At 43.7% G+C, this 112,006-nt stretch overlaps 5 protein-coding genes across 7 annotated transcripts in view; 3 read left to right on the top strand and 2 right to left on the bottom strand.

Annotated features, from left to right (window-relative positions):
• Window positions 1-2,871: 2,871 nt before the first annotated feature.
• Window positions 2,872-43,730, bottom strand: DXO (decapping exoribonuclease). 2 transcript variants are annotated; one of them, XM_073598455.1, is made up of 7 exons: window positions 43,710-43,730; window positions 18,379-18,763; window positions 16,014-16,240; window positions 15,353-15,572; window positions 9,915-10,050; window positions 9,735-9,829; window positions 2,872-9,658 (listed from the first exon to the last, which is right to left on the bottom strand). In XM_073598455.1, exons 2-7 carry the CDS (start codon window positions 18,693-18,695, stop codon window positions 9,547-9,549), a joined length of 1,107 nt encoding a protein of 368 aa, XP_073454556.1. In that variant the 5' UTR covers window positions 18,696-18,763; window positions 43,710-43,730; the 3' UTR covers window positions 2,872-9,546. The 2 variants fall into 2 exon arrangements, with proteins under 2 accessions (XP_073454556.1, XP_073454555.1); XM_073598454.1 differs by lacking the exon at window positions 43,710-43,730 and adding an exon at window positions 24,039-24,135.
• On the top strand, window positions 24,167-39,435 carry WHR1 (winged helix repair factor 1). Its single transcript, XM_073598456.1, has 7 exons — window positions 24,167-24,315; window positions 26,489-26,638; window positions 26,765-26,910; window positions 29,708-29,943; window positions 32,062-32,159; window positions 35,449-35,596; window positions 39,223-39,435. Exons 2-7 carry the CDS (start codon window positions 26,530-26,532, stop codon window positions 39,266-39,268), a joined length of 783 nt encoding a protein of 260 aa, XP_073454557.1. The 5' UTR covers window positions 24,167-24,315; window positions 26,489-26,529; the 3' UTR covers window positions 39,269-39,435.
• Window positions 43,731-55,649: 11,919 nt separating the features above from the next.
• NEU1 (neuraminidase 1) lies at window positions 55,650-80,759 on the top strand. 2 transcript variants are annotated; one of them, XR_012235935.1, is made up of 7 exons: window positions 55,650-55,835; window positions 68,312-68,504; window positions 70,741-71,003; window positions 71,165-71,347; window positions 71,468-71,687; window positions 76,303-77,298; window positions 77,536-80,759. XR_012235935.1 is itself a non-coding variant. In XM_073598452.1 (6 exons), exons 1-6 carry the CDS (start codon window positions 55,746-55,748, stop codon window positions 76,518-76,520), a joined length of 1,167 nt encoding a protein of 388 aa, XP_073454553.1. In that variant the 5' UTR covers window positions 55,650-55,745; the 3' UTR covers window positions 76,521-80,759. The 2 variants fall into 2 exon arrangements, 1 of the variants encoding a protein (XP_073454553.1); XM_073598452.1 differs by having other exon boundaries at window positions 76,303-80,759.
• Window positions 80,760-90,388: 9,629 nt separating this feature from the next.
• On the top strand, window positions 90,389-98,819 carry ATP6V1G2 (ATPase H+ transporting V1 subunit G2). The gene is made up of 3 exons (XM_073598451.1): window positions 90,389-90,651; window positions 90,738-90,838; window positions 98,079-98,819. The coding sequence occupies exons 1-3, from the start codon at window positions 90,570-90,572 to the stop codon at window positions 98,253-98,255; spliced, it is 360 nt and encodes a 119-aa protein (XP_073454552.1). The 5' UTR covers window positions 90,389-90,569; the 3' UTR covers window positions 98,256-98,819.
• LOC141107599 (N-acetyllactosaminide alpha-1,3-galactosyltransferase-like) overlaps window positions 98,525-112,006 on the bottom strand; it is a 261,572-nt gene continuing 248,090 nt past the window's right edge. The window contains exon 6 of the mRNA XM_073598450.1: window positions 98,525-106,730. Coding sequence (XP_073454551.1) covers window positions 106,326-106,730 — 405 coding nt within the window. The 3' untranslated portion in view covers window positions 98,525-106,325. The remainder of the gene's footprint in view (window positions 106,731-112,006) is intronic.

Genomic DNA, 112,006 nt, shown 5'->3' with positions numbered 1-112,006 from the left:
GATTTAGTGGGTCATCTCCTAAAGTAACCATCATGTTGATGTTTATTAGCCCAGTGTCCTCTGGTACTGCTGTTTCCAGCAAGGGTCCTCATATATGTGTCAGTAGGCCAATATCTCATCGACGGCAGATAGGAGGGGCTGCCCCCTGGAAGTCAGTTTGTTTTATGCAATGCTGACCCCCTCAACCTCTCTGGTATTTCTGCTACCTCTGGGGCACCTTCCCCCAGTTCCTTTGTTACAAAGAGGAATCCTCATCCACTATCGCTGGGTACAGCAGCAGTTTTCCAAAATACTTTGAATCTGCAAAAAAAGATTTGCTCTCCTGCAAGCTTTCGATTATCTTCTCTCTTCAGGAGTGCTCATTCCAGTTCCAAGTGGGCGAAAGGTTTTGCAGTTTCTATTCAAACCTTTTCTCGGTTCCTAAACCAAACAGTGATGTTTGTCCCTTTTGGATCTCAAGAGACTCAGCAAGTCACTATGAGTGCAACGGTGGCCTCTCTCCAGCAGGCAGATCCTGGCATTGGTGGATATCAAAGATGCTTCTTCTGCACGTTCTGATCTTTCAACCTCACCAAAGGTTGACTGCAACTTTACGTTTGCGGCCCTGCTGTTATTTATTTTAAGTACTTATATAGCGCTGACAATTTACACATACATTGTACATTCACATCTGTCTCTGCCATCAAGGAGCTTACACTCTAAGATTCCTAACTAGCATTCATACACATAGGGCCAATTAACCTACTAGCATGTCTTTGGAATGTCGGAGGAAACTGGAGTACCCGGAGCAAACCAACACAGGCCCAAGAAGAACATGCAAACTGCAGTCAGGTAGTGTCATGGTTGGGATTCGAACCAAGAACCCTAGTGTTGCTAAGCAGAAGTGCTAACCACTTTGCTGCCCAGCGTCTCCACAGCAACCGGGGTTCTGATTCAGGGGCTAAGACGTACATGGGGTATTCCTGTTATTGGAAAATGGTAGCCTCCTCTGAGGCTGTGCTTTTGCCCAACCTCTCCAACAGAATATCTTATTAACATGGAACAAGAGTATGTAGCATCAGTTATGTACAGGGACTGCCCTTCCTGGAACAAATCTGAGGGCTGCTCAGCCATTCACAGAAAGACATTAATTTTATCAATGAATACAAAGCTTCCTCTGATTGGCTAAGGCAGACAGATGATGTCACGATCTCCACCTCGGCCAATCCAGAGGAAGGTCATGACTATACTGAGGCCTCCGCTAATTGTAAATAAATAGAAATGTGAATTGAATTGTGTTATAAATAGATACAAACAAATGGGAAGTGCCATTCTTATCTGCCAGAGTCTTTGTTACCCTGGTAGCATTCCTGCTCAGGTAAGCCATACAGTCCTTGGCATGTTAATTGGTGGTGTGTTGCCCCTCTCCTGAAGCCAAACCATTAGTAAAAATTCCTGTCCTTATTTGCCACCACAAACATTAGAAACAAAGGGGTCTGTTTAGCATTCTGCTCCTAATAGAGGTTCTCCTGGTGCTGCTTTTCCATTGATTTCAAAATTCAACCAACCAAGCCTTTAATTTCATGTTGTAGCAGAAAAGACTTTTCATGGCTGGGAAGCTTTTCATTAGAGCTCCCGCCCACTTCTTTTTCGATTTTATATTTCTTGCACGATTCTCCCAACACTGATTAGAAATTTGTACGTTTTTCAAAAAATTTCCACCATGCCCGATCCCTTAAATTCGATTGCCACATGAAAGTGGGCCGTTACTGCGGCCCACTAATGGTGCAAAATTTGAACGAAAACTTGGTTACGATTTTTGAAAGAAAATTCTTTTGGAATTCGACCCACCCGTGGCCAACTGAAAGAGGAAGTAAACTTCCCTCCGATGTTTTTACCACTAAGGAAGCCTATAATAAGGCTTCCCTATAGGTCATGTAAATATCTCCTAAACTTGCACCGTATAGGAGATATTTATTGTATACTGTGCTGATGACATCATCGGCGCATGTGCTCTGAAAGAATGGCCGCCCGTGTCGTTTCTTCAGAGCCGTGAGTGAAGTTACGCAGCTCTGGCCAGTCACACAGCCAGAGTCCACGGACCCCGGAAGGAAGACGGGAGAAGATGGATGCAGCCTCCAGCGGAGACGGCTAGGGCTTCGTTTGCAGGTACGTTTCACATATGCATTGCATACTAGCACATTATGTCTTTACTTTGCAGGTCACAAAAAAAAAAAAAAAAAAAAAAACGCAGTGTTTACTTCCTCTTTAACTTTACAAAATGCATTGCAGTTTCCCCGACACAGCAACCACCTGCTCACTGCAGCCAGAATCGCTGAATTGTCCAAATTCCAGCTGTTGAAGTAAGTAAGTAGGATATGGTACATGATTGAATGACCTATTCTAAGCGCCGGTTCACATTAGAAGCGGCACGACTTGCAGGTCGCCTCACCGAGGCGACCTGCACACGACTGCCGCGGCGACTTGCAAGACGACTTCTGTATAGAAGTCTATGCAAGTCGCCCCCAAAGTAGTACAGGAACCTTTCTTCTAAGTCGGAGCGACTTGCGTTGCTCTGATTAGAACGGTTCCATTGTACAGAACGGGAGGCGACTTGTCAGGCGGCTAGGTCGCCTGACAAGTCGCCCCCGTGTGAACCGGCTCTAAAGAAGTCACATAAGCTATATTACAACCTGTGCTGCCACAGCTGTTTGTAGTCTACACTGGGAGTGATGGGCGGTAATGCAGGATCACAAGCAGGAGACAGAGAACACCCCAGAACAGGATGTATTTGACCAAGGATACAAGGACCTTCGTGGCATGGTTTAAAAGATTGAAAACCACTTTTTTAAAAAAAAAAATGACATTAACATAAGTGCAAATTTAGTGATGTGGGTTTAGATCTACTTTAATAGACACTTACAAAACATTTTACTAAAACAGCAAATATCTGATGACAGTGTGTTCATTTCTATGCATGCAATAGTCATTGGAAGTTTCCAAATGTCTGAAAAAAGCAAAAGTGACTTTCCTTTCATCTGCTTCTCCACATTGCGGTCTAGGTCTTCAGCGGTCTGTCCCCCCCCCCCCCCCCTTAATGCTCCAATCGGCAATGCTGCTCAAGAAAAGTGAGCGCTGTGAACATTGGCTGGCGGGGGGGGGTTTTGACAGCTGCGCTATGTCAAGCAGCAGTTTGTAGCGTGCTGCTTCCACAGGATATTTTAAACCTTACTGGCAGCAAATAAGCTGGTTAAAACAAGAAACCCTCAATTATTATTATTGCTTATGGAGCCTGGCTGCATTACAAAAATTGTTGATAAAGCTTTAAAATGAAAGTAGAACTATAGGCAATTTTCTTTGGACAGCGTAAGAGACGGTATGACCCCTGTTGGTTTATTTTTTTGCCATCTGCCCCATTGGGGATACTTCCTCTTCCTTCCTTTGTCTCGTAGCCAAAACAGGAAATCCCTGAAATTTACTGTTTCAGCTCCAGAAGATTTTACCGCCATTTTTTGCTGTATGGCACTGTGGTACTTTAACCACCTAAGGACTGCCCCATGTACATTTACTGCGGCAGGGCGGCCCTTAAGCACAAAATCACACACCTGTACGTGATTCTAGTGCACGGCTCTGTGGTGCGTGCGGCACTCCCGCTGTGATTGGACACAGCAGGAGCCAATCAGCGGGTCCAGTGGCCATGATCACTCTCTGGACAGATAGAATGGCGGTCTGCCTATGTAAACAAGGCAAACCATCGTTCTGTCAGACAGGTAGAGAGACATTTGTGATTCCTTCTAATCAGGAACACAGATGTTTCTCTTCCTCAAGTCAGTCCATCCCAGTGACAGTGTGACACAGTAAGAAAAACACTCATAGGGAACACAGTTAACCCTTTGATTGCCCCTGATGTAAACCCACTCCCTGCCAGTGTCATTTATAGTTTTTTTTTTTAGCACTGCTCACTGTATTGGTGTCACTGGTCCCCAAAAGTGTAAAATTTTTCCCCCACAATGTCACATTCCCAAAAAAAAAAAAAAAAAAAAAAAAAAAAAAAAATTGCCACCATTACCGGTAAAAAAAATTTTTTTTTTTAATTTTAAAAAGTCCATAAATCTATCCCATGGTTTATAGACACTATAACTTTTGCACAAACCAATCAATATGCGCTTATTGGGATTTTTTTTTTAACAAAATACTTTTTTTTTTTTTTTTTTTAAACCTGTAAGGCAAAAGGCATAATGAGCTAGTATGCACCGCATACTAACTAGCTCATTATGAAATACTTACCTTAGAACGAGGCGTCGGCAGCTGATCCCGGTCACCGCTGAGGGAGCTGACATTTCCCCTCTGCGTGTCTTCCGGGTTCGCGGTTGTGTGTGGCCGGAGCCGTGATGTTGTCACTCCCGCGCATGGGAGACTTCTTTCCGTCAAGGAACGGCAGCGCCAGCCGGACGTCAGCAGCTGCATGCAGAGTGAACATCTCCTAAACTGTATAGGTTTAGGAGATATTCATTTTACCTACAGATAAGCCTCATTATAGACTTACCTGTAGGTAAAAATACACAAAAAAAAAAAAAAAGGGGTATAGAACCACTTTCAATTTTTTTTTTATTGGCTGTTTTATAGCAGAAATTGTTGGTCTTTTTTTTTTGTTTATAGCGCAAAAATAAAAACTGCAGGAGGTGATCAAATACCACCAAAAGAAAGCTCTATTGGCGGGGAAAAAAAATAAATCAATTTTATTTGGGTACAATATTGCACAATTGTCAGTTAAAGCAACACAGTGCTGTATCACTAAAAAAAAAAAAATGGCCAGGTCAGGAGGAGGGGAGGGGAGGGGTTGGGGGCGCCTTCCAGAGCTGAAGTGGTTAACTGACAATTGCATTGTCATGCAACTCTGTAGGCAAACTAGATTTATTTTTATTTTTCCTCACAAATAGAGCTTTCTGTTTGTGGTCTCTGATCGCCGGTAGAGTGGTATTTTGGTGGTTTAGAATTGTAAGACTTTTTTATTGGATGAATGTGTCTCTTTTTAACCAGACTAACGATGTAAATAATGACTGTTTTGTTTTTTTTGTTTTTGTTTTTTTTTTGTGCCATTAAAAATGGAAAAAAATAAATAATTGTGTGAAAATTTTGAAAAAAACAAATATTTTTAACTTTTTGCTATCAAACATATCCCATAAAAGAAATTAAATTTTGGCCAAAATGTATTCTGCTATGTCTTTGGTTAAAGAAAAAAAAATCCTAATTGTAGATTAATTGGTTTAGGTGAACATTATAGTGCCTACAAGTGACGATATATACTGGAATTATTTTATACTAGTAATGGCGGGGATCAGCGACTTAAAGTGGGACTGTTATAGTGTGACAGGCAAACTTACACTGGGCAGGAACTAACTGCCACTGACACTAATGCAGTGATCAATGCTAATAAAATGCACTGTCACTGTATTAAAGTGTTACTAAACCCAGTAATATGAAAATAGTTAATCCACCACCACCCCCCAGCTTATAAATATTCTTTTTACTTTAAAATATTGCCACTCTATACCTTTTTGGATGATCTGTATACCACTGTTACATGATAAACTGTAGAGTTTCTCCAGTGCTAAGAGTTCAGGTGGGAGGAGCTTTCCACTACTGCCTTTATACACTCCCACATGTGTGATGTCAATATCATGTGACCTGGCTAGCTCTGAGATGTTCTCTCCAGCATAAAAGACACAACTGAGCATGTGCAGGTCAACTACCCTGCCTGTGTTAGCTGGCCTTCCCCAGATAGTGCAGGAGGGGGAGGATCTGTCCATACAGGATAAAAAAAACAGCCTTTTTACACAATGCGGAGGATAAACCCCTTAAGTTCCACAGTGAGTATAACAAGCATGCTTTACTACATATACAGACTGATTATACTGTTGTGGGTTTAGTAACACTTTAATGACACTGGGCAAGAAGGGGTTAACATCTGGGGCAATCAAAGGATTAATTGTGTTCCTAGCAAGTGTTTGTGTGTTCACTGTGAGGTGCTTTTACTCAGGGATGTGACAAAAACTGCCACTTCTCCTCTGTCAGAAGAGATATTTGTGTTGTTTACATACACAGATTGGTCTTCCATAAATCATTGGCCGGAAACTGGTGATCTGCCTGTAAGGGAGCCAATTATTGCTCACACCCCCTAAACAGAATCACGCTTTTCGTCCGCTAGCGGGGCGCTTTTAACCCCCGATAGCAGCCGAACAAAAGGGTTAGACCCCTTTCACACTGGAGGTGTTTTTTCAGGCGTTTTAGCACTAAAAATAGCACCTGAAAAATGCCTCATCTGCAATCCCAGTGTGAAAGCCTGAGTGCTTTCACACTGCGCTGGCACAACGTAGGAAAAAAAAAAAAGTCCTGCAAGCAGCTTTTTAAGGCGCTTTAGGAGCGGTGTATAACACCGCTCCTAAAGCGCTGCTGCCCATTGAAATCAATGGGCAACGGCGCTTTTAACCCTTTATTCGGCCGCTAGTGTGGGTTAAAAGCACCCCGCTAGCGTCTGAAAAGCGCCTGTAAAACGACGGTAAAGTGCTGCTAAAACTAGCAGCGCTTTACTGCCTACGCCCCCTGCTCTTTCAGTGTGAAAGGGCTCTTAAAAGCGCTGCTGCCGAAGCACTTTGGCAGAGGTGCCATTGATTTCAAGGGGCAGTGTGGGAGCTGTGTATACACCGCTCCTCCACCACCTGAAAGGCTGCTTGCAGGACTTTTTGTAACGTCCTGCAAGCACACCGCCCCAGTGTGAAAGCACTCAGGCTCTCACGCTGGGGTTGGGGTTTTCAGGCACTATTTTTAGCCCAAATGCACCTGAAAAACGCCCCAGTGTGAAAGCGCTCTAAAACTACAGTGCGCGGTCGGCAAGCTGTTAAAGGGAATCCCTTGAGTACCCCCAGGTCACCAGAACTAGTGTCCCCATTGGAAGATTTTCCCCTCTACTGTTATTCTGTCCCCAGAAAAGTAATAAACAGGACAAATAGGGTGAATCTCCCTAATGGGGGTCACAGACAGCAGTAAAAACTCACAGGGGTTCAAATCCCTCTCTATTCTATCCACAACTAAAGAAAAACTTTTGCCTTTAATTACACTTTAAAAGTGATTAAACATACTTTTAAATACAGCTAGTATTGCAAAGTAACTGGATTTGGATTTATGTAATCCCTTCTACAGAACTTCTCTTAGAAGAGGAAGGGTGAGTTAGGTAAGCCAATCAGCTGTGTGCCTAGACTTTTAGCTTTAATTGAACTACTTGTCAGGAAACATAGGTCATTTTGACACAGCTATTACAAGTCTGTACCATCCATTTTTCCACGTGGAATGTTTAGGACCAAAAAAAATCCCTTGTTTTTTATCCTTTTAAAAAAATAAAGTAAAAGTACAGAAAAATCTGTGTTGATCTGTTTGAAGTCCAGCATGCTCCTAACAATTCCCCACTCTACATGCACAAAACTCATTTTTAAATGTTTTTTTTTTTTAAACCAGAAAAACAACTGCCTTGCCAATCAGAGGCCTGCCCATACACTGCATAGGGAGAAGCAGTTTTGTGGAGCATGACTACAGCTACAGGAAATAACCTGTCAGCTCCTTTGCAGGCCTAGTAATGATGCTGCAGGAAACAATAAAAGCTGTTTACACATCAGGTAAAAAAGGTGAAAACATGCTCTAGGCCAGGGGTGCTGAACCATTTGTAGAGCGAGGGCCACAATGAAATGAAATGGTTCGGAATTTCACATTTTTTATTTAGAATAGTAAAAAAGAAGAAGATTTTAAACAACAATCAGGATCATCATTTTCCATGGGACCAATCCCCGTTGAAAGTTTACCCTCTGTTTAATCACAAAAAGAAAGAGTGGATGTCACTAGTGTGAACAATGACCATTTACTTTTTACAAGGACTCTGTGTCTAGGTCAGCCGTTGCAGGAGGAAAAAAATGTAAAAGGAGTGGTTCCTGTATATGTCGCCGCCCCCATCACTCCTTCCATCCAAGTGTAAAACAGAATGTGCCAGGGAGGCCACACAGGCCCCCTGGTGTATGGAATATGGTCTCCATTGTGACCCCTGATGCTACACCAGTGGTTGGAGGGGGTGGTGGTGGTAAAAACCACTATGGGGTTTTACCGCCCCCTCCAAATTGAAAATGTAAACAAACCCCCTACTGTTCTGAGCTCCCTACCCCCTTAGAAAGCTGCTTTCACACTAATGCGCTGCGGTTTACCTGCAACCACTGGGGCAGTGCATCTTTCCTGTGGGTTAGCTGCACTTTGCCATAGACTTCTATTATATCTTGCGGTTGTGGTGAACTTTCTAAAAATGCACCAAAACTCCTGCATTCATGAGTTTTAGTGCTCTTTTAATAAGCACATCAACCCCGCAGGATACTATATAAGGCCTGATTCACACCTATGCGTTTTTTAGTGCTTTTTGCATTTTGTACATTTGCACTACAGAACGTGTTCCATAGGAAACCATGTTAAATGGGCTGTAGTGCAAATCTGCAAAATGCAAAAAGCACTAAAAATGCATAGGTGTGAATCAGGCCTTAGTCCATTGCTCAGTGCAGCTAACCCACAGGAAAGCTGCAGGTGTACTATGCAGCACCCATGGATCAGTGTGAAATCAGCCTAATAGTTAACCCTTTTATAGGTGCCAATATGCCCATTTCAAAAAGCACAGTGTATGCGTTGTTTATCACGCTGACCTTTTCCTCCTACGGCTTCTGCTAGCATTGCTCCCCAGGCTACCAAAAGGGTCCCAGGGGAAGTGCATTTGGCATCAATCCACCTAGGACAGGAGCCGGCGCTACAGAAGAAGGAGCCGCTTATGCAGCTCCAGCTTCCTGCACTCTGATGCTCTGGGATGGAGAGTCGGCAACCCGTTGACTGCAATCTGGGCTTGCCGACCTGCCACCCCAGAGCATGGAAATGCGCTTCCCTGGTCTGAGGTCGCAGGCCACAGGTTGAGCAACCCTGCTCTATTTGAAGGTTTGGGGGGTACATTTAGGTAATGCCTGGACATACACTTTTAGTGCTCCAGCACACCCCCTACATCTCACAGTGCAAAGATCACACCTTCGTGGCCTACAGAGGGTCTTGCTCTTTGCACTGAGTGATACAGGGGTTATGCAAAAAGGTTCTGCTTTAGAGTTAGTATTTGGCACAGCTTGGGGGTGCAGGTTTTGAAGGTATGTATACCTTGTCAATCTGCACATTAAATGTAAGGACCAGCCTATTTTTGTTTTCAGAAATTAAAACTTGCAAAGCCACTTAGAAGACAGAGTGTACACTCGGATGAGTACAGTGAATGCAGTGTTGACATGTCCTGACAGCTTGCTGAATGCCTCCAAGGCTGTAAGTACAACAATCTGTTATAAAGTCATGTATTTTGACAGCTCCCTCCGATTTTCATGTTAAGTGTGTACTTTCAGGCTATGCGTTCACCAGTCAGGTCCAGATGTTTGTCCTCAGTAGAAGGCCTGGCCCTGTCTTCTTGTCACCAGGCTACTTGATGCCGATCAGCACCAAGTCGACAGTACAAGTTTAATGTGAAAGTGCCTGCACGTACCAGTCTGGAAGAACAGGATCAGATGGATTCGATTCAATAGTGAATGTTATGTCTGAACCTGGCTCATAAGAGAACACATAGACGACCCTGTAGAAAATAGGAATCCGATTAGAAACCAGGGAAGTGAGATTGCCAAAAACATATCAGTTGCAGTGGCTCTTACCTTGGGTCATCCTTGGTGGCCACTTTCTTGATATGAGACAGGAAGGCATTGCAAAAGTTCATGCACACCGCGGGGTCCCAACTCTGACTGTCACCCTGCCAAGAGACAAATCTATTATTAACATACAGAAAATCATAATCACAGGGACATAGAAGGAACAAAGTTCTATCTTCAAATTACCCGCACTAGATGAGGGATGTCTGCTGTTCGATAATTCTGTAAGGATTCGATTTTTCCCTGCTGATTGCGAAAACCAGCGACGATTAGAGGAATCCCGAGGATAAAGGATTGACACCACCATTTCAGGAGCTTGTATCTAGTGGGTAAAAATTAGCACCTTTGACTATTGGATGACTGCTTCAATTTGAACTCCAGGCAGACATCAAAGACACCAATGCAGATATGCAATCTTTATATATATATATATATATATATATATATATATATATATATATATATATATATATATATATATATATATATATATATATTTATATATATTTATTATTTAGCCATTTCCTCTCTGGAGATTTTTTTTTTTTTCCTGCATAAATGTTAAAAATTAGCAATTTTAGATAGAAAATTAACTTACACGATTACATATTTTCTGAAAGCAAAAGAACTATGGAATAAAAAGGACAGTGGTTTCAATTTTTTTTTTTTTTTTTTAATTTTGCACAACTGTTTATCAAATCTCTATTTTCAGGACAAAAATGCACTGAAGATAATTTTATTTTGTGTGTATAAATACATTTTAATAAAAGAGTAGGTTGTGTCTAGTAAATAGATCTAGTGAAACGCACTGACGTCACAGCGGTCACGTGACGCCAGATTACGCTATGCCCCTTTCAAGCTGAACCTCGGGATTGGAGACGCTTGTCTTACATCCACCCGAACAGCATGTTGTGTGCGATTTACACGACAAGTGGCAAGGACCGGCTTGTCCCTCAGCACGAGAGCCATTATGGAGGCACGGTTACAGCACTGACCTAGCCCATGCAAGAATTGATGGGGACACAGCAACCACGGCAATTCACAGGGTGGTAACGTATTGATGCACTCCTTTGTCTGTTCCCCTTGAATCATCAGGCAGTATCCATTGGATAAGACTGTGTGTTAAAGCTATGGTTTGACTGCCTAGCTGTAAGGCTACTAGATCTTTTAAACATCATCTCTGGCGGAAATGATCAATCAGTATATTGAAGCTATTGAAGTCATCATCAGCTGTATATTTGTTGAATTTTTTGTCACGGGACATTACTTTTCATACCCTGCATAAAAGTTATTTTGTTAACCAGCTGCCGCACCCCTATTTACCATGTCACTTTGATTAACATTTAGAGGGGCATTTTTCAATGATCAACAGTCTGTTTGCAGGGATAAATTTATGTTCTTGGTCAAAACGCAACGGCAATCACCCTAGAATGTAATGTTTGGCAACTCAAGGATACTCTCCTTTTTTGATCAAATCAGCATTGTTCTCCAACCACAAAAGTCAGCCAGTGAGATTTATTCTGCAATTTTTATATTGAATTATCAATTTTTGTTTCAAGGGTTTAATTTTTCATTCCTTCCCCTGGGGACCATTCACAGTGAATCTGCAATATACTTTTCCTTAATGGAACATGGAATTAACTATTTCTATATGCCTTGTTGCAACGATGCAATTTTATCGCTTGGCAGTTTCCCTGTGAATGTTACAAGGCTGGTGTCCGGACTTTCTGTGTTTTTTGTGTCTTCAAGCACCATTTTCTTTTTGGGAGATCTTTCCTATTGGAGGGAACCTTGAAAAGTATGATATATGTAGCTTTTGCCTATAGTGGCATTAATACATTTTGTAATTTTATTAGAAACAAATTCTGACCTAGACTTTCTGTTGCAGAAGTAGCCATCTTTTGAATTCTGGTAGAAATACTTGTATCCCTCTTTGTATTCTGCTACCTATGATGGTTTGTCCAGGATAGATCTTGGTTTAGGTAACGGCTCACTCCTCTCTCTTCTAGCCTCCTCACAATATGAGCCCAGACATATTTCAGATCACTCCCCCTTTTGGATGGAGCTAGCTTTCCTCTCCTCTCCTAGGCACTTTTGCTGGAAATTAAACACATTTCGGAAGACCCCGTTTCCTGACCTGGACCCCATCCCAGAGTTATTAACCTCTTTTTTCACATTTTAACATTGACTCAGCAGATGTGGGGGGGTCCTGTGTAAGTTCACCCTACAGAACTTCTGTAAAACGTACCCTTTAAAATATATAATGCTGCACTCCAGTCAGGAACTTTACCTCAGTCAATGAACGAAGCAATTATTGTGGTACTACTAAATCTGAAAAAGATGCTTTACTAGCCGACTCATATAGGCCCATCTCCTTGCTAACGTCAAGACGTCAAGCTTTTGGCTAAGGTTTTGGTCTCCAGATTGATGAAGGTCATATATAAGACCGTCCATAGGGATCAGTGTGGCTTTATTTGGTCCCGTTCCACTGCACAAAATCTTAGACGCCTTTTCTTGAATTTTAAAATGCCTATAGAAAACTCTAATAATAAGACTATATTTTCACTGGACGCTGCCAAGGGACTTCAATAGTGTGGAATGGTCCTATCTGTGGGAGGTCTTGGAGCATTTCATGGTAGACAACACATTTATTAAGTGGGTTAGGATGCTTTATGCTGCCCCTTCTGTTCATATTAGAGTCAATGGGGAGCTCTCTGAACCCTTTGCGTTACACAGGGGCTATAGACAGGGGTGCCCTTTGTCACCCCTGCTTTTTGCCCTGGCCTTAGAGCCTTTGACTGCTCGTATTCAGGATTCCCCTGCAATAGTTGGGTTTAAGAGAGATCATAGAACTGATGCTGTCTATATTTGGGTGGCATACAGGGGTCATTGCAAGCAGTGATGGCACTTATTGATGGTTTTGGAGGTTTGTCAGGATTTTCCATGAATTGGAACAAATCGGTTCTTATGCCCCTTGACCCCATACCCTGCATGTGCGAGATCGGTGGAGCTGGTTTCATCTTTCTTATATGTAGGTATACAGATCACCCCTGACCCCAATGAGTATATAAAGTTAAACATTCTTCCGATGTTGCGTAAATTCAGGGAGAAATGCACAACGTGGTGTAAACTTCCCTTATGGGTAGCTGGGAGAATTACAGTAACTTAATAAAAATGGTGTAGGCCCCACAGCTGCTGTACATATTTAATAACTCCCCAATTTGGATAACCAGTAAGTGGTTCCTACGCAGAGATTCACAATTCCGTGATTTAATTTGGTGTAAGAAAACAGCCCAAATTAGTTTAATTGCTCTGCAAATGGGGAAGGATAAGTTGGCCTGGCTGTCCCACACTCTGAGGCCTATTATTTAGCACCTCAAGTTCAACAATTGGGGGGGGGGGGGGGGGGGGGGGGGTGATGGGGTCTTCAGGATCCAGCAGACCCCATCAGGGCCTTACTTATACCGGGAGATTCAGATTATTCTGCTCTTGCTCATTTAGAGGAGGGCTTTCCTCATCTACCATCTGATCTCCCAACTGTTATTCTGTTAAAAAATTTTTGGGCATAGATTAAAGCGACTTTACATATTCATGGCTTTTTATCATGTACACCGCTTTGGCGTAATTCCCATTATAGGGAGGTACTTAAACTGGTAGGTTTTCGTGACTGGTTTAAGTTGGGGGGGGGGGGGGGGCAGATATATCTCAATTATATGAGGGGAACATACTCCAATCTTTTAAAGAATTGCAAAAGGGAATACAATTTTCCAGACGAGATAATTCTATAAATACTTACAATTGAGACATGCTTTAAATGCCCAATCCCAAGGTTTCCAGACTCATATTGATGGACCATCCTATTTTAGATGAGTCCATATAGATAGCCGATAAGAGGGGCATGATCTCTCGGGTTTATTCTACACTGCAGGCATACCCCACTTTTAATTACACAATGGGGTTTATTTACTAAAGCTGGAAAGTGCTAAAATCAGGCTCACATTTGCATAGAAACCAATGAGCTTCCAGGTTTTATTACCAAAGCTTAATTGAACAAGCTGGGGTTAGAAGCTCATTAGTTTCTATGCAGAAGTGAGACTGATTTTGCACTTTCCAGCTTTATTAAATAAACCCCATTGTGTACTTAAAAGTGGGGTATGCCTGTACTTCACTCGTTACAGAGGGCCTCGTATCTTCCCTGCAGAAATGGATGGGAAAAAGATGTAGGCAATATTGATGGAGATATATGGGAAGCATGTCTATCAGCTGATCCTTTGGTGTCGGTGTGGGCCTCGCAGAAACTTTCTCCTCTCTTTCTGCTACATAGAGCATAGAGCAGGGATATGCAATTAGCGGACCTCGAGCTGTTGCAGAACTACAAGTCCCATGAGGCATAGCAAGACTCTGACAGTCACAAACATGACACCCAGAGGGAGAGACATGATGGGACTTTAGTTTTGCAACAGCTGGAGGTCCTCTAATTGCATATCCCTGGCATAGAGGATACCCTCCATTACATAAGTGGGGATATAGAGATACCCCTCTATGTCCAAAGTGCGAACGGGAACATCAGGACATACTCCATATGATATTGAGATGCCCCAAGCGTTTTTGTTACTGGACAAAAGGTCATATCCACCATTTTACGGGTATATAATTTTTAGATAGCCAAGGACCCTATTGTTTGTCTTTTGAGAGTATTGGAAGAAGAGAAGTTAACGCCTAATGAATATGTGGCAATGTTTTGCTTACTCTATGTGGCTCGCAAATCAATTGCCAGATATTGGATTTCTCCCAGAGTGCCCTCTAAAAAACAATGGGTGGAGCAGGTAAATACAATGCTTATTTGGGAAAAACTCACACATACATATACATATATATATATATATATATATATATATATATATATATATATATATATATATATATATATATATATATATATATATATATATATATATATATATATATATACACACACACACACACACACACACACACACACACACACACACACACACACACACACAGAAAGGTTCCTAAAAAAAATTCTTCTCTTTATGGCAACCATGGCTAGACGTTGCAGGTCTTGCACCACATTAACTGGTGAACAGATTATTGGAGGGATTAGTGTTGTGAGGCGAGATATCCATCTAGTGAGGGGTTGGTACATGAAAACCTTCTCTTTTAGGTTATCTTGTCAGTTTTATTGTTTAATATTTCTTATGGGTCTTGTTATTTCTTTCGTTATTTTCATTGTAACCGTCTACTGTTGCAAAGTACATTTTGGAAATTGTACATATGTACTAATTTTATTTTAAGGTCAAAAGATTACTTTGACCGTTTGCTGCTTAACAACTGTGGTTTAAGTAACTTACTAATCCCGGTATATTGTAATGTAAAAAAATATTCCTGATGCAGTTGTCAAATTGTTGTATTTTTCAATAAAACTTATTTTCTGATTCTAAAAAATATAGTAAAAAAACAGATTAGTCGGACATGATCTGCTCTCAGCAAACCTGCAGTGATACAACTTAGAGTGGAAAGTCGGATTCTTGATTGGATCTTTTTAAAGGCAATTCTTAAAAAGATTACTCTCTACAGATTTACAATAGCATCTCAGTTACCTGTTAAAGCTGCGCTGTTGGTGTGGGTTCTTTATTTGTGCGCTTGTCTTCAGCTCCACATAACTAGATGGAGGTGAGGGGTTGGCAGCAGAAGCGTCTGTGCAGTCTACCTCTCCTGACAGCAACAGAGAATGGGTGGCCAGACGACCCAAAAGAACACTGCAGAATGCTTCATTGGTGTTCACCACCTCAGATGGGCAGGGATCACTGTAGGGGGTGTCTGGAGATGGAGGGCAATGCATGTTAGTAATGTTCATTACAAAAACTGGGGATGCAACACAGTAAAGAAAACAGTTTGGATTTTTGGAATGAATTTGGTTTCAAATTAGATGTCCAGGCAGCTTCTTGAATTGAACTTGTGGTCACAGTATGAAAATTCAAGTATGTACATATACCTAAATTATTATTCTGCCCAATTAAATAAATTAACACCCAAGAGCTTGACACACCTAAATACACTACCATGTGTTTACACGTTTCTGCCAAAACCCTGCTGCCAGGGGGACAGGCGTCTAAGAGAGATAGCAAAATGTCCTGTGTGCATGAGGCCTTAGAACAAAAGTCAATGCAAAGGACTTCCAAGAGGACATAGTAGTCTGCAGTATCCCTCTAAGAGCTTGGAATATAAGAGAATTGAGAATATAAAAACAGCCTTACTTACAAGCACATAAGAAGCTCTCAAACTTATAACCAGAGTACATGAGCTTCTCCTGCTCCACAGTTCTCCCCTTCCTCTTTTTATATGCAGCTTCTGTCTCCCTCTCGCTGATGTACAGAGTACCTCGGAAGAGAGTGACAGCCAGGATCCAGCCTTCTTGTGTCTCAAACGGTGTACAGAGCATCTTAGTGAGATGGCCCCGCCAGGTGACAAAGTCTCGATCCACAGGTCTGTGAAAGAAGAGAAACATTAATCTTTTGATGATCCCTAGCAGATGATGTGCGTGCCCCCCCCCTCATAATTTTGAACATAATAATCCTAAAAAACACTCCCAGACTTTTTTCAGAGCCAAGCAGTACTATTTGGTTTGCGAATTTGACCCTTCCAAAGGAATCAAGGATCTCCTCACACTGCGCACAGTTTGTAGTATAAACATTGTTATTTTCCAAATGTCGTGCAGGAATGCCATTTGGAGTATAGTGTTGAAGTACTAAAGAGAATAAAAGCTGGAGCCTCGGCATGGAAAGCACAGCCCACGCGTGGACAAGCGTGAGCAGGGTAGGTTAGTATGTTAAAAGTTACAAGAGGGCCTGGGGTAGGGAGGCACTCCCAATACAAGTGAACATACCTAGCAAATCTGAACATAAAGAAAGTACAAGATTACAAAATACATAGGCAGAGGTAAGGTTCAGTCAAACACCATGTCTGAGTGGTACAGTCATCTGAAGGTATATAGAAAAGCCAACTTTAATTTGAAGTTGCGCACGGTCCTATCCTTCAACCTCTGGACGGATCCATAAAAGTGACAGTCAATCTTGATGGCCAAAATTAATTCTCAGGAGGTGGGAGCATCAGCTGCCTGGATCTACAAATGATTCTTACCAGCAGTTTTCACTGAAGATACTCTTCACTTATGCATTCTTTAATCATATGCTCAGATATCAGTAATGTAAAAAGTGCTAAAACCAATTTTACTGAGAGGAGACTATAGGTAAACATTATGCTGTGATGGTGGAAAACACTAATAGGAATCATTTAGGGTATAAAAATAAAAAATAAAAGCTGATTTTTCAGACAAATTTTCCCTCTTACCTGTCAATTAAGGCCTTAAAGGACAGAAACTATCATCTACTGTATCCCAACAATCACCCAACTGTAGGAGGTACAAGATGAAGCCTACAAGCAAACTAAACTGGAGCCTTTCCCCTGCAGCGTCTCATGCATGCATATTTCTCTTGTGTTTGAACTGCATTAAGTACAGTGTTGCTTGAACTGTATTCCTGCATTTGCCTGCTGAGAGAACTTGCAATAATTTAAGACTTTACATAAAGTCTCGGAACCTTTCCTTAAGGTCTTCATGTTATATAATTTGAATACCATGTCATAGGTATATCACTTATCGTAAAAGAACACATTCCATGCTTTTTATTTATTTTATTTTTTTCAAATCCATTTTTTTTTTTTTTTTATATGAAAAAAAAAAAGGGAAAATAACCTGTTTTGCTCCCAATCCCCCCCCCCCCCCCCCCCAGGTCTTTACATCTCTAGTCAGGACCTACCAACAGTGGTCTGAGGAAGGAAAACCAGCAAACTGGCGATAGGGACATGGGCAGCCAATTTCACTGATGCACATGGGGAGTGAAGGCTGATCCGTGTAGTCTGATCCAATAGAAGGGCTACCATGGCTCAAATTGCTGAAAAAGTCAATGCCGATTCCAATAGAAAGGTGTCGGAACACACAGTGCTTTGCAGTTTGTTGTGTATGGAGCTGAGTAGCAGCAGACCGGTCATGGTACCCATGCTAACCCGTGTCCACAGTCAAGAATGCCTACAATGGCTATGTGAGGGTCAGAAATGAACCATGAAGCAATGGAAGAAGGTGGCCTGGTCTGATGGGGCTGGTAGATCAAAAAGAAGCCACTGGAGAAATATAAATAATGCTAGGGGCCTGGTGAGGGGGCTGTGTTCTACACCTGCTTAGGGGAGTAGGGGCAAAAGGGAAGGGAACTTTATGTATAGGTTTCCTTGCCCTTCAAGAAGATGGCAATGAATATGTAAATCATATTATTTTTTTACACCTTGATGATAACCGGCTTGAGTAGCGGCACTGTTGTCTTTTAAGGCCAAGAAACAACTGTTAGATATTGAATGGCCATATAGCCATAAAAGCATATATTTATTTACTATATGAAGTATCCACAGTACCACTCTGTGATGATACATTATTTGTTTAATTAATAAAAGCATATGTATATGACCTGAACCATTGCCACCCACAAGATGAAATGCAACCATATGATAGGACCAGACATTGCCAAGTAAATACAGTCATTTTGGTCGCCATGTATTTATATAGTTATGGTCTCACCTCTTGCTCTCTCCATGGCCGCTTCCTTTAATAAGTCCTTTGTTTTCCTTTATCCACGTGAGTAAATGCAGGAGACCCTCCTTCTCATCTTCATTCCTCCGAACGTAGTGATCTTCAAATCCTTCCATCAGGTCCCACCCAAGAGATTCACCATCCTTTTTCCCGCCCTCAGGTGGACGGTAATAGCGCAAGCGACGACCGTCAGCATGGAAACCACGCTTTTCATCCAGCGAGAAGAAACCCACCTCGGAGGGCAGCCTGTAGAAGGGGAAGGAGGTCTGGTAAAGGGATGGCTGGGTTTTCATTGTTGAAGGCATACTGGAAGGGTACTTGCACGGAGGGACATCAGATGGAGCCTCGTCACAGCTTCTCTTGAGAATTTTCACTAAAATAAAAGAACATGAGAATTTCAAAACGCGAAAGCACAACATTTTTTGCCATTGCATATAAAACTTTTTGCATACTTTGTTTAACCTTTCCTTCTTTATGATATAGATTTCTATTAAAGTGGAACTTTCCTCTCCCAAACGATATTGATTATTTTTAATCTTCATGTTGATAGTATTAAAATAGACATACTTTATTATCTCATTTACTTGTTTTAAAGCTTTTTTTTTTTTACATTTCTTCAGTTACTTCCTGGTTGCTTGCCTAGGCAAATGAGGTCATACATCCCAGGAGTCTTCAGGAGGGGTTTCTGAGCTAAGCACTCTCCTGCCTGCATGCTTAAAGGGGTTGTAAACCCTCATGTTTTTTCATCATATGCCTTAAGGTGAAAAAACACCTGGCAGTGTCCCCCCCCCCCTGTTTTACTTACCTGAGCCCCCTATTTCCCTCGACGGGGATGCGCTGTCCCTCTCTCCACTGGGTCCCGGCTCGTGATTGGATAGATTGATAGCAGCGCAGCCATTGGCTCCTACTGCTGTCAATCAAATCCAATGACCCAGGGGGCGGGGCCGAGTCTGGCATTCATGTCTATGGACGCAAATGCTGGACTCAGGAGCGCGCCCGCAAGGTACCCCCCCCCCCCCCCCGGGAGAGTGCTTCTCCTAGGTGGTTATCTGATTCGGGGAGGAGCCACCAGGGGACCCCAGAAATGGAGAATCGGAGCCACTCTGTGCAAAACGAGCTGCACAGTGGAGGTAAGTATGATAGGTTTGTCATTACAAAAAAAACAAAAAAAAAAAAACGAGCTTTTACAATCACTTTAAGCTAAGTGCAGAATGTTTCCAGGAAGTAAATGCTACATGAATTATTTTCCCTTACTTAAGATGGCTAGGGGTTGTACAGGTTATCCGTTAACTCAGCGGTTATGAACTTTCTCGATCTGGGAGGGCCTCAAGTGTGGCCCCCAACATCACCAAAGTGCCACACATTGCAGACATAATACAGGAGATGGTCAGAGAATGCAGATATTGTACAAGAGATGGTCATAGACTGCAGACACTGTACAGAAGATGATCAGAGACTGCAGACATGGTACAGGAGATGATCAGAGACTGCAGACATGGTACAGGAGATGGTCAGAGACCAGGGTGGATAAAAATCAATGATTTAAAAAAAATAAAAAATAATAATAATAATAATAATAATAATAATAATAATAATAATAATAATAATCTGATTTTTTTTTTTCATTTAAATCAGATTTTTTGGATTTTTATCAAATTTATTTTACTAAAATGCTTTTGGAGTAAAAATCTATATAAAGATAGTTTTCTATTTAGGATACATTAATAATTTAGTTTATTCAGCATGCAATGGAGCTTAGTTATGTAGCATGAGGCTGCAATATTTACATTTTTTGGTAAACGCATTCAACGAATCCGAGCTCTGCAAGCTGAGATAGCATGCACTGCATTGATGCATTCACACAATTTCACAGTAACCATGAGATAAAGTAAAGTTCAGGAATGTTCCTTTATCCCATTGTTTTGCAAATCTATGTACACTACAAGCTGTACGATTGAATCGGTTCTGATATCGCTGTTTTACTAAACTGACAGCTTATTATTCTAAATAGGAAACCTTCATTTTGTTTGCAGATATTAAAGATTCCAACTGCCAGCAAGAGTAAGTCCTTACATTTAAAGAGCACCTGTCATTTCAGAGCCATCATGGAAGCACCTGTTAGCGGCATCCACTCACCTACTGCCGCTACGTCCCTCACCTTGTTGTGTCACTGCCGCATCACCAGCTGTCCTATTAAAGTGAATGGGACTGTCTGAGTCAACAGCGGGTCAGAGGAGGAGCCACTGCGAGACAGAGGACAGTTACTCCTAAAAAATGATGATTTAAAACCGAGTCGATTTAAATCAAGACTTTTTACTAGTGATTTAAAGCGACTTGATTTAAATCAAATCCACCCTGCCAGAGACTGCAAACATGGTACAAGAGATGGCCAGAGACTGTGGACATTGTACAAGAGACTGTCAAACTGAACAGGCTTCAGTAGAGCTGCAAGATTCTGGCCAAAATGAGAATCACGATTTCTTTACTTAGAATAAAAAGATTACGATTCTTGCGACGTAATTTTTTTTTTTAGGAGAGAGAGATTGATAGAGAGAGTGAGTGAATAATTGATTGATTGAGAGCCTCTCCTCTCAGGTGTCCCCCTCTTCTATCAAGTGACCCCTTTTCCCTCTCAAGTATCCCCCTATCCTCCTTTCAGGTGCCCCTACTTATCTCAGGTGTCCCCCTTTTCCCGCTCTCTCTCTCTTGTGATCTCCCTCCCCCTGTCAGGTGCCCCCAATCCCAGGATCCCCCCCCCCCTCCATGTTAGGTGGGGGGGGGGGGGGGGGGCTGTCAATCTGACAAACTTACCAACCAATCACATTCTCCTTTGCTGACGTCAGACGTTTCATGCTGGCTCCGACGGCTTCCCCTCAGCTCCAAAACAGGCGCACACTTTAAATGGTCAGAATCGTAAAAATCCGGAGTTTTGATCATGGCGGGCGGAGAATCGCCATAATGATTCTCCGCGATTAATCGCGCAGCTCTAGTAGACAGTCAAAGACCGCAGACACATTACATTAAACTGCTAGAAATATTTGCTATAAAAATGCAATTGGGAAACAGATTAGTGTCTGCAGGGGTCCTGAGAACTGCACAAATAGTGTCAAAGGGCTGCATGTGGCCCCAAGCTAGGCACCAGGGCTTCAACACTTGCTGACAGACATCCAATTTTAATGCAAATAAAAAAAAAACAAAACAACATTCTTTGGCCTAAAAATTGCTTATAGCACCGAAAACAATATTTTTTTTTTCCCCTGAAAGCAAGGCTGTAAAATAAGAGGATGGTAGTTGAAACTTTTGATTCAAACATGTGTGGTGCCATCAAACATACTTTTATTTAAAAATGACATTAAAAACTTAGTGTATCTCTAGGAATTTGGACACAGCTGAAGACTGATCATTGTACCATCCCACTGCCAATACCATGTGATCGCTGTGATCAATCACAGCAGATCACATGACCTTTGTAAACAATGGATGGCTTCCCCTTCATTTCAAGTACCTGACCCTTTTGCAAAAATCACACCACAACGAGCCACATGGTGCTGCGGCAGCATGTGTTTAGGCACACAAGCAAACACATGCTTGAGCAAAAGCATGGAGTTCCAATAACTACTTGAGGACCGCCCACAACGTACTGTGGGGGAGCGGCTATTGTAGGCAAAGCGACGTACTGGTACATCTGGGTTTAGGATGTGCGCCCGCTGTGATTGTACACAGCGGGAGCCTGTCAGCAGGTCCCGGCCAATGATTCGCTGCCAGGACCTGCTGCTGATTGGCTGTGTACGATCACAGCCCAGAGCTCTGTGCTGATAAAACAACACAGAGCTCTGTACAGATAAACAACACAGAGCTCTGTACAGAGGGAACGATCTGGGCAAAGCAGGGAAGAGAACTTTAGTAAAAACAGCACATATTACACATACCCTGTTTCCCCGAAAATAAAGCCTAGCGTGATTGTCGGTGATGGCTGCAATATAAGCCCTACCCCCAAATAAGCCCTAGTTAAAGTCCTTGTAGGTCTTATTTTCAGGGGAGGGCTTATTTTCGGGGAAACAGGGTAGGGCTTATTTGGGGGGGTAGGGCTTATATTGCAGCCATCGCTGACAATCACGCTAGGTCTTATTTTCGGGGAAACAGGGTAGTTAGGCACATATTTAACCCCTTGATCGCCCCAGATGTTAAACTCTTTCAAGCCAGCATCATTAGTACAATGACAGTGTATAGTATTATCATCGATCACTGTATTTGTGTCACTGGTGATCAAATACCACCAAAAGAAAGCTTTATTTGTGTGAAAAAAAATAAAATTTACACAAAATGTCATTTGGGTACAGCGTTGCATGACTGTGCGATTGTCAGTTAAGGAAACACAGTACCAAATGGCAAAAAAATGGCCTGGTCATGAAGTGGGGGGGTAAAATCTTCCAGAGCTCAAGTGGTTAAAAATTTATGGCACCGCATTTCTGCGAGTACTGGGAAAGCTCACGATTTTGCATGCATTCCCGACACGCGCAGAGTGTGAATGTAGCCTTAACAAGCATTTAACCCTCAGGCCCCATTCACACATGCGTTCGCTTTATCAGTTCAGTCATAAAGTGGAGCTCCACCCAAAAGGTGAAGCTCCGCTTATTTGCCTCCCCCCTCCGCTGTCACATTTGGCACCTTTTGGGGGGGGGGAGGGAGGGAAGCAGGTACCTGGTTTTGACAGGTACCCACTCCCACTTCCAGCTAACTTCGCCGAGGCAAACTTATCCGGGAGTTCGCCCCCCCCCCCCCTCTCCCTTCCCCTGTCGCTGGGCCATTGACAAAGCGTAGCACGCTTCGCACATGCCCAGTAGGGAACCGGCTGTTTCCCTTACCCAAGATGGCGGCGGCAGCAACCCGAGAGCCGATTGAAGAACTGGCTCGGGCGAAGACCCCGCTGGATTCATGGACAGGTAAGTGTCCTAATATTAAAAGTCAACAGCAACAGGATTTGTAACTGCTGACTTTTATTTTTTTCTGAAGGGGCCTGGAGCTCCTCTAACTACAGGGAGCCATTTTTTCATTTTTTGTCCGATCGTTTTTTTTAACTGAAAAGAAAAAAAAAATTTAGGTATTTGATCCGTTCCAAAAAACAGATGTTGACAGAAGGGGATGTAAATGGATGATCATTTGTTTACATCTGTTATCCATAAAGATGCATTAATATCAGTTTTCCATCAGTCAATGGATGGATGAAAAATAGACAAACAGTCCGCATGTGTGAAAGGGATCAGCTCCACCGCAAAGTACAATTATCATTAAATCCTAACATTTTGTACAGCAAAACAAAACAAAATCCTCCATGTTATATCCCTTCCCACCTCATCAGTGTACAGCTGACCCCCCTCCCCCCTCCTATGTATCAGCAATGACTAGAATGTTATCACTTCACTCACTACACAATTATTCCACACAATCAGAGTGCTGAGACCAAGCACAGCCAGACACATAGGAAACACATCAGCAGCCATCATACATACACCTAGAACACAGTGACAGGTTCTCTTTGTTCCCTATAATGGCTGTACTGAGCCGTATGTCGTGCAGCCGCCCATCCACAGCCCGTATGTACCAATCTCCTGCCCTTCATCCCAACTACGACCAGTACCAAACCCCACCTTCTCCATTGTCCTCCATCCTTCTTCTGTTTATGTTTCACTTCTATCGTGACGTCTAAGACGAGGCGCCGGAAGTTTCTCCCACCACTAGAGAACCACTTCCTGCTCCCGCTCTTCACCATAGACTCCATTTTGTCGTCTCCTATTCCCTTAGCTTTCTATGGTGCCTTGGTCTCCAAGAACATGGCCGAACATACCAGGGCAGCTGTACATTTAAGAAACATCTCCAATTGCTGAGTCGGGGAATACCGGAGGAGGTGTACAGGAGGAAGAGCTCGTAAGTGTTGGCTGTAGACGCGGAGTTCTATTATTTTGTTTTTTTGCTTATAGCTATTGAACCGAATTTCATGATTGTTACAGGGAGACTTCGTTTTTACATAGAATATTATAGATATGGTTGCCACATCATCATCAAACTCGAACACATATGAATTACACAGGTTCTGTGGCTGATTAAGGTGGTAATTAAACTCACTCGTTGCCTTATCTGCATTTAATTAGCCTCAGAACCTGTGTAATTCATATGTGTTCAGGTTTAAAGGGATGAGGCGGCAACTCTAATTATAGATACAATATGTTCTCATATATTCTACTGGGTGTAATGTCATTATGGGATACACAGTCATTAGAATGTATGTATTTTTTCTATTAGGAAAATAAATAAAATCAAAACAAAAAAATTATATATACACACACACACACACACACACACACACACACACCTACCTACCTACATATATTCCCTATGACATCACATATATTCTAACAGCTATGTATACTCCATAATGATATCACATATAAACTAATGACTAAATATATATATACAGACACACGACATTACATACAATCTAACAATATATATATACACACACAGTGTGTAAAATAAGGCCTATAAAACACACGCTCAGCGCCAGATCAAACCTACAGTTCTATGTGCAGTGTAAAAAAAAAAACAACAACAAAAAAACACTTAAGAATATTAAATCCCACAATATTATGTGCAGTATTAAATACATAAATATTCAAAAGTATAAAGCAGCTGTTTAAAAAGAAAGAAATGGCATACATAAGTAGTAAAAAAAAGTCCAGGAATCAAACCCTGGATCATAAAATACTAAAAACAGCGCTAAAATAAAAGCCACAAAAAAAGTGTCACAGTAAGTGGCCAAAACACAAATGTGAGTCTCTATGTAGAAGGTAATGATGAAGACAGTTCAAGGTTTTTATAGGTGTAAAATCACTGATGTCCAAGTGTGCGCCTTTCACCAGACAGCTTCCTTGGTGGGCTCACCCATGTGGCTCAGAGCCTAGGCTGATCTTGCCCAAGCTCATCCCAAGATAGATGTGTATATGTGTGTGTGTGTGTGTGTGTGTGTGTGTATGTATATATATATATAATCTCATCATGGAGTACATAGTCCTTAGATCAGCCTTTTTCAACCAGGGTGCCTTGAGGTTTCCTCAGGGATGCCTTGGCAAAATGCCTAAAAATTTACCAAAAACTGTATACAAGCCAGCAGGTGGATCAAGCCTGCCTTTTAGTTAAACAAAGTCATGTGTTTTCATTATACACCATTGCGACTTTCTAGACACTGGCATTCTAACAACCAATTAAGTCATAGGTTAATAAGGAGGATGTCTGTCGCCTCCACAGCATTTTTGTTTGATCCTCCTCTGCCCCTCTCTCCCTCATCGCTGGGGTGACATTAGCTGGCTGATGGAGAGGAATCGAAGGAGAAGAGAAACATCAGAATACTAGTCCGTACCAGCGTGCAAAAGTGTATTTGCTTTGGAAGAATAAATCGCCTCTAATGTCGGGTGTCCTGCGCTATGTGAAATTATAGGAATAGTTTTTTACATTTTAGAATTGGGGGCCTCAAGATTGTCCATAATTTTAAAGGGTGCCTTGAGATTGTCTATCATTTTTTAAGGGTCCCTCAACTAAAAAAAAGTTGAGAAACACTGTCTTCGATCATATGTATTGTCGTTTTATAGAATATATAGCCACTCCACTAGGATTCCTCTGGAAAACTTCCCAGTGACATCCATGATCCTAACTGTCCATAAGGGGGATTTTTTCCCACTGACTGCCAATGTAAGGAGCATTCTTCCCACTGACCATCACGCTAATGTATCCTGATTTGTACATATATTAATTATTATCAGGGGTGCCTTGAGACATGAAAGTTATTTTTGGGGTTTCTTCACAATAAAAAGGTCAAGAAAGGCTGGACATGTAACGACAAACTGCTGATTTCTAGCTGCTTAGTTCCACCCCCCCACCAGTCCTTTTTAAGTCCTAAAAGGTCACCAAAACCCTTAAAATACTTCCAGCCACTGAAGAAATGCTTTCCTGAACCCCACAACAGCCAGTCATATGATCTCTGCTGAAGGATCATAAGGTCTAAACTCTAATCCTCTGATTTTTTTTTTCTCTGTCTTTTTATCAGGATTCCTGATCTCTCCCTCCCTTACCCCTCTCCCTTCCCCCATGGACCGTAAGCGGAAGCTAATTAGCGAAACATTCAAAGTGAAGAAAAAGCGAGAGGAAAACTGCGCAACCAAAACTGATTTTGGCACGGTGCCATCACCCTATCCAGGTAATGAGGGTGGCAGAAGACCTCACACCTACCTGGGCAAGGCGTTATAGGGACACGGGTGACAATGAAAACTTTTATCCAAACCTAAAGAATTTTTTTTACTTTAAATATATTTTTATTTACTAGATTTCACAGATAACCCCCAGGATGCTGTGCCATACCTGTGTGCTCTCTTCCCCCGCAAGCTGTTTAATGACACTTTGCCACCTATGTTTCTGCGCCATCAAATGTACAGCATCATACAGGACCGCACATCTGTAGACCGGCTGCTGGTATGTAACTTCTCAAACTGTTTTTTGTTTTTTTTTTCTTTTTTTTTTAGAATGATATCCTCCTGTTTCTCGTTTGGTAGCTAGAGGTATACGGATCATAGATCTGTACACTCAGACAAGGACTTTTTTTTAAATTAATAACAAATCTATAGGATTAGCTGAAGCTGCCTTTAAAGCCCAATTGAACTTCCAGTTTAAATCGGACAAATACATTTCACGTGCATCAAAACAAAAAGTGTGTAAAGTTATGCAGTAGGTTTTCTTCAGAAAGCAGCCACAGCCTGACTAGAAAAGTCTGTCCCCTGCCAGCATGCTTCAGAGAAGGATCCTTGCTCCCTGTGTGGTCTCTCTGCAGTGGTCTGTCAAGCCTCCTGTTGAATTGGGCCTATAACTCTGTGATCAGCAAAGCTCATGCTCTATGCTTATTGGAAAGCTCCGTCTTTGACTCCTAGAGGCCTTGTCAGACCTCTGCAGAGAGGTCAGTGCTTCCATATAGAGAGCCTTTTACTGCAGCATGCTGGCAGGGAACAAGCTTTTCTACTCAGACTGTGGCTGCTTTCTATAGAAAACCGAATGCCTTTTGTTGTGATGTACGTGGAATATTATTAGCTGTTTTAACCACTTGCGCGGTCATGCAACATTGTATGCAAATTTATTTTATATACGTTTTTTTCACACAAATAGAGCTTTCTTTTGCTTTTATTTGACCACCACTGGGTTTTTTTTTTTTTATTTTTGCTATATAAATGAAAGAAGACTGGAAAAAAAAAAAAAAAAAAATATATATATATATATATATATATATATATATATATTTATTTCTTCTTTATTTTATAAAACATATCCAATAAAATCAAATTTCTTTATAAATTTAGGCCAAAATTTATTCCGCTACATGTGCTTGGTAAAAAAAAAGTGTATATTAATTGGTTTGTGTGAAAGTTATAGCGTCTACAAAAAAAATTATATATATTTAATCAATCAGTCCTAATGTACTGACGGTCTAGCTCATTTCTTGAGGTCCCTAAAATGCCAGGACAGTACAAATATCATTTGAGTCTGAGGTATTGTGTTTTTTTTTTTTTTTTTTTTAAACATACTGTCACCTGTGCAGTACAGCATCATCATATTACTGGTGTGGCAGTGATCATGAAAACTGACTGGTGACAGTATGTTTAAAAAAGGTGTAAATGTTTTATTCATTTTTTTTTAAACTTTAAAAGTTTTAAAAAGTAGAAAGTATTCAAAAACCCTGATCTTGACGTTTTGCATACTTTCAAGTGCAGAGGAGGGGTTTGGGGTCTTGTAGACCCCCGATCCCTCCATAAAGAGTACCTGTCGCTGCCTATTACTGTCACAAGGGATGTTTACATTCCTTGTGACAGCAATAACTGTGATTTCAATTTTTTTTTACGTGTAAATATAAAAAGTTTATATCTACAGAATTTCGGCACCTGATATTGGCTATCAGCCTGAAAGGCAGCCGAAAAATCAGTATCGTATTGGCTCTGAAAAAACGACCCCTTAGACCCCTTTCACACTGAGACCTTTTTCAGGCGCTTTCACGCAAAAAAAAAAGCTCCTTAAAAGCTCACAAATACCTATTTCCATTAAAATCAATGAATGCTTTCACACTGGAGCAGGGTGTTGGCAGGGTGGTGCAAAAACGCCCCTCTCCATTGAAATAAATGGAAAGCTCTTCGAAAGTGCCCAAAAAGCTCTTCAAAAGCGCTCAAATGTTTTACTGGCAGTTTACTTAAGCCCCTTTCACAATGGGGCAGTGGGTGCGTCGGCGGTAAAACTATTTTTAGTGGCACTTTACCGCCAATTTCGCTCCGCTATTTGGCCGCTAGTGGGGCGCCTTTACCCCCCCTCGGGGCTTTCACATTGGAGAGACCGCAACGGCTCTTTCAGGGTGTTTTACAGGCACTCTTTTTAGCGCTGTAGCGCCTGCAAAGCGCCCCAGTGTGAAAAGGGTCTAAGTGATAGTTAGGGTTGACCCCCTAATTATCACTGTAACAGCAATGCTTTGAACTGTCATGAAAGGGTTTTATTCATAACAGCTGTGATTACTAGTGATCTGTGATTGGCTACATGTGATTACATATTACAGGGTGGCCCAGGTATCGTGTGATAACTGTGGGCCAATCACAGCATCACAATACTAAGCACAACTGCTATGAATTTAATTCATTCATAACTGTTGTGCTGACACTGAGATCATGTGATCGCACGGCGATCAATAGCGGCCGGTTTCTGAGATCGGCAATCCGCTGTGTCGGATGGACACAGCATTCCTGAAAGTGGTGCGCATGTGGTGGGTGACATACAGGTACGTCGCCTGGCCCGCAGCTGCCGCCCGCCCAAAGTATAACTATTGTTGGCAGGTAGGTATTGATTAAAGAGGAACTAAAAATACTTACCTTCGTACCAATGGTCAAGTGCCCATGAGGTCCCTCGCAGGTATTGGCATCTTTTGCCCAGGTTCTTGTGGGTGTTGGTCTTCGGTCGTCTTGATTGGCTTGCACGGGATGACGTCACTCCCGCACCTGCTCAGAAGTTCAGTCATCCCGGTAAACAGGTGCTGTGACAGAATGTAAACTGACCTTTGCATGTGCAGCTCAGTGTACATTTTATGGGGCATATCTTCGAAGATAAATTACTCCACCCAGGGGGGTACATAGCACTCGTTTTTGAGAATGGCAAAGATTTGTACATGTATGATTTATTATGATAACTCTGTGACAGTCTTTACCCAGCATGCTTTGCTGTATGGGTCTTTTCTTTGTCTTTGTAGAGCTCTTTACAGCAGAAGGGTGAGGTGTGCCTAGTTCAGCCAGGCTTTGATCCTGACACCTATTTAGTAGCGATGAGCGAGGATTTGCGCACAACAGTGCTCCGAAGTATTGATGAGAGTTCCAGAGCCGCCATTGTACAGAAATTCCTGAACTCCAGCCTGTTCTCCTCTTCTAAGATCAGCTACAACCGAGAGGAAATGATGCACAAACATCGCTTCAGTGACCGAGAGATCACGTAAGAGAACCAATGTTGGTTTAAATAGGGAGAGTGACATTAAGATATAAGAATGCAAAGATTTTTTTGTTGTTGATATTAAAGAGTTCTAAAATTTAGAAGAAATTGCAGTCATTATGATTCCTCCCACATATGAATATCCTTGTTCAATATATGCCTTTGCATTAGGTAATTTAATGTCATAAAATCAATCCAAACTAACTGAGTTTACAGATTTACATTTTTGGATTAAAGATGCAGTGCCTAATCTGATCTTAATTTCTCTACGCCAGCTGTCAATAAATGGTGGCCCGCAGTCCCAACGCGGATGGAGCGACACTCCTGTCTGGACCGTCAGGCACCAGTGTAGTGCCACATCTCTGCAGTCATTGGTTGCTGGGACCATAAGCGTCCCAGTGACATTGTGTGTGTGTGTGTGTGTGTGTGTGTGTGTATGCCTCATCCCCTGCTGCTGACTACTGCTCTCACTCCCCGCTGGGCTGCGAGTTCAGGCGTGCCGTCACGTGCGCGCCCCACCCCCCTGCTGCTGGTGGCTCCCGGCTCTCACTCCTTGCTGGCCGGTATGATACCTCGCAGCTTCCTCCCCCTGCAGCTTGCCACCTCTGCTGGCTCCTGCCCTCAAGGTATGTGGGGTACACTTTAAGGGGCACATTTTCTGTTAAGGGTCATGCTGATGGGAATATTTTATGCTATGGTTCACTCTGATGGGCTATACAAAATGTGCCCATCATAGTGCCCCTTAACATAAAATGTGTCCATCTGCATGCCCCTTATTTTATGTTAAGGGGCATGCTGATGGGCATATTTTGTTCTAGGGCACGCTGATGGGCACATTTTATGTTAAGGGGGCATGCCAATGGGCACACATTATGTTAAGGGAGCATGCTGATAGGGGCACTCTGACTGGCACACTTGATGTAAGGGGGCACACAGATGAGAGACACCAGATGTATGGGGGCCTTCTGATGCAGAAACCTGATGCAAGTGGGCACTTTGATGGGAATACCTGATGTAAGGTGGGACACCTGATATAAGGGGTGTAATGAAGTACTCTGGTAGGGGCACCTGATGTAAAGGGGAACACTACTGGGGACCTTTACAAAAAGTGTTACCAGAATGTGTTGAGGAAACAAAAGCACCAGAGAGTGTGGCTTGCACCAAAAAAAGGAAAGTAGACGCGTACAATCTTTCATGGCAGAGACTTGACATTCAGACCTCGAAGAAGATTTTAGTGACCAGACCACCTTGAATTTTAATTCAATACCCCTGCTCTACGAATTTCTTGGATATGCTTTGCTTCCTTAGGAGGATGAGAAAGCCTAATACTGTATTATGTACAGGGCTTTTTTTCTCAGGAAATAGGTGCAGGTACTCCCTCCTTCCATATCGCCCCTTGTCTCCGTCCCCTACCCACCTCCGAGCACCGTCCCTTGGTTCCACCTCCTACCCACCTTCCAGTACCACCACTTTCAGAGAATACAGAATCAAGTAATTTGTATGGAATTTGATACTGATAACAAGAAAAGCAATAAAATAGATCCCCTGCAGCCAACAATAGACCTGCCCAACAACAGTAGACTCACCCAGCAATACTAGAGCCGCCATAAAAAAATACCTCAATTCTAGTAACAATAGACCCCCACTAGCAACAATAGATCTCCCAGCAGCCAGCAACAATTGATCCCTCCCAGCAACACGACCCACACACACACACACACAACAATAGATTCCCCCCATCGACCATAGACCCCCTAGTACCCCTTGACATTACATACAATCCATGCTGGAGGTGCCAGAACTGCGTTCCCGCTGAAAAAAAAATAAATATAATTTTTTTTTTTTTTTTTTTATTCCCATGTTTCATGCACTAGTTTATCGTAAGACTAAAACTTAATATTAGATTTGAGTTAGCATTAGAATAGGGATGGTCAACCATCTTTCCAGTTTGCTACTTGATACGAACAGTTTCTTCATAGGATGTGTAGCTGTCTAGCCCGTATACAGTCCAGTGTATGGGTATGTAAACAACAAAGATCATGGGGGAGCCTATTCTGTCCTTGGATTTGATGGTAGTAAGGTTGATTGTGATTTGTGATTACAGTCATGCTTTTTTTACAGGCAGCTGGTCAATGCTGGACTGCTCACAGTGAAGGATGCTGGGAGTTGGTGGTTGTCAGTGCCGGGCGCAGGGAAGTTTATCTCACATTTTGTAAAAGGTCAGAATCCTGGTCTGTATAATTCTGCATCTGCACTCATTCTGTCGCCTCTCTTCACCAGCAAGATTACGCAGTGAGGCAATGCAATGGGTAGTGATGAGTACAAAGTCCTTTAAATGATACCGCAATTGAAATGGTATGTGAGAGGGACATATTAAAGCAGCTAATCCAGGCCAAAAGGCCATCAACCCAACAAAGAAAGTCAAAAGAAAGGTGAAGAGAAATGGGTGTTTACTGATGGCCCCTTGGCTTATCTTATATAATCAAATACAAAGAACGTTCTAAAAATTCATAATTTTATTACAAAGTATTAAACGTTTTAAATTGGGTGGGCAATGTAAACCCCCCCCCCCCCCCCCCCATGAATAAAATCAAAAAGATGGCAGACTGTTCAGATAGCTTCCTACATGTTTTGCAGTCGCAGCCGCTTCTTCAGGGCTTCAACCTCTCATCTGGCTCAATGCCTGATAGGCCTATCATATCCATTTGGGCTATGGGGAGACCTACAGGTTGGAACCCAAACCAAGGACAGCAACCTGTGGAAATAGAGCAAACCGGCAAGACCGCCAGGGAACACCTAGGCTATGCTTCGCATATGAAGGGTGCAGAGATCCAAGACTCCCATTAGTAATAGAGGGTAATGATATCAAAACAATAGGTGTATAGATCATCAATAAACAAAAAACAAAAAGGGAACTCAGATGTTCAGCTTCTATCAAAAAGACCCACTCTCAATAGTCCAATAGATAGATGGTGTCCATAAGGGTCCCTTACAGCACAATGGGCTATATTTACATTCAATACGAAGTGTCCCTTGTGCTCTTTTGATATGCAGGGTCCTTTGCCCCCAACCATCCTCACAGCCATAATATTCGGTGCTGCAGGGGTTAATATGAGTGTTTTGACCTGTCACAGGCACTCATAAGGAATGCTGCCTAGGTCCCCTTACCATTCGCACCCTTAGAAGCTGTACTTTAGCTTCCAGCAATGTAAAGCGTTTTATGAATGGAGGACAGCTGGATGAATGAAATGTCCACATCCTCAATTCACCTTCTGTGAATGAGGAAGGGGGACGAGAAGGGCAAGCATAGGCTGCACACTTGATGAGTGCCTTTGACAGGTCCAGTGTTTGTATTAATCCTTGCAGCACCAGAAGATTACAGCTGTGGGGCATTTATTTTATTTATTTTTTAACGCACTGCAACAAAATGAATGGTACTCTCTTTGTGCGCTACAAGGCGCGCTCCTTACCAAAAGTGCATTAGGGTACCATTAATAATACATAGTTACATAGTTGGTGAGGTTGAAAAAAGACAAAGTACATCAAGTCCAACCTATGTGTGTGATTATGTGTCAGTATTACATTATATATCCCTGTATGCTGTGGTCATTCAGGTGATTATCTAATAGTTTCTTGAAGCTATCAATGCTCCCCGCTGAGACGACCACCTGTGGAAGGGAATTCCACATCCTTGCCGCTCTTACAGTAAAAAACCCTCTACGTAGTTTAAGGTTAAACCTCTTTTCTTCTAATTGTAATGAGTGGCCACGAGTCTTATTAAACTCTCTTCTGCGAAAAGGTTTTATCCCTATTGTGGGGTCACCAGTATGGTATTTGTAAATTGAAATCACATCCCCTCTCAAGCGTCTCTTCTCCAGAGAGAATAAGTTCAGTGCTCGCAACCTTTCCTCATAACTAAGATCCTCCAGACCCTGATAATGAATGGCACCTGCAAGAAGGACGCACAATTTTGTGTACTGCCAGAATGCTCGTGATTTCTTGCACTTTACCCCGGTGCACAGATCTAAACGGCTTATGCCTGTGACCAGTATTCCGGGTATTTTTTCCAAGGGTGAGGGGGAAGGGGCAGATAAGAGAAAGGTTCATGAAATTTAAAGTTATCCTCGAGCAACCAGTCAAAAATTATTTCTAAGCTGGTCTGACTTAAATAGTATCTGTAGGGTGTTGCACTTGGCACACTGCCATTGTTCTTTTGTACTCCTTTTAAGGAGTTTCTAAACCCAGTGAAAAAAAATGTAATGTGGCTGCAAGAATTTTGTTTTTGTTTTTATTTTATCTTTTCTTTTCAACTGGTGATCCTTCCAAGTAACGTGAGGTGACGGTGTTCACTCACTCTACTGTATTGGAGGAGCAGTATTGTGACACTAGGTTGCTCTCCTGACTTTGACTACAAACACCCCCCTCTCCTCCTCTCTGTTACATAGAGGGATGTGTTCTGTAGTCCACAGAGAGAGCTGGGAACAATGTAACTGATAAGCGTGCAGAACAAGCAGAAAGCACTGGAAATGATTAGCTCACTCCAATTCAAGGATCAACAGATATTTCTTTTTGCTATCAAATTAAAGTGGCTGTAAAGGCAGAAGGGTGTTTTGTTTTTTTTATCTTTATGCATTCTATGCATAAAGATAAAAGACCTTCTGTGTGTAGCAGCCATCTCTATCCAGCGATTTGCACGAGTGCTTTGGCCGTCTGGGACTCTCCCTCCAGATTGGCTGAGACACAACAGTAGCGCCATTGGCTCCCGCTGCTGTCAAAGTCTGTTAGCCAATCTGAAGAGAGAGGGGGTGGGGTTGAACCACAGCTCTGTGTCTGAATAGACACGCGGAGCTGTGGCTCGACTTGGATGCCTCCATAGCACGCTGCTTGCTTTGGGGGCACTCGACAGGAGGGAGGGGCCAGGAGCTCCGGCGGGGGAGCTGGGAAGAGGAGGATCAGGGCTGCTCTGTGCAAAACCAGTACACATAGCAGGTAAGTATAACAAGCTTCAGAACCTGAAATAAACACTGCGATTTATGTATTGTATGACAAGGTCCCCCTCATCCATATAGCCCAATATACATAACATGGGGTCCAATGCCAAGGACACCCCATTCTTGTATGCTATCAAGAATATCTAACCAATACCTATTCAGTGTGGGGCATCTCCAAATCATAAGGATGAGATCACCAGTCGGATCCCCACATTGCGGGAATGCAGCTTCTGGATGTCTTCCAAATGTAAACAATCTTTTGGGGGTACACACACTTTTTAAAGCAAACCATAACCAATTCCAACACCCCTTCCCCTTAATGCTCCGCATACTTTCAAAATCTCTTGGGGGGGGGGGGGGGGGGGGGGGCACAACTTTCCTAAGTGGCTTTCCTCTTTTAGCATACTTATAAACTCCTATGCAATTTAAAAAAAAAAAAAAAGTTTTATATATGTACCATTTCCTTTTTAATTCCTTTACCAAAAGCGCAGAAATTTTTTTACTTTGTGTGTTTCAGGACGGAAGGCCCTTGTGTCTCAGATCAACAAATCGCGGTATAAAGAAGTCCTCCTTACGGACCTCTCCACCCGGAAGCCTCCCCCTGCCCTACGCTTAGGGATGGAATATCACATTCATGACATTATAGGCGCGGGTCTTGTTGACTGGTGGGTGTAAAAAATGTACAATGCTGATTATGAAGACTACTAACTCAGTCTAATCTGTCCATTTTGGAAGAGAAAGAATGGAGAAAACACTTTAACCCTAAAAAGATTTGGTTGCTCTTCCACTCTCTACTGAGCATAAGTTGAGCATAAATAATACTCAACAATTGTGTGCCCTAAGGTAGACTGTCTTAATTAGAAAATAAAGCGCCAAAAGCCAACACATTTTGACACTTATGCACTTTTTTCATCAGAGCTAATCTCTGTTCTAATAACCTAAAAGACAAACAAACTTTAAAGGGGAAGTCCAGCCTAAAACTAAAATCTCTAAATCTACTTGCAGGCACAATCTAAGACCAACCGAATGTAAACCTGTAACGCTAAACTCGCAATACAAATTTTTTCTGAAGCCAATCCAGTCCAGTGGCAGAAGCTCTGTGCAGGACACAGCCGACAAAAGCTGGGAAGTGCCTGGAAAGTGACGTCTCCCATAGACTTACTGTGGGCTTCCGTTGTGGCTGCCTCCTCTGCACCCTCTTACACAGAGAAGCTGCCACTAATAGCTCAGCGTGGGACCGGATCGGCTTCAGAAAAGGTATGTATATAGAGTTGTGCTTTACAGGGTTAGATAGGTTAGTCTTAGATTGTGCCTGCAAGTAGAATTAGCAAGCTGGCCCAAACAAACTATTTACTGCAGTAACAGGTGCACTTTATTACCTGTATGTATCATCAGCTACATACAGTATATAGCTCTGTGTTCCGGAAGTGGGACAGGGACTTGCTGTCCCACTCCAAAACAAAACAGTTGGGCTGATTGCTGCTCAGCCATTCATAAGGAACTTTGTTTTCTATAAATTAATACAAAGCTTCCTCTGTCTGAGGAGGAGAGGTGGGCAGATGATGTCACAATCAGAGGTAGCTTTGTATTCATTCATAGAATACAAAGCTTACACGGGAATGGAAAGAAAACAAATGCAGCCATCACATTTAAGAATTGGTAAGCTGCAATATATTAAATTGCTTTTGGGTTAAATACTGCTTTATGTATGGCAGTAATTCCGCGCTTAGGAAGAGAAGGGACTGCTGCCCCCCTACAAATGAATATCACCAGGTGATATCCAAAAAATGGGTAATGATCTAAACAGGGGTGTTGGCGCTGTCCGGCTATATGCACATAAAGGTATATAAAAAACTACTCAGATAAATAAAGAAGAAGTACTTGTGAAAGAGGTGATGCGTGTAAACAATACGTAACAGGGCTAGGGTGTATTAAATGCAGACAATACCCTAGGCAGATAATAATACTAATAAAGTGCTGCGTGCTCCTGAAAGTGAAAAATGTGCCTTAGTTCCAATTAATCAAATGTCCATATGTGTGTAAAAGAATATACCACTAACGCAAAGTGTGTAAAATACAACCAGTCTCCCTGGCATAAAAATGCAGTAAAGTGCAAAGTGCTCCTGAACAAATGTGTCTTAACCTAAATGCATCAAATACCATAAAAATAAATAAAAATAAAAAATGTACCCGCAGGTGAATAAACAATAGTGGCAATCAAAACAGAAATTTTGCAAACCAAGCACACAATTTGTGGCATAAAAATAGAAAAAATAATAATTTAGAAGATATCCCCAACAAGTGTGCATAAAAATATATAGAAAGGTATATAAATGTCCAAAGTTCAAAATCCCAAAAAATGTGTCCTTATAGTGAAAAAACAGTGATCTCAGCTTTAACTGATGTAGTCCCCGTCCTCCACCGCACACCCACTCGTGCTTGCACTCACCGGACTACCTCACCCCTGCAGGGGTAAAGGCATATGTGGAAAAATCCCACGATGGCGAATCCAGGGGGGGGGGGGGGGGGGGGGGGTTTCCTCCGTTGAAGGGTGTTATGTCCTTAGTAATATCCCCAGTAACGAACATCATTTCATTTGCTTCCAACTGTTTTTCATCAAAGTCTTGAAGAAGCTTTTTTCTTTCCTCTCCATTAAGATCCTTCAGCTTCTCGAGAATCTTCTGCAAATGTTCATAATGAACTCTAAAAGAATCGTGAGGCCATTCACGATTCTTTTAGAGTTCATTATGAACATTTGCAGAAGATTCTCGAGAAGCTGAAGGATCTTAATGGAGAGGAAAGAAAAAAGCTTCTTCAAGACTTTGATGAAAAACAGTTGGAAGCAAATGAAATGATGTTCGTTACTGGGGATATTACTAAGGACATAACACCCTTCAACGGAGGAAACCCCCCCCCCCCCCCCCCCTGGATTCGCCATCGTGGGATTTTTCCACATATGCCTTTACCCCTGCAGGGGTGAGGTAGTCCGGTGAGTGCAAGCACGAGTGGGTGTGCGGTGGAGGACGGGGACTACATCAGTTAAAGCTGAGATCACTGTTTTTTCACTATAAGGACACATTTTTTGGGATTTTGAACTTTGGACATTTATATACCTTTCTATATATTTTTATGCACACTTGTTGGGGATATCTTCTAAATTATTATTTTTTCTATTTTTATGCCACAAATTGTGTGCTTGGTTTGCAAAATTTCTGTTTTGATTGCCACTATTGTTTATTCACCTGCGGGTACATTTTTTATTTTTATTTATTTTTATGGTATTTGATGCATTTAGGTTAAGACACATTTGTTCAGGAGCACTTTGCACTTTACTGCATTTTTATGCCAGGGAGACTGGTTGTATTTTACACACTTTGCATTAGTGGTATATTCTTTTACACACATATGGACATTTGATTAATTGGAACTAAGGCACATTTTTCACTTTCAGGAGCACGCAGCACTTTATTACTAAATACTGCTTTAAACAACAGTGCCAAAAAATGAGTCCTCCCAGGGATAACTTGCATCCGTTGTCAAAGACAACTTGGAAGCCTGAGATATTTCCTGCTGGTCTGTGAGCCTATTAGGCCTTGCTCACGAGGGTGATTAGGACCAGTCTTCGAATTCTGAATTTGCCTGTGATTTACGTTTAGCTGCTGCATCTCTTCTGGTGTGAATGAATGACAGGCTGTGGCTGTCTGCGGGTAAATAAATATGCAGCGGTGACCTGCGGTTAAGAACAGATGATCGCCGCTAGACACAAAGATGCATCTAGGCTTGGACATCCATCCCTAACCACAGGTAACCACTGTATGTGCAGATACATGTGGACAGTGACAGCTCCTCTCAGCCTGTCATTACTTTTGTACAGGTTAAGTGGCCGCCACTGCTGCTGGAATCCAGTGTATGTTTCTAAATGCCTTATTCAGTTAATATTGCAAAGAGAAAACAAAAAATGTAAAGCAACCCACCGCAATCAATCAGAATTCATTTTAATAAAGTCAAATTAATTCAAGATGAAATTTCTCTACTATTCGGGTACTGTGCTTTTATTGGATAAGCCTATACTGTTTAAATTCTTTCCTGCAGGTTGACAAGTGTTTCATGAAGAGTTTTGTGGTGCAAATTGCACCTATATAATGGTTACTTCTATTTTAAGTATATTATGTAGGTGTTTTGGTACAACTTGGCTGCAAAACTATATAAGCTTTCAATTATGGAGGAATAAGCAACATTCTGGTTTTTGTTTTTTTTTTTTTTTTTCTCATATCTTATTGTTCTCTTTCAGCATTCCTACAGCGTCTGGGATGCTTCTTCGCCTATCAGACAATTAGCGCCTCCACCCCCACGTGCCTCCAGAATCATATCCATAGTTCTCCTGTTGTGTTCATTCCTGAGCCGGATCCTGGGACTCCTGTGCACACGCTGTAATTCACATGCCACAAATCTCTAAACTAATCTGTGCCATTTATGTAATTTATAATAAATAGTTATTTATTTATTTGTTATCCAAAGTCACTTCTGCAAGCTTCTTCCCACATAATGTACATGAAGTGTTGTGTTTGGTGGCCCTTTGAACCCTTTTACCATTTTCATGTTTCTCTGAGTAGTTGTAGTAGTAGATTACATTGTTGGGGAAAATGTCCTAATGAAACCTGCCAGGGGCATCTGCATTCGGCTACATTCAGACAAAAGTGGTTGAAGGGCAATAAAACAGGCAGTTGATCTGTGTCTTTACCACTCCCCAGATGCCTGCTAACAAGTTAGAATAGCCGTAGGACTGTGCTATACACATTGCCTCAGCCGCAATATTTGACAGCAAACGTGCATACAGCATGTGTTTTGCAGGAAGTGCTATCTGCCAAACATGATCATTGAGGCCGTGCTGGAACAACGTACCAAAAAATTGGCACACAGTTGCAGCATGCTAGTTCTATGTAAAATGTCCCTTTGGCTAAAAAAAACAGGCCTCTAGGAGGTGATGGCATCACCTGAACACCTGGAAGCTGCTCTTCTACAGCCCTCTGAAAAATGATAGAATACAGATTGCTTTTTTGAGGGATGGTGAAGTCTACTGATTCCATGACTGAACCTTTATGGTGTGCTGCACTTCAGATTTGTTGCCCGCTACTGTAATAGTGCATTTGGCTGTCACTAAGAGTGAATGACACTGCAATGCAGTGCATGTGTTACTGTGCATTCTGTTAACCTCCCTGGAGGTATGATTATTTCATATTTTTGATGCTGAAAGCGGTACAATTATTTTGCATGGAAATTTGTCGTTTTATATTGTAGGCCTGTAATTCTTAGGAATAACTCACTTAAATCTGTCCAAACAAGAGTCTAGTAGACATCTGGGTATGATAAAGTTTGAAAAACAAAATCCTAAATTATAATATAATAAATAACTATACCAAATAATAATATAATAATTATAAAAATTATTCCATAATGTAATCAAATCAAAAACACTGAAATTTGCTCAGTTGCAGAATTGTCGCTGTCATTACTTTTCAGTGTTTGATGACGGATCTCCCCACAAATCACTATCGCTCAATTCTGCGAGTGATTCTAATTTATTATCGCTGTTTTCTAGCTGGTCTAAAACCCCTTTTGATGTAAAGGGACAGTTTTGGTTGCAGTGGACAATCTCCAGTTTCCAGGCAGAAAGAACAGTTTTTATAATATAAAACTGCCTGTAGGCCACTGGAGAAACCGCTAGGGACAAAAGGGAGGTGAAATAATTTCATACAGTAATGTAATCTGTAAGATTACAGTGTACTATATGTATTGTGTGTGTTTCACTTTTTGAATTTGGCGCCGTTCTCCGTCCCCGTGTGTTGCAACGCTCGCAGCTCGGATCCGTGATGAATCGAGCTGAGGACGAGCCGCTCACACTGCGGGGAGACATCGCAGGATCCAGGGGACAAGGTAAGTAAGCTCTTCCTGGATCCTGCAATGCGATTTCTGGCTCGGGGTTATCGCTTTTGGTTCTGAAATTCCACCCTGAGCCAGACTCGGAAATACCGCCAGGGAGGTTAAAGTGTGGTAAAAGGCAAGTTTTACCACGTGATACGGCAAAATGTAAACGGATCCTGAAGTATGGCATATGGAGTCTGCCATGTTGTCCTCCCCTTCTTAAACTGCTGGCTGCCCGGCTGTCACTTCACTGAGCTGGAAAAAGTATGCCAACAAGGCTGCCATTGGTCACACACATAGATCTGGTATAAACGATGACAGATAGAAGAGTGACAGCAGAAAAGAACCAGTGGTCCATTGAATCTGCCCTCCACTCTGATCACACCTGCAGATAACCCACCAGATCCATCCAATCTGCTCTCCCTCTCCCTCCTTACACGGTGCTGAAAGTCAACCAGCTTGCACAGAGAGATCACCGTCCACTGGCCTGTGACCCACCACGTGAGTAGTGGCCATCTTGTTTCCCGCCTCTCCCCTGCTCGACCCGGGCCCCACTTAGCCACCGCAGCACCCTGGCGTGTCAGAACACTATTCCCACCTAAGTTTGCATAGGGTATCCAACTCCATCAAGGGTGGGTGGCAGTCGCAGCCTTATTCCCGGTGACGCATGCGGTGGCCATCTTGCTACACCCTCCTCCAGTATCTGCACCTGGTCCAGGCTTTCACGCTCCCCAGGTGCCCAACTCACCCACTGTACTAACACCAGCACCACTCAGCCTCTTACAACTACCACCTTTTTATAATAGTCATGGCTCAGAGGAAACCTAAGTTCGACACGGCCACCAAGCTGGACAAATACCGCCGAAATGACAAAGACGGCCTGGAGGATGATGGCGGCACTGCGCTGGAGGGGAGGGAGACGGCAGGAGCAGACCCGGATAAGGTACTGGAGGCTATCTCTGCACTACAGGCCACCCTCATGACTAAAACTGAGGAGGTGAAGGTGGATATCTCCCTAGTCCGACAGGATGCAGTACCAGATCAACCAACTCCTGGCAAAACAGGATGATATGTGGAACAGACTCCGTAGGTGCAACCTTCACTTTATTGGTCTGCCAGAGGGGATGGAGGGGAAAGTAATGTAATCTGTAAGATTACAGTGTACTATATGTATTGTGTGTGTTTCACTTTTTGAATTTGGCGCCGTTCTCCGTCCCCGTGTGTTGCAACGCTCGCAGCTCGGATCCGTGATAAATCGAGCTGAGGACGAGCCGCTCACACTGATCAAGACGTATGGCAAGGAGGCCTTTTAGGCCACATTTGCAGTTGAAAGAGCGCACTACATGCCTGCTAGGCCGCCACCACAGGGTGCCTCTCTGTGCACATTTATTGCTAAACTGCTGAATTACAAGACCGAGACGCAGCACTACGCATGGGACGGGTGAAAGCCACTATACCCATTGGCAACATTAAGGTAGCCATCTTTCCTGATTTTCCACTGAAGTACAGAAGCACAGACAAAGCTTTACAGAAGCCAAAAGACGCCTATGTCTCAAAAATCTTAAATATTCTATGCTGTTCCGGGCACGCCTTTGCGTGGAAGATGATGACCACGTCATTTTCTTTGAAACCCCTGAGGACACCATCACCTGGCTAGAGCGCCGAGACACCAACAGGAATGCGAACGATTAACCTACAATATATAGCACACGGCTGTGTGCTGCTACAGGGGACCACAAGCCCCCCCTCTCTACAACATGAGGGGCATTTGTCCCACTGTACTGTAAACTCCCTATCGGGCCTTCCTTTCAATGTCTCCTGTTTGCCGTTTGCTGTACTCTCCTCCTTTTTCCCTCCCACCCCTGGTGCAATGGAGAGGTTCTATCTCTTATATACACCACCTGCAACAATAAAACCATATGGCGCCCAGCCTGCCTAACTATCAAAGACAATCTAAACCAGTGCTACCATGCCCGGGTACACGTACTTGTATTTTGAATGTTATGGCCGAGATACACGAACTGTTCAGGCCAATGCCGCATACAGTATAGACCTTCCCCTTTACAAACGGAGAACTACTAATCAGAGCTGTGTCCCTCGCAGGCAGAACATCTCCAGCAGAAGTTGGAGCAACCACTGGGGAGCCTCCTCTACCCTGACCTCGTCCTCCGCCAGCACCCCCGGCTTGCCTCCCCCCCCCCCACACACACAGCGTGGCGCTCACTGCCTGCACATACTCGGGATCTGCCCACCGCTCCGCCCTCCTCAGCATACTTGGATCCATTCTCCCTGCTTTCTCTGTGACAGCAGGTGAACTAAAACCTCCATGATGAGCCCTCTCTCATACCGGGCGAAGCGTGGGGGTTCAGGTTTCCCTACTGCCTGGCCTGCCCTATGGAGGCTCCAGCCCTGTCTGCACCCCTCCTAAAAGTTGCACCCTGTGCGATCCCCATCGGCTGCCCCCCCCCCCCCATGGTACGCCACTGGGAGACTGACATCACCACCCCAGCCTTGCTCAATCAGAGAATGCTTTGCGTTTGTTGGGAAGAATGCCAGACATCCTCTGAATGGTGTTAGGGGAGTGGCCCCCTATGGTTACCGTGCAGCAGGGTGGCCGCTTGGCACAGGATCCAGAAGAAAGTGAGAATCACTATAGAAGCGGCAGCTACTTCATTAGTTTTCTGCTCCCATAGGGAATGGCCAGGTATGAGATTCGTATACATACATTATGGGGGAAAAAAAAACATACCTGGAATTCAGCTTTAAAGTGGATATAAACCCTCGCATATACCCAGCAAAGTGACTGACCTCATGTGATACACAGAGATGAAACCAATCCTCCTACATGAATTGTACCTGTTTATCTGCGGTATTCTCTTCTCTACATTCATTCAAAGTCCAGAATTTATACAGCTTGTCAGAAAAAAGGAGATGGTGAGCTCAGTGAGGAGAGCTCTGAGAACTGATTAGAGGGAAGAGACATACCCCTCTTCACACAGCACACAGGAACAGAGCTAAGGCTGCCAATCAGCTGGAGGTCCCTCCCCTGTCACAGTTTTTCTCTTAATGTCAGGAAAACTTGTCAGGAGTGATTCATGTAGATGGCAGAGGAAAGAAACAGCAGACAGAAATGACACTTAGGGGTTGATTTACTAAAGACAAATAGATTGTGCAGTTGCACTCTGCAAGAGCAGTTGCTCCAGAACCTAGTAAAGGAGGTAAAGGTTCACTTTGCAAAGAATACCCAACCACATGCAAGGAACAAAAAAAAAAAATAAAGCATTTTTGCTTGCACATGATTGGATGATGGAGGTCAGCAGAGCTTCAGCTCATTTATTAGGCTCAATTCACATCTATGCATGTTTCTTTTGAGCGTTTCTGCAGTGCTTTTTTTGTGCTTTCCACGTTTTTTTTACCGTGGTAAAATTGTGGTTAAAAACGCACTACATGCTTTTCTGCAGCTTCTCTATTGAACAAAAAAAAAGCACCGCTTTGCATTTGAAAAAAAGTCCCTGACCCTTTTCAAAAATGCAGAGGCACAAAAATGCATTGTTGTGAATGTGTCCTGCGTTTCTGGAAAAAGCATAAAAAAACACATTGGTGTGAATGAAGCTTTAAGCTCTGAAGCCACTGCTCATGCAGAGTGCCACTGAACAGTCTATTTGCCTTTAGTAAATCATCCCCTCAGTATTCTGGATTGAGACAAGTACAAACTTTAGAGGGATGTGTTTTGTTCATATGTCACGTCTGAGGTTTACAACCACTTTAAGATAAAACCGCACTCACAAAACTTAGATTAATAACATTAAACAGCCTACTCTGAAATAGACTGGCAGCTGATTTGCCTTAATTTAGATCAATAATATTAGAATTGTGTTGGCAGCAAAACAGGTTCACGGAATTATGTGCAGCGCTCAAATATACAGTCACTAATAATAAAAAAACTGTGTTACCAGATATAAATGACATCCAGCCGGTTCTTTTCTGCTGTCACTCTTCTATCTGTCAAAAGATATACACATGAAAAATGAAAAATTAATAGTCGCTTTTGGAAAAACAAATGTAATTAAATAATGTCCACCAACGTGAAAAAGAAAAAAGGTAAGTGAATATAAATCATGTGAAAAAAAGGAGGAGGGTTAAGTCCATATAAGAATCATGATATTTATATGCAAAGTCAGCTGATTAGCATCACTGAAGCGCCAATTGGAACACGGTAGGAGAGGATAATTGCAGAGATAACCACCACCGACTGAGTAAAGGCTAATGCTCCGTACACACAAACGGAAATTTCGCCAGCAAAAGTCCGATGAGAGCTTGGTCGGAAAATGCGATTGTGTGTATGCTCCATCGGACTTTTGCTGGCGGAATTTTCGGCCAGCAAAAGATTGAGAGCATGTTCTCAATTTTTCGGTCGGAAAAAGTTCCGATCAGAAATTCCGATTGTTTGTACAAATTCCGACGCGCAAAATTCCTACGCATGCTCGGAAACAATTCGACGCATGCTCGGAAGCATTGAACTTCATTTTTTCGGCTCGTCGTCGTGTTGTACATCACCGCGTTCTTGACGGTCGAAAGTTCAGAGAACTTTTGTGTGACCGTGTGTATGCAAGCCACGCTTGAGCGGAATTCTGTCGGAAAAACCATCCAAGTTTTTTCCGACGGAAAATCCGAGCGTGTATACTGGGAATTTACTGGAATAAGTGGACTTAAAGGGGCATATACCTTTTAAGTCATGTAGGCTTGTGGTGATATTTTTACATAGTTACATAGTAGGTGAGGTTGAAAAAAAGACACAAGTCCAACCTATGTGTGTGATTATATGTCAGTATTACCTTACATATCCCTGTATGTTGCGTTCATTCAGGTGCTTATCTAATAGTTTCTTGAAACTGTCAATGCCCCCCACTGAGAGCACCGCCTGTGGAAGGGAATTCCACATCCTTGCCGCTCTTACAGTAAAGAACCCTCTACGTAGTTTAAGGTTAAACCTCTTTTCTTCTAATTTTAATGAATGGCCACGAGTCTTGTTTAACTCCCTTCTGCGAAAAAGTTTTATCCCTATTGTGGGGTCAACAGTATGGTATTTGTATATAGAAATCATATCCCCTCTCAAGCGTCTCAAGTTCAGTGCTCGCAACCTTTCCTCATAACTAATATCCTCCAGATCCTTTATTAGCTTTGTTGCCCTTCTTTGTACTCGCTCCATTTCCAGTATGTCCTTCCTGAGGACTGGTGCCCAGAACTGGACAGCATACTCTAGGTGCAGCCGAACCAGAGTCTTGTAGAGCGGGAGAATTATCATTTTATCTCTGAAATTATATTCACCGTTTAAGCGAGGATGTGACATCTACGATCGCTATCCCGGGTCAGGACCATACACTTTTCATCAGCAGGTTCCCAATGTAATGTACAGATGGATTTCTCATAGAGGGAAAGAGGACTGGATCATATCCCCATAATCACACGGCGCGACCAAAAAATGAAGAAAGGTTCCACATAGTGTGATATTGTTGATAAAAGGTTTATTAAAAAATGAGTAAAATAAAGAACACTCACATTTCAAATGGAGATATGTACACTTGCAAGGACAACGTAGAATGGCGCAATGATGCTGTCAGGGCTTGACCCAAGAGTTTCGTATACACAGACGTCATCTGCGATCACTGCGCTTATATAGAGAATGTGGCCCCAAAATTAAGTAGGTGCCAACCGGGTGTTCACCTGTGTTAATTGCGTCACTTCCGGTATGTAAAATGGGGTTGGCCTGTGTGATTCAAGCCTTATTGTGAGGACTAGATATAATTTGTGCTTATCGGATGAACATGCCACAAGATTGGTTAAATTGACTAACACTGATCAAGCCTCACTCTGAAATGTTCATTTACCAATGAGCGAAGCGGAATTGAAGCGTACAGATCACGCCTCGCTTTGAAGCGGCGACCGTCACTCTAGGACGCACGCTATCCAGTGGGCAGAGCGGGAATGATGTATGCGGACCAGACCTTGCTTTGAAACAGCGAGCGTCCAACGTCATGTCATTTAGGCTCGGTTCACACTGATGTGAGTTCATAATGAATGCTATGCGTCAAAAGCACTTTAAATTCGCATGTCATCCCTAAAGTCATTGTTTTCAATGACGGTCGTTCACATACATGCGTTGCGATTCCTCTACGAATGCGATGCGACAAAAAAAGGGTCTTGTGCGAGTTTACTGCGTTGCAAATTTAGTCTCCATAGACATCAATGTAAATCGTTCTTGAATCGCATTGATCGTTCACATATGTGTGAATTCCACCACACTATTCTCCACAAAAAACAGAAAGTACACAGGAAGTTAACACTTTTTTTTTTTTACATTATGATTCCATTGGCTAGAATATCAATCGCAGCTATGTCCAACTCCTGAAATTCGCAGTAAAATCGCAGTAAATTTGCACCTCCCAAAGGACAAAAAACGGAACAAATTCACAGCGCAGCAGTGTGAACCGAGCCTTATCTTGGACAAGGGTCTCAAATTTGCCCCAACAAGAAACCTGAATAAATTTATTGATATACACAAGTATATTAAAAAAATAAATATCCAACGCTATCTTATTTCAAATCCCTGTAGGAATCCAGCTAGAGCGGCCACGTCTGGGACAGTTCATGCCGGACTGTCGAACCTCTCCCTTTCAATCCTCCAACTCAGTTGGCCCCGGGGCATGTATGGCTGCCAATGGAACTGGTTATCTTGTATTTATTGATGATGTGGCTGCTGACAAAAGCGGCAGGATGAATTCTGAAGTGTTTCGGGCAATATTATCTGCTCATATTCAGCAAAATGCTTCAGAACTCATTGGACGGCGCTTTACAGTGCAGATGGACAATGACCCGAAGCATACTGCGAAAGCAACTAAAGAGTTTTTAAGGGAAAGGAGTGGAATGTTATGCAATGGCCAATCAATCACCTGACCTGAATCCGATTGAGCATGCATTTCACTTGCTAAAGGGAAAATGCCCCAAGAACAAGCAGGAACTGAAGACAGTTGCAGTAGAGGCCTGGCAGAGCATCACCAGGGATGAAACCCAGCGTCTGATGTCTATGCGTTTATGGACCTGACTGTATATGGACTTAACCCTCCTACTTTTTTTTTTTCACATGATTTATATTCACTTACCTTTTTTCTTTTTCACATCGGTGGACATTATTTCATTATGTTTGTTTTTCCAAAAGTGATTAATAATTTTTCATTTTTTACTTTTCATATGTATATCTTTATGTCATTTATATCTGATAACACAGTCCTTTATTATTATTGACTGTATATTTGACGCTGCACATTATTCCGTGATTTACCATTTGCAATTGTCTTTTGCTGTGCTGGCTGCTTTATATACACTTTTTGAGTGACAGCGCAGTATTTTTTATTTATATCCAGTAAAACAGGTTCAGCTTGATGGCCAACCAGCTTCCTGCTTTGCTGCACGTCTTATGCTACGTACACACGGTCGGACTTTCCGGCGGACTTGGTCCGGCACACTTTCTGACGGACTTTGTCCGCCAGGTGCGCCGGACTTTAAAACGGACGGACTTGCCCACACACGACCGGACTTTTCCGGCGGGCTAAGTCCGCCCGTCTTTCCGACGGACTTTCGCCGGAGGTACGGCGGACTTTCAGAATGAACGGACTTGCCCACACACGGACAAGTCCGTTCATTTTGAACGTGACTCATGTGCGACGGGACTAGAAAAGGAAATCAATCTTGCCGCTTTTATCGGCAAGATTGACACCTTGCGAGCCCCGTCGCGGGGCATACCAGGCCCTTAGGTCTGGTATAGATTATAAAGGGGAACCCCTACGCCGAAAAAAATGGCGTGGGGTTCCCCCAAAGATCCATACCAGACCCCGATCAGAGCATGCGGCCCGGCCGGTCAGGAAGGGGGGTGGGGACGAGCGCCCCCCTCCTAAACTGTACCAGGCCGCATGCCCTCAACATGGGGGGGTGCTTTGAGGGAGGGGGGCGCCCTGCGGGGCCCCCCACCCCAAAGCACCTTGTCCCCATGTTGATGAGGACAAGGGCCTCTTCCCGACAACCCTGGCCGTTGGTTGTCGGGGTCTGCGGGCGGGGGGCTTATCGGAATCCGGGAGCCCCCTTTAATAAGAGGGCCCCCAGATCCCGGCCCCCCACCCTATGTGAATGAGTATGGGGTACATGGTACCCCTACCCATTCACCTAGGGAAAAAGTGTCAATAATAAAACACACTACACAGGTTTTTAAAATAATTTATTAAACAGCTCCGGGGGTGTCTTCCTCCGGCTTCGGGGGTTCCTCCGGTTCCTCTTCTCCCGGCGTCCGGTTGGTTCTTCTCCGCTCTCTTCTCCCGGTGTTCCAGTTCTTCGGCCGGCTCCTCTGCTGTCTTCAGGTAGCTCTCTTGCCAGCAGAGGTCCGGGCTTCTGGGCTTCTGGGCTTCTTGGCTTCTTCCCTCTTCTCTTCTCCAGATGTTGACACGACGCTCTCTCCAGCTGGACTGCTCTCTGAGGGCTCCGTTGTGACTTATATAGGCGGAGACCCCGCCCCCTAATGATGTCACAGTCCCTGGGCATGCTGGGACTGTGACGTTTTAGGGGGCGTGGTCATTATCGCCCGGTGACCACGCCCCCTAAAACGTCACAGTCCCAGCATGCCCAGGGACTGTGACATCATTAGGGGGCGGGGTCTCCGCCTATATAAGTCACAACGGAGCCCTCAGAGAGCAGTCCAGCTGGAGAGAGCGTCGTGTCAACATCTGGAGAAGAGAAGAGGGAAGAAGCCAAGAAGCCCAGAAGCCCAGAAGCCCGGACCTCTGCTGGCAAGAGAGCTACCTGAAGACAGCAGAGGAGCCGGCCGAAGAACTGGAACACCGGGAGAAGAGAGCGGAGAAGAACCAACCGGACGCCGGGAGAAGAGGAACCGGAGGAACCCCTGAAGCCGGAGGAAGACACCCCCGGAGCTGTTTAATAAATTATTTTAAAAACCTGTGTAGTGTGTTTTATTATTGACACTTTTTCCCTAGGTGAATGGGTAGGGGTACCATGTACCCCATACTCATTCACATAGGGTGGGGGGCCGGGATCTGGGGGCCCTCTTATTAAAGGGGGCTCCCGGATTCCGATAAGCCCCCCGCCCGCAGACCCCGACAACCAACGGCCAGGGTTGTCGGGAAGAGGCCCTTGTCCTCATCAACATGGGGACAAGGTGCTTTGGGGTGGGGGGCCCCGCAGGGCGCCCCCCTCCCCCAAAGATTCCCCCTATGTTGAGGGCATGCGGCCTGGCACGGTTTAGGAGGGGGGGGGGCGCTCGCTCGTCCCCACCCCCTTTCCTGACCGGCCGGGCTGCGTGCTCGGATTGGGGTCTGGTATGGATTTTAGGGGGGACCCCACGCCGTTTTTTCGGCGTAGAGGGTTCCCCTTTATAATCCATACCAGACCTAAGGGCCTGGTATGCCCCGCGCTCACCGCAATAGGAAAATCTGTTTTTCCTATTGCAGCAAGCGCGAGATGCAATACCCTGCCCTCGCGTCGTATCTGGTCCGTCGGACCAGCATACACACGAGCGGACTTTCCGTCGGACCAGCACACAGACGAGCGGACTTTCCGCCCGAAACTGAGTCCGGCGGATAAATTTAAAACAGGTTTCAAATCTTGGTCCGGCGGACTTTGGGGAAAAAGTCCGCCGGAAAAGTCCGCTGGCGCCTACACACGGGCGGATTGCCCGGCACACTCTGGTCCGCCGGAAAGTCCGACCGTGTGTACGCGGCATTAGTGATATCAATAGTGTCTTTATGGGCTGTATATCAGTCTAGCACCCAAACTGTCCCAGGAGTGAATGTCTACTTTAAGTAGAGTGCTATGCTAGGAATCTGTTGAAGGGAGTTTCCATTTCTGTATGTCAGCTCTTTGGCCTTAAGCATTGTTCTGCTGTCCTAATAGAAAAGGAACTGATCCTTTCAATATGAATGCGTTAACCACTTGCTGACTGATGCATGTATATAAACATCATGTCAGCAAGTGGTTATTATAATACTATGGTTGCAGCTGCAGCCATGATCTTAATGTTGTATTTTTTCAGTCGTCGATTGGCTGTTATGTAAAAGTGTTCTGAGTGGCTTTATAGCCGCTCAATCACTTTTACAGAGCATGCGGCCGCTGCCGCCCTACCGTGGTTCCTGTGCTCTTTCATTCCTCTGGGGAGCCTGGCACTACGGTAAGCAGTTTGGACAGCATCCCACAGAAGAAGATGGAGGAACATTTGTTCCCCCGTTTCCTCTGTGGCGGATGATCTTGGATGTGACATTTCATCACTTCGGTTTGAGACCTGCCAGGAAAACAACTAGCCAAGCATGAACTGTGCTTGGTAAGTTGCTTTGGAGGGCAGGGGAGACATTGGGGGGTCTAAGAAACATGTAGGAGGCTAAAGGCTGCTTCTCCTTGATAGTGCACTGAGTAGTAACATTTAGGCTTCATTCACACCTATGCATGCTGCTTTTGAGCATTTCTGCAGTGCTTTTTGCAAGTTTTTAACCACGATTGTACCACAATTTTGGGTCTGAGACTTCTTTACCTGTGTTTCTTCAGGTAGGGCAGTGAATAGACTGCCCTACCTGCAGAATGTGGATCACACAAGTGTGAACGTAGGCTCCTTGACCAAATATCACCCAAATCGTCCTCTCAGCTCTTCTTAAGACCTCCTACTCTCAAGCTCTCTCATCTCCTCCTCCCATGCTCATCTCCAGGATTTCTCCAGAGCCTCTCCCATCCTCTGGAACTCGCTACCTCAACATGTCTGGCTATCCCCCCCTACTCTTGCTACCTTCAGGCGATCCCTGAAAACTCATCTCTTCAGGAAAGCCTATCATGTCTCCAACTAATCTTCTACCACTTCCATCAGCTCATTCCCCACAGGTACAACCTTTTGTACCACCTGCCCCACCCTATTAGATTGTAAGCTCTTCTGAGTAGGGCCCCTCTTAATCCTCTTGTATTTTATTGTATTATAACTGTATTGTCTCCTTTTTATATTGTAAAGTACTGCATAAACTGTTGGTGCTATATAAATCCTGTATAATAATAATAATAACAACACAGTCCCAACACATGAACAATGCAATTTGCCTTATGTCCTATTGTTTCAGTTCATACCAATGTGCTGCAGAAAAAAGGGGTCATGTTGCATTTTTTTGTGTGGTGTTTTCAGGCCTTGACGCATTGCAACACACAGAATTAGGGGTGAATAAAAATCAATGTGATATGTTAGTAAAATGTGTGCACCGTCCGTGCACATCACTGTGGGTTTTGCACAGAATGAGACCCTTAGCTAAAAGAAGGGCAAAACTTTGATGTAAGTGACATAGATGGAATAATTGTGTGTATATACCATCATATATTATGTACATACACTCACCGGCCACTTTATTAGGTACACCCTGCTAGTACCGGGTTGGACCCCCTTTGCCTTCATTCGCCTTCATTCTTCATGGCATAGATTCAACAAGGTTTTGGAAACGTTCCTCAGAGATTATGGTGCGTATTGACATCATAGCATCATGCAGTTACTGCAGATTTGTCGACTGCACATCCATCCCTCCCGTTCCACCACATCCCAAAGGTTTTCTATTGGATGAGATCTGGTGACTGTGGAGGCCATTGGAGTACAGAGACCTCACTGTCATGTTCAAGAAACCAGTGGTGAGATGATTTGATCTTTGTGACATGGTGCATTATCCTGCTGGAAGGAGCCATCAGATGATGGCTAAGGTACACTGTAGCCATAAAGGGATGGACATGGTCAGTAACAATATTTAGGTAGGCTGTGGTGTTTAAACGATCCTCAATTGGTACTAAAAAAAAAATTAGACAAAGATAAATTGTTTCAGAACTTTTTCCACCTTTAATGTGACCTATAAACTGTAAAACTACATTGAAAAGAAACTGAAATCTTTTAGGTGGAGGGAAGTAAAAATACAAAAATAAAATAATATGGTTGCATAACTGTGCACACCCTTAAACTAATACTTCGTTGAAGCACCTTCTAATTTTATTACAGCACTCAGTCTTTTTGGGTATGATTCTATCACCATGGCACATCTTGACTTGGCAATATTTGCCCACTCTTCTTTGCAAAAACACTCCAAATCTGTCAGATGGTGAGGGCATCTCCTGTGCACAGCCCTCTTTAGATCACCCCACAGATTTTCAATGGGATTCAGATCTGTGCTGTGGCTGGACCATTCCAAAACTTTAATCTTCTTCTGGTGAAGCCATTCCTTTGTTGATTTGGATGTATGCTTTGGGTCGTTGTCATACTGAAAGATGAAGTTCCTCCTCATGTTCAGCTTTCTAGCAGAAGCCTGAAGGTTTTGTGCCAATATTGACTGGTATTTGGAACTGTTCATAATTCCCTCTACCTTGACTAAGGCCCCTGTTCCAGCTGAAGAAAAACAGCCCCATAGCACGATGCTGCCACCACCATGCTTCACAGTGGGTATGGTGTTCTTTTGGTGATGTGCAGTGTTGTTTTTGCGCCAAACATATGTTTTGGAATTATGGCCAAAAAGTTCAACCTTGGTTTCATCAAAACAGAGAGAGAAAATCAGCGCTAGTGAAAATTGGAGCTGCTAGCAATAGAGGTAAAACCTCTAATCAACAATAAAATAAAAAATTGCAGCGCTTGGTTTCATCAGACCAGAACACATTTTACCACATGCTTTAGGGAGACTTCAGATGTGTTTTTGCAAAATTTTTCCAGGCTTGGATTTTTTTTCTTCCTAAAAAAGGGCTTCCGTCTTGCCACTCTACCTCATAGCCCCAAACATATGAAGAATACAGGAGATTGTTGTCACATGTACCACACAGCCGGTACTTGCCAGATATTCCTGCAGTTCCTTTAATGTTGCTGTAGGCCTCTTGGCAGCCTCCCTGACCAGTTTTCTTCTCGTCTTTTCATCAGTTTTGGAGGGACATCCAGTTCTTGGTAATGTCACTGTTGTGCCATATTTTCTCCACTTGATGATGACTGTCTTCACTGTGTTCCGTGGTATACAGTTTATAGGTCACATTAAGCCTGGGTTCACACCAGTGCGATCACCAAGATCTCATTTGATTTGCACTGGCACCGCAGGGTGCCGATCACATGCGATCTCTGAGTGATGCGAGTTCAGCCATACAGTTTTATGGCTGAACTTGCATTTGATTTGCAAAGAAAAAGGTGCAAGGACTTTTTTTTTCCCCCGCATCGGATCGCATGGGTGGTCTCACCTATGTGATACAATTCCTGTGCGAGTTTCTCAGTTTGCACTGCGATCTGTGAACTGAACTGGGGGTGTCATTAAAGCAGAGTTCTGCTTAAAAAAAAAAAGTCAGCAGCTACAAATACTGCAGCTGCTGACTTTTAATAATCGGACACTTACCTGTCCCGGAGTCCAGCGATGCGGGGGAGGGGGGGGAACGAAGCCTCGCTCATCTCCCCCTTCTCTCTGCTGCGCCGGCATTGTAACTGTGGGTGCCTGGCTGTGACTTCCTAGTGACAGGACACTGATCACAGCTCCCTGTAATCCCTGTAATCGGGAGCAGTGATCAGTGTCGTATCACACATAGCCCCTCCCCCCCACAGTTAGAATCACTCCCTAGAACACACTTAACCCCTACAGTGCCACCTGGTGTTAACCCCTTCACTGCCAGTCACATTTACACAGTAATCAAAGCATTAATTGCACTGATCACTGTATAAATGTGAATGGTCCCAAACTCGAGCCAAAAGTGTCCGATCTGTCCGCCATAATGTCGCAGTCATGATAAAAATCGCAGATCGATGCCATTACTAGAAAAAAAAAGTATTAATAAAAATGCCATAAATCTATCTCCTATTTTGTAGACGCTATAACTTTTGCGCAAACCAATCAATATACACTTATTGCGATTTTTTTTTCACCAAAAATATGTAGAAAAATACATATCGGCCTAAACTGAGGAAAAAAAAAATGTTATATATATTTTTTGGGGGAAATTTATTATAGCAAAAAGTAAAAAATAATGCGTTTTTTTCAAAATTGTCGCTCTTTTTTTGTTTATAGCGCAAAAAATAAAAACCGCAGAGGCGATCAAATACCACCAAAAGAAAGCTCTATTTGTGGGGAAAAAAGGACGTCAATTTTGTTTGGGAGCAATGTCGCACGACCGCGCAATTGTCAGTTAAAGCGACGCAGAGCCGAATCGCGAAAAGTGCTCTGGTCTGGCAAGCCAAATGGTCCGGGGCTGAAGTGGTTAAAGCGGAACATCCACTTTTGGGTGGAACTCCGCTTTAACTTTGTTAATGACACCCGCAGCGGTTCGCAGAAGGCAGGGATGCAATGCGGGAATCGGCGCTGTAATCGCACATATGTGAACCCGGGGTAAAGGTGGGAAAAATTCTGAAATGAATTATGTTTGTCTCATTTTTTTACATCACAGAAACCCGACATCTACCAGGGGTGTGTAGACTTTTTATATCCATTGTATGTATATTTCAGGCAAAACTCTTCATCAACAGTCTCTCCAGCTCAGAGATTGGATTAATATGACAGCCAGGTAAGTGGTATTTCCTGGAGACAAGTATAGATCTCAGGATAACGCTTTATCTCATCTCTTTATAAATATATCATCATCACTCTATTATCACCCTCCCCACTCTCTTTGGGTGGAGATCACATGATCACACCTTCTATAGATACAAAGTAACAAATCGCCTTCCTGCAGCTGTCAGACCGGGGAGACACGTGACTCTCAGTGATCAGCTGACCCGGACACAGTCACGTGAGTGCAGAGACTCCAGGAAGAGGAGCTCAGTGATCGGTGATGTAGAATCCTCCCCGGTACTGAGGAGCGGAGAGCACCATGGAGGACGGGAGGAGGGGGAGGGCCGGCTGCTGGGGGATCGTTGTCCTGACACTGCTCGGGTCTGTGTACTGTGCTCACTATAAAGAGGTATGGAGGGGGGGGGGGGGGGGGGGACTCTGTTGTGGGTTTTGTGTATATTAGTGTTTGTGGGGGGTCAGGAGAGGATTGTGTGGGTGTTCTGGGGGGGAGGAGCTCTGTTGTGTGTGGCTGTGGGCTGTGTTAGTGCTGTGGGGGGTGTTTTTTTGGGGGGCTGTGCCATTGTTATGGGGGCAGCTGGTGTTTGCAGCACTATACCCCTCCAGAGCCTCCATCACTCAGCTGTGCTCAGATGTGATTAGAGGAGTGGGGCAGAGCAGGCAATGTGTTGGGGATCCAGACTAAGGCCGGCCATGGATGAGTCAAAAACCAATCGTTGGTCGATCGAAAAACACAAATGGCGCATACGATTGTGCCGTCATTTGTTTCAATTTTCCAAACAAAATCCAGCATGTTGGATCAGACACTTTTGATTGCAGCACAAAAATCTTATGTCGCAGCTGGCACTCTAATGAAAAGCGAAAAATGAATGACCAAGAATTTGTTTGGTTTTTTGATTCGTCTATGGCTGACCTTAGTCAAGGAGGGCTGGGGGCTTACCAGAATTGTGCGCAGGTTTAAAACCTCTGCATCTCGTGTGTGTGAGATTCCCCGGGAACAGAAATCAGTTTGATGACCAATACAGATATTTGCAGGGACTGTATGGTGTCTTCCATGTACACATTCAAGTGAATTCCTTTTTATTGATGTACAAAGCAAGGGTAGAAATTAAGTTCTGTTTTTATGGCCACCAAGTGTACATGACAGTGTTTCTCAATCAGGGTTCCATGGCGATCTACCTGTCAGTCGCAGGCAGCATCCCCTCTGCCGACACATGCAGAGGTAGGCAGGGAAGTGGCCGTGCTAGTGTTGGCTATGGCACGCTGTTCCCTGCCAGCCCCTCCTCCCCTTCTGTCCATCCCAGGTGCTTGTATGTGACATCCGTTGGGATGGAGGGGCTAGTGGGGAGCAGTGTGCCACTAGAGGTCTTATGAAAACCACCTCTGCATAAGAACAAAACTGGTACAGAAATGTGCCCAGCTGTGTCCCCCACAATGTGCCCTTCCATCTGTCCCATTTAGTGTACCCAGCTGTGCCCCCCCCACAATGTGCCCTGCAGTCTATCCCACATTGTGTGCCCAGCTGCGTCCCCCCACAATGTGCCATACCTTCTGTCCCATGTAGTGTGCCCAGCTGTGTCCCCCCACAATGTGCCATACCTTCTGTCCCATGTAGTGTGCCCAGCTGTGTCCCCCCACAATGTGCCATACCTTCTGTCCCATGTAGTGTGCCCAGCTGTGTCCCCCCACAATGTGCCATACCTTCTGTCCCATGTAGTGTGCCCAGCTGTGTCCCCCCACAATGTGCCATACCTTCTGTCCCATGTAGTGTGCCCAGCTGTGTGCCCTACCTTCTGTCCCATGTAGTGTGCCCAGCTGTGTGCCCCACAATGTGCCCTACCTTCTGTCCCATGCTGTGTGCCCACAATGTGCCCTACCTTCTGTCCCATGTAGTGTGCCCAGCTGTGTGCCCCCCAATGTCCCCTACCTTCTGTCCCATGTAGTGTGCCCAGCTGTGTGCCCCACAATGTGCCCTGCAGTCTATCCCATGTGGTGTGCCCAGCTGTGTCCCCCCACAATGTGCCCTACCTTCTGTCCCATGTAGTGTGCCCCACAATGTGCCCTGCAGTCTATCCCATGTAGTGTGCCCAGCTGTGTCCCCCACAATGTGCCCTCCTCCCCTCTTTGTACTGTGCCCTACTGACCCCCTGTACACTGTTTATCTCAAGATGCTACCCAGAATTTAACATATGTGCAATGAAGATGAGCTCTGGCATGTTCGCATGCTGCACGTGCAGAGCCCACCAGGAAGTCGGCACTGTGCTGCGCTAATCACAGGCAGTGAGACATTTCCTGATCTCTGCAGCCGCACATCGGGAAATGTCTCACTGCTTGTGATTAGCGCTGTGCAGTGTCGACTTCCTGGCGGGCTTGGCACGTGCAACATGCGAACATGCCAGAGCTCATCCTTAATGTGCAAAGAAAAAAAAAAAGCGCAAGTTTAACCTTAGATCAGTCAGTTTTAATATTTATTCTATTTATTGCTACTTCTAAAAATAATTGTTATATCAGTAGCTCGCTGATCACACCATTGTTCCATGAGCTGTGGACCTAAACATTATTTCAGGGGTTTCCTGAGATCTCTAACTTTTTGCTAAAGATTCCTCCAAGGTAAAGTGTCTAAGGTGTTGGTCACGAGTAAAGCTGTGCTGTGCTGAGCTCCACTGGAGCAATCCTTGCCTGGGGCTAGCCATGCAGCCGTATCCATTCAAAGTGTCTTTTTAGTATACACGTGCCACCTTTTGCCCCAGGAAAGGATCAGTTCCATAAGGGAACTGATTCAGTTGATCAAAACAAGGAAGAATCCTTCTATTCGACTTTGCATGAAATTGTTGGGAAAGATGGTGGCTTCTTTCAAGGCCGTTTCTTATGTGCAGTTTCATTCAAGACAGCTGCAAAACCGTATCCTGTCAACTTGGAACAAGAAGGTCCAAGCTCTGGACTTCCCAATGCGTTTATCCCCGAAAGTGTGTCCAGAGCCTCAATTGGTTGATCCAAGAATCTTCAAAAAGGAAAATCCTTTCTACTAGTTACCTGGAAGGTGGTAACAGATGCCACCCTTCTGGGCTGGGGAGCAGTCCTGGAAAAAGCGTCTGTCCAAGGGAAATGGTCCAAATCAGAGATGATCTTGCCCATCAATATTCTAGAGATTCAGGCAGTACGCCTGGCCTTGTGGGCCTGGACACTCAGACTATGGAATTGTCCTGTTAGGATCCAATCTGACAATGCCACAGCTGTGGCCTATATCAATCACAAAGGGGGCACGAGAAGTCATGCAGCCCAGAGAGAGTTGTCATATTCTATCTTGGGAAAACAACATTCCTTGCCTATCAGCAATTTTCATTCCAGGGATAAGGAATTGGCAGGTGAACTTCTTGAGTCGCCAACAATTGTGCCCGGGAAAATGGTCCCTTCACCTTGACATCTTTCTGTCATTATGCCAAAAATGGGGAGTTCTGGACCTGGATCTGTTTGCGTCCAGGTTCAACAACAAGATCGACAACTTTGTGTCAAGGACAAGGGATCCGATGGCATACAAAACAGATGCCTTGGTTTTTCACTGATCTATGCGTTCCCTCCTGTTCTGCTGCTTCCACGCCTTCTCGCAGGATCAAGCAAGAAGGGAAGGAGGTGATTCTTGTGGCCCAGGAGATCTTGGTTTGCTGAGATCGTAAAAATGGCGGTAGGGGACACTTGGACCCTACCGGTATGGCCAGACCTTCTCTCACAAGGTCCGGTATTCTATCCTACCTTACATGCTAAATTTAGCGGTTTGGCTATTGAGACTAGAGTAGAGCTGCACAATTAATCGTTAAAAAATCGTGATCTCGATCCCCTGACGATCTCTCCTGCTGAGTTTGACGATTCTTTCATATAAACAAGTGGAGAGATTATCTGCTCACTCAGCTGTCAAAAGAAAACATCCAGGCATTCTGCCAAGTTTAGAACTTGAAACATTGTATCTAACTTCCTTCTTAGATCAAAGGGATAAACTTCTCTGTGTAAACAAATAACCTGGGCAATCTGCCAAGCTTTAAACAACGCGTAAATGCAGGAAGTTTAACCACTTAAAGTCTAAATCTTTTTCTGACACTTCTTTCTTAAGTTAAAATCAATATTTTTTGCTAAAAAAAATTACTTGGAACCCCCAAACATTAGAGAGAAAAAAAAAAAAAATATATATATATATATATTTATTATAATATGGAATAAAATGGCAATTGCTGCAATATTTTATGTCGCACTGTATTTGCCCAGCAGTCTTTCAAATGCAATTTTTTGGGAAAAAATACACTTCAATAAATAAAAAAAAAGAAACCGTAAAGTTAGCGCAATTTTTTTTGTTTTAATGTGAAAGATGATGTTACGCCGCGAGAATCGTGATCTATCCTCTAAGCAAAAAAATCGTGATTCTCATTTTAGCCAGAATCGTGCAGCTCTAGACTAGAGGTCGACCGATATGGGTTTTTCTCTGGCCGATGCCGATGCCGATATTTAGAAATCTCGGTGATGCCGATTTTTTTGGGGCCGATATATTAGGCCGATTTTTTTTTTTTCTTTTTTTTTTTTTTTTTTCCTTCATCTCATAAAATTTAACAGTTAGACCCCTTTCACACTGGGGCGTTTTTCAGGCGCTTTTGGGCTAAAAATAGCGCCTGTAAAGTGCCTGTAAAACGTCTTCCCTGCAGTCTCAGTGTGATATCCCGAGTACTGTCACACTGAGGCGATGCGCTGGCAGGATGTTAAAAAAAAGTCCTGCAAGCAGCATCTTTGGAGCGGTGTATACCACCACTCCTGCCCATTGAAATGAATGCGCACCGCTGCCAAAGCGCCTGCAAAGCGTTTCGGCAGCGGCGCTTCAGGAGCGCATTTAACCCTTTCCTCGGCTGCTAGCTGGGTTTTAAGCTCCCCGCTAGCAGCCGAATAGCGCCGCTAAAATGACGGTAAAGCGCCGCTAAAACTAGCAGCGTTTTACCGTCAACGCATGCCCGCTGCAGTGTGAAAGCAACCTAAAGTGATACAGAAAATTTTTTACATTTAAGCATTTATTAAACAAAACAAACCTCCAATCAGTTCACTTGTATGTAGAATTTAGATAAAAAAAAAATATAAAAAAAAACTATATCTTAAAAATAAATACACAAAAACAGGTAATCAAAACTTTTGGACGAAAAAAAATGGGCTAACTTTACTGCTTAGTTTTTTTGTAAATTTATTAGTGTATTTTTTTTTTTTTTTTAAATTGCGTTTGAAAGACCGCTGCGCAAATACTGTGTGACATAAAATATTGCAACAACCGCTATTTTATTCCCTAGGGTCTCTGCTAAAAAGAAATATATAATGTTTGGGGGTTCTAAGTGATTTTCCAGCAGAAAATACAGGATTTTTACTTGTAAGCAACGAGTGTCAGAAAAGATTTAGTCTTTAAATGGTTAAACTGAGAGCTTCTACACACAGAGTTCAGCTCATTCAGAAGTGTAAACATTGTATCAATTCAGGTTCTTTTGAGGGTCGGTTCACACATGGGCAACACGACTTTAGCGCGACTTTGTACCGCGACTTCAGCGCGACTTTAGCGCGACTTCAGCGCGACTTCGGCAAATTACGAGGCGACTTGAAGTCGCCTCCATGACAGGCGACTTCGCCTGTGGCCAATCACCTCTCTGGGAGGGAGGGGGGGAGGGAGGGGTTTTCTCTGCAAAGTCGCTTGACTTTACAGAGAGATCCGACTTGCAGGCGACTTACATTGAGTTGAATGGGTACAAGTCGCCTACAAGTCGGATAGAAGTAGTACAGGAGTCTTTTCTGAAGTCGGAGCGACTTCAGTAGTGTCAATTAAGACGCTCCCATTGCCTACCATGTTAACCTAAATGCAAGGCGACTTGGGGCGACTTGAGGGCGTACAAGTCGGATCCCAAGTCGCCCCAGTGTGAACCGACCCTTATCAGATTTGGCAGGCTGCCCAGAGAGGGGGAGAAGTCTTCACAGAAGAATACAGGCAACTTGTATTGACTTCAGAAGTCATTTGCAAGTCCGCTGAGTTATATCGGCCTTTTTTATCAGCACAATCGGCCGATGCCGATTAAGAAAAAAAGTCAAATATCGGCTGTTATATCGGCCGGCCGATATATCGGTCGACCTCTAATTGAGACCCACATTCTAAAAGATTGTGGGCTGTTAGCTTCAGTAGGCTCTACTTGGTTAATACTAGGAAGCCGGCCTCTGGAGTCATATACTATAGAGTCTGGAAGGCATATGTCTCCTGGTGTGAATCCAGGGATTGGCACCCCAGGAAATATGTCATAGATAGGATCCTTGAATTCCTACAGATAGGATTAGAAATTAAGCTGGCCTTGAGTACTATCAAGGCCAGATATCGGCTTTATCGGTGTGTGTCTCTCCCCCCCCCCCCCCCCCCCCCCCAAACGACCTCTTGCTTCACACTCTCTGGTTCATAACTTTATTCAGGGGGTAACACAGATTAATCCTCCAGTCAGGTCACCCCTGAACCCTTGGGACTTAAATTTAGTCCTGTCGGCTTTACAGAAGCAGCCTTTTGAGCCAATACAAGATATTCCCTTGGTCCTTTTGATGAGGAAAAATAATTTTCTTGGTTGCCATATCTTCTGCAGGAAGAGTGTCAGAGTTGCCTGCTCTTTCTTGTAAAGAGCCATTTTGGTTTATTCATAAGGATGAGGTTGTATTGCGGCCTCATACTGAATTCCTACCGAAGGTAGTATAGTTTTTTCATTTAAACCAGGATATTGTTGTGCCTATCTGTCCCAGATAGATTTCCTTTGGCTCTCCTGTACCCTAATCCTCGGGTTGCGAAATACTTGGTTTGGCCCCCGAATATTATCAGACCACTCTCTCTATTGGGTTGAGCTGGCACCATACAACAACCATCCTCTGCATAACTGGAGACTAAATCCTTTCTGGTTAACCATTCTCCCTGACACTGATAGACTAGCCATTGAATACTGTCAAAGGGGAGGACATAGCAGCAATAATGCTGCTATGTCCTCCCCTTTGACAGTATGAAGCATTTAAAATACATGCTGGAATACATCTCCAGGTTTAGAAGAGATATTAAGTCTGCTTATGTTCAAGCCACTGCTCAGTTGACTGAACTGGAGGGTTCTTATGTAACCACACCCTCGCCTGCCTCACTGGCACAGCTAAAGCTTCAAACTAGGGCGGTTGACCAGCTGTGCCAGGAGCGAGCTTGGCGCAAGCTGTTTGTTTAGTAAGCAAAGGATTTTTGAACAGGATCAGCGTCTGGGTAAACTGCTTACCTATTTGGCACATCTGGACTCCAGACCTCAAGTGGTTATTACCCTATGATCTGATACGGCAGGTGTCCTCACGGATCCTGCTATGTCAGGGAGTTTGCAGATTTAATTTTTTTTATTTATTTATTTTTTCAAAGAAGTCTACACATCTAAAGCTAACTATCCTCCCACAGGATCTGGAAAACCTTCTTGATGGCCTCATGCTCCCTAAATTGACCAATGAACAGGTGGATATGTTGGAGGCCCCGCTTTCAACGGACGATATTATGCTTGCCCTTTCACATTTTGCTAAAGCTTGGCTTTAGATAAAGTCCACTTTTCCGATGTCTTAGTCCCCGGACTCCTTGCCCTTAATCAAGCGATATTCGAGGCCACTGCCCTTTCCAAATCTATGTGTGAAGCCATTATAGTTCTCATCCCTAAGCCTGGCAAGGACCCCCACCTACCTGAATCATATAGGCCTTTATCACTATTGCAAACTGACATTAAAATATTAGCCAAAATCTTAACCTTATGCCTTAATAAAGATATTCTTTCCCTGATTCACCCCGATCAAACGGGCTTCATGTCAGCGAAAAATACAGTCTTTAATGCGAGGCGCCTCTTTATGAACATTCAGGTTTCCCATTACCAAATAGATCTAGAGTAATTGTTTCCCTTGATGCAGCTAAGGCCTTTGATTCGGTTGCGTGGCAGTACCTGTGGCAGTGTCTTCGCTGCTTTGGTTTCGGCCCCAACTTTGGCAAATGGCTCACTATCCTTTACAATGCTCTGCAGGCCTAGGTGGTGGCTAATGGTTGGACCTCTGGTGCCTTCCCACTCTCAAGGGGGACCCGACAGGGGTGCCCCATCTCACCCATCCTATACGCGATGCATACTAGCCCATTATGCTTTTAATTTGCAGGGAGCAAAAGAAGTAAAACCCATCGGGGGTTTACTTCCTCTTTAACATCTAAGCTGCAGCAATTGTCAGGAGTGCTGCTTGTTCCTAAACTTTCTGTTACTAAGGGGCAATGTCCCTTCACTGCATATCGAGCCTATGGTAAAGAGAGAACATAAGAATCGTTTATCAGCAGTCTGTAGAAGTTGGGAAGATTGCCAAGTTCTGATTTGGCTTTGGGGTTTTGATGCTTCTGAAGAAAGCGTGTAATCACAAGGAGCGTGCAGACGCCAAACTGATTTCAAAACTGAGGATGAGGAAGGACAAAAATATAAAGGGCACCCCACTTATCTATGTTGAAGATCCTCTTTACTTTTGTCATACACTTTCCAGGAACATGCATCAAATGCTCCAGCAGCTGTTTACTGGGTACGTTGGGCTTTCCCCCGGATATTGGGATCTCATTAAGGCTCCATTCACATCTGTCTGTTGCCTTACCATTGAACTCTATATAAAGTGCAATTTGGTGAAAGTGCATTTAAAATGCAGCAAGCAGGATTGATTTATTTTTTTGGGAATTCCTTTATTTAACAAAAAGTTGCATTTTCAAACGTGCAAAAATTGGATTGTGAGACCTTCTACAAAAAAAGCATCAGTGTACACAAAATATTGCCACAGGCCTCCATGTGTCACAAAAGTGCTCCACCCTGTTATGTTGGATGGTCGTGAGGCCATGAGGTCTATCCCCTTAGCCATGTCCCTAAGGGCACTTTCACACTGGGGCGTCACGTCGGTCGCTATTTTTAGTGCCACTTTTCAACCGATAGTGGGGCGCATCTATCTATCTATCTATCTATCTATCTATCTATCTATCTATCTATCTATCTATCTATCTATCTATCTATCTATCTATCTATCTATCTATCTATCTATCTATCTATCTATCTATCTATCTATCTATCTATCTCCTTATTTGTGGGGAAAAAAGGAGTAAATATTGTTTAGTGTCTCCAGTTTTTAATAAGAGTCCCTCTAGATCTGTATGTTGTCTAGTAGAGTACATCTTTGTTGAGGTTACACTGTGTGTCATTCTGTTATATCTTAGTCAGTGTGACTGCGGTTAATATGAGGAAGTAATATGATTGCACAATCTTAGTTGCTGCTGTTTTTATTACCTTGCACTACAGATACCATTTTTTTTTTTTTTTTTTTTTTAACCTCCATCAAGGCTGTTTTTGCAAGTTGTGGTTTGCAAGCGCATCCTTTAGGAAAAATGATTGCTTTATATTTACATGGTGTCAGCAGATTTCATCACGCACTTACGGAGGACTGTGTGCATACACCAGATTCCAGCGGCAAGAATCAGCAGACTTTTGTAGCTGAGTGACCGGTGCATGTGAATAGCGGTGGCCGCTCAGCCTGTATAAAGTAATGACTTGGCGGACAGCAGCCCCCCGCTTTTCACGTGTAGCCACACACCAAGTGGTCACGTGAGGATATCAGCCTGGATGCAACTAATTGTGTGCAGCTACAGTGCCTTGAAAAAGTATTCATACCCCTTGAAGTTTTGTCATGTTACAACTAAAAACATAAATGTATTTTATGTGATAGACCAACACAAAGTGGCACATAATTGTGAAGTGGAAGGAAAATGATAAATGGTTTTCAAAGTTTTTTTTTTACAGATAAATATGTGAAAAGTGTGGGGTACATTTGTATTCAGCCCCCGGAGTCAATACTTTGTAGAACCCCCTTTCGCTGCAATTACAGCTGCAAGTCTTTTTGGGGATGTCTCTACCAGCTTTACACATCTAGAGAGTGACATTTTTGCCCATTCTTCTTTACAAAATAGCTCAAGCTCTGTCAGATTGGCAAAAAGGAGGAGAAAATGGGACTTTAAATGAGGCAAAGATCAGATGTCTCTAGCCTCCATCCCGATTATATTGGAAAGAAGAAAGCAAAGTGGGACTTTAAATGAAACATGCAGTCACCAATAGAGGGTCAAAAAACGGCATATTTAATGTAAATCATAAAAATTCATACAGAAAATGCATAATAAAACAGTAAAATTCATATGTGTACATAAAAGGAACATGAATTACATGACAGTGTGTAGAGACTTGGACTACATCCGCTGAGAAACTTCCCATATGTTTGAAAACAATGATAGCATTACAAATGTCCATATGAATAGAAATAAGATACATGATCGGTGAAGCATTGCATAACTAAGGCTTTCTTTTTTCCCAAGCTCTGTCAGATTGGATGGAGAGCATCTGTGAACAGCAATTTTCAAGTCTTTCCACAGATTCTCAGTTGGATTTAGGTCTGTACTTTGACTGGGCCATTCTAACACATGAATATGCTTTGATCTAAACCAGGCATGTCCAAACTTCAGCCCGCGTTCCGTTTTCGGACGGCCCGTCTGGTAATTTGGACATGTATATCTTTTGTGGCCCCCAACAAATCCCCGAATCTCCCCTGTGTAAGCCAGTGGCAGGGAAGAGGAGAGGCCTCCCAATGGCTGACAATGCTTGGGAGTGGTGGCATCACCCATAGGCACCTATGGGCACTCCGTTGTCGGTGCTCCCTCTTCTCCCCTGCAGTCGCCACTGGCTGACAGAGGGGAGGTGGATCATGTGACTGGACCAGAGTGGTCTGAAAATGGGGTAAGTATACAGTTCCTTCTTACACAGGTTAGTCAGAATAGGTGTTCTGTTAGGTTGTTGGTTGGTTGCAGACTGGCTGGTGAGTTGAGCTGGGAATTTTCTTTGGTTTTGTTTTGCATGCGTTGTCCTTTCATGTGCTCCTTGCTGTGAAGGCCAGTTATAGGTGGGGGCAGGGGCCAGTTGTTTGTTACTGATGTAATATTGGTGAGGGGACACACTGGACACGTTTGCTGCCACTTTTGTGCTATATGCTTAGTGTCCAGTGCGCCCCTGTGCCTTTTTAACCCTTTTGCCACCAGGTCCAACGGCAGGGGGTATCGCACACAGTGTGTGTGTGTGTGTGTGTGTGTGTGTGTGTGTGCGATTTTCGATGGGAGCCTGTTGTCAGAAATTCCGACCGTGTGTAGGCTCCATCGGACATTTTCCATTGGAATTTCCATCACACAAAATTTGAGATCTGGATGTCAAATTTTCCTACAACAAAATCCGTTGTCGTAAATTCCGATCGTGTGTACACATTTCCGACGCACAAAGTTCCACGCATGCTCTGAATCGAGCAGAAGAGCCGCACTGGCTATTGAACTTCATTTTTCTCGTCGTACGTGTTGGACGTCACCGCGTTCTTAACGTTCGGAATTTCCGACATTTGCGTGACCGTGTGTATGCAAGACAAGTTTGAGCCAACATCCGTGGGAAAAAATCCATGGATTTTGTAGTCGGAAAATCCGATCGTGTGTACAGGGCATAACACCCCCCCGGTACCGGCGCTTCCCCCCCAACCACCCCCCCTTTTCCGCCTTGCTTACCGGGCTCTGCTTGCCCATCAGTGCGCCTGGGATCTCCATGGCAGGTGCCAGCGGGTGGAGGGGAAGGAGAAGAGCGGACACATGTCTGTTCTCCTCCCCTTCTTCTTGTGACCCAGAAAGCGACATCCCAGACGTCATTTCCGGGTCAAGCTCTCGGTGTCCCCGGCTCGCTTTGCCAAGAGAGGATGTTTTGCAATGTGATCTGAATTGCAAAACATTCAGTGGAATGCAGGGGAGACATGCAGAGTCTTTTAGACCCTGCATATCTCAATAAAGAGAACCTGTCACCTAAAAATCATCACATAGGGGACTGTTTGTCCCCTATGTGATTGGAAAAAAAAAAGTTAAGTTTGCAAAAAAATAGTTGCATCTAAGCACATAAAATCACCGCCACCCTGCCCCAGACCTCCCGCCCCTAGATATACACACGAACTTAAACACATGCATCAGGGCGCCTACGAGCGAAAACATCTATTGCGATATACATGTTACATATCGCCGCGTACGCCGGAGTGAGAGCAATAATTCTAGCACCAGACCTCCTCCATAACCCTGAACTGATACCTATAGGGGGGCTTTTGAAGCGTCGCATATAGAAAATATAGGGTACTGAAGTTTGTCGCCATTTCACGGGCACACATAAATTTAAGGTTTGGCATGTTGGGTATCTATTTAGACCTTTGCGGTAATATCGTGTGACATAAAAAATTGCAACTACCACTATTTTATTCTCTAGGTGTCTGCTTTCAGAAAATCTATAATTTGTGGGTTTTGTGTAATCTTCAGGCCTAAAATGATTTTTTTTAAACTTGTGCAAAAACGGCTCTGGCAGCGAAAGGGTTAAAGAGGGATGGGCTCCCTCCAGGGTCACCTGCTCTCTGCCTATCCATTAGAATGCATGTGCTTCTACTAATGGAGGCTTTAAAAAAATGTACAAGAGTTAGGACTGCAGATAATACCTGGGTTCCTTGGAGCGGCTCTGAAGCTTATGCATGTATTTGCAAATGGTGCAGACTAAACCCCTGTTTTTAATGCAGACTGTTAGACAGGAAATTCATTTGATTGCAGACTGGCTGGTGAGTTGAGCTGGGACGTTTCTTTGGTTTTGTTTTACAATATTAACAAGTGCCTTACACTGATGAAGTCACTGAATGAAAACAGATTTTATTCTGGTCGATCGTACTTGCCACCAAAATCTTTTTTTTTTTTTTCCCCTATAGGTCTCTCCGTTGATTACGATGGAACAATTACTCTGGGTGAGCGGTCGGGTGATTGGCGAGGTGGATACCTACCGCATTCCGCTCATCACTTACACCCCACGGGGACATCTCCTGGCCTTTTCTGAGGCTCGCAAACATTCTGCCTCTGATCTCGGGGCAAAATTCATAGCCACACGCAGGTCACAGGATGGGGGTGAGTATCCTATTCATGTATGCTTGTGTTGTAGTGCTGCCACCTAGTTGCAATTTTAGGTTCTAGTAGGAAATAATGAAAAGATAACTAATGCAAACACGGACAAGGGTGCAATATGTGGAATTAAAGGAAGCCTTTGCTGGGAGAAATGCCAATGCTGATCTGTTTCTGAAAATGCTTTTTGTCTGGCCGCTATGCTGACTTAATGGCCCCAATACTTTTTGAGTCACTGAGCAAGCAAAGTAAATGCCCATACACACGATCAGAAAATCATACAAAAAATACCACTTTCGAACCGATCGTAGGTACACAGCTTGTGAGAGCTGATCAGGGCAGGTTGTGCGAAATTATCTGATGGAACAAGCGCATACATTTTTCTCATACAATTTTTTACGTTTAAAGCGGCGCTCCACCCAAAAGGGGAAGCTCCACTTGTCTGCCTCCTCCTCCCCCCTCTACGATGTCACATTTGGCATCTTGTAGGGGGGAGCAAGTACCTGTTTGACAGGTACCCACTCCCGCGGAGTTTGAGTATTGAAGCAACAGGATCAAAATAACAGCTAGGAAACTAGCATTTTTAGAAGGTCAGCGATGGCAGCTTACGTTCCACTGTCTATACAAGTTTCTGTTTAACAACGTATAAGGATTTTCTACTTTAGTTATGGTGCATTCCAGCTCCTCCTTGAACCTGTTTAAAAAATGAAAAGATAATGGGGTTGATTTACAAAAGGCAAATATATTCTGCAAGTGATATGCAACCATCTATTTTTTTCACAGAATGAAACAAAAAGTGGATTTTATTACAGAGTGTGACTCTAATGCAGTGCATGTTAACCACTCTGATATGTTTGAAGCTGGAAACTTAAAAAAAAAAAAAAAAAAAGGAAAATTGTGATTAAATGATCGCTACACGCGTTACAATGTGTGCAGCTTTTAGATGTTCTTTTTTCCTCATCTTGCTACATATATTAGAGTGTGTGTGTGTGTGTGTGTGTATACACATTTATATATATATATATATATATATATATATATATATATATATATATATAAATGAACAAAACAAGAAAAAATTGAATGGGTTTATAACCTAGAAATGAACAAAAAAAATCAGCAGGAAATCATAATTAAATGGAAGAGAATAAGGGGTTAAACAAAGGGACAGTTAATGAAAACTTTACTTGACTGGTTGCTTATAACTGACCTTCATCTGCTGATCAAGTTCATCCCTTTTGATCTGTAGATGAATAAACCAAAAGATACTAATGAAACAATGTTTATAGCGCTGAGCATGCGTGTGTGTGTGTGTGTGTGTGTGTGTGTGTGTGTGTGTGTGTGTGTGTGTGTGTGTGTGTGTGGTTTGTGTCTTTTGTTTTTGTTTTTTTTTTTTACCGTTTACAATTGTAGGGAATTCTTTTGTTTACACTTAGAGCCCTTGCACACTGGGGCGGGGGGCGGCGTCGGCGGTAAAACGCTGCTATTAATAGCGGCGTTTTACCGTCGGTATGCGGCCGCTAGCGGGGGGGTTTTACCCCCCCGCTAGCGGCCGAGAAAGGGTTAAAAACCACCGCAAAGCGCCTCTGCAGAGGCGCTTTGACGGCGGTATAGCCACGCCGTCCCATTGATTTCAATGGGCAGGAGCGGTAAAGGAGCGGTATACACACCGCTCCTTCACCGCTCCGAAGATGCTGCTAGCAGGACTTTTTTTACCGTCCAGCCAGCGCATCGCTCCAGTGTGAAAGCCCTCGGGGCTTTCACACTGGAATGAAAGAAGCGGCACTTTCGGGGCGGTTTGCAGGCGCTATTATTAGCGCAATAGCGCCTGCAAACCGCCCCAGTGTGCAAGGGCTCTTAAGCTGTCAGCAGGGAAACCTCACTGACAGCCGAATGCGTCAACAGATGTTAAGGATGCGGCAGCCCCGCTCCTTAACAACCGGTAATTGCCGGCTTTTTTTTTGCTTTTGGCAGGTTTTTTTTTTTTTTTTTTTTTTTTTTTACATTTCAGCTTTTGGAGGAAATCTGGTTAACAGCTGAAAGAACAGAGCCTGTGAAGGTATCAGTTTCAGGTATCGGAGCATTTGCACAAGTCCTGATATTCGTACAAATGCTTGGTATCGGCACCGATAATGGTATTGGTGCAACCTTAAAAAAACTGATGGCATTCTAACCCTTAAAACCCCCTCAAAAAAGCTGAGGTCATGCTTTAGTGATTATTAAATATTTTCTATGCTTACAGGTTACACCTGGGGACCCACAGCTTTCATTATAGATGATGGATCTGCTGCAGATGGGCTGAACTTGGGTGCTGTTGTTGTGGATGATGAGACCAAAAACATCTTCCTGGTGTATGCACTGTGTGCCCATTACCTGCAGTGTGGAGTCTCCAGCGTCATGATCACCAACAGCTCTGATGACGGTATCACCTGGAGTACACCGAGAAACCTCTCCCGTGAGGTCGGCACCAAGATGTTCTGCCCTGGGCCAGGCTATGGGATACAGGTTAGTAGAAATCCAGCATTTGCTCTCCCAGGCAAGGTATAGGTTAATTTTAATGTGGGTAGTGGTACCGCTTTGTTATTTGTAAGAGGAGACTCGACTCAAGGGTCAATTTTATATTTATTCTGGGCAGCCACTTCAGTTGAGAATTTCTCTATGTACAGAAAAAGTATGAGCCAATGAAAGGCCGCCTGATCGTGTGCGGTCATGGGACCCTGGATGAGGATGGAGTGTTCTGTCTACTAAGCGATGATCATGGGAAAACCTGGAGGAAAGGTGGAAATTTAGAGGGTCTGCCATTTAAAAAGCAAAAAAGAATGGGTGACTTCAGTCCTGATGAATGCCAGGTAAGATGTGTCCACCACTTGTGCATCTGACTCCTCTCCATACTCTTATCCATAAATCCAGTTTGCTGTCTTGTCCATCTGAAGTCTTCACCAGGTCTTGCCTTTTCACCTCTCTCGCAGCCCTATGAGCTTCCAGATGGCTCAGTGGTAATTAATACCCGGAACCAGTACTTCTATCACTGTCACTGCCGGATCATAGTGTCCTCCACCGATGGCTGCGATTCTCTACCGCTGGAAAATGTCCGCTTCGACGAAGGTTTGCCAGATCCAGCCGTGGCTGCTGGAGCTTTGTATAGAGGTGGAGTAACCTACTTTGTGAACCCAGCACACCAAACTCAACGTAAGTGTAAAACACACAATGATTGCCATTTTCTATAGAACAAAGTTTGTTCAGTGCTGTCCATTGAACCATACATGTCAGCCCATTTTCCGTTAGTCTCTAACATTTGTCAAAACTTTGTATTTTGTTGTGCCTAGAGCAGGGACAGGTTAGAGTCAGGTTTTTCTTATTGGAGTTCCTGTATAAGAGGTATTAGATCTCCTGTTCATATCTGGTGTTGTGACTGATCCATTTTATCGGTTTAAGCTGACAATTTGTTAAGGTAAGGTTGCTCACATGTAAAGCAGCTCCCCCAAAAAAGGGGTTCCTGAAATAAGTTGAACTAATTAAAAAAAAAAAACAGTGGAAGCACCACATCAGTAGTCCAGAAAGTATTTTATTGGAATAACCCTAGGTTGAAATGAAACAACCAAAAAGTTGAGGCACTCCATCTTAATTGGGGCTTGTATGATGTAAATCCTTAAAGGAGTTGTAAAGGCAGAAGGTTTTTTTTATCTTAATGCAGCCCCATCTCTGTCCACTGGATGTCCCTCCTGATTGGCTGAGACACATTGGCTCCCGCTGCTGTCAATCAAAGTCAGTTGGCCAATCAGGTGGGGGCAGGGGCGAACAGCAGCTCTGTGTCTGAATGGACACACGGAGCTGCAGCTCGGCTTGGGTGCCCCCATAGCAAGCTGCTTGCTGTGGAGGCACTTGACAGGAGGGAGGGGCCAGGAGCAGCGAAGAAGGACCTCAGCAGAGGAGGATCAGATTATTTATTTTTTTTTTTACAAGACTTTACAATCACTTTAAACTAGAATTGTAGGCAAAACTTCTTCCCTTTTTTTTTTTTTTTTTTCCATGTTGGATAGAGTATGGAAGGGTTATAACTCCTGTAAGGTATATTTTTGCCATCTTTAGCTCATTTGGGAGATTTATCTTCACTTCCTGTCCCATAGCCAAAACAGGAAGTGAGAGGAAATCCCTGCAAATTAAGGGAATTCCTTGTGGACCCCCAGGTCACCAGAACTAGTGTCCCTGTTCAAAAATTTCCCCTCTATTACTTTTCTGGGGACAACTCAAAATTTGGGGTTGTCTTTTACTTTCATTTTCAATGGTATATGTAATTGGGACAAATGGAGAGGTTGAATCTCCCTAGCGAGGGTTTAGACGGCTATAAAAGTTGACATGTTCAACTCTTTTTCACTCTGTCCAAAACTAAAAAAAAAAAAAAAAAAAAAAAAAATTTTTTTGCCTTTTAGTTACTAATCTCAGTAGGATATTACTTGAACTTATGCATGTGTAGTCAGAATGCAATGATAGCAAAGAGATATACCTAGTACTTCCAGGTATTGAGGAGTATGTGACTTTCTCCGCTTCTTCCCATGACAGCATTATTGATTGGCCCAACACTTGGTAGCAGGGTGTAAATCCTGAGCCCTGTGTAAGCTCCAAGTTTTAATTTACATGGTTCCTGATTATGTGATCACTATATAATCTCTGACATAATGATCAAATGCAGATACCACTGCAGCATGAAGATGGTAGTGTGGTAATGTTTAATGTGGAGAAATAAAAATAAAAATTTGATCCCTCCCCTGCAGATTTTGTGAGTTTGCCCACTTATAAAAAAAATGAATGCTCTATAATTTTTATCATAGGTGTATTTTAAATGATAGAGACAGAATACCAACCAAAAATCCAGAAAAAACACGATATAAATATTATAAATTGAGTTGCAGTTCAGTGAGTAAAATAAGTATTTGATCCCCAAGCAAAACATGACTTGGTACTTGGCTAGGAAAGCACAGAGATAAAACTTTTCTTGTAGTTGGTTACCAGGTTTGCACACGTCTCAGGAGGGATATGGGTCCACTCTTCTTTACAGATCTTCTCTAAATCCTTAAGGATTCTTGGCGGTCGCTTGACAACTCGACGTTACAGCTCCCTCCATAATTTTTCTATAGGATTAAAGTGATTGTAAGGATTCAGTGTTTGTTATTTTTTTTTGAAAAGTTTTATTTATTGCTTTTTGTAACATACCATAACAAGTACATACAAGACCCATTGGGCCACACACAAAATAAACTATTTACAGTTCTTCAGCATTGGCTCACTCCTCCTTCCTCCAGACCTTCGCTCAGTAAAAATAAAAAATAAGATAATAGTAATTAGGCCACCTTTTCACAATATCATTCAATGAAAACTTTAGGATATGTCAGATAGTTACATACATGTTAAAACCCACTATAAGCATATTCCATTAGGTACCACTCAATCCGCCACCGTAGTTTCACTATCATCCATCTGCCCCACACTTTACAGTGTTTGTTATTTAAAAAAAAAAAACATGTAATACTTGCCTCCACTGTGCAGCTCATTTTGCACCGATCATCGACTTCTGGGGTCCCCGGCGGCTCTAGCAGCTTGTCCTCTTATCAGTTAACCCTCTAGGAGAAGCACTCTCCCAGGGGGGTACCTTGTGGGCACGCTCCCAAGTTCAGCATTTGCATCCATAGACACGAATGCCGGACTCGGCCCCGCTCCCTGGCATCCGCGTCATTGGATTTGATTGACAGCAGCGGGAGCCAATGGCTGCGCTGCTATTAATCTATCCAATCAAGAGCCAGGACCCCGTGGAGAGAGGCACAGCGTGTCTCCGCCGAGTGATTGAAGGGGCTCAGGTAATTAAAGCGGGGGGCTGGGGGGGGGCGGTCACTGCCAGAAGTTTTTCCACCTTAATGCATAGGATGCAATAAGGTGAAAAAACACAAGGGTTTACAACCCCTTTAAGGTCTGGCTAGGCCCTAGGCCACTTCATGGCCTTAATGTGCTTCTTGAGCCCCTCCTTTGTTACCTTGGCGGTATGTTTTGGGTCATTGTCATGCTGGAAGACCCATCCATAACTCATCTACAGTGAGTGAAGAAGGTTCTCATCCAAGATTTTAAAATACATCGCTCCATCCATTGGTACCTCAATGTGGCTAAGTCGGCCTGTAACTTTTTAGTAGAGATGCAACCCCAAAGCTGTAGGGATGGTGTTCTTGGGGTCATAGTTGGCATTTTTCTTCCTCCAAACACAGCGATTTTGAGTTAATGCCAAAGGGCTCAATGTTGGTCTCTTCTGACCACAGCACTTTCTCTCAATACTTCTCAGAATCATTTAGATGTTCATTGACAAACTTCAGACGGGCCTGTACATGTGCCTTCTGGAGGAGGAGGACCTTGCAGGGTGCTGCAGGATTTCAATCTATGGCGGCGTATTGTATTATTGATGGTTTGTTTGGTGACTGTGGTCCCAACTGCCTTCAGATCATGGGCTGACCCCTCACATTTTCTCATGATCACCAACAGTTGTCTCCTCCTCATCAAGCTTCTTGGTGATGGTCTTGTAGCCCATTTCAGCCTTGTGCAGGTCTACAATCTTGTCCCTGTTATATTTCTTGCCATTACAATGACCTACCACCAAAGAACATACACCTGAAACAAATTCTTTTGCTCCTGACAATCGCAGTAATACATCGAATGGAAATTTTGGTGCCAAAAATGAAGGATGTACTAGGTCGAAAACAGATACCGAAAATTACAGTTTTTAAAAAAAATATTTATATTTTTATATACAATTGTATTATATTCAACTTTTTAATTTAATATCATCAATTTAAATTAATATGAATGTATTGTTGGCCATTATTGGCACCTTTTTAGTGCAAGAAAGGTCAAGAAAAATGCATTCTCTGACCATCTCTTGTATCATGTCCCCAGTTTCTAACCATCTCTTGTATCATGTCTGCAATCTCCTACTTAAACTGTAACACACTGCTAATAATATTAGCAAAATTTCCATTTGGTGCACCGAATGGAAGCAGACATGATACAGGCGACGGTCAGAGACTGTAGACATGATACAAGAGATCAATGCAGCTTCACCAGTACCTGTCAGATGCAGCAGCCTGTCAGTGCCCTTCATGCAGCCTCACCAGTGCCTGTGCCCATAAGATGCAGCAGCCTGCCTGTGCCCATCATGTACATTCTACCAGTACCCATGACATGCAGCCTGCCAGTGCTCATTATGTACAGCCTACCAGTGGCTGGTAATGCGATGTCACGCTGTGTGTCAGAGCTGGCTCTGAATCGCCATTAAGCCGCTGTAACGATGTCCCCCCCCCCCCCCCCCCCCCCTCCTATGACACACGGCACAATAATTCCTAGCATTGGATCAGTGTGCCGTCTATCACAAGAGGCGGTCTAGGAGGCGGGACATCGTTACAGTGGCTGCACGGCGATTCAGATCTCTGACACACAGCGAAATCACGCTACTAGGCACTGGGGAGGCTGCATCTCATGACACTCATGAGAACAGCAGGAGGGAGGGGAGACTGACAGGGGCAGGCGGGGATAATACATATACAGCAACCGGCGGGTTGGCCCCGCCCCTTTTTCAGCTCCATTATCAGCACTTTTTTTTTTTTCTTTCACAATTTTTGAAATTTTGGTGCACCACTACAACATATAAGTGTGTGTTGTTTGTACCTGTAGTAGGGTTCAGAAACAAGGAAGAGGGGTTAGTATACTTTTATTAACCCACTAACCTCACTTAACTTTATTTATTTATTTATTTATTTATTTATTTTAGGTCTAAACCTCACCCTACGTTGGAGTTTTAATTCCGGGGACTCGTGGGAACAGAAGTCCTTCCAGATTTGGCCAGGACCAAGTGGCTATTCCACTCTCACCACCCTCTCCCATAGCATTGAAGACAATAAGAACCTCTTTATTGTGTATGAGAAAGGAAGACAACAAATTACAGAATCCATCTCTTTTGTTAAAGTTAATCTTTACGGTAGTCTCTGATTGGCTGCATCTCTACTGGATCAATACAAGTGTACAAAATTCAAGGATTGATTTATTTGGTGACAAAATCTAACTCTCTTGAATCCGCAAAAAAAACCAAAAACCCTGCCCTGCTTCTTTCTCTCTTTTATAAGAGATACAGTTGAGCTGTTCCAGCTCCTTAAGTAGCCCCTTCTTCTTTCTGCAGATTTACAAATGACAACACCCTATGGCAAACCATTCCTGACACAATTTTCCTAAGTGATTAAAAACAATCTGAGGTTCCCTTCATGTAACTGAGTGGTGTGAGTCACAAGTCATGTGAATAGTGGGGCGTTATGGCAGGAGATATAAGCCAGCAGGTGATTTAATGCCTGGACTCCACCCATGACTAAAATGTAACTTTTGGGTTAACTTCCTATTTAAAACCTAACAGCCAAAAATACAGTTTTTAAGTTAAGGAGGAGGGGGTTAGAACCTCTGCAGTCTTTTAAATGATCCTGTGTCCCTGTTGAGGTGACTTTCCCCCTCACTTCCTGTTCTGTCTGACACCTGTCCCCTTGGCCTGGAAGTGAAGTAAACTCTTGCTTTTGGGACCACAGACTGCAATAAAACTGAATTTCTAACCCTTCCCTACTGCAAAAGGAAAATTGGTTCTGTTGGTTTTTGGGTAGAGTTCTCCTCACTTCATATTGTTTAAAAAAATTAATATAAAGGTAGAGAAGATAAATCTCCCGAACAGGAACACAAACAGAAATAAAGATCTGACACCTTGAATGCAAAATTAAAAAAAGTTATTGTTGGAGTTGAGTTTGCCTAATTATTGCTAATGATGGTTATTTACTGTTAGTGAAAAGGAGGTTGTTTTACACCAGTGGTTCTCAACCCTGTCCTCAAGTACCTCCAATAGGCCAAGTTTTGGGAATTTCTCTTAGATAAAATAGCTGTCCAAAATACCAAGCCATTGACTCTGATTTAAAGCACCTGTGCAGGATAAAGGAAAACCTGCAAACATGGCCTGTTGGGGGTACTCGAGGACAGGGTTGAGAACCACTGATTTAGAGCAAGCTTCTAAGAACATGTGAGATTATTGGAGGCTGCCATTACTTGTTTTTAAAGCTTCAGGTTGCAAAGCTATCATCTTGATTCTATCTCCAGTATCCAGATATTTACCGATATGGACCAAAGTGCAGCCAGTAGGTCTCAAGGTCTTTTATTCTTCATCCTTGTTCCAAGCCGGGGACTCACGGAGATGACGACATCCTCAGAAACCGCAACTTTGAAGTTGTTGGCCCGATATTTCTATGAATCCACTTAAGTCCTGCAAGCTAAAGCACTTATTTTTTTTATATATATTTTTTAAAATATATACTTTTTAAGGGAGACCTTCACAAGTCATCTTTGAGAGCTTGTTAATGGTGAAATCCACCTAAAATCAATTTTATTCTTTTTTTGGCTCAGCGCACGGGTGTAAAATCACTACCCAAGGTAATAGTGGTATGTACCAAAAACACAGGGCTGCACTAATGTATTGCAAATTTAAAAAATTAAAATTTCCACCCAAGCCACTTTATGTACTATTTATTTTGTTTCAAAACAAAAAAAAAGATTTTTATATAACATACACCATAGAAAAAAAAAAGACTTGTATTGGTCAACAGCATGAAAATTGGTACACCAAGATACAGGGGCTGTGAGCCAGATGGTTCAGAATTTGAACATTTATGATTGACTAGTATGGACTGGATTGACCTTCAAATATCTTAAACGAAACATGATTGGACATGCTTGAAAATATTGTATCTACTTGGTTGTTTGGAGACATAAAAATGGGGAAATGAGCTTTGGAGCAAGAAGATAAATGTCAAAGCAGAGCTTACTAGACAAGAAGCTCACACCTTGATTTGTACTTGAATTACATTTATTGCCACCTGTTTATGACTGATCAATTGTATCTGTGATTGTTAATAATAATAATTCTATTTTTGAGGATCAACAGTTATCACATACCTTCTGCAAGTTGATTCCAGTTAGGAATACATGTTCAACAGAGAGGTGTTCACTGCCTGTGTCAAACACAAGGCCCGCTGGCCGAATTCGACCACCAGGCCATTTCATGTGGTCCTCACCCCCAGGGGGAGGGGTGGGGGCGAGATGTGGACAGCCTCTGTACAAAGCGCATCCCTAAACTCCACACATAAAGCACTCCTGGCATTTATTGCCCCTATACAATCCACCCACTATTGGTGCAATTTGGCTACACCCACTGTTCAATGTGGTCGGCGAGGGGGGGCGTGGTTGAGTCCCTGCACCTATTATTTGAGAAAAAAAATCATTAAATACATTTATATAGTCTTACAAATACAACCATAATGCTGATTGCGGCCCGCAATGAAATAGTTTGACACTCCTGGCCTATGTGTTCAGTTTGTTCTCATGTTCTGTTCAGTCAGTCCTTGGTTTGCTCTGGGTTTGTGAGTCCATGTGAATGAAACCTAAGTTTCAACAGTATTTTGTAACTTAAAATAGAACTTTACTCAGAAAATGAAGTCTCTATAGATCACTTCAGGCTGGCCCCTTATGCAGGTATGTTTAAAATTCAGTAGTACACTGTCTCGCCTCTCCTCTGCTCCGTTCCTATTTTTTGGCACTGTGCAGAAAATGTAGAGGAGGACCTGCAGGACAGCCTAAAGATTTACTGCTGTTCAGGGACTCTGGGCTTTAGCAAAATGGCAGCCTCCAGCAAGAAGAAACAGGAGCAATGCTGGATTCAATTTACAGCACTCACTAATTTTTGGTAGAATATTTATTGTGTGATGTATGTTCCTTGCTAAAGAACATTTTTTATCATGTTGTTATGGGTAAAGTTCAGCTTTAAAGCGTTTGTAACCCCAACATTTTTTTTATACTGTTCCCTTTAAAGCATGCATAACCGCACAGTGCTTGTGCTGTGTCTTTTGGCCCCTTCTATCGCCTAAAAAAACTGGCTGATCCTGCCTGCCTGCCTATACCCTCCCCTCTGAAAAACTGACCACAGTTTATCATGGCTGCTGAGCCCTGACACACTGGTGAGTTTACGTGCCTCCGTCAGCCGCAACTATCTGCACATCTCCTTTGTTCTCCTCTCCCCCCTCCCCTCCCCTCCATGCCTGTCTGTGCACTATGCTCTCTGGCCCTTCCACTTCCTGCTGCTATAATATCTGTATTACAAACATACCATCCCCTTTGTTAGCTAACATTATCTAACATAGTGCCTGTGCTGCAAAAAAAAAAAAAAAGCAGATTATACCGTATATCAGAGTGTCTCCTGACGCTCATGTTACTCCTTGGATCTCTCTCCTCCCCGGCTGATGTCATTGGGAGCGCTCGGCTCCGCCCCATATAGCTGTCAACCGGGCAGAGGAGAGAGCCGAGGAGACAGGTGAGTGTCGGGAGACGCTCCAATATAAGGTATAGTCTGCTTTTTTTTTTTTTTTTTTTTTTCAGCACAGACACTGGGATAGATAATGATAGCTAACAGAGGGGATGGGATGTTTTGTAGTACAGTGCCTTAACAACCACTTTAAGACCGCTTGTAGTAGAGCTGCACAATTAATCGTTCAGAGATTGTGATCTCGATTTAATCCGACATTTCCTTGATTCTATGTGACAAGTGCAGAGCCGCTCAGAGCTGTCAAAAAAAAAGAAAAAAAAGCTTGCAATGTTTATCAACATTCCTCAGCGCTGGGAGATAGAGCAGAGAAGAGATACATTGTATCTCTGGTATCTTTTAGATCAAAGGAATGAACTTCTGTGTGTAAATGAGGTCAGTTCACCATCACCACTTAAAGACCAAACCTTTTTCTGACACTTGTTTACAGGCTAAAATCAGTATTTTCTGCTTGAAAATTACTTACAACCCCCAAACATTATATAATAAATCTATAACATTTTATTTTATTTATTTTTTGTTTTTAGCAGAGACCCTAGATAATAAAATGGCAGTTGTTGCAATATTTTATGTCGCACTGTATTTGCACAGCAGTCTTTCAAATACATTTTTGTTGGGGGAAAGAATACTCTTCAATGAATAAAAAAAACAATAAAGTTAGCCCAATTTTTTTGTATAATGTGAAAGGTGATGTTACACCGCGAGAATCGTGATCTTTATTCTAAGCAAAAAAAAATTGTGATTCTCATTTTAGCCAGAATCTTGCAGCTCTAGCTTGTAGTACCACACCAGACAGAATTAAAAAAAAAAAAAAAAAAAAAAAAAAAAAAGGCAGACTCGATGGAACACCTTGGTCTTTTTCTGCTGTCATCCTTCTCTGTTTCTGCCAAAAAGAAAACTCTTAATTTACTAAATCTGGAGAGTGCAAAATCTGGTGCAGCTGTGCATGGTAGCCAATTGGCTTCTAACTTCAGCTTGTTTAATTAATCTTTCACAAAAAAACCTGGAAGCTGATTGGTTTCTATGCAGAGCTGCACCAGATTTTGTACTCTCCAGTTTTAGTAAATCGAGCCCAAGGTCGAGATAATTATTGAAACTTTTTCATATAGATAACGTATTTATCGGCGTATAACACACACTTTTTCCCCCTGAAAATCGTGGGCGCGTGTTATACGCTGAGATGGACACTGATAAGGCTGCATTGATGAGCATTTAAATGTAAGTTGTTTTTTTTTTTTTTTTCCTTTCCTTCCCTCCTAAAAGTTTTTTTCCTTAAAATTCCCTCCTAAACTTGGGGTGCGTGTTATACGCCGATAAATATGGTAATTCATGGTTGGTATTGAAAGTGTTTTTTTTTTATGGGATTTACTGGACAAGTTTGACTTTTATAGAGCTGTTCTTTAGAATGCAATCAAATGTGTATCAAATCAAATAAATATATATTTTTAATGAGTGAATAAAAGAGGTTTGAGATGAGTTAAACAGATTTGTACTTTTTTGTGGTTCTAGACACCAGCATACTAGAGATTAAGACTGGATGGGGGAACACATTATTGGTCATAGCAACCATAAAGTCATGCCCACCATCAGGAGTAAAAATTTTATAAAAGCCTTTTATGGGTATTACATGAGTCCTATTCCTGCTGCTATGTCTGCTTAGCCTAAAATAAAAATGGGTGGTTTTCCAGTAATGCTATTTGCCTGGCTATGTTTGGCTGCAATACATTGAATTGCTCACCCTGAATAAAAATGATGCAAGTGAAACTAGAGTGAATTCAGAATGTCTCATCTCCATACTTGAATGTCAAGGCAGCTTAGCTACTACCTTCATTCTCCTGCTGTAAACCAGGGGAATAGCACAACTGGATAAAGCTGTGCACCTACCTGTCCAGTTACATGTGCACTTATAGGCCATCCTTATGCACTTGTAGGCTGTTGGTGTTGTGGGATATAGTGTTCTTCAGGCGTTCTCCCCAGAGGCCTCATACCTCAGTAAGAGAACCAAAGATGATTCTATGTTTATGCTAAATACATTTTTGGGATCATCTTTCATTGTGGATTTTTATTAAATAGGGGTGCTCCAAAATTTGAGAGAATGAGGTAGAGTGAATGAGTTGTGTTTCTTGGGGCAGCCAATCCTTCCTTGTGTAAATTATGCAAGAGTAACAGAAGTTGGTTCTGGTTGACTGCCAGAGGTGACACGCATCCTGTGTGTGTGTGTGTGTGTGTGTGTGTGTGTGTGTATGTGTATATATATATGTATGTGTATATATATATATATATATATATAATTTATAAAAATATAAAATATTAACCTCTACACTTGACCTCTTTCGGCCCCTTTCACACTACCCTGACGTCAAAGTCACGCGCTTTCAAGGAATGCCTGTGTAAACTTGGTCTATGGACCTCAACTAACATCGAAGTCGGACCAAAGTAGTACTGGGACTACTTTTGAAGTCGGTGCGACTTCAGGTCGCACAGATATGAATGGTACTCATTGGAAATCATGGGGTACGACTTGTCATGTGACTTTGCAGTCCCAAGTTGCCCAAGTGTGAAAGGGGCCTAAAGCTCTTGGCGCTGAGTAAGGATGAGCTCAGGTGTGTTCGCAACTCCATATGCCCGCCAGGAAGCTGACACTCCGCATCGCTAATCACAGGCAGTGAGACATTTTCCGATCCGAGGCTGCACAGATCGGGAAATTTCTCACTACATGTGATTAGCGCTGCGCAGTGTCAGCTTCCTGGCGGGCACGTGGAATTGCGAACACGACTGAGATCATCCTTTAGCGCTGAGCGCAAGCAAATATGTGGCCCCTTGGCGCCGAGTGGCTGCATGTTTGCGTGCATTAGTGCAAATAGAGCTGTGCCGAGAGCGCGCTTCCGGCACAATTACCGGCAGTTAACGGAAAGCTAAGCTCGGCAGTCACATGACCATAAGCCCCGTGCAATTCTCCTTAGTGTTGTCCGGTGTGGTCAGATCTCCTGCCCTCTCAACTGAGGTTATTATTATACTTCCCAACATTTTAAGATGGGAGCAAGGGACACCTCTTAGCAAGAGTAAGAAGGCATAGGGTACACCCCTTGCCCCTCGTTGTTTAAAAGAGAATTGGACTAAAAAAAAAATGTAGTTTAACCCCCAAGTGCTTTTTTTTCCCACTAATATTCCTTTTATACTGGCTTTTGAAATTTACAAATGCAGCAATTTAGAAATTGGATAAAAGGTTTAGCACTTGGAAACATTTTTTAAAAGATAAATAGTTCATTTTATATACAGTGTGTCTGGAAAGTATTCACAGCACTTCACTTTTTCCACATTTTGTTATTATACAGCCTTTTTTTCAAATTGGATTAAATAATTTTCCTCAAAATTCTACAAACAATACCACATAATGACAACGTGGAAAAAGTTTGTAATCTTTTATTAAAAATAAAGTCACTAGTACATAATTATTCACAGCCTTTGCTTAATACTTTGTTGAAGCACCTTTTGGCATCAATTACAACCTCAAGTCTCTTTGAGTATGATGCTACAAGCTTGGCACACCTATTTTTGGTCAGTTTCTCCCATTCTTCTTTGAAGGACCTCTCAAGCTCCATCAGGTTGGATGGGGAGCATTGATACAGCTATTTTCAGATCTCTCCAGAGATGTTCAATCGGGTTCAAGTCTGGCTGTGGCTTGGCCAATCAAGGACATTCACAAAGTTGTCCCGTAGCCACTCCTTTGTTATCTTGTCTGTGTGCTTAGGGTTGTTGTCCTGTTGGAAGATAAACCTTCGCCCCAGTCTGAGGTCCAGAGCACTCTAGAGCAGGTTTTTTATCAAGGATGTCTGTGCATTGCTGCATTCATCTTTCCTTCGATCCTGACTAGTCTTCCAGTTCCTGCTGCTGAAAAACATCCCCACAGCATGAGGCTGCCACCATCATGCTTCACTGTAGGGATGGTATTGGCCAGGTAATGAGCGGTGCCTTGTTTCCGCCAGACATGATGCTTGCCATTCAGGCCAAAGAGTTCAATCTCTGTTTCATCAGACCAGAGAGTTTTGTTTTCTCATGGTCCTTCAGGTGCCTTTTGGTAAACTCCAGGCTGGCTGTCATATGCCTTTTACTGAGGAGTGGCTTCGGTCAGGCCACTCTACCATACAGGCCTGATTGGTGGAGTGCTGCAGAGATGGTTGTTCTACTTGAAGGTTCTCCTCTCTCCACCGAGAAACGCTGGAGCTCTGTCAGAGTGACCAGAGGGTTCTTGGCCACCTCCCTAAGGCCCTTCTCCCCTAATTGCTCAGTTTGGCCTGGCGGCCCGCTCTAGGAGGGGTCCTGGTTGTTCCAAACATCTTCCATTTACGGATGATGGAGGCCACTGTGCTCATTGGGTCCTTCAATGCTACAGACATTTTTCTGTACCCTTCCCCAGATCTGTGCCTCGGTACAATCCTGTATCAGAGATCTACAGACAATTCCTTAGACTTCATGGCTTGGTTTGTGCTCTGACATGCACTGTTAACTGTGGGACCTTATATAGACAGGTGTGTGCCTTTCCAAATCATGTCCACATTTACCACAGGTGGACTCAATCAAGTTGTAGAAACAGCTCAAGGATAATCAGTGGAAACAGGATGCACCTGAGCTCAATTTTGAGTGTCATGGCAAAGACTGTGAATACTTATGTACATGGGACTTTTTTGTTTTGTTTTTTATTTTGAATAAATTTGCGAAGTTTTCAAATAAACTTCTTTCACGCTGTCATTATAGGGTATTTGTAGAATTTTGAGGTAAATAATTAATTGAATCCATTTTGGAATAAGGCTGTAACATAACTAAATGTGTCAAGCGCTGTGAATACTTTCCGGATGCACTGTATAACTATATAGATCAGATCAAAATGAGGGACAAATGAGGAGAGCGGGACAGAGGGACATAGGTCCAACTAAGAGACAGTCCCACAAAATCTGGGACGGTTGGGAGCTATTGTTTTAAATTAAGCCACTGAGCCTGGGTTCACACATGTGCGGTGCGAATTGATGCTCAGGTTTCACTGGGAAGATAAAAATCTTCTGTTCAAAGGTTCATCTGCGTTTTAGCTGCGGATTAGTGAGCAGGAAGAGGGGAGGTGTAGTGAGGAGAAGGAGAAAATCCATGTTCAGAACGCAATGCATCTGCAAAGCAGATGCGTTCCCATAGAAGTTAAGGGGCTCATAATTCGCACCGCAATGCCCAGAAAACGCACACGTTTTTTGTGCAATGCGCAGTGCGAATGCAACGCACATATGTGAACCAGATGCATTCATATGAATGTATTTTAAAATGTCCTGCGAATTAGATGCGGTGTAAGCCGCATCTAATTCACATAGGTGTGAACGGGGGCTGAGGCTCTGTTTTTGGGTCACTTTAGACTTTACCTAACGCCTCTGAGGAGTCACAGGAGCTTCAGGAAGAAGAAGGTCCCTCAAAACACGTCCTGGGAAACTGGATTCCAGTTGGTCATTACCATCCATTGACACAGGGAACGAGGAAACCGCAGCACTACACATGCTTTCTGGGCAGTCAGAGCCATTTCCCTGCAGCAGCTCATCATCCATCCAGCTGCATCCTTTCAGGACTGTGCCTCCACACAGAATCTCACAAAAGTGAGTACACCCCTTACATTTTTGTAAATATTTTATTATATCTTTTCATGTGAAAACACTGAAGCAATGACACTTTGCTACAATGTAAAGTAGTGCCCTCAAAATAACAATCAACACACAGCCTTTAATGTCTAAACCGCTGGCAACAAAAGTGAGTACACCCCTACGTGAAAATGTCCACATTGGGCCCAATTAGCCATTTTCCCTCCCCGGTGTCATGTGACTCATGAGTATTACAAGGTCTCAGGTTTGAATGGGCAGCAGGTGTGTTAAATTTGGTGTTATCGCTCCCACTTTCTCATACTGGTCACTGGAAGTTCAACATGGCACCTCATGGCAAAGAACTCTCTGAGGATCTGAAAAAAAGAATTGTTGCTCTACATAAAGATGGCCTAGGCTATAAGAAGATTGCCAAGACCCTGAAACTGAGCTGCACGGTGGCCAAGACCATACAGCGGTTTAACAGGACAGGTTCCAATCAGAACAGGCCTCGCCATGGTTGACCAAAGATGTTGAGTGCACATGCTCAGCGTCATATCCAGAGGTTATCTTTGGGAAATAGATGTATGAGTGCTGCCAGCATTGCTGCAGAGGTTGAAGGGGTGGGAGGTCAGCCTGTCAGTGCTCAGACCATACGCCGCACACTGCATCAAATTGGTCTGCATGGCTGTCGTCCCAGAAGGAGGGCTCTTCTAAAGATGATGCACAAGAAAGCCCGCAAACAGTTTGAATACAAGCAGACTAAGGACATGGATTACTGGAACCATGTCCTGTGGTCTGATGAGACCAAGATGAACTTATTTGGTTCAGATGGTGTCAATCGTGTGGGGCGGCAACCAGGTGAGGAGTACAAAGACAAGTGTGTCTTGCCTACAGTCAAGCATGGTGGTGGGAGTGTCATAGTCTGGGGCTGCATGAGTGCTGCCGCCACTGGGGAGCTACAGTTCATTGAGGGAACCATGAATGCCAACATGTACTGTGACATACTGAAACAGAGCATGATCCCCTCCCTTCGGAGACTGGGCCGCAGGGCAGTATTCCAACATGATAATGACCCCAAACACACCTCCAAGACAACCACTGCCTTGTTAAAGAAGCTGAGGGTAAAGGTGATGGACTAGCCAAGCATGTCTCCAGACTTAAACCCTATTGAGCATCTGTGGGGCATCCTCAAACGGAAGGTGGAGAAGCGCAAGGTCTCTAACATCTGCCAGCTCTATGATGTCATAATGGAGGAGTGGAAGAGGACTCCAGTGGCAACCTGTGAAGCTCTGGTGAACTACATGCCTAAGAGGGTTAAGGTAGTGCTGGAAAATAATGGTGGCCACACAAAAAATTTACCCTATGGACCCAATTTGGACATTTTCACTTAGGGGTGTACTCACTTTTGTTGCCAGCGGTTTAGACATTAATGGCTGTGTGTTGAGTTATTTTGAGGGGACAGCACATTTACATTGTTATACAAGCTGTGCAATCACTACGTTACATTGTTTACAAAAATGTGAGGGGTGTACTCACTTTTGTGAGATACTGTGTGTGTGTGTGTGTATGTGTATGTGTGTATGTATATATATGCGTGTGAGTGTGTGTTTTTTAATACTTTGAGTATTCATTATTAACCTTTCTTTGTAATTAAACCTTGTTGGAACTTACTACACCAGAGTGGTTGCGCTGTCTCCCACGTTTCCCCTCTCTGTTTCTCAGATGGTGTCCCATCTTAGTTTTGACAGCAGCACCCCTAGGTCATCAGTACTTTTTGTCTAGTTATAAGGGCTACCCACTAATAAAGCCCCCCCCCCCTTTTGGTCTGTATCATTGTCTTTGTTTATTCTATGGCATTGGGAAATTTAAAAAAATGTACATTTACTATTTGATAAGAGCCTGGAAAGCATAGCACCAGTGATCAGCAGATCGCTGGTGCCATGCGGGCCTCCTGCAGACTGTCAGTGTAAGCGGTGTGCCCGTACCTTGTACAGACAGGCAGTTTCACACTGACAGGAAAAATCTATGATCTACCACAGCGCTCAACAACACCGTGGTAGTTCATTGAGAACTGCAAGCCGACAGCCGCAAAGCATGTCAGTACTTGTAGTTCATTGATGCACAGAACTCTGTGAATGAATGACATGGCCTCGTGGGTGGAGCCCCACATGGCCGCACTCTTTTCAAAAAGTGACAGGGAACTTCTTCCCGTATTGCTGTCACAGGGAGGGGGATCAGCGAGCAGCTGTAGTAGTGGGAACATGTAACATGTTCCACCCTAAAAATGGGTGGAACATGTAACGTGTTCCCAATGGTGAACTTATCCTTTAACCACTTCAATACCAGGCACTTAGACACCTTCCCGCCCAGGCCAATTTTCAGCTTTCAGCGCTGTCGCAATTTGAATGACAATTGCGCGGTCATGCTACACTGTACCCAAACAAATTTTATTATGATTTTGTTCCCACAAATAGAGCTTTCTTTTGGTGGTATTTGATCACCTCTGAGATTTTTATTTTTTGCGCAACAAATAAAAAAATATTTTGAAAAAAAACAAGTTTTTCTTTGTTTCTGTTAATTTTTTTGTAAATAAGTACGTTTTCTTCTTCAATGACGGGCACTGATAAGGCAGCACTGATGGGCACCGATGAGGTGGCACTGATGATGGGCACTGATAGGCGGCACTGATGGGCACTGGTATGCGGCACTGATGGGCACTGGTATGCGGCACTGATGGGCACTGGTATGCGGCACTGATGGGCACTCATAGGTGGCACTGATGAGTACTTATGGGTGGCACTGGTGGGTGCTTATGGGTGGCACTGATGAGTGGCACGGATGGGCACTGATAGTTGGCACTGATGACACTGATGGTTGGCATTGCTGGGCATTACTCAATTCATCTATTACTCTATGGTGCCAGTCAGTGCCCATTTGTGGGCAATGATTGGCACAGATTGGGCACATTGAGCACATGTGGATGGCCATGGGGGGATGTACCTGGCCATCCACATGTTGGGGGCTTCCCTGGTGGTCTAGTGTGGGCATCTGAGGCAGGGCTGCACCGATAAACAATCAGCACAGACCCCCCCTGTCAGGAGAGCCGCCGATCGGCTCTCCTCTACTCGCGTCTGTCAGACGCGAGTGAGGAAAAGCCGATCAATGGCTTTTTCTGTTTACATCGTGATCAGCCGTGATTGGACACGGCTAATCAGGTGGTAAAGAGCCTCCATCGGAACATGAGACAGTTATAGCATAAGCATAAAATTTGGACCTTGGTTGGAAGAAAATTTTAGCGTCTGAACCTCCTTGAGTTTTAAAACAATACCCCTTGTTTAGTGTATGGCCATCTCTAGGAAAAAGAAGACATGTTCAATTTTTTAGTATGTACTGTATTGGTAAGGAGGGAGCAGAGGGGTGCTGATGCAGGGATGGAAGATAAGGACAGAGGGAGGTGAAGATGTAGAGAATTGAGGGAGGACTGAGGATGCTGGGTGTCACTTGACTACAGGAGCAAAGATAGAGAGATAACACTGATATGATAGTGATCAGTGCATGGAGGAGGGGATGCTGATATGGTAGTGATCAATGGATGGAGGAGGGGATTCTGATATCATAGTGATCAATGGATGGAGGAGGGGATGCTGATATAATAGCGATCATTGGATGGAGGAGGGGAAGCTGATATGGTAGTGATCAATTGATGGAGGTGGGGCTGCTGATGTGGTAGCGATTAATGGATGGAGGAGTGGATGCTGAAGTGGAATTGATCGATGGATGGAGAAGGGAATGCTGATGTGATAGTGATCAATGGATGGAGGAGGGGATGCTGATGGGGTAATAATCAATGGATGGAGGAGGGGATACTGATATAGTAGTGATTATTGGATGGAGGAGGGGATGGTGATATTGTAGTGATCAATGGTTTTAGGAGGGGATGTTGATATCGTAGTGATCGATGGATGGAGGAGGGGATGCTGATGTAGTAGTGATCAATTGATGGGGGAGGGGATGTGGATATGATAGTGATCAATGGATGGAGAAGGGGATGCTGATATAGTAGCTATCAATGGATGGAGGAGGGGATGCTCATATGGTAGTAATCAATGGATGGGGGAGGGGATGTGGATATGATAGTGATCAATGGATGGGGGAGTGGATGCTGATATGGTAGTGATCAATGGATGGAGGAGTGGATGCTGATATGGTAGTGATCGATGGATGGGGAAGGGGATGCTGATATGGTAGCGATCAATGGATGAGGAGGGGATGCTGATATAGTAGAGATCAATGGATGGAGGAGGGGATGCTGATATGGTAGTGATCGATGGATGGGGGAGGGGATGCTGATATGATAGTGATCAATGGATGGAGGAGATGATGCTGATATGATAGTAATCAATGCATGGAGGAGGAGATGTTGATATGGTAGTGATCAATGCATGGAGGAGATGATGCTGATGAAGTAGTGATCAGTGGATGGAGGAGGGGATGCTGATATGATAGTGATCAATGGATGGAGGAGATGATGCTGATATAGTAGTGATCAATGGATGGAGGAGGGGATGTTGATATAGTAGTGATCAATGGATGGAGGAGGGGATGCTGATATGATAGTGATCAATGGATGGAGGAGATGATGCTGATATAGTAGTGATCAATGGATGGAGGAGGGGATGCTGATATGATAGTGATCAGTGGATGGATGAGGGGATGTTGATATGGTAGTGATCAGTGCATGGAGGAGGAGATACCAGAGAAGGAAGCAGTATGTGGTGTATTAGTGGTCCTCATAGTGGGGGAGGGGGGAAGAGATGACGCTGAGGATGGGGGAAGGAGATCAGTCTGTCATTGGTACCTATAGGGGGAGGGATAAGGAGATGATGCTGGAGGAGGATGAAGGCAGAGCACACAGAGGGAGGGGGAAGGGCTCTGCACAGAGGACACAGTGACAGCTGCACAGAGGATCCAAATCCATCTAAAAGCCATTTCCTGAATAGAGATCCCATTCTATTGTAGGGGGGCATCATGGCCAGCCAGTCACAGGGCATCCAACAGCTGCTGCAGGCAGAGAAGAGAGCCGCTGAGAGGGTGGCAGAGGCCAGGAAACGTAAGATTGGGGTCTCTGTGTGTGTCTGGGGGGGTGATGAGAGGGATGGATGTTCCCGTAGAACTGATCACTTCTTCAATCTCTAGGCAAAGCTCGACGTCTGAAGCAGGCGAAGGAGGAGGCGCAGGGCGAGATCGAACAATATCGCCTGGAGAGGGAGAGGGAGTTCCAGGCTCAGCAACGCATGGTATGTACAGCCCAAATTAGGGGAAAAAAACATTAAAAATGAATATATATATTTATTTATAGTATTTTCTGTATATATGTCAGATATTAGAGGTCTGGTGAATCTCTATGGCCCAATGGCAGCCAAGACTCACAAGTGAAATGGCCATATTGGGTTCTATGAAATGAAAAACAGATTGCTATGTAGCATGGAAAGATAATCAACATTGTCAGATCTCACTGTCCTCCGAGGACCTGTCATGTATGGGGGTATAAAGAGGACCTGTCATGTATGGGGTATAAAGAGGACCTGTCAGTTATGGGAGTATAAAGAGGACCTGTCATGTATGGGGGTATAAAGAGGACCTGTCATGTATGGGGGTATAAAGAGGACCTGTCATGTATGGGGATATAAAGATGACCTGTCAGTTATGGGAGTATAAAGAGGACCTGTCATGTATGGGGGTATAAAAAGGACCTGTCATGTATGGGGGTTTAAAGAGGACCTGTCATGTATGGGGGTATAAAGAGGACCTGTCATGTATGGGGGTATAAAGAGGACCTGTCATGTATGGGGTATAAAGAGGACCTGTCATGTATGGGGGTATAAAGAGGACCTGTCATGTATGGGGGTATAAAGAGGACCTGTCATGTATGGGGGTATAAAGAGGACCTGTCATGTATGGGGGTATAAAGAGGACCTGTCATGTATGGGGATATAAAGATGACCTGTCAGTTATGGGAGTATAAAGAGGACCTGTCATGTATGGGGGTATAAAAAGGACCTGTCATGTATGGGGGTTTAAAGAGGACCTGTCATGTATGGGGGTATAAAGAGGACCTGTCATGTATGGGGGTATAAAGAGGACCTGTCATGTATGGGGGGTATAAAAAGGACCTGTCATGTATGGGAGTATAAAGAGGACCTGTTATGTATGGGGGTATAAAGAGAACCTATCAGTTATGGGAGTTTAAAGAGGACCTATTACGTATAGGAGTATACAGAGGACCTGTCATGTATTGGAGTATAAAGAGGACCTATTATGTGAAAAAAGTGGTACTGGCTACCCCTATAATAAGTAATAACCAAAACAAACATGACATACACAATGGGTTAACTTGTATAGGGTATGCTCATTCACATAGGGAGTAAACCCATTGTGTATGTCACGTTTGTTTTGGTTAATGCTTATTATAGGGGTAGCATTGTACCACTTTTTTCACATTCACAGTTTTGGTATAGGTGGGAACACATATAGCTATATAGCGGCAGACCCCAACGTATACTTTATTCATTTTTGTTTTTTGCACATAGTAGCGCAAGGGATCAGGCACTTTCACAGGACCTATTATGTATTGGAGTATACAGAGGACTTCTCCTGTATGAGAGTATAAAGAGGACCTGTCATGTATGGGAATATAAAGGGGACCTGTCATATATGAGAGTATAAAGAGGATTTGTTATATATGGGGTATAAAAGGGACCTGTCATGTATCGGAGTATATAGAGGACCCGTCATGCAGGGGAGAATAAACAGGACCTGTCATGTGTGGAAGTATAAAGAGGACCTGTCATGTATGGGCGTATAAAGAGGACCTGTCATGTATGGGAATGTAAAGATTTACATTTATGGGGCCCATCATGTTTAGGACAAAAGGGACCTGGAAGTATAAAAAAAGACCTGTCATGTATGGGAATTTAAAGACAACCTGTCATGTTTGGGAGTATAAAGAGGACCTGTCATGTATGGGACCCACAATGTGGTCGGGGTATAAAAAGGACCTGTCATGTTTGGGAGTATAAAGAAGACCTGTCATGTATCAGAGTATAAAGAGGACCTGCTGTGTATGGGGGTATAAAAGGGAGCTGCCATTTATTGGAGTATAGAGAGGGCCAGACATGTATGAGAATATAAAGAGGACTGAGCTCCCACATTTCGCTGATACAATTAAATCCAAAAGAAAGGATGAGGCATCTGTACTCTTGCTCTTGATATTAATATTTCTCTTTCCAACACATATAAAAATGCAAAAGAAGAGATGTGTTCTATGTAATACCATGCATGTATGCACCTTACATCAGCATTGGTGTCCTTTTGCATACAACCAAATTTGATCATTGGAGCACGCATATAATAAATGTATATAATAAATAAAATCACCCATAGTGACTACCGGTAATCAGTTTTCACTTTACCTTTGTCAGATCAGTGAAAAATCACTGCATTGCTCACATTGTTTCATTAAAGCTGAACTCCAGGTATTATTTTGGTTGCATTGTTACATTGGTCCAGCCTAGCACAATGTAATTACGTATATTTTATACCTAAGGGACAGCTGGGAAAGCTGACTATCACTGTAGTAGTCAGCACTACAGTGTTTGCCACAATTCCAGGTCTTGTGCCAAGCGGGTGCCCCACTGCACACTTACCACATGGGGACGCTCATTCATCTCTATCGCCATTTACAGAATGCCTTGTATACCCTTGTACAGGTGAAGAGGAGGGGTTGTGACATTGTGGACCCCTGGAAAATTGAGGCAATCTCTGTAGTAGCACCGACTACTACAGTGATTGTTAGCTTCCCAGCAATCCCTCAGGTATGAGATATACAAGTACATACTTACATTGTACTAGGCTGGACCAATGTAAGTGTGCAATTAAAATCATACCTGGGGTTCAGTTTTAAGGCTGAATCTAGGGGAAACGTCCAAACTACCCTAGCACTGGGGCTCCCCCTGCACTGCAAAAGGTTATATGCCTATTTTTATAAGTCATTTTATTTGCCCCTTGCTCCCCTGGCAGCCAACTCCACCCTCAACTCTCCTCTCCATGCTCTGAGTTTTTGGACGTGCCCTCTGAATTGTTACAGGCACCAAGTCTGATATGACTGTATTATTTCTGAGCTGGCATCTCAGCCCAGGAGGTAGTTACTAAACCTGGATATTGCTGCAACACATATAGCACCCCTATACAGTGAGGGAAAAAAGTATTTGATCCCCTTCTGATTTTGTACGTTTGCCCACTGACAAAGAAATGATCAGTCTATAATTTTAATGGTAGGTTTATTTTAAACAGTGAGAGACAGAACAACAAAAAAATCCAGAAAAACACATTTCAAAGAAGTTATAAACTGATTTGCATTTTAATGAGTGAAATAAGTATGTGATCTCCTATCATTTAGAAAGATTTCTGGCTCCTAGGTGTCTTCTATACAGGTAACTAGCTGAGATTAGGAGTGCTCTCAAAGGGAGTGCTCCTAATCTCAGCTTGTTATCTGTTTAAAAGACACCTGTCTACAGAAGCAATCAATCAATCAGATTCCAATCTCTCCACCATGGCCAAGACCAAAGAGCTGTCCAAGGATGTCAGGGACAAGATTGTAGCACGACTCAAGGCAGAAATGGACTACAAGACCATCGCCAAGCAGCTTAGTGAAAGGGTGACAACAGTTGGTGCGATTATTCGTAAATGGAAGAAACACAAAATAACTGTCGAACTCCCTTGGTCTGGGGCTCCATGCAAGATCTCACCTCGTGGAGTTTCAATGATCATGAGAACGGTGAGGAATCAGCCCAGAACTACACAGGAGAATCTTGTCAATGATCTCAAGGCAGCTGGGACCATATTCACCAAGAAAACAATTGGTAACACACTGTGCCATGAAAGACTAAAATCCTGCTCAAGAAAGTGCATGTACAGGCCCGTCTGACTTTTGCTAATGAACATCTGAATGATTTAGAGGAGATCTGGGTGGAAGCGTTGTGGTCAGATGAGACCAAAATCAAACTCTTTGGCATCAGCTCAACTCGCCATGTTTGGAGGAGGAGGAATGCTGCCTATGACCTCAAGAACATCATCCCCACCGTCAAACATGGAGGTGGAAACATTATGCTTTGGGGGTGTTTTTCTGCTAAGGGGACAGGACAACTTCACCACATCTAAAGGACGATGGGCGGCGCCATGTACCCTCAAATCTTGGGTGAGAACCTCTTTCCCTCAGCCAGTACATTGAAAATGGGTCATGGATGGGTATTCCAGTATGACAATGACCCAAAACACACAGCCAAGGCAACAAAGGAGTGGCTCAAGAAGAAGCACATTAAGGTCCTGGAATGGCCTAGCCAGTCTCCAGACCTTAATCCCATAGGAAACATGTGGAGGGAGCGAGTAAAGGTTTGAGTTACCAAATGTCAGCCTCGAAACCTTAATGACTTGGAGAGGATCTGCAAAGAGTAGTAAAATTCTTCCTGAGATGTGTGCAAACCTGGTGGCCAACTACAAGAAACGTCTGACCTCTGTGATTGCCAACAAGAGTTTTGCCACCAAGTACTAAGTCATGTTTTGCAAAGGGATCAAATACTTATTTCACTCGTTAAAATGCAAATCAATTTATACCTTTTTTGAAATGCGTTTTTCTGGATATTTTTGTTGTTACTCTGTCTCTCACTGTTAAAATAAACCTACCATTAAAATTATAGACTGATCATTTCTATGTCAGTGGGCAAGCATACAAAATCAGCAGGGGATCAAATACTTTTTTCCTTCACTGTATTCAATACCTGCAGGTACACGTTCTATTGGGTTATGGAAATCTACAAAGACATTCTCACTTTCATGCTGGTGACACTCTCACCAAAGCGAACGTTTGTTTGACTCCACTAACCATTAGAAAATTGAATAAACATTATGAAAATGAACATTTTTGTAGGAAATTCTATTGGTGTATGGCCAGCTTTAGACACTGGTCACCAGAACAGGTGGAAGACCCCCCCCCCCCCTCCTTTTCCTGTGACAACTCAAAAGTGTGGTTTTTCCATCACTTTCCGGAGACAATGGTCATCAGGACTAATATTGAGGGTAAATCTCCTCATCGGGTAAACAGATGGGAATTGAAACCTGAAAGCTTGAGACAGTTGATACTAGAACAGGTTTACCCATTGGAAGATTTCCCATCCCATTCCTGTGACAACTCAACAATGTGGTTTATCCATCACGTTCTGTGGTGGAGACAATGGTCACCAGGACCAATATTGAGGGTAAATCTCCCCATCAGTTACAGAGATAGCAATTGAAACATGAAAGCATCAGACAGTTGTCACCAGAACAGGCTTACGCATTGGAAGATTATCTCTCCTGTTTCTATGACAACTCAAAAATGTGTTTTTTCCATCACTCTCTGTACCAGAGAAAATGGTCACCAGGACTAATATCAAGGGTGAATCTACCCATCAGGTACACAAAAGTTTTAAAAAATTGTCACCAGAACAGATTTAACCATTGGAAGATTTCCCATCCTGCTCCTGTAAAAATTAACAGTGTGGTTTATCCAATAAGTTCTATGGTTGAGATAATGGTCACCAGGACCAATATTGAGGGTAATTCTCCCCATCATGTACACAGATGCAATTGAAACTTGAAAGCATTAGACAGTTGTCACCAGAACAGGCTTACCCATTGGAAGATTATCCCTCTTGTTCCTGTGACAACTCAAAAATGTGGTGTTGCCATCACTTTCTGTACCAGAGATAATGTTTACCAGGACTAATATTGAGGGTAAGTCTCCCCATCGGGTACACAGATGGCAACTGAAACCTGAAAGCTTTATTCAATTGTCACCAGAACCAGTTTACCCATTGAAAGATTCCTCCTCCTGTTTCTGTGACAACTCAACAAGGTGATGTATGCGTCAAGTTCTATGGTGGAGATAATGGTCACCGGGACTAATACTGAGGGCAAATATACCCTCAGATACACAGATGGCAATTGAAACCATAAAACGTTAGACAGTTGTCACTAGAACAGGCTTACCCATTGGAAGATCGCCCCTCGTGTTCCTGAGACAACTCAAAAATGTGTTTTTTTTTCATCACTTTCTATACCAGACACAATGGTCACCAGGACTGATATTGAAGGTAAATCTCCCCTCAGGTAAACAGATTAGAATTGAAACATGACATTTTATGACAGTTGTCACCAGAACAGGCTTACCCATTGGAAGATTTACCATCCTGTTCCTGTGACAACTCAACAATGTGGTGTATCCATCACATTCTGTGGTGGAGATAATTGCCACCAGGACTAATACTTAAAGTTGTTCTAAAGCCTCAAGGCATTTTTACATTAATGCATTCTATGCATTAAGTTAAAAAAACACCTCTGCTCCAGGATTCCCTCAGCCCCCCCTTATTCTTACCTGAGCCTGATCCGATCCAGCAGTGTGCCCAAGGGCAGCGGCTCTCCCTTCTCATTGGGCAGTTTGATAGCAGCAGGAGCCAATGGCTCCTGCTCCTGTCAATCAACTTCAGTGACGAGGGAGCAGGGGGTAGGCCTGAGTCCCACTGTTTGTGTCAATGGCCACAGCAGCGGGGCTTGGGGGCACGAGGCGGCTTCCCGTAAGGGGCACTGAAAATAGAAAAGGGACCAGGAGTGCTGGCTGGGTGACCTGAGGAGAGGAGGTTCGCGGCTGCTTTGTGCAATTCCATTGCACAGAGCAAGTATAGACATGTTTTTTTTTTTTTAATGTTCCTTTACAATCGCTTTAAGGTAAAATCTCCTGATCAGGTACACAGATGGCAATTGAAACCTGAAAGCTTTAGATAGTTGTCACCAGAATAGTTTTACCCATTGGAGGATTTCCCATCCTGTTCCTGTGACAACTCATGTGGTTTATCCATCACGTCCTGTGATAATGGTCATCAAAACAAATTTTGAGGGTAAATCTCCCTATCTGGTACACAGATGACAATAGAAACCTGAAAGTGGTTTTCACCCCTTACCGCTCCACCTGGTTTTGGCAAAAGTGCCATCTCAGTGATAAGTCAGTTTACCCACCCACATACAGGGACTCATTTGTTTTTAATTCTTGCACATGTGTATGACTATTAGGTAGGGTCAAAGCTTAATTGAACAAGCTGAAGTTAGAGAGTGAGTGGCCTTCAAAATGGGGACTTTTGATTTTTCAAGTTCGGGTCCCATACACTTTAATAGGGTTCGCCGCTTGGGTTAGAACTTTTTTTCTGTTCAGGAGTTCTGGTGAGAACAGGGGGGGGTGTTCAGCCCATCACTTTTGGCTACCATGCACAGCTGCACCAGATTTTGCCCTCTCCAGTTTTTGTAAATCAACCCCTTTGAGTCAACGGGGGGCTACACTGTAATTTTTTCATGGAAAGTGTTGTGAAACATTGGGGTTATGATATGTGACCAGCTAAAAGTAGTTCTGTCAAGTGTTTGTTTTTTATAAACTGTTATTTTTTATTGTAGGCCTTGGGCACCCAGGGTGACCTGTCCTCCGAGGTTGAGGCACGGACCCGCAAGACATTGCAGATGGTTCAGACCAGTCATGGAAAGAATAAGGAAGTTGTGCTGAGAAGACTACTAACCTTGGTGTGTGATGTGAAGGCCGAACTCCACCCCAACTATCGTTTCACCAACTACTGAGTGTCCCTGCTCCCCCCACCTACGCCCTTTGTGTGCGCATGCTCACAAGTGTTCTACAGGAGGAGTATGGTGTTGGAATCCTTAATTTATGGCTATTTCACTTCCTCTGTTGCTGTTGTAAATTAGTGAGGCAAGCCCAAATGAAATATAGATGAAACATGTCATGTGAATATGCGACAATGTGTGCAATATATCATATCAATGGGAAATATTACCAAAAAGCACTAAACAAATAAAAGAAGCTAGAAAAATAAGTTATTCCCATCAACTGTATTATATATAAACAAACTTTATTATACCCCCACACATGTACAATTGTGACTCTGTAAGTGGCATTATAAGGCTGTCTATAAAAACAATCAAAACAATAAATATAAATGCATTGAAAATATTTTGAGTTAATTGTACAAAAATAATGAATATAATTTGTTCCCAAAATCCATATTGATACAAGAAATTTAACAAAAGGGCCTGAAAACTCCCAAAAAATGTTCAAAAATTCCACAAGAGATTAAAAAAAAAATGAAAATTGAATATAAATAAATAGTAATTAAAAAAAAAAAATACCACAATGGTTTCTAAAATTGTATCCAACAATTTAGATTTTTTTTTCCTAAAAAGATATAATGAAGAGTTCCCTTTGTTCCGTTCACTCCCTTGTTGTCCAGGTTTAGCAATAGTAAGGATCACAATCTTAGAGCCTCAAAAAAGGTATTGTGTTAGATTAAAAAACAGTTAACTATTAAAGGGGTTGTAAAGGTTTGTGTTTTTTCACCTTAATGCCACCCCCCCCCCCCCGTTTTACTTACCTGAACCCTCAAACTTGTCCCATGGGGATGCCCGGGGTTCTCGGCTCTTGGTTGGATAGATTGATAGCAGCACAGCCATTGGCTCCTGCTGCTGTCAATCAAATCCAACGACGCGGTCGCCAGGGGGGGGGGGGGGATGTTAAATGCTGGACTCGGGAGTGCACCCGCAAGGTAACCCCACCCGGGAGAGCGCTTTTCCTAGGGGGTTATCTGAAGGAGGGAGGAGCCACGAGAGCCGCTGAGGGACCCCAGAAGACCAGGTTCGGGGCCACTCTGTGCAAAACGAGCTGCAGAGTGGAGGTAAGTGTGATTGTTATTTAAAAAAAAAAAATCATAACAGGAACCTTTAGTGTCACTTTAAGGCACACTTGTATAACACACATAAAGGGGTTGATTTACTAAAACTGGAGAGTGCAAAATCTGTTGCAGCTCTGCATGATAGCCAATCGGCTTCTAACTTCAGCTAGATTAATTAAGCTTAGACACAAAAACCTGGAAGCTGATTGGTTTCTATGCAGAGCTGCTCCAGATTTTAGTAACTGAACCCCAAAAGGTACTTGAGTAAGTTGCATATATAAATCAATCAATAAAAATACACTGAAAAAGGATATTACATGAATGTTATTGTACAAAAATAGTTAAAGCTTATGTAAGGGCAAATCCTTTTCTTTGGTTTTGGCAAGAGCGGGGAAGATTTAAAGTGGTATTAAACCCAAAAGCAAACATTTATTATATTGCAGGTTACCAATTTTTAGATGTGATGGCTGCATTGGTTTTCTTTTTTAGGCTTTCTTTCTTCTATTTTCATCTAGTGATCCAGCCAGCAAGACTATTATTTTTTAGAAACTTAAAGTGTTACTAAACCCACAACAGTAAATTCAGTCTGTATATGCAGTAAAGCATGCTTGTTATACGCACTGTGGAACCTAAGGGGTTATTCCTCCTCATTGTGTAAAAAGGCTGCTTGATCCTGTATGCACAGATCCTCCTCTTCTTCCACTGACTCCAGAACATATCAGAGTAAGACAGAGCCTTTGGAGTCAGGCTGCACATGCTCAGTTTGGTTAGTATTGCTAGAGAGTGTTTTTTTTTCCTTGGGAGGGTGCATGTGATCAGCACAGGGCCAATCAGCACTGTCCAAACAGAGGGTCAAGGATCCTGCATCCTAATAGGAGAACTCAATGCAGTATAAAAATTCCTCCTACAAGCTTTACAAGGAACTGATAAAAGTCACAAGACTGCTATATATTGCTGATGATAAAAGGTATTTAGCAGTTTATATTTATTAAAATAATTGCATTTCCATGTTCTGTGTACTGTGAGAGACCAGATATAGTGAATGCAGGGTCCTGGGTTTAGTAACACTTTAAGTTCTTCTGCAGAATGTATCAGTTTACATGGATGAGACAAAACCATTTAACACTGGCTGGTGGTTAAAATGATCAGCTTTTATTTAGTCCTGTAAAACATTTATCCCAAAAGGTAAAGAATTATTTGGTGTAACTGATTATAAAGTGTGAGTTGGAGTTTGGCTTTAGTTTGTTAGTGTATTTAAATTTACATTTAACACTCCCCTCTCCCCAGACTGGCAATGCTGCTGTTTGCTGTGCCTATTCATTCAGAGTTGTGTCTCACTAATACAGGAGGTGTATTACTGGCCAGATCACCAGGTGAAAACAGAGGGGAAAAAGCTAAAGAAATAAAAAGCAATGCAGCCACCACATCTAATGATTGGTAAGCTGCAACACAATACATGTTTGGTTTTGGGTTTAATACCGCTTCAAAGGGTATGCCAAGCAGAAATATTTTTCCAGCTTTGGATGGACTATAGAAGGATTAGAACCCCCAGGTTTTACTGCTATTTGGGGACCCATCGGAGAGATTTACAACCATTTCCTGTCCAGCTGAAAACTATTTTTACCAGGAAGTGAAGGAAAAGCTTCAACAGGGAATCAGACCAATAAAAAAATCTGACCTGGGTTCCACTGATACTAAAGAGAACCATTCTTATTTCTCTCTGTGTTGCTATTAGATATTTCTCCCCATAATCCTTGGATATCAGTAAAAATCTGAAAGTAGACGTTCTAATCCCCCCCCCCCCTTTATCCAAAACTAGAACATTTTATCTATCTATCTATCTATCTATCTATCTATCTATCTATCGGCAGAGCTCCAGCCAAAAATAAATAGAAATGAATAGTGCATTAAAAGATCAAATAAGAAAACCAGCTTTTGCTGCAATATTCAACTTCAATCCAGAGATCCCCTGCAGTACATTTTTTCTGCCACAGGATGTCCCTGGTCTGTTGGCCAGCATCATTCAACTGTCTTCCTCTGAGCCCAACCATCCTGGACCTGCCCTTGGCCGGTGAAAGGACAGCAAAAGGGGAAGCTGCACAGATATCTCTGTTCCGCTGCTCTCTCCTCCTATCAATATGCTTCTACTGAGCATATGAATGGATTGGCCCCTTGTACTGCTTCTTCGTATTCCAGCTCTGCTGTACAGGGACTGTGAGAGGCTGATACCAGATCTAATGCAGGTACTTACATTGCTTGCTTTTAATGATGTATTAATGATTACAGAACTGCATTTATTTGTGTCTCTTATGTCTGCCTAGAGTTCAGGTTTAACCGCTTAAGGACCGTCCCACGTACATATACTGCGGCAGGGCGCCCCTTAAGCGTGAAATCACGTACCTGTTCATGATCTTTTTGCAAGGGCTCTGGGGCACGCCGCCAGAGCCCCGCTCCAGCTGTGATTGGACACAGCAGGAGCCAATCAGTGGGTCCGGCGATCATTCACAGGAAAGGCAGAACGGTGGTCTGCCTATGTAAACAAGGCAGACTGCTGTTCTGTGAGGGAGGAAAATGGAGATCTTGTGTTTCTGCTAAGCAAAAACACTGATCTTTGTTTTCCTCCAGTCACAGCACCCCCCCCCCCCCACATTTAGAAAGCACTCCCTAGGAGCACACTTAACCCTTTGATCGCCCCTGATGTTAACCCCTTCCCTGCCAGTGTCATTTGTACAGTGACTGAAAAAAACAAAAAACCTGCAAGGTTTATGATGGCATAATGTGCTAGTATGCAGTGCAAACTAGCACATTATTAAATACTTACCTTGGAACTAAGCCCTCCAGCGCGGTAAAGCCACTGCTAAGAGGGCTGACATCTTCTCCCTGTCTGTCTTCAGGGTGCGCGAGCTCCGGCTATGTGATTGGCCAGGGCTGCAATTACATTTCTGGCGCATGCTCTGAAGGTCCAGCACTGTAAGCCAGACCTTCAGAGCGTATGCGCCGATGATGTCATCAGCTGCATGCACTCTGAATATCTCCTAAACGGTGCATAATAACCTTATTACAGGCTTACCTGTAGGTACAAGTGGTAGTACAGCATTTACTACCACTTTCATGTGAGTTATCACATTTTTAATAAACTGCCCACTAGATGGCGATTTTCCCTTTCTATACACACACAGGAGCGAAGGGGGAAATCGCATGTGACTCAGACACGAATCGCACCTCACTCCTGTTCAAATCGCATGCAATTCTTTGCAGTGTGATTTGCTCCCATTTATTTTGTATTGATATTGATGCAAATTGCACCGCAAAGTATCGGTATTGGCGAGTACTTGACTGAAAGTATTGGTACTTGTACTCGCCGATAGAAAAATGGTATTGTTGCATCCCTAAACCAGATGGTTATAATGAACACAGGGCCTCTCATTCAGGATTCAGTATGTAAAAAGATATGGAACTAACAGCTCTTTTCTTTATAGGAGAACAAGGTAGGAATCTGCTACCAATTTTGGTAAAATTCTCGCAATGAACAATAATCACCCAGAGGGGATTGTTTATTTTAGTTTTTTTTGTGTTTTTATCAAAAGTGGAGTTACACTTTAAATCTCCTTAATCTCTTTTATTCTTTAAGCCTAGGTTCACATTGAAGTGATTTGGCATGCGATTTGACATGTCAAATCGCATGCCAAATCGGCAGCTATTGCTGGCAATGGCACCGTCCGAATCGGTGCAGTGCAGACTTTGCAGCGCTGCACCGATTCTCGAAAGTAGTTCCTGTACTACTTTTGGTGACTTCAGAGGGCGATTTGTATAGACATCTGTGCAGCTGAACTCGCACAATTTCTAACCCGCTCCAATGTGAACCTAGGCTTAATCACTGTCTTTTTTGGATCTTCAGATTAGATCTCCATGATGATATAAATGGCACACTTATCTGCAGCTCTGTATTTATTATTACATTATCTTTTTTAATGCAAGCAGTTTAAGTGCCTACATTTGACATAGGGGGTTATTTACGAAAGGCAAATCCACTTTGCACTACAAGTGCAAAGTGCACTTAAAGTTGCACTGAAAGTGCACTTGGAAGTGCAGTCGCTGTAGATCTGAGGGGAAGATCTGAAATGAGGGGAAGCTCTGCTGATTTTATTATCCAATCATGTGCAAGCTAAAATGCTGTTTTTTAATTTCCTTGCATGTCCCCCTTGGATCTACAGCGACTGCACTTCCAAGTGCACTTTCAGTGCAATTTTAAGTGCACTTTGCACTTGTAGTGCAAAGTGGATTTGCCTTTCGTAAATAACCCCCCGGTGTCCTTGTAAAGCAGCAATCAGACTGGAGGAGTGCTATATTGAGCGCACGAGGAAAATGATAATAGGAATTGAGCAGAAGGATGAGCTGTCCTTTCACTGACTAATCAGCAAAGTAGAGGGGGTGGGGAGATGACAACACTGTGGGGAAGATTTACTAAAACTGGTGCACATAGAATCTGGAGCAGCTGTGCATAGTAACCAATCAGCTTGTTGAATTGAATGTTGAAGCTTTGACAATAAAACCTGGAAGCTAATAGGTTACTATGCACAGTTGCACCAGATTCTGCATGCACCCGTTTTAGTAAATCCCCCCCTTTCAGAGTTTAGAGTTTAAAATGGAATTAAACTTAAAAAAGAAAAACAATGACAGGTTGGATTTTTTATAACAGATGAAATCTTATTGTCCTCCTCTGTCATAAATCTTTCTCCCTGCCTGTCAGTGTGCTGGTGTACACCGAGTCATTCACGCGCAACTCTGCATACATTTATGGCACGGCTCTGTGCCATGAAATTGTGACTCTCGTGTGCATCATCGTGACCCGGCCAACCATGTTGCCGAAGAGTCGGAACCTGGCAGGAGGACCAGGAGAAGACAGCAGTGCCATAGGCGTGCACAAGGGGTGTGCCGGGTGTGCCTGGACACACTCTAATCACCCCGTGTGGCCCAGATTCCTCCTGCTGATATTTCAACAAAGCCCCCCAACAGGGCTCCTAAAAAAAATTGAATAATGAAAAAAAATTGAAAAATAAAATACTAAAAATGAAAAACTACTGAGACCATCCACTGCTCTATTAACACCGTCCATGTTTTAATACATTTGGGCTGTACATCCTAATGCAATAGGCTGCGCACACCTATGGGCAGTGCCAGTGATTGATGGGAGCGCTGGAGGGGATTGCTAGCCAGGTAAGTCTGCCATAATGTGCTAATGTGCTGTGCATACTAGCACATTGTGGCTATAAGCTCCTGGGGCCCACTTTCAAAAAATTAAACTGGTGCAATACTCAACTACTTCCAACTGTAACAAAAAAAAATGGTGCGACTTTCCTGGCTGTGCAGTGGGGCAGGGCTGTGTAAATGGCAGGACTGGGTGGACAGCAATGCAAATCCTTTGGCAGGTAAACAGCTCCCAAATACAGCATGTATGCCATCTGTGTATTTCACTGTCTGGACTTCAGTTTTAAACCACATTACATTTGTAAAATTCACTTTAGGCAGCAAAAACTTCTTGTAAACTATAAAAGAATTTCCTTCAGTTTAGAGCAACTTCTAGTGGCAGCTGGTGGTATATTTTTTGAGGAGGGGGCAGCAAACAAACCACCACCCCCCCCCCCCCCCCAGTTGGTTGGTCAGTCAACAGCCCCGCACTTACCCCATCTAGGTTGTGGGCAGCGCTTCCTCCGGCTGGCGTCTCCTTCTCCTGGTGCTGCACGGCGGCTTCCCCTGCATCTCCTCCTCAGCGGCCAATAGGATCGCTTCTCCTCTCCGCCAGTCGGGTGACGGGTCTCAGGACCCGCTTCCCAATTGGCCGGGAGGAGAATCAGGAAGACAATAGGGAATATGAATTCCCTATTGTCACACAACTGGGTGGACTGGGGCGCAGTGCTCTGCGCCCCGAGCCCACCTTTTTTTAAAGCTTATTAGAACCTCTGGCTCTAATCACGTGCTTCAAAAAAAAAAAAAAAAAAAACCCCCATTGGAAACCATGTGTCCAGCGCCCCGCATTTAGATTAGGGGGCCGGACGAATAGATTAAGGGGACGGCGCCCCTGGGCCCTGCATTACGGGCTGCCACTGGCAACCTCAATGAAAAGCAAAATCCAAGTTGTTTGTGTCTGATTGGTAATCATTTGGGGCAAAAAAAATCTGCCCCTAGAAATGCATTGGCCAGCAAAAACCGATACCCTTAGACCCCTTTCACACTGGGGCGCTTTGCAGGTGCTACAGCGCTAAAAATAGCGCCTGCAAAGAGCCGCTCCTGTCTCTCCAATGTGAAAACCCCGAGGGCTTTCACACTGGAGCCGTGCGCTGGCAGGACGCTAAAAAAAGTCCTGCTAGCAGCTTCTTTGGAGCGGTAAAGGAGCGGTTTTTACACCGCTCCTGCCCATTGAAATTAATGGGCAGCATGGCTAAACCGCCGGCAAAGCGCTGCTGCAGCAACGCTTTGCCGGTGGATTTAACCCTTTCGGCCGATAGCGGGGGTAAAAGCGCTCCGCTAGCGGCCGAATAGTGCCACGAAACTGACGGTAAAGCGCCACTAAAAATAGCGGCGCTTTACTGCAAACACACCCACCGCCCCAGTGTGAAAGGGGCCTTATGATAAGAAAAGTGTTGGTGTTGCCCATTAGCAACCAATCAAAATCTATTAGGCCCCTTTCACAATGAGGCACTTCTAAACTGCCAGTAAAACATTTGAGCGCTTTTGAAGAGCTTTTCAGGCACTTTTGAAGAGCTTTCCATTCATTTCAATGGAGAGAGGCGTTTTTTTCATCGCCCTGTCAGCGCACTGCCCCAGTGTGAAAGCATTCATTGATTTTAATTGAAATAGTTTTTCGTGAGCTTTTCAGGTGATTTTTTTAGCGTGAAAGTGCCTGAAAAGGGGTCTCAGTGTGAAAGTGGTATTAGTTGTCATTAATCATCTTCATCTGTCTATGTTATACCCTTTGTGAATATAGTTTTTTTGCCCAGACCAGTTTGTGATATTTCAACCACAATCTGTTGTCCCAGCAATACTCTGGTGACAGTATCTTCAGTGGCAGCTTTTCCAAGGCAAAATATCTGTTGAGATGACTTTCGTCGTGCCACACTGCCTCCATATTGTGCTCCTTGTCCCTTAAGATGCCCTTCAGACAGCTGGAGGTAAGGTTAAAGAGACGCGATGGCGTGCCGCCAAACACGGCAGCGTGATAATAATAGTGCCCCTTCTCTGGAGGTATGTACGCTGCAGATCGAGGGTCCCTTTCATAGGTGAAGTCTTCTTTGTTGGCCAGGTAGAAGCCAGAGTGTAACTGAGCCACCAGCTCACCAAGAACCTCGGGGCCATAATTGGAAGTGAATATCTGCAAATATAGAAATGAAATCAATCAATAATTGGGATTGATTCTGACCAAGGTCTCAATTATAAGTGTCTGAAATGATGGTCTGTACTAGGGATGCGCTGATTATCAAGCATTTGAGCTAGTATCAATACTCGCCCAAATGCTCCTGATATTGAAACCAATACTTTGTGGTGCGATTTGCGTCAATAGACAATGCATGGGTGAAAATTGCACTGCAAAGAATCGCATGCAATTTGAACAGGAATGTGGTCCGAATCACATGTGATTTCCCCTGCCGCTCCTGTGTGTGAACAACCGTGGCCAAAAGTTTTGAGAGTGACACAAATAATAATTTTCACAGTCTGCTGCTTCAGTGTTTTTAGATCTTTTTGTTATATGGTATACTAAAGTATAATTACAAGCATTTCACAAGTGTCAAAGGCTTTTATTGACAATGACATGTAGTTTATGCAAAGAGTCAATATTTGCGGTGTTGACTCTTCTTTTTCAAGACCTCTGCAATTCCCCCTGGCATGCTGTCAATCAACTTCTGGGCCACATCCTGACTGATGGCAGCCCATTCTTGTATAATCAATGCTTGGAGTTTGTTAGAATTTGTTCACCCGCCTCTTGAGGATTGACCACAAGTTCTCAATGAGATTAAGGTCTGAGGAGTTTCCTGACCATGGACCCAACATTTGTATATTTAGTTCCCCAAGCCACTTAGTTATCACTTTTGCTTTATGACAAGGTGATCCATCATGCTGGAAAAGTCATTGTTCCTCACCAAACTGTTTTTGGATAGTTGGGAGTAGTTGCTGTCGGAGGATGTTTTTGTCCCATTCTTTATTCATGGCGGTGTTCTTAGGCAAAATTGTGAGTGAGCCCACTCCCTTGGCTGAGAAGCGACCCCACACATGAATGGTCTCAGAATGCTTTGCTGTTGGCATGACAGGACTGATGGTAGTCCTCACCTTTTCTTCTCCAGACAAGGTTTTTTTCTAGATGCCCCAAACAATTGCAAAGGGGATCCATCAGAGAAAATGACTTTACCCCAGTCCTCAGCAGCCCTGTCCCTGTACCTTTTGCAGAATATCAGTCTGTCCCTGATTTTTTTCCTGGAGAGAAGTGGCTTTTTTTGCTGCCCTTCTTGACACCAGGCCATCCTCCAAAAGTCTTCTTCTCGCTGTGGCTGTAGATGTACTCACACCTGCCTGCTGCCGTTCCTGAACAAGCTCTGCACTGGTGGAGCCCCGATCCCGCAGCTGAATCAACTGTAGGAGACGGTCCTGGTGATTGCTGGACTTTCTTGGGTGCCCTGAAGTCTTCTTCACAAATGCAGTGGAAATGTGTTTTATGGGATTAACATTATTTTCATGGCAATTCATTTAATCACTCTTCGTAACATTCTGGAGTATATGCAAATTGCCATCATAAAAACAGAGGCAGTCGACGTTGAGAAAATGAATATTTGTGTCGTTCTCAAAACTTTTGGCCATGGCTGTATAGAAAGGGATTAAAGCGCCATCTAGGGGGCAGTTTAAAAATGTTAGAACTCACCTACTGGCCGACAAAAAAGCGGAATTGGTGCAACCCTAGTCTGTACTATGGAAAGTAACCAGTTAAAACTTTCAGTTTTTAGATACAGATTTTCACAGATTGGTGAACCTCTGTCCATCTTTACTTTTGAGACACTCTGACTCCCTAAGATGCTATTTTTATACCCAGTCATGTTACGGACCTGTTGCCAATGAGCCTAAATAGTTGCAAAATCCTCTTCCGGCTGAGTTCACATATGAGCACACAGAGGCTCACAGCAGGAGTCCGGTGTGTCCTCGTTCACCGTTTCAGGTCCGAATTTTGGGCTAAATTCGGACCTGAAGTGAACCAAAAGATGCACAGGACTACTGTGCAATTCGCACCAGAGCCACTGCGGAGATATGTGAACTGGCTTCATAGAGAGCCGGTCACAATCTTCTGCTGTGCGAATTGGATGCGGAGGAACCCATATCCAATTCGCACTAGTGTGAACCCAGCCTCCAGCTCTTCCTTGTTAGTACCACTTTTGAGACATGTTGCTGCCATCAATTTCAAAATGACCTTATTTTTTTTTTTTTCTTAACCACTTAAGCTCCAAAAGGTTTTACCCCCTTCATGACCAGGCCATTTTTCTCCAAGCGTCTTCCAGGACAGCCCATGAGCAGGGCCGGATTCCCCACAAGGCCACCGAGGCCAGGCCTCGGGGCGGCAGTGGTGCAGGGGCGGCCGCAGCGCCGCTCCTGCAGAGACTTCTCAGCTTTCGCGGCCGCCCCCCCGCCCACACGTACTGGGAGGGCAGCTTGCCCACACACTTCCGTCTTCACGGCTTCCTGGCAGCAGTAAAAATAGTGCCCGTGAGGTCACTCAGGTGTCTTGTCAGATTAGGCGACCCCCGGTGTGGCCCAGTGTATAGCTCCAAGTGGAGTTGTTGGAGGGATTGGCATCAAACGTCATGACGCCCGGTGTGGGCGGGTATTCTGACTCTGTGTCCGGGTTGTGTTGCCTCCAATCAGAGGGTGAGAGAAAGTGAGGGGAACCCGGGGCTTCTGTATACACAGCCTACTGAGCACCATGTCCTGACAGCACTGATAACGAGGTAAGAAGCCTGAAGAGCCCACGGGGGGGGGGGGGGGGGGGGGGGTTGGCCATCCTTCATAGCTATGCACCTGAATAGTTCCTTCTCACTATACAAGACTACAAATCCCAGCATGCTCTCTTCTCCCTGGAGTCACAGGTGCAGTGTTCACCCCCCGATCGCTGCGTGTGTCCCTGTCAGCCCCCCCGCGATCAGCGCCTGCGCCCCTGTCAGCCCCCCCAGCAATCAGCACCTGCGCCCCTGTCAGCCCCCCCAGCAATCAGCGCCTGCGCCCCTGTCAGCCCCCCCCAGCAATCAGCGCCTGCGCCCCTGTCAGCCCCCACCAGCGATCAGCGCCTGCGCCCCTGTCGGCCCCCCACCAGCGATCAGCGCCTGCACCCCTGTTGGCCCCCCACCAGCGATCAGCGCCTGTGCCCCTGTCAGCCCCCCCAACGATCAGCGCCTGCGCCCCTGTCAGCCCCCCCCAGTGATCAGCGTCTGCGCCACTGTCAGCCCCCCACCAGCGATCAGCACCTGCGCCCCTGTCAGCCCCCCCAACGATCAGCGCCTGCGCCCCCGTCAGCCCCCCCAGCGATGAGCGCCCCTGTCAGCCCCCCCAAGCGATCAGCACCTGAGAATGGTGGTGTGTTTGTGGGGGGGGCGGCATTAAAGGACCCGGCCTTGGGGTGGCAAGTGGAGTAAATCCGGGCCTGCCCATGAGACCTTGGGCTCCTCCTACCAGGACAGGAAACACGTCACCCCCACCAGATAAAAGGGCGGTCCTCCAGGCCCATGTCAGTTATTTGTGTTTCCTCCGGACGGGGGGTTACATGTTCATGGAACCTGCTCCCATAGGCCTTATAAGCAGGGGCTTTGTATGGCTTTTTTTCTGGGGCATATCACTTACCTCTTCCTCTGCCAGAAGCAGCACACCGCTGGGGAGGTTGGCTGTGTTGCTGTTCTCTGTCCTCAGTGCCTGGAGAGGGCCAGGACCGGTGTGAGGTCGTGCCCCCAGCGCAGTGCATTGCACTCTAGCTCAGCTGAGCTTCGGTTGTCCTTCCCTGCCGACAGCCTGGCTGATCTGAGCAAGGAATGGAGGAAGCCGAAGCGTTCGAGGGGGCGGAGCTATTGCGCTCCAAGCTGGCCCACAGGAAGTGCCTGGAGAGGGTTACTTCCGGGGCATATGACATCATCATCGGGCGCCGTAGACGAGGTTCCAGTCTTCATAAACGGCGCGAACAGAGAGCGCTGGCTGCTGGTGTTTCTTGGTGTTAAGCAGCCAGGCTGTGGATGACCAAGAGGGGCAGAATGGATCCTCCTGCAGTACCTGCACAGGCAGCGGATGCAGTTCCCAACACCAGCACCTCACAGGTAAGCCTGGGGTGTTCTGTCCCCACCTTACTATCCCTGTGAGTGTTCCCTCCCCCCTCCCCCCTCTGTAGTAGTGGGTGTAAGGGGACACATTTCCTCCCTCCTGCACGTGGTGTTACGGAGTGATTGTGTGGCTTTAATTACATTGTGGGTCATTTATTTTGTCTTGCAGACCAAGACTCAGGACAAGGCCCAAGCGCAGCCACTTAAAAGGAAATGTGCGGTTTGCGCAAACAAATTGAGCTCCTTATGGAGCAAAGCAGTTTGTCGCACCTGTATAGAAGGCCTAGTAAAGGATGACCCGGTTGCCTCTTGCCAGAAGATGCTTACTTCTGTTAGGGATGAGCTTGCGTCCACCTTCAGTTCCTTTAGAACGTTTATTGACAAGCTCCAGACTCCAGCAGAGAGTCCGTCTTCACTGAAGGCGTCAGTAAGCACTCCGCAGCAGGCAGAGAGTGAAGACTCTGAGGCTGAGGTCAGATCTACCCGTTCTTCTCTGGAAGAATCAGGGTCAGATACAGAGCCCAGAGATAGAGAATCCACTCGAGGCTCAAGATTTAAGTTATCTGTTGAGGATGTAGATGACTTATTAAAGGCTATCTATACTACCCTTGAATTAAAAGAGGAAGAGGTTCAGTTATCCAAACATGATCTTATGTATAAAGGATTACATAAGAGAAAATCAAGAGTGTTTCCAGTTCATAGTTCTTTGGTTGATACTATTAAACTGGAATGGGATAATCCTGAGAGAAAACCATTCTTCTCTAGTAACCTAAAAAGGAGGTTTCCTTTTGATGAGGACACTGCGCAGCCATGGAATAAGAATCCCAAGTTAGACGCACCTCTTTCAAAGGTTTCAAAAAACTCGGACCTGGCGTTTGATGATATGGGTACGCTTAAGGATCCGATGGACAAGAGGGGGGATATCCTTCTCCACAGAGCCTGGGACTCAGCAGTTGGAAACCTGAAACAAGCTTTGGCTTCCACTTGTGTGGCCTTTCTGCTCAACCCATACTCCAATACAATATTATACATTGGCCAATATTATACATTATAAATTGGCCAACATATTACAACAATCTGGAGGTTTGGTTGACTCAGATTCAGTCACATCTGTCAGCAGGTACCTCCAGAGAGCAAATTTTAAAGTCTTTTCCTCTCCTATTTCAGGCAGTGGGTTTTTTGGCAGATTCTTCCGCTGAGTCGGTAAGAATGTCAGCCAGGACTTCGGCTCTAGTGAACTCGGCCAGGAGAAGCCTTTGGCTTAAGACCTGGTCAGGGGACTCGGCCTCCAATTTGCGCCTTTGTGGCC

Source organism: Aquarana catesbeiana, linkage group LG09 (genome assembly GCF_042186555.1).
Source record: "Aquarana catesbeiana isolate 2022-GZ linkage group LG09, ASM4218655v1, whole genome shotgun sequence".
In the NCBI taxonomy this organism is placed as follows: Eukaryota; Metazoa; Chordata; class Amphibia; order Anura; family Ranidae; genus Aquarana; species Aquarana catesbeiana.
The sequence above is the reverse complement of the archived record's forward strand: the minus strand, read 5'-3'. Positions and strand labels throughout refer to the sequence as shown.

Excerpts from the sequence above, each read along its gene's own strand:
- DXO (XM_073598454.1), bottom strand. Across the intron at positions 15,573-16,013 it reads TGAGAGCTTCTTATGTGCTT|ACACCCCCTACAGTGATCCC; the intron begins GTAAGTAAGGCT and ends CTCCATCTCCAG. Across the intron at positions 10,051-15,352 it reads CAACAGCGCAGCTTTAACAG|ATACAAGCTCCTGAAATGGT; the intron begins GTAACTGAGATG and ends TTTACCCACTAG.
- WHR1 (XM_073598456.1), top strand. The coding sequence starts at position 26,530 with ATGGACCGTAAGCGGAAGCTAATTAGCGAAACATTCAAAGTGAAGAAA. Across the intron at positions 32,160-35,448 it reads TATCTCACATTTTGTAAAAG|GACGGAAGGCCCTTGTGTCT; the intron begins GTCAGAATCCTG and ends TGTGTGTTTCAG. Across the intron at positions 35,597-39,222 it reads GGCGCGGGTCTTGTTGACTG|CATTCCTACAGCGTCTGGGA; the intron begins GTGGGTGTAAAA and ends GTTCTCTTTCAG.
- NEU1 (XM_073598452.1), top strand. The coding sequence starts at position 55,746 with ATGGAGGACGGGAGGAGGGGGAGGGCCGGCTGCTGGGGGATCGTTGTC. Across the intron at positions 55,836-68,311 it reads ACTGTGCTCACTATAAAGAG|GTCTCTCCGTTGATTACGAT; the intron begins GTATGGAGGGGG and ends TTTCCCCTATAG. Across the intron at positions 68,505-70,740 it reads ACGCAGGTCACAGGATGGGG|GTTACACCTGGGGACCCACA; the intron begins GTGAGTATCCTA and ends CTATGCTTACAG.
- ATP6V1G2 (XM_073598451.1), top strand. The coding sequence starts at position 90,570 with ATGGCCAGCCAGTCACAGGGCATCCAACAGCTGCTGCAGGCAGAGAAG. Across the intron at positions 90,652-90,737 it reads GGTGGCAGAGGCCAGGAAAC|GCAAAGCTCGACGTCTGAAG; the intron begins GTAAGATTGGGG and ends TTCAATCTCTAG. Across the intron at positions 90,839-98,078 it reads TCCAGGCTCAGCAACGCATG|GCCTTGGGCACCCAGGGTGA; the intron begins GTATGTACAGCC and ends TTTTTATTGTAG.